Source organism: Triticum urartu, chromosome 1 (genome assembly GCF_003073215.2).
Source record: "Triticum urartu cultivar G1812 chromosome 1, Tu2.1, whole genome shotgun sequence".
Lineage (NCBI taxonomy): Eukaryota > Viridiplantae > Streptophyta > Magnoliopsida > Poales > Poaceae > Triticum > Triticum urartu.
Genome location: NC_053022.1, coordinates 70,143,318 through 70,287,496, shown reverse-complemented (window position 1 = coordinate 70,287,496; position 144,179 = coordinate 70,143,318). Strand labels below are relative to the sequence as shown.

General features: G+C 45.7%; 1 protein-coding gene across 1 annotated transcript; it reads left to right on the top strand.

Annotated features, from left to right (window-relative positions):
* The first annotated feature begins 113,331 nt into the window (after positions 1-113,331).
* On the top strand, positions 113,332-114,521 carry LOC125548120 (transcription termination factor MTEF1, chloroplastic-like). The gene has a single exon (XM_048711802.1). The coding sequence runs from the start codon at positions 113,454-113,456 to the stop codon at positions 114,396-114,398; it is 945 nt and encodes a 314-aa protein (XP_048567759.1). The 5' UTR covers positions 113,332-113,453; the 3' UTR covers positions 114,399-114,521.
* The last annotated feature ends 29,658 nt before the right edge of the window (positions 114,522-144,179 follow it).

Here is a 144,179-nt window from a genome sequence, read left to right as displayed (position 1 = left end):
TAGTACTCTTTGGGTGTTAATCACATGGCGATGTGAACTAGATTATTGACTCTAGTAAACAATTTGGGTGTTGGTCACATGGAGATGTGAACTATGGGTGTTAAATCACATGGTGATGTGAACTAGATTATTAACACTAGTGCAAGTGGGAGACTGATGCAAATATGCCCTAAAGGCAATAATAAAATGGTTATTATCATATTTCCTAAATCATGATAATGGTTTATTATTTTTGCTAGAATTATATTGATCGGAAACTTAAAATACATGTGTCAATACATAAACAAATACTGTGTCCCTAGTAAGCCTCTACTAGACTAGCTCGTTGGTTAAAGATGGTTAAGGTTTCCTAACCATAGACATGTGTTGTCATTTGATAACGGGATCACATCATTATGAGAATGATGTGATAGACAAGACCCATCCGTTAGCTTAGCATAATGATCATTCAGTTTATTGCTATTGCTTTCTTCATGTCAAATACTTATTCCTTCGACTATGATATTATGCAACTCCCGGATACCGGAGGAATACCTTGTCTGCTACCAAACGTCACAACGTAACTGCGTGATCATAAAGATGCTCTACAGGTATCTCCAAAGGTGTTTGTTGAGTTGGCATAGATCGAGATTAGGATTTGTCACTCCGAGTATCGGAGAGATATCTCTGGGCCCTCTCGATAATACACATCATAAGATTGCAAGAAAATGACTAAGGAGTTAGTCACAAGGTGTTGCATTACGCAACGAGTAAAGAGACTTGTAGGTTACGAGATTGAACTAGGTATGAAGATACCGACGATCGAATCTTGGGCAAGTAACATACTGATGGACAAACGGAATTACGTATGTTGTCATAATGGTTCGACCGATAAAGATCTTCATAGAATATGTAGGAGCCAATATGGGCATCCAGGCTCTGCTATTGGTTATTGACCGGAGAGGTGTCTCGATCATGTCTACATAGTTCTCGAACCCGTACGGTCCGCATACTTAACGTTCGTTGACGATATAATGTTATAGGAGTTATACATTTTGGTGACCAAATGTTGTTCGGAGTCTCAGATGAGATCACAGACATGACGAGGAGTCTTGAAATGGTCTATAGGTAAATATTGATATATAGGAAAATGGCATTTGGACACCATAAGTGTTTTGGGACGTACCACGAAGGAATCGGGTCACCGGAAGGGGTTCTTGGCACCCCCGACAAGTTATGGGCCTCATGGGCAAAAGGTGGGGACAGACCAGCCCACAAGGGGGGCTGGTGCACCCCCTTCCTTGTTTGGCCAGCCCTAGGGAAGGAAAAGGGGGAGGGCTAGCCCCTCTGGCCTTTCCTTCTCATGGGAGAAAGGAAAGGGGGCGGGGCGCCACCCTCCCATGCCTTTCCCCGCACTCCAAATAAGGAATGGGTCGCGCGGCTTGGGGGCCCCAAGTAGGATTCCTCCTACTTGGGAGCCTCCTTTGGATGCTCCTCCCTCGCTCCCACCTATATATATGTGGGAGGGAGGCGCCTAGCACATAACAGACAATTTCTTAGCTGTGTGTGGCGCCCCATCCACCATTTACTCCATCGGTCATATTTTCATAGTGCTTAGGCGAAGCCCTGCAGAGATCATTTCACCATCACCGTCAACATGCCGTCGTGCTGTCGGAACTCATCTAATACCTCGCCATATTGCTGGATCAAGAAGGCAGAGGACGTCACCGAGCTGAATATGTGCAGAACACGGAGGTGTTGTGCTTTCGGTACTCGATCGGTTGGAGCACGAAGAAGTTCGACTACATCAACCGCATTTTTAAACGCTTCTGCTTACGGTCTATGGGGGTACGTAGACACACTCTCCCCCTCTCGCTTCTATGCATCTCCATGGATAGATCTTGCATGTGCGTAGAAATTTTTTGTTTTCCATGCAACATTTCCCATCACTGGCGTGCCCAGGTGGGTTGTGACCACCTGGGGCACCCCCCCCCCCTCTGATGTTTTTTTCACCAAAAATTATTAAATATTTAGAAAAAATCGTAATAAATTTTTAGGGCATTCTGAGAACTTTTATTTTGGGGTCATTTTTTAATGCGTGGAACATTCAAAAAACAAGGTCAACATGGCATTTTATTTTATTTAACTAAGAAAAAATTGAAAACAAAAGGCAAGGACAGAAGTAGTACCTATTAAATTCATCAACTTCATACCTCTCAAAAATGAAATGCTTATTATTGGGGACATGCATAAAACCAAAGAACTTTCATAAAACACTAAGTTACGTCAACGGGGATATGCATGTCCCCAACAATAAGCATTTCATATTTCTTTTTTAAAGTAGGTAGAGGTAGTTGAAAACTACCAATAGTGAGTGTCGGAGATTTTTCAATAACATTAATACCATTCACTTGGAATTGTTTCTTCGGAAAGTACACCATATGCTTCATAACCCACAAGTATAGGGGATCAATTGTAGTCCTTTCGACAAGTAAGAGTGTCGAACCCAACGAGGAGTAGAAGGAAATGACAAGTAGTTTTCAGCAAGGTATTCTCTGCAAGCACTAAAATTATAAGTAACGAGTAGTTTGAGAGCAAGATAATTTGTAACGAGCAAGTAACGGTACTGGTAACAAAAGTGCAGCAAGGTAGCCCAATCCTTTTGAGGCAAAGGACAGACCAAAACGGTCTCTTATGATAAGCAAAGCATTCTTGAGGGTACACAGGAATTTCATCTAGTCGCTTTCATCATGTTGGTTTGATTTGTGTTTGCTACTTTGATAATTTGATATGTGGGTGGACCGGTGCTTAGGTGTTGTTCTTACTTGAACAAACCTCCTACATATTATTAACCCCCTCGTAAGCGTCTACAACTACGAGAAAAGTATTAAGAATAAATCTAACCATAACATTAAAGTTTTGGATGCAAATCAGTCCCTTACGAAGTAGCGCATAAACTAGGGTTTAAGCTTCTGTCACTCTTGCAACCCATCCTCTAATAACTACTCCACAATGCATTACCTTAGGCCCTAATAAGGTGAAGTTTCATGTAGTTGACGTTCACGTGACACCACTAAGGGAATCACAACATACATATCATCAAAATATGGAACACATATCAAATTCAAATGATTACTTGCAACAAGATTTCTCTCGTGACCTAAAGAACAAAAGTAACTACTCACAAATAATAATCATGCTCCAGATCAGAGGGGTATTAAATAGCATAATGGATCTGAACATATAATCTTCCACCAAATAAACCATATAGTAATCAACTACAAGATGTAATCAACACTACTAGTCACCCACAAGCACCAATTTAAGGTTCCGGTACAAAGATTGAACACAAGAGATGAACTTGGGTTTGAGAGGAGATGGTGTTGTCAAAGATGTTGATGGAGATTGCCCTCCCCAAGATGGGAGAGTTGTTGGTGATGATGATGACGATGATTTCCACCTCTGGGAGGGAAGTTCCCCCGGTGGAATCGCTTTGCCGGAGGGCAAAAGTGCTCATGCCCAAGTTCCGCCTTGATACGGAGGTGCTTCCTCCCAAAAGTCATGCCCTTATTTTTTCTAGGTCAAAATGACTTATACACTAGAAGAGGGGCACCGAAGGTGGACTAAGGAGGGCACAACCCACCAGGGCGTGCCTGGGCTCCCTAGCGCACCCAGGTGGGTTGTACCCACCTGGTGGGCCCCCTCTGGTACTTATTTGCTCCAATAATTCTTATATATTCCATAAAAAATTTCCATGAAGTTTCAGCTCATTTGCAGTTGTGTAGAATAGGTACCTTACGTAGCTTTTTCAGGTCCAGAATTCTAGCTGCCGGTACTCTCCCTCTTTGTGTGAACCTTGCATATTATGAGAGAAAAGGCATTAGAATTACTCCAAAAAGCATTATTATTCATAAATAACAATATATAATCATGATGCAAAATGGACGTATCAATGTTCATTACCATTGATATGAAAAGTGACATTGCTTTTATTGCAATCAACAACAGCCCTTGTAGTATTTAAAAAGGGTCTACCAAGGATAATCGACATGTTGTCGTCCTCAATTCTTCTGAAGTATAACAAAATCAGTTAAGATGGTAACATTTGCAACAACAACGGGCACATCCTCACAAATACCGATAGGTATAGCAGTTGATTTATCAGCCATTTACAAAGATATTTCAGTAGGTGTGAGCTTATTCAAGTCTAGTCTTTTGTATTAAGAGAAAGGCATAACACTAACACCAGCTCCTAAATCACATAAAGCAGTTTTAACATAGTTTCTTTTGATGGAGCAAGGTACAGTTGTATTCTCGGATCTCCAAGTTTTTTAGGTACTCCATCCTTAAAAGAATAATTAGTGAGCATGGTGGAGATTTTAGCTTCTGGTATTTTTCTCTTATTGGTGATGATGTCTTACATGTACTTTGCATAAGGGGCCACCTCTAAAATATCAGTCAAGCGAGTGCGCAAAAAGACTGGCCTAAGCATTTCAGCAAAATGTTCAAATCCTTCATCATCTTTCCTTTTAGTTGATTTACGTGGAAAGGGCATGGGTTTTTGGACCCATGGTTATATTTCTTTACCATGTTTTCTTGCCACAAAGTCTCTTTTATCATATCATTTATTTTTAGGTTGTGGGTTATCAGGATCAACAACTGGTTCTATCTGAACATCATTATTTGGTTGTTTATCATTTTTTGGTTGAGTGTCTTCATGAACATCATCATTATCTTTTTCATTATCACTAGGTGAATGTTCATTACCAGATTGAGCTTCAGCATCAGAGATAGAAACATCATTATTATCTTCAGGAGGTTTTTCTACTTCAGGTTCACTAGAGGTGTGCAAAGTCCTATCATTTTCCTTTTATTTTTGGATGGAGTAGGTGCATCAGTGTTAATTCTCTAGGATTCTTGTTCAATTCTTTTAGGGTGTCCCTGAGGGTAGAGTGGTTACTAAGTCATTTTACCTCCCTTAGTCCTTACTCCAATTGCATGATCATTGATATTATTATTCATTTCATCAAGAAATTCTCTTTGAGATTTAGCAACTTGTTCTAGATGAGTTTGAACCATAGAAGCATGTTTTCCTACACTTCTAACATCATTTGAGATTCTAAATAACAAGTCACTCAAGCGAGCAATCAAATCAGAATTGTATTTCAATTGTTTCATAACATTTGCATTGAAGTGATCTTGTTTTCTAGTATAATTATCAAACTCATTAAGACATTGACTAGGGCATATTATAAGGATTGTCATTATCATTGAATTTCATTAAAGAATTCACCTCCACCACCTTAGGTGGCGGTGTATCAACCCATGTATTTCTTCAATAGGAGGTAAATTTTTGACATCCTTAGCTTTAATATATTTTTCCTTCATACATTTCTTTGCCTCTTGCATATCTTCAGGACTAAGATATAAGATACCCCTCTTCTTCAGAGTAGGTTTAGGCAGTGGTTCGGGAATAGTCCAATCATCATCATTTTACAATATGTTGTTCAATAATCACTCAGCTTGTTCAATAGTTCGTTCCCTGAAAACACAAGGAGCATAACTATCTAGGAAATCCCTAGAAGCATCGGTTCGTCCATTATAGAAGATATCAAGTATTTCATTTTTCTTAAGAGGATGATCAGGCAAAGCATTCAACAATTGGAGAAGCCTCCCCCAAGCTTGTGGGAGACTCTCTTCTTCAATTTGCACAAAGATAAATATTTCCTGTAAGGCAACTTGTTTCTTATGAGAAGGAAAATATTTTTTAGAGAAGTAGTAAATCATGTCCTAGGGACTATGCACACAACCAGGAGCAAGATTATTATACCAAGTCTCAGCATCACCCTTTAATGAGAACGTAAATAACTTGAGAATATAATAGTAGCGAATTTTCTCATCACGAGCAAATAGGGTGGCTATATCATTCAACTTAGTAAGACGTGCCACAATAGTTTCAGTTTCATAACCCTGGAAAGGATCAGATTCAACCAAAGTAATTAACTCTGGGTCGACAAAGAATTCATAAACCTTATCATCAACATAGATATGTGAAGTAGCAAACTTAGGATCACATTTCATTCTAGAATTCAAAGATTTTTCTTTCAGTTTGCATAATAATTTATTAAGATCGTCTCTATCATTGCAAGCAAGAAAGTCTCTAGTTGTCTCCTCATCCATAACATAACCGTTCGGTATCTTAGGCAATTCATATCTATGATTACTAGGTCTAATAGGTGTCTCAAGATTTTCAGGTTCAAGGATTTCATCAGTTTCAGCATCCTCAATAACTTTAGCTCTGGCAATTTGTTCATCAAGAAAATCACCTAATGGCACATTATAATCAAGCAAGGTACTAGCATCATCATAAGCATTATCCATAGCAGAAGTATCATCATCAATAACTTTCGACATATCAGAATTAATAACATGTGGTGGCATTGCAAGTTTATTCAAAATAGAAGGTGAATCAAGTGCAAAGCTAGATGGCGGTTTCTTACCTCCCCTCGTCTTAGAGGGAAATATCTTAGTCTTGGTATCCTTCAGATTCTTCATAGTGATAAATTGATAATAATCCCAAGTGACTCAACAAATATAGCTATGCTCCCCGGCAATGGCGCTAGAAAAAGGTCTTGATAACCCACAAGTATAGGGGATCGCAACAGTTTTCAAGAGTAGAGTATTCAACCCAAATTTATTGATTTACCACAAGGGGAGCCAAAAATATTTGCAAGTATTAGCAGCTGAGTTGTCAAGTCAACCACGCCTGGAGATTAATTATATGCGGAAAAGTGATTATTAGCAAAGTAATACAATAGTTTTGATAGTAGTAGCAACAGCAATAGGAACGGTATCGGTGATAGCAATGGTTTTGTAACAAGTGTAACGGTAACAACAACAGTAGTAACTTATCAAGAATAATATAAGAGAAATTTGTAGGCATTGGATCAGTGGATTCCTTGCATGATATTCATCATATAACAGTCATAACCTAGGGTGATACAAGACTAGCTCCATTTCATCAATATAATGTAGGCATGTATTCCGTAAATAGTCATATGTGCTTATGGAAAGAACTTGCATGACATCTTTTGTCCTACCCTCCCATGGCAACGGGGTCCATATGGAAACTAAGGGATATTAAGGCCTCCTTTTAATAGAGAACCGGAACAAAGCATTAACACATAATGAATACTGAACTCCTCAAACTACGGTCATCACTGGAAAGTATCCCGAATACTGTCACTCCGGAGTTTACGGATCATAACACGTAATAGGTGAATATAACTTGCAAGATCGGATCAAGACCATGGATATAATGGTGATAACATAGATGGTTCAGATCTAAAATCATGGCACCCGGGCCCAAAGTGACAAGCATTAAGCATGGCAAAGTCATATTAACATCAATCTCAGAACATACTGGATACTAGGGATCAAGCCCTAACAAAACTAACTTGATTACATGATGAATCTCATCCAACTCCTCACCGACCAGTGACCCTACGAAGGAATTACTCACTCCCGATGGGGAGCATCATGGAATTGGCGATGAAGGAGGGTTGGTGATGATGAAGATCGAAGATCCCCCTCTCCAGACTCCAGATTTGGCCTCCTGATGAAAAACACGAGGTGGCGGCAGCTCCATATCGTGAAATGAGATAATTCTTCCTCCCTGATTTTTTTTCTGGAAAAATAGGTATTTATGGAGTTGGATTCAGGGTCTGCGGGGCCACCAGGTGCGCACAACCCACCTGGGCACGCCTGAGGGGAGGGGGCGCCCTGGTTGGTTGTGCTCACCCAGGGGCCCCCTCTGGTGGTTTTTGCACCAATATTTTTATTTTATTGTATAAAAATTCTCCAAATAGTTTTGTTCCAATCCGAGAACTTTTATTTCTGCATAAAAACAACACCATGGTAGTTCTGCTGAAAATAGCATCAGTCCGGGTTAGTTTCACTCAAATCATCCAAATTAGAGTCCAAAACAAGAGTAAAAGTGTTAGGAAAAGTAGATACGACGGAGACGTATCACTCCGGCACTATGTACAAGCAGTGGAACGTGCGAGTGGATCTGACGACTCAGCACCCATCGTGGTTGTTCATGTGGGACCCGGGGCACGTCCCTCTTGACCAACCTCGACCTATGCTACAGTCCGGACCTCGCCAATGGCTCCGCTATCGACATAGATGGGTACTATGTCTGGAGAGCAGGCTACGCCCCTTCGACATAGTAACCATGACGCTCTCTCTGTTGATGCTTCTTCTCCGACCGATGGACATTCTATGGCAAAGGCGATCCACCACTAGGCTTCAAGGAACTTGGACCCCACGGCAGGTACCTCATCCGCTCAATCTTTTCTTTCCTTTTCAGAAACTCACATTTCTTCTACCTTAAAGAATGTTGGTGTATCTATGGGAAAGAATGAAAATGAAATTAATCTGTTGGTTGGGTACTTAAACATATGGAGATCAAACGATGAAAGGTTTCTCCGAAGTGTCCTACCACATTACCGAACCCCAAAACCGATGAGGATGATGAAGCGGATGCCCAATATGATGGCCCGCTTATCTCCAACTAGGTTGGTGAGGTTAACAAGGATGGATTGGATGACACAATACCTGGGTCCCTGTATTGTGACTTCAAAATGTCCACACGTAAATCTAAATCACACTCCTCTAAAAAGAAACAAAAAGTGCCCAAGAAAGCGAAGAGCTCCACACCCGTATGAGTTTACACATGAGAGGCATGTTTTGGAATAGCAGAGGTCTCTCTTACTTGGCTAAGCATAAACACGTCGGTGATTGTGTTCGGGAGCATAGATTGGATTTTGTGGCAATTTCCGAGCCTGGTAAGTGTGACTGTGGGAGTCCTGGGTTAGGGGGTCTATGGACAGCCGGACTATCTCCATTGGCCGGACTGTTAGACTATGAAGATACAAGATTGAAGACTGCGTCTCGTGTCCAGATGGGACTCTACTTGGCGTGGAAGGCAAGCTAGGAAATACGGATATGTGTATCTCCTCCTTTGTAACCGACCTTGTGTAACCCTAACCTCTCCGGTGTCTATATAAACCAGAGGGTTTTAGTCTGTAGGACAACATACAATCATACCATAGGCTAGCTTCTAGGGTTTAGCCTCTCCGATCTCATGGTAGATCTACTCTTGTACTACCCATATCACCAACATTAATCAAGCAGGACGTAGGGTTTTACCTCCATCAAGAGGGCCCGAACCTGGGTAAAACATTGTGTCCCCTGCCTCCTGTTACAATCCTCCTTAGACACACAGTTCAGGACCCCCTACCCGAGATCCGCCGGTTTTGACACCGACATTGGTGCTTTCATTGAGAGTTCCTCTGTGTTGTTGCCGTTAGGCTTGATGGCTCCTACTATCATCAATAGCGATACAGTCCAGGGTGAGACTTTTCTCCTCGGACAGATCTTCATATTCGGCGGCTTTGCACTGCGGACCAATTCGCTTGTCCATCTGGAGCAGATTGAAAGTTACGCCCCTGGCCACCAGGTCAGTTTTGGAAGCTTAAACTACACGGCCGATATCCGTGGAGACTTGATCTTCGACGGATTCGAGCCTCTGCCATGTGCGTCACGCGGTCACGATGAGTACGATTTAGCTCTACCATCGGACAGTGTTCAGGAGATCGCACAGGCAGCCGCTCCGACCCTCAATTCGGAGCCAGTTGCTCCGTCCACGGACGGGTGGAGAGACCCCGCCACGGAGGCCTTACCCCCAGCGGCGATCGAGCCAAACATCGACCTCACCTTGCATGAGAGTCGTGTTGTTAAACTGTCGGATACTTCTCCGGCCACGGACTCCGAACCGCCGGCGCCCGTTCCTATCGAATCCGATTTGGCGCCGATCATGGAGTTTACCTCCGCAAATATTTTTCAGCACTCGCCCTTTGGCAATATACTGAACTCATTAAGGTCTCTCTCCTTGTCAGGAGAATCCTGGCCGATCTATGTCCGGCAGGAGTGGGATGCGGACGACGAAGAAATTCGCGGCCCACCCACCACCCACTTAGTAGCCACTGTCGATGACTTAACCTATATGCTCGACTCCGACTCCGAAGACATCGACGGTATGGACGACGATGCAGGAGACGAACAGGAACCACTGCCCCCAGGGCACTGGACGCCCACTTCACCGCATGACGTATACATGGTGGACACACCAAAGAAAACGACGACGAGGAACGGAAGGACGCAACGAAGGATTGTTCCCTCGAGAAGCAGTTAAAACGGTGGCGTAAGCGCCACCCCAAATCCTGCCTCGATAGAAACAACGATCATACAGACCCAGCGTTAGGGCAGGGGGAACCATTGCCGGACCACGGCAACACGGAGAATCAAGCCAAACAACCCGACTCTGCCAAAGATCATAGTCCAGATGACGTCACACCGGACAGACACCCGGAGCAACAGAATGCCCATCAAAGGCTCGTTGCCACCGCGAGGAGTCTAAAAAAGCAGAAGTAAAGGCTCAAGGCTGCGCAAGACAGACTCCAAATCAGATGGAACCAAGTACTCAACACAGCAGCGAAGTACGGCGGTAATCGCCCCACCAAGAGCTACCCGAAGCGGAAGTTGCTACCTGAATTCGATGAGGAGGCCTTAGATCCCCCATAACAAAAAATCAAAACAGCCATCTGGCCAGATAAGCGACCTCACGGCCAACATAGAGCGGAAACAACGCCGCACATAAGCCAACACGCGATCTACGCGAGGACTCACATCAAAAGGGGTGCACAACCAGATCCATCTATGGACCACGTAAGTGCGCTCCAGCATACAACGCAACACAACAAACATCCGAAGAACGCGGTACACCCGGATAGAGGGGTGCCGCACACCCCCTATGTTTCACCGATGAGGTGCTGGATCATGAATTTCCAGAGGGATTCAAACCCATAAATATAGAGGCATGCGACGGAACAACAGACCCTAGTGTCTGGATTGAGGATTATATCCTCCATATCCATATGGCTCGAGGAGATGACCTCCACGCCATTAAGTGTTTACCCCTTAAACTCAAAGGGCCTGCTCGGCACTGGCTTAAGAGCCTCCCCGAAATTTCCATTGGAAGCGGGGAAGAGCTCCAAGATGCTTTTCGGGCAAATTTTTAGGGGACTTACGTCCGACCTCCGGACGCGAACAATTTGAGTCATATAACTCAATAGCCTGGAGAGTCAGCCCGAAAGCTTTGGAACAGGTTTCTTACTAAAAACAACCAAATAGTCGACTGTCCGGACGCCGAAGTCTTGGCAGTTTAAGCATAGCGTCCGTGACGAATGACTTGCCAGACATCTTGGCCAAGAAAAGCTGAGAACAATGGCAGCATTAACAGGCCTCATGACCCGCTTTTACGCGGGTGAGGATAGCTGGCTAGCCAGATGCAGCATCAGCGACCCCAGTACATCTGAAGTTAGAGATGGAAGCGGGAAATCACGGCACAGCAACAATAACAAACGCCGGAATAAAGAATACAACACGAAGAGCACGGCAGTAAACGCCGGATTCAAAAGCTCTCGGCCAAGTCAGCAAAAGCCGCCCTCTAAAGGCGCCAAAGACGAACTGTCCAGCCTAAACAAAATTCTGGACCAAGTATATCAGATCCATAGCACCCCTAGTAAACCCGCTAATCATACCCACAGAGAATGTTGGGTCTTCAAGCAGTCCGGCAAGCTCAACGACATACACAAGGGGGGGGGATACACCAAGCGAAGACAAGGATGAGCCTCTCAAGCAAGACACTGGGGAACAAAAGAAGTTTCCACCAGAAGTCAAAACAGTCAACGTGTTATATGTGATTAAGGGGAGAAACAAAGCGGCACTCCCAGAAAAATATGCCCAAGGGCCTATCACCGCAGAGTCTTGCCACTGGTCGTCTCAACCGATCACTTTCGACCATCGTGATTACTCAGCAAGTATTCGGTGTGCAGGATGGGCTGCCCTGGTATTAGACCCAATAATTGATGGATACCACTTCACACGAGTCCTGAGGACGGTGGCAGCAGTCTAAACCTGATATACCAGGATACAATCCGCGAAATGGGGATAGACCCAACAAAAATTTGCCATCGCAATACTACCTTTAAAGGAGTAACGCCAGGCCCAGGGGCTCACTGCACGGGCTCCCTACTACTAAAGGTTATATTCGGCTTCCCCGATAACATCCGTAGCGAACATTTAACCTTCCACATTGCTCCGTTCCAAAGTGGCTATCAAGCACTACTTGGACGTGAAGCTTTCGCTCGCTTTAATGCAATACCACATTACGCTTCCCTCACGCTCAAGATACCCGGTCCACATGGCATCATTACGGTGAATGGAAATATTGAGCGATATTTGCGCGCCGAAGAGAGTGCGACTGCCTTGGCAGCTGCACACTAAAAACGGCCCCACTAACTAAAGCATTTGATAGGTCGTCAAGACTACGGACACGGTTAGACAAGTCCAGCTCAGCTATATGTAATTCATACCGGATTGATGGCCACACCCCTATTACAAATACAAGGGGCTCAACGCGCGCAAACAAGTGGCACTTTTTACTCCTCTTTAATTATACATGGTTTCTTTAAAAACTACCTTTTTGCACGACAAATTTTCACTTAATTCCTCTCTTTTACAGATGACCATCGTGCTACACCCGTCCAGGATACGGCACAACAGAGACACAGGCGCAGATGTGCAGCAGGGACCCGCCCCAAGGATTCTTTTTAGATTAAGACCCTGCGTAAACCTTTTTTACTGTCTCTTGTTGATATACATCCCTCAGATTCTCAGTACAATTGAGAAGGATGCTGACGTCTTGGCATGTGGCCACATCAGAATACCGCATGTACCCGGACACAAGGGGCTTCTTACCAAGGGCACTATTTGGGCCCGGTTTATACCATAAAGACCGAATACCTTAGGGAGTGTTCGGCGTCGCGTGTTTGGCCTTATCTGCATCAGCTCTGAATCATGTCTTTGGTCAAATGTTGGGTTTGCCCGACTCCTGTTTTTTGGTGCCTTACGTTCCGCTCTATCGGCTAAGGCAGCACCAGGAGAACTACTGCGATTGTGCCCTGGTTCGTCCGGACGAGCACCTCAGTAGAGAAAGACGAAAACTGACTGTCATGATATAGCGCGAGACTGGTCAACCACTCGATGACCTATCGGAATGTTAGAATTCCTCTGCCTTAACGAAGGGTCGTTTCCCGGCCAGGCATATACGCGCCTCGAGTTCGGGAGAGTGCGGAGCCACCAGGGGCTATATAGTAGCCCCACCATCAAACTCCTATGGCTAAGTGAAAGTGTTAAAGCATCATAGTCCGGTTGCCTCGTTCGCTGCGCTATCACCGCCTTAATAGGACCAAGACGTTGGGTTAACTGTGAACACGCGTTTTTTGCGAGCACCCCTGCATTATATGTGTGGGGGTTGAAGCCGACGACTGCAATCTTTCAGGTTATATACATATATACATAAACGGCCGCACAGGAGGCAACATATTACTTTCCGGCAAAAGTATAAATATAGCCTTACTACATTTCATAAAAACATTGTGTTTACAATGGGAATACATGTCACTCAAACATAATATTTTTCGAACACTGGGACTCTATCAGACGAGCATCCTCAAGAACCTCTTCAAAATAGTGCTCGACAGCTACTCGGCCTATGGCCGAACCTTGCGCCGCAATAGTGGTAGCATCCATCTCTAACCAGTATGCCTTGACATGGGCAAAGGCCATCCGTGAGCCTTCTATGCACGCCGACCTCTTCATCGCATTGATGCGCGGCACCGCACCAAGGAACTGCTGCACTAAGCTGAAATAGCTGTTCGGCTTCGGCTTCTCCGACCACAAATGATCTACGACGAACATCATGGCAAGCCCGGACAACCTATTAAGTTCGGCCCATCCGGCTAGCTGATCAGTCAAGGGAAGCGGACGCTCTGGAACGTTAAATTACGACCAGAACAGCTTGTCCACTTCACTATCTGTCTGATCTCGGAAGTATTCGGCCGCATCGACAGTGCTTGCAGCCAAGTCCATATATGTGTGTGCCGAACTCCACAGCCGATCCAGAGGGGCATACCGCGGATCTCCAAACTTCCTCTGCGGCAGAAAGGGCTTCCCAGCCGCAATATCCCTGGCTTCGCGCAACTCCTCCTTCTTCACCCTCATAGCAGAGCGAGTGTCTTTGGTTGCCATCGTGGCCTTTTCAAGGTCCGCTGCCTTCACTCGGTTTTCTGCTTCAAGGAACTGGCAACGGTCGGCAGTGCCTTTTAATTCCATGGCCATCTTGGCCATCTTCTCTTTGCTTTCGCAATGCGCAGCCTTCTCGGCCCTTAACTCTTCGGCCGCCTTCAAAGCAGCCGCATTACTAGCTCTTGCTTGTTCTTCGGCTCGGGCAAGTTTCGCCTAAAGGGTCTCCACGGTGGCAGCTCCGTCTGCAGTCACAACATGTTAAAGATACTGGCATCATGCTGCTCTTATTATGTGACATTCACCAGAAAACATTACTTACCCTGTGACTCATCAAACCGCTTGTTAACAAGCTCGATGTCAGTGTCTGCCGCATCCAATTGCTGCTTTAGTTCGGCAAACTCATTAGTCCGGCTAGCCACCGGAGCCTCCACCACCTGCACATAAAGGCAGTCTGGTTATTACCTGGGACTACGATCCTCTGTTCGCCGCCGTTCTCGACGACAATCAGAGTCTCAGGGGCTACTATCTACACAGGGCACACCTAACATGTGCGGTACTATCAAAAAGTATATCATTTCATGTACCTCAAAGCCCGTCAGTAGACTCATAAAGGCTTCATGTAATCTGCTTTCGGTGGACGAAATTCTTTCCATCACCGTACCCATCAACATACGGTGTTCTTCTGAGATGTCCGCTCGCTCCAACAGCTCCCTCAGAACGTCCGACCGCATACCAGACGGTGCCAGACTCTTTTGTTTGCTCTCTTCGAGAGCCGGACGCTGGGGACTTTGGGTGACTATGGGATTGTCTTCTGGCCTAGTCGGACCCGGAGAGGCCCTCCATGACGACACTTCGAGGTCGCCCGCTTCTTGAGTGGGGGAGTCCGGGGGAGGCGTTTCGCTCTCCATCATCTCCGGAAGAAGATCCCCCGAAGACGAGCTTAGCTGAGAATGGCTAAGATCCGAACTGCAAGATATATGCTTCGGTTATTTTTCTCAGAGGAAAGGTAGTATACCTTCACTATTAAAGTATTTTTTGATCACTTACGGCTCGTTGGAGGGCTGGTCCCCGCGCGGACTTTGTGCGGCAAGAGCACCCCCCGAGGCAGGACCCTCTGTTGGAGACTTCTTCTCCTGTTTGGAGGCCTTGGTTTGCGGATCCTCAGAGGCAGTCCTCTTCCTCCCCCATAGCAAGAGAAGGTCAAAATCTTCTCCTTGGTTATCCTCCCTTATGGAGGCACTCATTCCCTCAATTGGAACTAGCAGCGATGGGGGTCCACTTTCGCCCATGTTATTCCCCCCCCCCCCCGCATCTTCCTTCGAGGGCTCCGGGCAAGGTGCGCGCTCGAGCATCTTTTCCAGTACAGGATTTTTCAAACCCTCAGGGAGGGGGGACGAACACCAAATCATCTTTGCCTCTGTTAGCCAGTCCTGGTCAAAGGGCGATTTCTCAGAAATGACGTCATGATAAATAAAAGACGGTGTGTTCGGCTTGAGGATTACTTGTTTGGCGGTGCGGTTGCTACTCAGGCCCACGTCATCGGTAGTGTCCGGACACTCTGTTTTAGGTCTGAAGAATGATTTGTACATCTCCTCGTGCGTCAGGCCGAGGAAACTTTGAATAGCGCATGGTCCTTCTGGGTTGAAATCCCACAAGCGAAGGGGCTGGCATTTGCAAGGCCGGACTCGACGAACCAGCATGACTTGCATTACCATAACCAAATTAAAATCTCCCTCGAAGAGATCTTGAATGTGGCTTTGCAGTGTGGACATGTCCTTGGCTGGACCCCAGCTCAGCCCTCTACTAATCCATGACATGGGTTGTGGTGGGGGCCCGAGCGGAAAGCGGGGGGAGCCACCCACTTGGCACTTCTGGGAGCTGTGACATAAAACTACTCCTGTTGACATAGTCCGGACACCTCTGGAAAGGAACCTTTTGGCCATGGAGCTCCCGCAATCTTGCTTATTAATGCTCCTCTGCACGCTGCGTGCTGTCCCTCGATTGTCTTCGGCTTCACATCAAAGGTCTTGAGCCACAGGCCGAAGTGGGGGGTAATGCGGAGGAAGGCCTCACACACGATAATAAATGCCGAGAACAAAGGAGTCCTGGGCTAGATCGTGGAAGTCTAGCCTGTAGTAAAACATCAAACCCCTTACAAAGGGATCCAAAGCGAGGCCTAGATCTCGCAGGAAGTGGGAGATGAACACGACGTCTTCATTGGGTTCAGGAGTAGGGACGACCTGCCCTCGGGCAGGCAGCCGATGCAAAACCTCGGCGGTCAGGTATCTAGCCTCCGTCAACTTCTTGATGTCTTCTTCCATAACGGAGGAGGGCATCCATCAGCCTTGAAGGCTGGATCCGGACATGGTTGAAGATCCGGAGCACCAGACCTGGGCTTTGGGTGTTAGAACTCGAGGCGGGGGAAGGATTCGATTGAGCACGGGAGGGAAAAAAGTGAAAGCCTTGGCCCTTTATAAAGAGGGTGAATACCAAGCGTCCTCTCCGTGGCCGTTTGGGACTTGCCTATAATCTAGGAGTCCTAGACTCGGTTGGGTTACCCACAGCCGTATTGATGAGAATCCCATGATAAGGGGACACGATCTCTGCTTTGACGAGACGTGTCAAAAAACTTCCTTGCATTATGTGCGGGGCTAGTTAAAAGAAACGGTTTGAATAATCACCGGGCCGTGACGTAATGTCGTGTTGCCAAAAACAAGTCAACAAATTGGATTTGTGGAAATATTATTCTCCCTATGGTGGTATGTGGAACTTATTTTGCAGGGTCGGACACTATCCTTATATTCAAATTCTTCCATGGTGTATTCGGAGGAGGAACCCGCCTTGCAATGCCGAAGACAATACTGCGCACCGGACTCATCGTCATTGAAAGCCTGGTTCAGGGGCTACTGTGGAAGTCCTCGGTTAGGGGGTCTCCGGACAGCCGGACTATCTCCATTGGTCGGGCTATTAGACTATGAAGATACAAGATTAAAGACTTCGTCTCGTGTCCGGATGGGACTCTACTTGGCGTGGAAGGCAAGCTAGGAAATACGGATATGTGTATCTCCTCCTTTGTAACCGACCTTGTGTAACCCTAACCTCTTCGGTGTCTATATAAACCGGAGGGTTTTAGTCCGTAGGACAACATACAATCATACCATAGGCTAGCTTCTAGGGTTTAGCCTCTCCGATCTCGTGGTAGATCTACTCTTGTACTACCCATATCATCAATATTAATCAAGCAGGATGTAGGGTTTTACCTCCATCAAGAGGGCCCGAACCTGGGTAAAACATTGTGTCCCCTGCCTCCTGTTACCATCCGCCATAGATGCACAGTTCGGGACCCCCTACCCGAGATCCGCCCATTTTGACACCGACAGTGACTTTCGCCCGCATGTCCTTGATACATATCCAACGTATCTATAATTTTTTATTGTTCCATGCTGTTATATTATCATTCTTGGATATTTTACAATCATTTTATAGCAAGTTTATATCATTTTTTCGGGACTAACCTATTGACATAGGGCCCAGTGCCAGTTGTTGTTTTTTGCTTGTTTTTTACTTCACAGAAAATCAATACCAAACGGAGACCAAACGCAATGGAACTTTTTGGAGAATTTTTTAGGACCAAAAGACACACGATGGGCCAAGGAAGTACTGGAGGGGGGCTCCGAGGGGAGCATAACCCACCTGGGCACGCCTGGGGGCCCAGGCATGCCCTGGTGGGTTGTGCCCCCCTCGGCCGCCTCCCGCGTCGCCTCTTTGCTCTATAAATACCCCAAAAATCCAAAAATCCTAGGGGAATCGACGAAACACAATTCCAGCCGCCGCAAGTTCCAGAAACCACATACCCAATCTAGACACCATCACGAAGGGGTTCATCATCCTCATTGGTGCCTCTTCGATGATGCGTGAGTAGTTCATTTTAGACCTACGGGTCCATAGTTAGTAGCTAGATGGCTACCTCTCTCTCTCTCTCTGTCTTTTGATTCTCAATGCAATGGTCTCTTGTAGATCTATTTGATGTAACTCTTTTTGCGGTGTGTTTGTTGGGATCCGATGAACTTTGATTTTATAATCAGATCTATTTTATCCATGAAAGTAATTTGAGTTTTGATCTCTTATATGGATGATTGCTTATAGCCTCGTATTTCTTCTTCGAATCTTTGGTTTAGTTAGGCCAACTAGATCAAACTTTTTCCATGGGAAGAGGTGCTTTGTTACGATTTCGATCTTACGGTGCTCGGTCCTAGTGAAAGAAGGGGAAATGACATGTATGTATCTATGCCTACATGAATAGATCTTGTCTACATCATGTCATCGTTCTTATTGCATTACTCCGTTTCTCCAAGAACTTAATACACTAGATGCATGCTCGATAGCGGTCGGTGCGTGGAGTAATAGTATTAGATGCAGGTATGAGTCGGTCTACTAATCTTGGACGTGATGCCTATATAATGATCATTGCCTGGATATCGTTATAATTATTTGAAGTTCTATCAATTGCCCAACAGTAATTTGTTTACCCACCGTATGCTATTTTTCGCGAGAGAAGCCACTAGTGAAATCTACGGCCCCCGGGTCTCTTCTTTATCATATTTTCCTTCGAGATCTATTTTTATTTGCTTTTATTTTCAGATCTATTAATCCAAAAATCCAAAAATACCTTGTTGTAACTTTTTGTTATTTATTTTATCTCGTGTTCTAGCGAGATCTATTTATCCAATCTACTACAATTTTATCTATCTTTTTCCCGGGAGGGATTGAAAACCCCTCTTACACGTCGGGTTGCAAGTATTTGTTCTTTGTGTGCAGGTACCGTTTACATAGTTGTAACGCCCTCGATGCGGCTATATCTCCTACGTGTCGAAGCACGACTTAGAGGCATAACCGCATTGAAAGCAATGTCGCAAGTGAGGTAATCTTCGCAAACAACCCATGTAATATAAATGAAGGGGAAAAGATAGATAGTTGGATTACACTAGCCACGTCACACAAATACATAAAGAAGTCATTACATTCATCCAATACACTCGTGGTCCGACTACGGTACCAAAATAAAGATCAACCCCCAAATGCGACAAAGTCCCCGATCGCCCCAACTGGTCACCACTACTGATCATCTAGGAAAGACACATAGTAACGACGAGAGTTTTCATAGAACTCCCACTTGAGCTCAAGCGCATCATCTGGAGCGGTATCATCGGTCCCTGCATCTGGTTTAGGAAGGAATCTGTGAGTCACGAGGACTTAGCAATCTCACACCCTCACGATCAAGACTATTTAAGCTTATAGGTGAGGTAAAGGTATGATGGTGGAGCTGCAGCAAGCGACTAGCATATATGGTGGCTAACCTATTCGCAAAAGAGAGAGAGAAGAGGAGGCAAAAGCATGGTCGAACATCTATGATCAAGAAGTGATCCTAGAAAAACCTACGACAAGCATTACTCCAACACTGTGTTCACTTCCCGGACTCCGCCGAGAAGAGACCATCACGGTTACACACGTGGTTGGTGCATTTTAAATTAAGTTAAGTTTCATGTTATCTACAACCGGACATTAACAACTTTCCATCTTCCCATAACCGCGGTCACGGCTTTCGAAAGTTCAAATCCCTGCAGGGGAGTCCCAACTTAGCCCATCACAAGCTCTCACGGTCAACGAAGGATATTCCTTCTCCCAAGACAATCCGATCAGGCTTGGCATCCCGGTTACAAGACATCCTCGACAATGGTAAAACAAGTCCAGCAACACCGCCCGAATGTGCCGACAAATCCCGATAGGAGCTGCACATATGTCGTTCTCAGGGCACACTCACATAAGAAATCCGTACAACTAAAACCAGCCCACGAGTTTCCCCGAGGTGGCGCTGCAAGGGGTTCTAGTTTGGACCAATACTCAGAGGAGCACTGGCCCTCGGGGTTTAAATAAAGATGACCCTCGGGCTCCGGAAACCCAAGGGAAAAAGAGGCTAGGTGGCAAATGGTAAAACCAAGTGTCGGTGTCAAAACTGGCGGATCTCGGGTAGGGGGTCCCGAACTGTGCGTCTAGGCCGGATGGTAACAGGAGGCAGGGAACACGATGTTTTACCCAGGTTCGGGCCCTCTTGATGGAGGTAAAACCCTACGTCCTGCTTGATTAATATTGATGATATGGGTAGTAAAAGAGTATATCTACCACGAGATCAAGGAGGCTAAACCCTAGAAGCTAGCCTATGGTATGATTGTTGTATATGGAGATGATTGCCTACGGACTACAACCCTCCGGTTTATATAGACACCAGATAGGGTTAGGGTTACATAGAGTCGGTTACAATGGTAGGAGATCTTGAATATCCGCATCGCCAAGCTTGCCTTCCACGCCAAGGAAAGTCCCATCCGGATACGGGACGAAGTCTTCAATCTTGTATCTTCATAGTCCAGGAGTCCGGCTGAAGGTATAGTCCGGCTACCCGAACACCCCCTAATCCAGGACTCCCTAAGTAGCCCCTGAACCAGGCTTCAATGACGACGAGTCTGGCGCACAAATTGTCTTCGGCATTGCAAGGCGGATTCCTCCTCCAAGTCCTTTATAGAAGATTGTAAACACCAAGAGTAGTGTCCGACTCTGCAAAATAAGCTTCCACATATTGCCATAGAGAGAATAATATTAACACAAATCAAATCTGCTGACGTATTCCGCAGTGCGTCAACACACTACAGCCAAGTCCTTCACTCGAATCGTTTTCACTTTTCCACCTCAGCGTGTTTCGTGAGGTGGTTTCCTTGGCACATCTTGTCAAAGTAGAGATCGTGTACCCCCCTTTTACAGGATTCTCATCAATACGGATCTGGGTAACCCAATCGCGCCACTTATCACGGTGCTTGGGAGGCAAGCGAGTTTTACTAGGCAGGTGGGGACGCACAACCGCATCCGCCCATATAAGGGGACAAGGATCCACCTTTTTACCTACGCCTTCTTCCTACTTTGCCTATCCATCTCCTGCGCACCCGAGCTCCAGCACCCCAGCCCGCACTTCCCACCTCAACCCTCTCCAGCAATGTCCGGAGCGGGAGGCAAGTGGATGGTCTCCTCCGTCACGGAGGGTAAAGTCAAGAAGCTAAGGAAGGCCGTATACCTGTCCAAGGACATCGCGCACCTGCTTCCTGAAGAGGGGCAGCTTCTCCCCACCCCAAGGCCCCATGAGAGGGTAGTATTTCTCCCCCACTTCCTCCGCGGACTGGGTTTTCCACTCCACCCATTTGTCCGGGGGCTCATGTTCTACTATGGCCTGGATTTCCATGATCTGGCTCCGAACTTCATCCTCAACATCTTGGCGTTTATCGTCGTGTGCGAGGCTTTTCTTCGCGTCCGCCCCCATTTCGGCCTCTAGCTCAAGACCTTCAACGTCAAGCCCAAGGTGGTGCGCGGCAGCCAGGCGGAGTGCGGAGGCGCCATGGCGGGCAAGATGGCCAACGTCCTATGGTTTGAGGGCTATTTCATGGAGACCCTAAAGGGATGGCAATCCGGGTGGTTTTACATCACCGAGCCGCGCGATCCGGAATGGACCGCAGCCCCCGAGTTCCGATCCGGACCCCCGACGCGGTTTATGTCCTGGAAAGAGACGGTCCTGTCGTGGGGTGACGAAAAAGAGGTGACCGGATTGCAAACATGCATCCAGTCCCTGGTGAACAAGCCAGTCCGGCTTGTTAATGTAATCCAGGTTATGCTCGTCCGCCGGATCCTTCCATGCCAACAACGGGATTTTAATCTGTGGGAGTTCGACCCGGCGCAGCATCAAACCCTCAGCAGGCTCTTCGACATGACGTAGGAAGACGCCTGGAAGATGCTATTCAAGGGCGCCGAGGCTCCCGCATCCGCTTCCGAGGACCGCGGATACAGCTCGCAGCGCAACGCTAGTGAGGTAAGCCATCTGCACCTTTTACAGGATGTTAAGCTTTTTTCATAGTTTGACTCTATGCGGGATCTAAACTCCCTTACCTTTGACAGGCTTGGCGGGCGATATCCGGACCGATTAACTGTCCGGCTCCGTTGCCCGAAGACCCAGCCCCAGCTCTACTAGCGAAGCTGCTGGCTCCGGCGCCTTATGTGGTGCCGGAGAAGAAGGCCAAGAAGAAGAAGACCACGGGGACCTGAAGGAGTGCCCGCAACATGGTGGTGTCGGACTCGTCATCTGACGAGTCCGAGACGCCCTCCTCCCACGAAAACGAGGAGGAGGAAGAAGAAAACTCTCCCCCCAGCGGTGGGAGGAGAGAAGAGGAAGGCCGCCCCAACAGGGGAGCCCGAGGGGTCTAGGAAAAGGAAGACCCCTCCACCGGAGTACGCATCCAATGCCGAAGAGGGCAAAGAGGAGTGGCCAAACAGGGCCAAGCGTCTGGCGAAATCATAAGTTCAGATATCAGAGTAACTCATGATGTTCCTTTGTTGCACAACTTTTCCTAATGTCGAATGTAATTATGCAGTCCGCCCCGGGCCGAATTCGACGAATCATCGGGCGGCTCCTTGGACTCATCGGACGTGAACTCAGTTCCGCCCGCTGTCTCCCCCCACACTGCAGACGACGCCGAAGTGGCGTCGCGACAAGCTCTGGGGCAGGAGGAGGTGGTCCCGGAGGAGCCGCAAGGCAACCTCCCGGATTCCAGGAGTGAAGGGGATAAGGCTCCCCAGGGCTCTCAATCCGGCTTTGTGCCGGACACCGCGCTGGAATCTTCCACAGTTCCGGACCACGGTAGGCGAACTCCTACCAAGAGGAGCAAGCCTTCTAAGCCGGCGGCCTCCGTCCAACTGGAGGTGCCGGACAATCTGCTGGAGGTGCTTGACGATGCCTCCATCGACGAGGGGCACCGTACTATTATGACTACGGTGATCCAGACGGTTCAGTCTGCCCAGAGCGGACTGACTGAAGCTTGTGCTAACCTCCTAACAGGCTTCGAGGTAAGTAAAAATATGTAAAAATATTACCGCATAGACAGTAGCCCCTGATGCTCTGTTTGGCGTTCGGAAAGAAAAGCCGAATAGAGGATCTAAATATCGCAGGAGTCTAACAAAAAAGAGTCAATATGCGTATGCAGGCTTCGCTGCTATCCACTGCCGCACTGACTGCGGAGGTGGCTATCCTGAAGCAGGACCTCGAGCGGACCGAGCAAGAGCTCGGCCTTGCCAAGCGGCGGCTCGAGGAGGAAGAAGGTAAGAAATACCTTACAGAAAAAGTGCCTATAAAAAGGCTTGATTGGAAAAAGAGTAACAGGATTGTACTTCTTATTATAGGGGCCACGACTGAGGTGGCAACCCTTAAGCAGGCGCTGTCTGCGGCCAAAAAGAAAACGGCCGCGGAGCGCACCGAGCGAGACAGACTTGGGGCTCAGGTCGGCGAGGTGCAGCAAGAGCTGCAGGCTCTCATGAAAAAACATGAGAGTTTGGATCTGGAGTCGAAGGCGCAAGCATCCGAGCTTGCAACGGCCCTAGAGGCTGCCAAGTATGCCAAGGCCGAAGCCCAAAAGGCCCTCCAAGAGTTGGAGGAGATGAGGAAGATAGCGGCGGGTAAGGCATTCTTTATGCAAAGCAAAAATATAAAAGTGAACTACCTGTTACTTACCCGAATCCGGAGCTCTCCAGGGGCATTCGCAGATCTTCCCCGCAGCGTATCCGATGCCGCCGCATTCTACCGAGATGAAGAGGGCAGCTCGACAGAGAAGGTGTTCTGGTCTCAGTATTCTAAGGCCGAACACCCTATTCCCTTGAGCGACCAGCTGAAACAGCTGGTCGAGCTCCACAAGGTGGCCGAGCAGGCCATGAAGGGCTTCATAGTTCGACTGTGGCCCGGAGAGGCCCTGCCTGGGAGCTATTTCGGGCTAGTGCGGTGGCTGGTGGAGGCCTGTCCGAGGCTTGAGGTCATCAAGCGCTCCGTCTGCATTGAAGGTGCCCGTCGGGCCCTTGCCCGTGCAAAGGTGCACTGGGGTAAGCTGGACGGTGAGAAGCTTGTGAAGGACGGGCCGCCGCCAGGGAAGGAGCATCGCAAGCCCAAGAACTACTACAAGGATGTTCTTGCAGGTGCCCGCCTTGTGGCGGATGAATGTACCAAGGATGTGATATTTGAATGAACTCGCTCGTGTTTATCTTGTGCGCTGAAAACTTGTTCATATGTGCTAAGCAATGCTTATTGAATTTAAAATATTACTTTCTGTGCGGCCGTTTATCAAAAATTGAGAGATGGCCAGTCGTTGGCTTCTGCCCCCATGCCACTAGTGCTGGGGTGTTCGGGATAAACCTGAGCGCTCTTTTTCCCATAGTTGGGTCCTTCGAGGGAGGCGCTCAGCACAACGAACCAGGCAATCGGACTATAATGCTTGAACACTCTCACTTAGCCATAGAACTCTATAATTTTAAATTTCGGCGAAGCCCCTAGTTCGGAAGACCGAGTTTGGGGCGCTATCCACGCCTTGGCCGGACAAAGCCAGCTCCTCGCTCGAAGCGGCATAAGCCTTTAGGCACTCGAAAAACCTCTCGAACAGCGACCGGTCTCTCGCCACATCATGATAGTCAGTTTTAGCTTTCTCCACTGAGGTGCTTAACCCAGCTGAACCGGGGCACAATCGCAGTGGTTCTCCTAGTGCTACCTTAGCCGATAGAACGGAACGTAAGGCACCAAAACATAGGAGCCGGGCAAACCCAACTATTGACCCAAATCATGATTCGGAGCCGATGCATATAGTGCTATAAGTTCGGGGTGCCGCACTTGTGAAAGTGTACGGACTTCTCACACCATTATAAGGGGTACTGAAGCCCCTGGCGTGTTTGTCATACCATGGTGTACGGGTGCAATCATGTCATTTAATAAACATAAATGTGAAAAGAAGATAATGCAAAAAATAGACAAGAAGCTAAGCATTGTTTATAGAGAGGCTATTTATCAAAGCCAAACGATACAAATAGTGCGGTAAGCAAAAGATATTGGACTATTCAGTATGTCCTGACCAGGGGCAGGCCGCGGAATTGTATTTAAAACAGGTATACCGCTCGTAACAGAGACCACCTGGGAGTTCCATAATGCGGCATGGCTTGTCTGCCTCCCTAGATCTTGCATCGTTTGTGCGGCAGTCGAATTGCCGAACAGGTCGTCCGAAGTATGGAGTCCTGAAAGTAAGAAAAAAAATTAAAAAAAGAATCCGGCAGCCCCTAGTACGTTTTAAGCCGTATTTTGGGCGTGCCGTTATTGTGCCCCTTCCCCTGTGCCCATGGTATTTCAAGGGCGTAGTTATGTACGCGAGGTACTAGTTTCGCTATCTCGCGAAGGCTGGGGTTGGGGCCGCATTGCTACGCTTGCTCAGAGTGTGTCAGGCGGTCCTGCTGTGGGTTACTCCGGGCGCGCTTGGCAGTGTCTGGCTTTTTAATGGCCGGACTGGAGAATTGCCTGAGAAGGCTACTTTGTACCTCCGCTGCGAGAGCCGCCGTATGCTCCTCCGTACGGAGGGAGCGTTCGGTGTTTCCGTTGACCGTAATTACTCCTCGAGGGCCTGGCATCTTGAGCTTGAGATATGCGTAGTGCGGCACCGCATTGAACTTTGCGAATGCGGTTCATCCGAGCAGGGCGTGATAGCCACTGCGAAACAGGACTATATCGAGGATTAACTCTTTGCTTTGGAAATTGTCCGGGGATCCAAAGACCACGTCAAGTGTTACTGAGCCTATACAGTTGGCTTCTACACCTGGTATAACGCCTTTAAAGGTCGTTCTTGTGCGCTTAATCCTTGAGGGATCTATGCCCATTTTACGCAGTGTATCCTGATAAAGCAGGTTCAGGATACTGCCGCCGTCCATGAGGACTCTTGTGAGATGAAATCCGTCGATGATTGGGTCTAGAACCAATGCGGCGAAGCCGCCATGACGGATGCTAGTGGGATGGTCCCTTCGATCAAAAGTGATCGGGCAGGAGGACCGTGGGTTGAACTTTGGGGCGACTAGCTCCATCGCGTATACGTCCCGTAGCGCACGCTTCCGTTCCCGCTTGGGAATGTGGGTTGTGTATATCATGTTCACCGTCCGCACTTGTGGGGGAAAGCCCTTCTGTCCATTGTTGTTCGGCGGCTTGGGCTCCTCGTCATCGCTGTGCAGCCCCTTGTCTCTGTTTTCGGCCCTTAACTTGCCTGCCTGCTTGAACACCCAACAATCCCTGTTAGTGTGATTGGCTGGCCTTTCGGGGGTGCCATGTATCTGGCACAAGCGATCGAGTATTCGGTCCAAACTGGACGGGCCCTGAGTATTCTTTTTGAATGGCTTTTTCCGCTGACCGGATTTATAGCCTTTGAATCCGGCATTGACTGCCGTGTCTTCATTGCTGTCGCTGCTAACGCGGCGTTTTTGCTTATTCCGACGTGTCCTACCACTTTTGTCCTTGGTATCCGAATTACCAGGGTTCTTTGATAAGTTGTTACTGCGAGCTAGCCAGCTGTCTTCTCCCGCGCAAAAGCGGGTCATGAGTGTCGTGAGGCCTGCCATGGATTTCGGCTTTTCCTGTCCCAGGTGCTGGGCAAGCCACTCATCGCGGATGTTATGCTTGAAGGCTGCTAGAGCCTCTGCGTCCGCACAGTTGACTATCTGGTTTTTCTTTGTTAGGAATCGTGTCCGGAATTGTCTGGCCAATTCCTCTGGCTGCTGAATTATGTGGCTTAAGTCGTCGGCATCCGGTGGTCGCACGTAAGTGCCCTGGAAGTTGTCGAGGAATGCGGCTTCCAGGTCCTCCCAAGAACCGATTGAGTCTGCTGGCAAGCTGTTAAGCCAATGCCGGGCCGGTCCTTTAAGTTTGAGCGGGAGGTATTTGATGGCGTGTAGATCATCGCCGCGTGCCATGTGGATGTGAAGGAGATAATCCTTGATCCATACCACCGGATCTGTTGTGCCATCGTATGATTCGATGTTTACGGTTTTGAAATCCTCTGGGATTTTATGATCCATTACTTCATTCATGAAGCATAGAGGGGGTGCGGCGCCTCTGTACTGGGCTATATCACGACGCAGCTCGGAAGAGCTATGTCTATTGTGTTCGGCCCAGCCGGATTTGTTGTATCCAGAGTGAAGATCATTGTCACATGCCGTAGGGTGCCTGCGCGATCCGTAGATCGATCTTGTTTGTCTTGCCTTATCCTCCAGTATGTCTCGCGGGTCGGGCGCATTTTCCCGTGCCTTAATTGAGCGGCGTCGGGGCATGGATTGGGTGGAGGGCCGAGAGGCCTCTCTGTCGCGGCCGTGAGGTGGCCGGTCTGCCATGTCATGCGCTTGTGATGTAGGTGCTTCCTCCTCTAATCGGGGTAGCGGCCTGCGCTTCGGGTAACTCTTGGAGGGGCCTTCGAGTTCATACTCTTCGGCCGCAAGGACTTCAGTCCATCTGTCAGCTAGCAAATCTTGGGCAGCTCTAAGTTGTTGCTGCTTTTTCTTGAGGCTGCTTGCCGTGGCTAAAAGCCTGTGTTTAAAACGCTATTGTTCGGCGGGGTTTGATGGTATGACGAATTTTCCCTCATCGAGGCTTGCCTCGTCTTCGGAGGGAGGCGTATAGTTATCATCCTCGACCTCTCGGTCTGCCGCTCTCTCATGAGGGCTGGCTTCTCCATCTTCCTGTGTCGAATCTTGCTGAGGTGGGTGTTCTTCGGCACGATCTGGGGTAGTATTATCTCCCGTGCCGGAATCACCGTTTTTGCTTTGGCGGGATTTAGAGCGGCGCCGCTGACGCCGGCGCTTTGGCTGTTTCTTGGGGGCGTCACCCCCCACTGTTCCATCGCCATCTCGATCTTTTGGAGTATCCACCATATATATGTCATATGACGAGGTGGCCTTCCAGCGCCCTACAGGTGCTGGTTCCTGTTCGTCTCCTACATCGTCGTCCATGCCGTCGATGTCTTCGGAGCCGAAGTCAAGCATGTCGGTTAGATCGTCGACAGTGGCTATAAAGTGGGTGGTGGGTGGGCTTTGAATTTCTTCATCGTCCGTATCCCATCCTCGTTGACCGTAGTTCGGCCAGGGCTCTCCTGATAAGGAGAGAGACTTGAGAGAGTTCAGGATATCGCCAAAAGGCAAGTGCTGAAAGATGTCTGCGGCGGTGAACTCCATTATCGGCGCCCAATCGGATTCCGGCACTTAGAGCACGGGGTTCGGAGTCCGGGAAGGAGTTCGGATCCTCGGAGTCACGGGTCGCGCAGAGTGCGGGGCTAGCGTTTGGCTCGATCGCTTTTGGGATCGCAGCCCCCGAGGTGACGTCCAACCGCTCATCCTCGATTGGCGCAATAGGCTCCAAGTTAGGGGTCGGAACCGATGCGTGTGCGGCCTCCAGGACACTGTCCGGGGGCAGAGCTAGATCATGCCCCTCGAGATAGTGCGGCGCGCTTGGACGTGGCTCGAACTCGTCGAAGATCGAGTCTCCGCGGATGACAGTCGTGTAGGTTAAGCTTCCAAACCTGACTTGATGGCCAGGGTTGTAGCTTTCAATCTGCTCTAGGTGGCCGAGCGAATTGGCCCGCAGAGCGAAGCCGCCGAAGACGAAGATCTGTCCGGGGAGAAAAGTCTCACCCTGGACCGCATCGTTGTTGATGATCAAAGGAGCCATCGGGCCTAAAGGCAACGACACAGAGGAACTCTCAATTAAAGCACCAATGTTGGTGTCAAAACCGGCGGATCTCGGGTAGGGGGTCCCGAACTGTGCATCTAGGCCGGATGGTAACAGGAGGCAGGGAACACGATGTTTTACCCAGGTTCGGGCCCTCTTGGTGGAGGTAAAACCCTAGGTCCTGCTTGATTAATATTGATGATATGGGTAGTACAAGAGTAGATCTACCACGAGATCAAGGAGGCTAAACTCTAGAAGCTAGCCTATGGTATGATTGTTGTATATGGAGATGATTGCCTACGGACTACAACCCTCCGGTTTATATAGACACCGGATAGGGTTAGGGTTACATAGAATCGGTTACAATGGTAGGAGATCTTGAATATCCGCATCGCCAAGCCTTCCTTCCACGCCAAGGAAAGTCCCATCCGGACACGGGACGAAGTCTTCAATCTTGTATCTTCATAGTCCAGGAGTCCGGCTGAAGGTATAGTCCGGCTACCCGAACACCCCCTAATCCAGGACTCCCTCACCAAGGTTGGGCATTGCTGGAGGAGTTTTATTCAAGGCGAACTGTCAAGGGGTTCTCATTATAACCCAACCATGTAAGGAACGCAAAATCCGGGAACATAACACCGATATGACGGAAACTAAGGCGGCAAGAGTGGAACAAAACACTAGGCACTAGGCCGAGCCTTCCACCCTTTACCAAGTATATAGGTGCATTAATATAGACAAGAAAATATTGTGATATGCCAACAATAAACAATGTTCCAACAAGGAACAATCTCCAAACTTCACCTGCAACTAGCAACGCTATAAGAGGGGCTGAGCAAAGCGATAACATAGACAAACAACGGTTTGCTAGGACATGGTGGGTTAGAGGTTTGACATAGCAATTTGGAAGGCATGATAAGCAAGTGGTAGGTATCGTAGCATAGGCATCGCAAAAGAGCGAGCATCTAGCAAGCAAAGATCGAAGTGATTTCGAGGGTATGGTCATCTTGCCTGCAAAGTTTTCAGAGTTGCCTTGATCCTCGTAAGTGAACTCAATGGGCTCCTCGTTCATGAACTCTTCTCCCGGCTCTACCCAAACAAGAACAACAAGCAAAAGGAGCACAATCAACCACGTGCAATGCTCAAGCAACATGATGCAAACATGGTATGATATGCGGGATGCGATATGTGATGCATACGCAAGATTTGACAAGGAATGATTGAACTTGGCCTCAACTTGGAAACCCAAGAGTGCCACTGTACATGTGATTTCGGTTGAAATCGATATAAAGATCACCGGAATCGGATGCATGGTTTGGAAATGGCAAGCAAAACAAATATGGCACCGGTCTGCGATAATCAGCAAGTAGCCATCTAAATGCAACAAGATAAACATGCTACAGCACTCAAACATGGCAACAAAATACATGGCATGGATCCACTCGTGAAGCTTTACAAAATATGAACACTGAGCTACGGCTAATTCATCCATTAACAGGTTCAAACAAGTATGGCAAAAGTGCAAATTAACACAAGTCTGGAATATATCATCAGGAAGCACACTTTAGAGCATGAAAACTACATGCTACAGAAACATATCATGGCAAAGAAAGGCATGGCATGAAGCTACTCTAAGCACATAACAAAAGTCCCTTAGTGACCTTGAGCCAAAAGAGATCAGAAAATATAATTGCAAGCATGTGAACATAACAAAAACATAAACAGTTAACGAGTAGGCATGTTTACGAGCTTGATGCACTCACTACAGAGCATGGCATGATAAAATAAGCATACACCCATGAAGAAGACATGGTATAGAAGCTAGACATGGCAAGAACAACAACATAGCATGCACAGATCAATAGCAACATCTTCGGCAAAATCGCTAAACATGTCAACAATCTGCCAGGATCATTTTATAGCAAAAGTAGAGCTCGATTGACTCAAGCTAGGGTGCTCCATAATTGCAAACAAAGACATGGATGGATAGAGCACCACAATGTTAACAAAACATCTTTACTTATCATCCTAAAAAGAGGCACGGATCACTAGGAAACAACATGAACATATGGCATAACAACAAAATCAGGACAAGGACTTGGAGAAATTCTAAGTCCCTGAAATCAGCATCAATGATTACGCTACTTCGCAAGGTTGTTCTAGACACCACAAATATCACAAAAATACATGGCATACACCTCTGTAAAGATGGTATGGCATATAACAAAACATATGTAGAGCTCAGGATCATAGCATGCTCACATTAATCATGGCAAAAATGACAAAAGGCCATTTGCTGAAACAGATCTGACAAATTCCTCACATAGCCCTCTTCCAACAGCATTTCGGGCATCAAAAAGAGCTCAAATGAAAATGATGCAATGAGATGAAATGTTGTACTCGTCGAGACAAACATTTTGATATGCTACACGCACGAATCAGAGCTACGGATGCAGAGTTATGGCATGTCAAAGATAGCATAAAAGCTAGGGTTAGGGGCGAAAAAGTCAACCGAGGTATTTCCAGATCTGAGATTTGCACGCAATCCGAGGTTTGTCCTCAAGCTCGCCGGAGAAGGAGTTGGCCACCGGAGCAGGACTTGCTGGAGTGAGGAGGGACCGGATCTGGGCCTGGGCGCGTCGGCGGTGGTCAGCGCGGTCGCCGGACTTGAGGAACGGGAGGCGACGGCTCGGGTCGCCGCGGCGGCGAGGGGCGGTGGAGGTCACCGGCGGAGCTACGCGGCGAGGCTGCACCGGCTCGGCGGCGGAGTGGCATGGTCGGCGAAGAAGGAGAAGGCGCGCGAGCGCTGCGGGCGACGGCCGGTCGAAGCGGGCTCGGGGACTGGATGTGGGCCTCGCGGGCCCTGGCGGATCCGGCGAAGTGGGGCGCCGGGCGGCTGACGTGGCGGCGTGCGATTGGTCGGCGGCGGCGGCGATTTCGTCCGCTAGGAGGCGGACATGTCCGGCGGCGGCGCGAGCGGGTTTTTTAGGGTTAGGGTGGAAGGGGATCCGGGATTTTTCGAGGGGAGACCTATTTATAGAGGTAGAGGGAGCTAGGAAGCTCCAAATGGAGTGCGGTTTTCGGCCACGCAATCGTGATCGAACGCTCTAGACGATGGGAGAGGTTTAGGTGGGTTTTGGGCCAGTTTGGAAGGGTATTGGGCTGCAACACACACGAGACCTTTCCGGTCCCTCGGTTAACAATTGGAGTATCAAACGAAGTCCAAATGGTACGAAACTTGACAGGCGGTCTACCGGTAGTAAACCAAGGCCGCATGATAATTCTCGGTCCAATCCGGAAATGTTTAACCCCCACACACGAAAAGAGGTAGGGAGGACCACCGGGTGACATAGGAGCGCCGGAATGCAAAACGGACAACGGGGAAAATGCTCGGATGCATGAGACGAACACGTATGCAAATGCAATGCACATGATGACATGATTTGAGATGCATGACAAAGACAACAACACATGGAGGCAAAAACCCGACAACGTTGAAATAAAATAACTTAGGCCGGAAACGGCAAGAGTTTGAGTACAGATAAGGTAAATTACATCCGGGGTGTTACAATAGTGTTGTGTGGTTCTCCTACTGGTTCGATAATCTTGGTCTCATCAACGAGGAAAATACATATAGTAGTTGTGATGCATCATCCCTTCCTCTTTGGGGAAATACCGACGTAGTTCAAGCCGCGTCAAAAGGAGTTTCTGGCGCCGTTGTCGGGGAGACATCATGAACATCTATCAGGTTCCTAATCACAAATCTCATCCCCTTGCAATTTACATTATTTTCCATTTGCCTCTCGTTTTCATCTCCCCCACTTCACAAAATTTTGACTTTTTATTCGTCGTATATTTGTTTGCCTATTTCTCGTTCGATCTTATGTTTTCTTGTCTTTCCATGTGCCCTCTATTTTGCTTACATCTTTGCTTGCTAAATATCTATTGATATGGATCCACTCAAAGTTTTCTACCAGGATCATCTTCGATCCATATGTGCTCGCGCTGAAACCCCAACTAATTTAGTTGAGGGAAAATCATTAGATGAGCATGCTCATTTTGTGCATTATCGTTTGTCTGAAAAAGGGAAGCTCTTATGGAATCAAATAAATTGTTTGCTACGCTATGCTTGGAATCTTTATGAAATTTGTGATTTTACTTGTTGCTCTAAGAACCCTAAAAACACCTCCCCTATCTGTGTGAGTTTAATGACAATGAAATCTTATCTTCTTTTGCCAAGGAGGTTTATAGTTACTATGATATTTAACAAACTGAAGAATTTGTTGCTTTTATGGGTGCTTATGAAGTTGCTTCTTTGATTGAAAAGTATGATATTACTCTCTACAAATCTGAAATTTTCGACATACTTAAATATTCCTATGAAAACTATGCTCATAATGCCTATGTTAAACAATTTATTGAGAGAGTGTTTGATGCTTTGGTAGAAAATAATGATATGCATGAAGCTATGGGTAATTATGATTCCGTTGATTTGATTGAATTATCCCCTCCTGATGAACATTTTAGGCAGCATTCCACATTAAAAAATTGTTTTTATCATTTACCTACTCGAGAACGAGAAGGAATTAAGCTTGGGGATGCTAATGCATCTCCAACGTATCTACAATTTTTTATTGTTTCATGCTATTATATTATCGTAATTGGTTTTTTTACAATCATTCTATAGCAACTTTATATCATTTTTTGGGACTAACCTATTGACATAGTTGATACATCTCCAACGTATCTACTTTTCATAATGCTTTTCCTCTTGTTTTGGACTCTAATTTGCATGCTTTGAAGGAGACTAACCCCAAACTGGTGCTGTTTTAAGCGGAACTACCATGGTGTTGTTTTTGTGTAGAAATAAAAGTTCTCGAAATGGAACGAAACTTTGGGAGCAATTTTTATATAATACATAAGAATTTCTGGAGCCAAGACCTACCGAAGGGGGGCACCTGGGTGGGCACAACCCACCAGGGAGCGCCCCTAAGGGAGTCCTGGATTAGGGGGTCTCCGGACAGCCGGACTATATCCTTTGGCCGGACTGTAGGACTATGAAGATACAAGATTGAAGACTTCGTCTCGTGTCCGGATGGGACTTTACTTGGTGTAAAAGGCACGCTAGGCAATACGGATATGTATATCTCTTCCTTTGTAACCGACCTTGTGTAACCCTAGCCCCCTCCGGTGTCTATATAAACCGGAGGGTTTTAGTCCGTAGGACAACATACAATCATACCATAGGCTAGCTTCTAGGGTTTAGCCTCTCTGATCTCGTGGTAGATCTACTCTTGTAATACTCATATCATCAAGAACAATCAGGCAGGACGTAGGGTTTTACCTCTATCAAGATGGCCCGAACCTGGGTAAAACATTGTGTCCCCTACCTCTTGTTACCATCCGCCTTAGACGCACAATTTGGGACCCCCTACCCGAGATCCGTCGGTTTTGACACCGACATTGGTGCTTCCATTGAGAGTTCCACTGTGTCGCCACCATAAGGCTTGATGGCTCCTTAGATCATCGCTAGCGATGCGGTCTAGGGTGAGGCCTTCCTCCCCGGACAGATCTTCATATTCAGCGGCTTTGCACTGCAGGCCAATTCGCTTGGCCATCTGGAGCAGATTGAGAGCTACGCCCCTGGCCATCAGGTCAGATTTGGAAACTTGAACTACACGACCGACACCCGCGGAGAATTGATCTTCGACGGATTCGAGCCCATGCCAGACGCACCGCACAGTCACGACGAGCAAGACGTAACTCTACCGTTCGGGAGATCGCATCCGCATCTACTCCGGCCTTTAATCTGGAGCAAGTCGCGCCATCCGAGAGCGGGGGGGTGGACCCCGCCATGGAGGTCGCACTCTCAGCAGTGATAGAGCCGGATACTGACGTCACCCCTTACGAGAGCCGTGTTGCCGAACCACTGGATTCATCTTCGGCCACGGACTCCGAGCCGCTCGTATCCGTGCCCGTCGAGTCCGACTGGGCGCCGATCATGGAGTTCACCTCCGTGGATATCTTTCAGCACTCACCTTTTGGAGATGTGCTAAATTCATCAAGGTCTCTCTCCCTGTCAGGAGAACCTTTGCCTAACTATGTCCGGCTAGAATGGGATGCGGACGACGAAGAAATTCGCTGCCCATGCACCACCCACTTAGTAGCCACTGTCGACGACTTAACCGACATGCTCGACTTCGTCTCCGAAGACTTCGACGGTATGGACGGAGAAGCCGGAGACGAACAGGATCCACCACCCTCGGGGCACTGGACCGCCACCTCATCATATGATATATATATGGTGGACACCCCCAAAGAAGCCAATGGCGAGGAGAAAGCGGAGGATGACCCCTCCAAGAAGCAACCCAAGCACCGACGTCAGTGGCGCCGCTCTAAGTCCCGCCACAGTAAGAGCAGCGATACCGGCACAAGAGATAATAACACTCCAGATAGCGCCAAAGACAACAAAAATCCCCTCCAGCATGGCAAAGAGGTGGAGGACGAACAAGCTAGCCCTCCAGAACAGGCAGCAGATGGAGAACCAGAGGAGGACAATTACATGCCTCTCTTCGAAGATGAGGCGAGCCTCGGCGACAACGTATTTATTGTGCCTGAGGACCCCCTTGAGCAAGAGCGCTTCAAGCACCGGCTTATGTCCATGGCAAATAGCCTATAGAAGAAACAGCAACAGCTTCAAGCTGATCAAGACTTGCTAGTAGACAGGAACACCGAAGTCCTTGTGGCCAAGGAGCATGAACTCGAGCACCCATCTAGGAGTTACCCAAAACGCAGGTTGCTACCTCACCTCGAGGAGGAAGCATTCAAACCTCATTCACCAGTGTACAATGCGGTTGACCGGCCACTATGCGGCCGAGCCAGAGAGGCGTTTCAGCCTAAAGTTCAGTCCGCACCCCGCCGCCACTCAGTCAAAGATACTAAGGCCTGGGGCAACACAGAGGACCTGTGAGACATCTTGGGCAGCAAGGCAAAAATCTCAAGGTCAATATACGGTTCACGAACACATGCGCCCACACGGGACGATGATCGTCGCGTCGGATACACCAAGAGTAAATCCGGCTAGGCCGAATACAGCAGACAAGACTCATACGAACTACGTCGGGATATAGCCCGGCACAGAGGTGCCGCACACCCCCTATGCTTCACTGATGAAGTTACGAATCATGAACTCCCGGAGGGTTTCAAACCCGTAAACATCGAATCATACAGCGGCACAACAGATCCTGCTGTATGGATTGAGGACTTCCTCCATCACATCCACATGTCTCGCGGTGACGATCTACATGCCATCAAGTACCTCCCACTAAAACTCAAAGGACCAGCTCGGCATTGGCTGAATAGCTTGCTAGCAGATTCCCTCGGCAGTTGGGAGGATTTGGAAGATGCATTTCTTGACATCTTCCAGGGCACTTATGTGCGGCCACCGGATGCTTATGACTTGAGCCACATAACCCAGCAGCCAGGGGAATCAGCCAGACAATTCTGGACACGGTTCGTGACCAAGAAAAATCAAATCATAGACTGTCTAGATGCAGAAGCACTAGCGGCATTCAAACATAATATCCGTGACAAGTGGCTCGCACGCCACCTCGGCCAGGAGAAGTCGAAATCTATGGCAGCCCTCACAACACTCATGACCCGCTTTTGCGCGGGCAAGGACAACTAGCTGGCTCGCAACAACAACACATCAAGGAATCCGGATACCTCGGATACCAAAGATGTTAACGGTAGGCAGCGTCGTAATAGAACAAAGCGCCGCAATAACGGCGATAACACCAAAGATATGGCAGTCAACGTCGGATTCAAAGGCTCTAGATCCGGTCAGCGGAAAAAGCCATTCAAAAGAAATACTCCGGCTCCGTCCAGTCTGGATTGCATACTGGATCGCTCGTGTCAAATCCACGGCACCCCTGAAAAGCCAGCCAATCACACCAACAGAGAATGCTGGGTGTTCAAGCAGGCCGGCAAGTTAAAAGCCGAAAACAAGGACAAGGGGCTGCATAGCGATGACGAGGAGGAGCCCCGGCCGCCGAACCCAGGGGAACAGAAGGGGTTTCCCCCACAAGTAAAGACAGTAAACATGATATACGCAACCCACATTCCCAAGAGGGAGCGGAAGCGTGCACTAAGGGACGTCTACGCGATGGAGCTCGTCGCCCCGAAGTTCAACCCATGGTCTGATTGTCCGATCATCTTCGATCACAGGGACTCCCCACTAGCATCCGTCATGGCGGATCCGCCGCACTGGTCCTAGACCCCATCATTGAAGGATTTCATCTAACTCGAGTCCTTAGGGACGGCGGCAACAGCCTGAACCTGCTTTATCAGGATACAATGCAAAAAATGGGTATCGATCCCTCAAGGATCAAACCCAGCAAAACCACCTTCAAAGGTGTCATCCGAGGTGTAGAGGCCCATTGCACAGGCTCAATCACACTGGAAGTGGTCTTCGGATCACCGGATAACTTCTGAAGCGAAGAGTTAATCTTCGAAATCATCCCGTTTCGAAGTGGCTATCATGCACTGCTCGGACGGACAGCATTTGCAAAATTCAATGCAGTGCCGCATTACGCATACCTCAAGCTCAAGATGCCAGGTCCTCACGGGGTCATAACAGTAAATGGAAACACAAAACGCTCGCTCCGTATGGAAGAGAACATTGCGGCCCTTGCAGCAGAGGCACAAAGCAGCATGTTCAGACAGACCACAAATTCGACGTTACAGCCCCCGGACACCTTCAAGCAAGTCCGGAATAATCTGCAACAGGATCGCCCGGGGCGATCTGCGCTCGCCTAGCAATTCGGCCCCCGTCCCAGTCCCCGTGCAGCAACGAAATTCGTGCCGCGCGTACATAACTACGCATTGAAAATACCATGGACATATGCAGGGGCACAATCAGGACACGCCCCGCATTGTGGCTTAACCACCCCAGGGGTTGTATACCTTTGACATTCATTTTCTCTTTCAGGGCCTAACTCTTTGGAAGGCCTTTTCGGCAGTACGACTACCGGACACATTCCGGAAGCAACAACCAAGGTGGCAAGAAGCTAAGATGAACATGGGAACCGCCAGGTGGTCTCTAGTAATACTTGATATACCCGATTTTCACTCTTTATGCGTAGCTTGCCTGGGATGGGACATTTCGAATTGTCCTACTTTCAGCTTATTGCACTACTTGTACCAGTAAGCTTCGACGTATTATTCAAATAACAATGCATATTATTAATCTGTCATTGCATTATTTAAGTTTTTCTCTTTCTCTTATATGTCCATTTACGACATTCTGCACCTGCACGTTCGGTTACGGTCAGTACGCCAGGGGCTCTCGTTTACCCCGTAATACGGCGCAAGAAATCCGAACACTTTCGACAGTGCGGAACCCCAAACTTATAGCAGCTCTGAATCATGTTTTGGGTCAAATGTTGGGTTGCCCGGCTCACATGCCTTGGTACCTTACATTCCGCTATATCGGCTAAGGTAGCGGTGGGAGAACTACTGCGATTGTGTCCCGGTTCTTCCAGACGAGCACCTCAGTAGAGAAAGCCAAAAACTGACTGTCATGATAAGGCGAGAGACTGGTCACTATTCGAGAGGTCTCAAGACCTTAAAGACTTTTTCCTCTTTGGGCGAGGAGTCGGTCTTGTCCGGCTTAGGCGTGTATAGTGCCCCAAATTCGGCCCTCCGAATACCAGGGGCTTCGCCAAAATTTAAAATCATAGACTTCTATGACTAAGTGAGAGTGATAAAGCATTATAGTCCGATTGCCTGGTTCGTTGCGCTGAACACCTCCCTTGGAGGACCCAAAATTGGGGTAAAGAGTGTTCGGGTTTATCCCGAACACCCCGGTACTAGTTACATGGGGGCAGAAGCCGACGACTGGCCAACTCTCAGATTTTATAAAAGGCCGCACAGAAGGTAATATTTTAAATTAAGAAAGTGTCGCATGGCACAAATGAACTCATTTCATATTACAGGATCACATGAGCATGTTCATTCAAAAATTACATCCTTGGCACACTCATCCGCCACTAGGCGGGAACCCTCCAGGACACCCTTGTAATAATTCTCGGGGCAGCGATGCTCCTTGCCCTCCGGCGGCCCCTCCTTCACCAGCTTCACGGCGTCCAGCTTCGCCCAGTGCACCTTCGCCCGGGCAAAAGCCCTGCGTGCACCCTCGATGCAGACGGACCGCTTGATGACTTCAAGCCGCGGGCAGGCTTCCACAAGCCGCCTTACCAGGCCGAACTAGCTGCTGGACAGGGGCTCGCCAGGCCACATCCGAACTATAAGTACCCTCATGGCCTGTTCGGCCGCCTTGTGAAGCTCGACCAACTGCTTCAGCTGGTCGCTCAAGGGCACGGGGTGTTTGGTCCCAGTATACTGAGACCAGAACAACTTCTCCGTTGAGCTCCCCTCCTTAGCCCGGTAAAACTCTGCGGCATCCAGTACACTGGGGGGAAGATCTGCAAACGCTCCTGGAGAGCTCCGAACTCGGGTAAGAAAAAGGAAAGTCTCCTTCACGTGTTTGCTTTGCATAATGAATGCCTTACCCGCTGATATCTTCTTCACTGCGTCAATCTCTCAGAGGGCCTTGTGGGCTTCAGCCTTGGTGCTCCAGACGCTTTCAAGCTCCTGCGTGAGCTCGGACTCTCGCGTCTTAGAGTCCGGCTCCAAGGACTCGTGCTTTTTGGCGAGAGCCTCGAGCTCTTGCTGCACCTCGCCTACTCGGGCTTCTTGCTTCTCCCGTTCAATGCGTTCTTTGGCAGCTTTTGTCTTCGGCCTTGGACAACGCCTTCCTCAGGGTCGCCACCTCGGTCGTGACCCCTGAGAAAGGCATGATGATCCTATTACTTCACACTCAAACTTCTTTTTAACTACATAGACAGGGGTATTTCTTACCTTTGCTCTCTTCGAGCTGCCTCTTGGTAAGGCCGAGCTCATCCTCGGACCGCTTTAGGCCCTGCTTTAGCGCGGCGACCTCCGCAGTACATGCGGCAGCGGCCAGCAGTGAAGCTTGCACATACACATAGACATACTCTAATTAGACTCCTGAGTTATCATTTGATCCTCTATTCGTCTTTTCTTCGTGAACGCCGAATAGAGCATCAGGGGCTACTATCTATATGGTATATTTTCTTATACTTTGATTGCTCACCTCAAAGCCTGTTAGAAGGCTGGCGCAGGCTTCGGTCAGTCCGTTTTTGGCGGACTGAACCTTCTCGACCACCGCACTCATGATAGTGCGGTGGTCTTCTTTGATGGAAGCGCTGCGAAGCGCTTCCAGCAGGTTGTCCGGTGCCTCTGGTTGGACAGAGGACACTGGCACAGATGGTTGGCTCCCCTCGACAGGGGACCGCCTGCCTGAGTCCGGAACCATCGAGGGTTTCGGCGCAGTGTCCGGCTGGGGCCCGAACTCAAAGCCCATAGGAGCCTCGCTCCCTTGGTACCCAAGGTCCTGGAAGTCGCTGCGAGGCGCCCCCAGGACCACCTCCCCTTGGCTCAATGCCTGTTTAGACAACACCTCGGCGTTGTCCGTAGGGCGAGGGGTGGAGGCGGTTAGAAGAGAACCGATGTTCATATCCGACGAGTCTAGAGAGCCGCTCGACGAGGGTACGTCGAGATGAGCTTGGGACGGACTGCACAATCATGTTGGGGATGAGGAAAGGCAGTACAATAAAACATATCATGAAGTACTACGGTGTCCGGACACTTACGACTTCGCGAGGGGCTTGTCCCTGGGTAGCCACTCGTCGCCGCTTTCGGCAGCCGTCGTGGCACAGTCCGGAAGGAGGGTCCTTCCCTTTTTGGACCCTTCGGCATCCCCGGATGGGTCGGCCTTCCTTTTCTTGTCTCCCCCGGCTAGGGGCGAGAACTTTTCTCCTCCTCATCCTTTCCGTGGGAGGAGTGCGCGTTGGAGTCATCGTCCGATGACTCCGATACAACCTTTTGCCGGAGACCCTTTCGGGTCCCCGCGGCCTTCTTCTTGGTCTTTTCCGGCACCTCGTAGGGTGCCGGAGTCAGCATCTTCATCAGAAGAGCGTCTACAGGATCTTCGGACAGCGGGGCTTGGCTATCGAGCTGCTCCGCCGTCTATATCTAGTCCTGTTAATGACATGGAAGTTCAGATCCAACACACAACTAAACCGGGGCTAATAAATACCCTGAGAAATATAAAAATCTTACCGGATTGGCGCGGCGCTTTGCGCTGAGTCCGCGGTCCTTGTTGAGGGGGGAGGGATCTCGGCGCTCTTGAACAGCACCCTCCAGACATCCTCGTGTGTCGTGTCATAAAGCTCTCGCAGTGTTTGGTGCTTGGCCGAGTCGAACTCCCACAAAACAAGTGCCCGCCGTTGACATGGAAGGATCCGGCAGAAGAGCATAACTTGGACCACGTTGACGAGCTTGATTTTCTTGCTGGTCATGTTCTGGATGCAGGTCTGGAGTCCGGTCCATTCTATCGGAGAGCCCTACGACAGGCCCTTCTTTTTCTAGGAGGTGAGCCATGTGGGGATTCCGGATCGGAATTTGGGGGCCGCCACCCAGTTGGAGTGGCGCGGCTCGGTGATGTAGAACCACCCCGATTGCCACCCCTTTATGGTATCCACATAGGTGCCCTCGAGCCAGGTGACATTAGGCATCTTGACCACCATGGCGCCTCCGCACTCTGCTTGCTGGCCGCTCACCACCTTCAATTTGACATTGAAGGTTTTCAGCCATAGGTCGAAGTGGGGCCTGATACGGAGGAAGGCCTTGCACACGATGATAAACGCCGAGATGTTGAGGATGAAGTTGGGGGCCAGATCATGAAATTCCAGCCCATAGTAGAACATGAGCCCACGGACAAACGGGTGGAGGGGAAATCCCAGTCCACGGATGAAATGGGTAAGAAAAACTACCCTCTCATGGGGTTCGGGCGTTGGCACTATCTGGCTTCCCGTAATTTTTTGATGTTCTCCTCTATGACGGAGGAGACCATCCACTTGCCTCCTGCCCCCGACATGCTGGGAGTGGTTTGAGAAGAAGAACGCGAGCTTTGGGTGCTAGAGCTCGAGTGTGCGGGAAAGGGAAAGCGAGAAGGAAGAAGGCATGGGTGGAAAAAGTAGATCTTTGTCCCTTTTATAAGGGCGGAGGAGGCGATGAGTCTCCCCACTTGCCTGGCAAAACCACTTATCCCCCAGGCGCCGTAATTGATGGCGCGGTTGGGTTACCCACGTCCGTATTGATAAGAATCCTGTGATAAGGGGAACACGATCTCTTCTTTGACAGGACGTATCGAGAAAACCGCCTCGCGATATGTGCGGAGCTGGTTGAGAAAAGCGGTTCGAATAATAACCGGGCCATGAAGTGATGTCATACTATCAAAACATGTCAGCAGATTGGATTTATGGAACTATTATTCTCTCTACAGTGGTATGTGGAACTTATTTTACAGGGTCGGACACTATCCTTGCATTCAAACTCTTCCATGGTGTATTCGGAGGAGGAACCCGCCTTGCAATGCCGAAGACAACACTATGCGCTAGACTCATCGTCATTGAAGCCTGGTTCAGGGGCTACTGAGGGAGTCCTGGATTAGGGGGTCTCCGGACAGCCAGACTATCTCCTTTGTCCGTACTGTTGGACTATGAAGATACAAGATTGAAGACTTCGTCTCGTGTCCGGATGGGACTTTACTTGGCGTAAAAGGCAAGCTAGGCAATACGGATATGTATATCTCCCCCTTTGTAACCGACCTTGTGTAACCCTAGTCCCCTCCAGTGTCTATATAAACCGGAGGGTTTTAGTCCATAGGACAACATACAATCATACCATAGGCTAGCTTCTAAGGTTTAGCCTCTCTAATCTCGTGGTAGATCTACTCTTGTAATACTCATATCATCAAGAACAATCAAGCAGGACGTAGGGTTTTCCCTCTATCAAGAGGGCCCAAACCTGGGTAAAACATCGTGTCCCCTGCCTCCTATTACCATCCGCCTTAGACGCACAGTTCGGGACCCCCTACCCGAGATCCGCCAGTTTTGACACCGACAGCCCCCCTCACCAGGCGCGCCCGGGTGGGTTGTCCCCACCTGGTGGCCCCGCAGACCCTGAAACCAACGCTATAAAATCCTATTTTCGAAGGAAAAAATTAGGGAGAAAGAATTATCGCGATTCACGAGACGGAGCCGCTGCCAAGCCCTGTTCTTCCTCGGGAGGGCAGATCTGGAGTCCGTTTGGGGCTCCGGAGAGGGGGATCTTCGTTCTTCGTCATCACCAACCCTTCTCCATCACCAATTCCATGATGCTCCCCACCGGGAGTGAGTAATTCCTTCGTAGGCTCGCTGGTCAGTGAGGAGTTGGATGGGATTCATCATTTAATCGAGTTATTTTTGTTAGGGCTTGATCCCTAGTATCCACTATGTTCTTAGATTGATGTTGCTATAACTTTGCCATGCTTAATACTTGTCACTTTGGGCCCGGGTGCCATGATTTCAGATCTGAACCGTTTATGTTATCACCATTATATCCATGTTCTAGATCCGATCTTGCAAGTTATAGTCACCTACTACGTGTTACGATCCGGTAACCCCGGAGTGTCAATAACCGGGACTTCTTCCGGTGATTACCGTAGTTTGAGGAGTCCATGTATTCACTATGTGTTAATGCTTTGTTCCGGTTCTCTATTAAAAGGAGGCATTAATATCCCTTAGTTTCCAATATGGACCCCACTCCCACGGGAGGGTAGGAAAAATATGTCATTCAAGTTCTTTTAATAAAGCACGTCTGACTATTTATGATATACATGCCTACATTATATCGATGAACTGGAGCTAGTGCCATATCGCCCTAGGTTGTGACTTTCTCATGATAAATATCATCCAACAAGTCACCGATCCAATGCCTACGAATTTATCCAATATTGTTTCTGCTAAATTACTACTGCTATCATCACTGTTACACTTGCTACAAAACTATTGCTATCACTATTGTCATTACTATTACTGTTGCTACTATTATTAAAACTATCATACTATTGTGATACTGATCACTTTGCTGTAGATAATTAATCTCTAGGTGTGGTTGAATTGACAACCGAGCTGCTAATACCTTCAAATATTCTATGGCTCCCCTTGTGTCGAATCTATAAATTTGGGTTGAATACTCTACCCTCGAAAACTGTTGCGATCCCCTATACTTGTGGGTTATCAAGGCATTTTTCTGGCGCCGTTGCCGGGGAGCATAGCTATCTTTGTGGAGTCACTTGGGATTATTATCATATTGTCAAAATGAAGATTCTGAAGGATGCTAAGACTAAGTTATTTCCCTCAAAGACGAGGGGAGGTAAGGACATGCATCCAGTTCTGCTTTAGATTCACCTTATCTTATAAGTAAACTTGCAACACCACCACATGCTATTAATTCTGATATGTCGCAAGTTATTGATGATGATACTTCTGCTATGGATAATGCTTATGATGATGCTAGTACCTTGTTTAATATGATGTGCCACTTGGTGAATTTCTTGATAAACAAATTGCTAGAGTTATACAACATGATGTTGTTGAATCCGATGATGAGCATGAAACTGAATCTCCTGAAACACCTACTAGAACTAGCCTTCCTAGATATGAATTGCCTAAGGTGCTGGAAGGTTATGTTTTATGAGTGAAGAAACAACTAGAGATATTCTTCCTTGCAATGATAGAGATGATCTAGAGAAATCATTATGCAAGTATAAAGAAAAATCTCTGAATGCTAGAATGAAATGTGATCCTAAGTTTGCTACTTCACCTATCTTAATTGATGATAAGGGTTATGAATTCTCTGTCGACCTAGAGTTAATTACTTTGCTTGAATCTGATCCTTTCCATGGTTATGAAACTGAAACTGTTATGACACATCTTACTAAGTTGAATGACATAGCCACCCTTTTTACTCATGATGAGAAAACTCGCTATTACTTTATTCTCAAATTATTTCCTTTCTCATTAAAGGGTGATGCTAAAGCTTGGTACAATACTCTTGCTCCTGGTTGTGTGCGTAGTCCCCAGGATATGATTTATTATTTCTCTGAAAAATATTTTCCTGCTCATAAGAAACAAGTTGCCTTACAGGGAATATGTACCGACCAGACCTCAAACAGTCTGATCTCTGTGCATCAGTGTCATCGCTGGATCGGTAATGCTGACACGCACAGTACTTGAAGGATTTATAACAGAGTAGCAATCACACACTTATTACAACGAATATCTCAAAAGAGAACTTATTACAATAAATATGGCTTAAGGCCATCTAATACGATAACAGCGGAAGGCTTGGAAGATAAAGTGAGTCCATCAACTCCAACGACATCACTAAGTGAAAGACCACGACCTAAGGCTCCTTACTCGTCGTGTGAAAAGTCTGCAACATGATACGTTGCATCCCAAAAATGGGTCAGCACATGGAATATGCTGGCAATGTAACACGAGAGAGTAATGAACAGAATAATGCTATCACTACATGCATATATGGCTAGTGGAGGCTGTATGGTTAATAAGTTTTGCGAAAAGCCAATTTGTCCCTACAACAAAGGAATATATTTTATTTAACTATCATGGTGGTTGTTAAACATTGAGAATGGTAAACCCATCTGAATCCCAATTGAAAGTAATTAATAACCCAAACAAATTTTATAATTAAAAGTGATGAGATCCACATGATAATCCAAACACCAGATACTCAAGATGTCCATAACTGGGGACATGGCTAACCATGATTAGTTTGTACACTCTGCAGAGGTTTGCGCACTTTTCCCCACAAGACTCGATCTCCTCCGTTGGATTTCTCGCACTACATGGTGTTTGAGAAACGAATGACCGAAACACAGTCTTTCAGAAGCGTTAGCACCTTACGATGGATACATAGTACCACCTACATCCCATACATCTGCTAGTCTACCATTGTAAGAGTTCGCACTACTTAATCAACTATGCTAGAGCCCATAATAGGTTGTGGCCACACACGGAAGTTTCTAGCATGAATAATCTCATGATCCCTTTGAGCCTGGGTTGCAATCCATAGGAGAATCACACGGTACCCCGGGATTTCCAAAAATACAGGCAATCACTGGATTTCCCCAGGTGCCTCAATCCACCCAGATGTGTATTTAACTTGCCACCTTAAGTTAACCCTTAATTAGGAATAATCACATCTGTCATGTATACACTCAAACCCAATCCACGTCTACGAGCATAGGATAGCAAAATAAGCAAGTAGAAGTAACTCCCAGGGTTTGATAATAATCAGGTGAATAGGTACTACCTCATCTACTTCACAAACCCACAATTTAAATCAGATCCTAACCATGCAATTGTGTGAGGATTGATCTAATGCAATAAAACTGGGTAGTAAAGAGGTATGATCAAAGTGTTACTTGCCTTGCTGATGATCCGCGAAACCTAGAGACTCGTAGTAGCACGCTTCGCACTCTGGGTACTCTATCGCAAATAAACAATCATACAATAAGCAATCAAGCAAGGGCATGGGTAAAACTCAAATAAGACATCTAACCGGAAATTTCAACTTAAGAACTCCGGTTTTTCAAAAAGAATCAAATCAAACGAAGCAACAAAACTCAAACGGTGAAAGAAACAAGCTTCGTTTACTAATCTGGACTAAAGTCAAATTTTACAGTAGCAAAGACTTGTTTAAGTTGGTTAAACGGAAAGAGAGATTCGAGGAGAAACTCTAGGCGCTTGAATTGCCTGATTCCGATAAACGAGCGAAAAGATAAACTAAAACGAAAATCAGATCAGAAATCGCGATCAAAAATAATCGCGGAAAAATCCAAGAAAAAACTGACGAACAGGCTAATGAACGGACATTCGCTGTCTGCGACTAAACGGTGAAAACCGTTCGTTAAAACAAACGTACGAACGGGCGTTCGCTAATTAACTAAACCGGAAAAAACCAATCTAATAAAAAACGGGATCTAGGGTTTCGAAAAAACCGTTTGGTTTTCTCGCGAAAACCGAGGCGCCGGCGGCTACCTCCGGCGACGACGAGTCGACGACGCGGCGGCGAGTCGACGGCGGGTCGGCGGCGCGGCGGGGTGGCGGTGCGGCGCGGTGCAGCGGCGGCGTGCGGCCGACGGCGGCGGCGGGGGCGGGGCGCGGCTAGGGTTAGGGTTTGGGCGTCGGGCGCGGGTGGGCTGGCGGCGGCTGGGCCTTGGGGCGTCTCGGGGTGGCGGCTTATAAAGCCCTCCGGGCGCAGTCCCGCTCGGGTACGGCCCGGAGTCGGTTTCTCTTTTTTTTAAATAATCCTGACATGCAGAAAAAGAAAGAAAAGAAGTACTAAATGGAGTCCAAAAATCCCGAAATAAATTTCCCCTGTCCTCTAAAAATAGGCCGAACAAGGCGAACATTTATTTGGGCCTCTAATGCAATTTTGAGAAACGCATATTTTTCCTAATTCAAATAAAATAGCGATAAAACTCCGAATAAAAAATCTTATTTGATTTTAACATTAAATCTCCGATATTTCTTTATTTTGAGGAAGTCATTTGATCCTCTCTCTTTTATTTTTATAAAAGAAATATTCAAAGAGAAAAATAATGAAAATCAAGCGATCCTCTTTTCAAAATTCGAGAAAAACTCGAAATGAAAATAATGAAATCCCCAACTCTCTCCATGGGTCCTTGAGTTGCGTAGAATTTCTAGGATCAAACCAAAATGCAAATAAAATATGATATGCAATGATGATCTAATGTATAACATTCCAAATTGAAAATTTGGGATGTTACAAACCTACCCCCTTAAGATGAATCTCGCCCTCGAGATTTGGGTTGTCTAGAAAATAGGTGAGAGTGATTCTTCCATAGGTCTTCCTCTCGTTCCCAGGTGGCTTCCTCTTCAGTATGGTGACTCCACTGAACTTTGCAGAACTTTATTACTTTGCTGCGTGTGACTCGGCTAGCAAACTCGAGAATTCTGACTGGCTTCTCTTCATAGGTCAAATCGCTATCCAACTGTATAGCTTCCAGTGGCACCGTATCTCTCAGAGGAATATCAGCCATCTCTGTGTGGCACTTCTTCAACTAACAAACGTGGAACACATCGCGAACTCCTGACAATCCTTCGGGTAATTCCAACTTGTAAGCAACTTCTCCCGTACGTTCCAAAACTGTGTATGGTCCCACAAAACGTGGTGCTATTTTTCCCTTAACTCCAAAGCGCTTCACTCCTCGAAGTGGGGATACATGAAGATACACTATGTCTCCGACTTCGTAAACTGTCTCCTTGCATTTACAATCCGCATAACTCTTGTGCCTAGACTGGGCTACCTTGAGTCTATCACGAATCAGCTTAACCTTCTCCCCAGACTCTTTAATCAAATTTGGTCCAAACAACTGTCGGTCTCCAACCTCGTCCCACAACAACGATGTTCTGCACCTCCTTCCGTACAGTGCTTCGAAAGGGGCCATCTTCAAACTGGCTTGATAGCTGTTGTTGTATGAGAACTCTGCGTAAGGCAAATTTTCGGCCCAACTAGATCCATAGTCTAGTGCACAAGCTCTCAACATGTCCTCCAGAATCTGATTGACTCTCTCAGTCTGTCCATCTGTCTGCGGGTCAAAAGTTCTACTGAACTCTAGCATGTTTCCCAAAGTTTCATGCAACTGATTCCAAAACTTTGAGGTAAAATGGGTTCCTCTATCTGATACAATGGTCCTTAGAACTCCATACAGACATACGATCCTGGTCATGTATACCTTTGCCAACTTAGCATAAGTGGTCTTCACTGGGATGAAATGAGCTACTTTCGTCAAACGATCGACTACAACCCATATCAAGTCATAGCCTGAACGACTCCTGGGTAATCCCGTGATAAAGTCCATGCCTAGTTTATCCCACTTCCATTCGGGTATCGGCAATGGTTGTAGCAATCCTACTGGCTTTTGATGCTCTGCCTTCACTCTCTGACATACATCACAAACTGCTACATACTCTGCAATATCCTTCTTCATTCCGGTCCACCAGAAACTATCCTTCAAATCTAGATACATCTTGGTATTTGATAACCCACAAGTATAGGGGATCGCAACAGTTTTCGAGGGTAGAGTATTCAACCCAAATTTATTCATTCGACACAAGGGGAGCCAAAGAAAATTCTCAAGTATTAGCAGCTGAGTTGTCGATTCAACCACACCTGGAAACTTAATGTCTGCAGCAAAGTGTTTAGTAGCAAAGTAATACGATAGTGGTGATAACAGTAGCAAAAGGTAACAGTAGTAAAAGTAATGTTTTTGGTATTTTGTAGTGATGATAGCAACAGCAACAGGAAAGTAAATAAGCGAAGAACAATATATGGAAAGCTCGTAGGCAATGGATCGGTGATGAAGAATTATGCCGGATGCGGTTCATCATGTAAAAGTCATAAACTAGGGTGACACAGAACTAGCTCCAGTTCATTGATATAATGTAGGCATGTATTCCGAACATAGTCATACGTGCTTATGGAAAATAACTTGCATGACTTCTTTTGTCCTACCCTCCCGTGGCAGCGGGGTCCTTACGGAAACTAAGGGATATTAAGGCCTCCTTTTAATAGAGAACCGGAACAAAGCATTAACACATAGTGAATACATGAACTCCTCAAACTACGGTCATCACCGGTAACTATACCGATTATTGTCACTTCGGGGTTAACGGATCATAACACATAATAGGTGACTATAGACTTGCAAGATAGGATCAAGAACACTCATATATTGATGAAAACATAATAAGTTCAGATCTGAAATCATGGCACTCGAAACCTAGTGACAAGAATTAAGCATAGCAAAGTCATAGCAACATCAATCTCAGAACATAGTGGGAACTAGGGATCAAACCCTAACAAAACTAACTCGATTAAATGATAGATCCCATCCAACCCATCACCGTCCAGCAAGCCTACGATGGAATTACTCACGCACGACGGTGAGCATCATGAAATTGGTGATGGAGGATGGTTGATGATATCGATGGCGACGGATTCCCCTCTCCAGAGCCTCGAACGGACTCTAGATCAGCCCTCCCGAGAGGTTTTAGGGCTTGGCGGCGGCTCCGTATCGTAAAACGCGATGATTTCTTCTCTCTGATTTTTTTTCTCCCCGAAACTCAATATATGGAGGTGGAGTTGGAGTCGGAGAGGCAACAGGGGGCCCACGAGGTAGGGGGCGCGCCCTAGGGGGGCAGGCGCGCCCCCCACCCTCGTGGCAAGGTGGTGGCCCCCTGGCCTTCATCTTTGGTAGTTATTTTTCTTATTTTCTGAAAAGTGTCTCCGTGAAGTTTCAGGTCATTCGGAGAACGTTTGCTCCTGCACATAAATAACACCATGGTAATTCTGCTGAAAACAGCGTTAGTCCGGGTTAGTTCCATTCAAATCATGCAAGTTAGAGTCCAAAACAAGGGTAAAAGTGTTTGGAAAAGTAGATACATTGGAGACGTATCAACTCCCCCAAGCTTAAACCTTTGCTTGTCCTCAAGCAATTCAGTTGACAAACTGAAAGTGATAAAGAAAAACTTTTACAAACTCTGTTTGCTCTTGTTGTTGTAAATATGTAAAGCCAGCATTCAAGTTTTCAGCAAAGATTATAACTAACCACATTTGCAATAACGCATAGGTCTCAAGTTTACTCATATCAATAGCATAATCAACTAGCGAACCATAATAATAAAACTCGGATGACAACACTTTCTCAAAACAATCATAATATGATATAACAGGGTGGTATCTCGCTAGCCCTTTCTGAGACCGCAAAACATAAATAGAGAGCACCTTTAAAGACCAAGGACTGACTAGACATTGTTCATGGTAAAAGAGATCCAGTCAAGTCATACTCAATGTAAACTAACAGTAATGAATGCAAATGACAGCGGTGCTCTCCAACTGGTGCTTTTTAATAAGAGGATGATGACTCGGCATAAAAATAAATAGATAGGCCCTTCGCAGAGGGAAGCAGGGATTTGTAGAGGTGCCAGAGCTCGATTTTGAAATAGAGGTGAATAATATTTTGAGCGGTATACTTTCATTGTCAACATAACAACCAAGAGATGGCGATATCTTCCATGCTACACACATTATAGGAGGTTCCCAAACAGAATGGTAAAGTTTCTACTCCCCCTTCCACCAACAAGCATCAATCCATGGCTTGCTCGAAACAACGAGTGCCTCCAACTAATAAGAGTCCCAGGGGGAGTTTTGTTTGCAATTATTTTGATTTAGTTTGCATAAAGCATTGGACTGGGCATCCCGGTGACCAGCCATTTATCTCATGAGTGAGGAGCAGAGTCCACTCCTCTTGAGAATAACCCGCCTAACATGGAAGATACAGACAGCCCTAGTTGATACATGAGCTATTCGAGCATACAAAACAAGATATTTATTTGAAGGTTGAGAGTTTGGCACATACAAATTTACTTGGAACGGCAGGTAGATACCGTATATAGGTAGGTATAGTGGACTCATGTGGAATAACTTTGGGGTTTAAGGAGTTTGGATGCACAATAAGTATTCCCGCTTAGTATAGGTGAAGGCTAGCAAAAGACTGGGAAGCGACCAGCTAGAGAGCGACAACAGTCATGAACATGCATTAAAATTAATCAACACCGAATGCAAGCATGAGTAGGATATAATCCACCATGAACATAAATATCATGAAGGCTATGTTGATTTTGTTTCAACTACATGCGTGAACATGTGCCAAGTCAAGTCACTTAAATCATTCAGAGGAGGATACCACCCTATGATACCACATCATAACCATTTTAATAGCATGTTGGCATGAAAGGTAAACCATTATAACTCATAGCTAATCAAGCATGGCACAAGAAACTATGATCTCTAGTTGTCATTGCAAACATGTTTATTCATAATAGGCTGAATCGGAAATGATGAACTAATCATATTTACAAAAAAAAGAAGTCGAGTTCATACCAGCTTTTCTCATCTTAGCCAGTCCATCATATATCATCATAATTGCCCTTCACTTGCACGACCGAACGATGTGAATAATAATAATAGTGCACGTGCATTGGACTAAGATGGAATCTGCAGGCATTCAATAAGCAGGAGAAGTTAAGGCAATATGGGCTCTTTTGTCAAATCAACAATAATGCATATAAGAGCCTCTTTAACAATTTAATTATGGTCTTCTCCTATCGACCCCCAAAGAAAAGAAAAGAAATAAAACTATTTACACGGGAAAGCTCCCAACAAGCAGAAGAAGAACAGGAAATCTTTTTGGGTTTTCTTTTTAATTACTACTACAAGCATGGAAATTAAACTGATTAAAAGCTACAACTTATTTTTTTGGTTTTTCTTACAGTTTATTAAACACACAAGAAGAAAGCATAAAAGGGAAAATAAACTAGCATGGATGATACAATGAAAAAGTATGAGCACCGACATCTAGCAATGAGTGTGTGAACATAAATGTAATGTCGGTGGGAAATACGTACTCCCCCAAGCTTAGGCTTTTGGCCTAAGTTGGTCTATGGCCACGGCTGGCCTGGCGGATATCCATAATAATAGTTGGGATCGTACTGTGATGCAAAAGAGGAAGGCTCCGATTGCCACTGGCTGACAATCATCTCCGGATCCCACTGATAATTAGACTGTCGTGAAGGATCAAATTGTGGTTCCGGCTCTGGCTCCTTGGCTGGTGCAGGGTTCCGGTAGGCGTGGATAGCCGTCAACGGAACAAGGTACGTGCCTACAGTCAAATCAAACAAAGAAGGAGCAGGCAAGGTAATAGTCTCGGGGATGATGTTTATTAAAGAACAATTGATATTTAAGCTCTCCTTCCCTATTCTTAACAATAAAATCATGTGCTACCATACTTTTATAATCTAGATAAACACGAGGCAGCACTTTTTCTTCCTTCTCAGCATGCCTAATAGGTATGTTAAAATGTGCAGCTAGGCGTGTAGCATAGATGCCTCCAAAGATGGGGCCCTTGGTATGGTTCAGACTTAACCGTTTGGCAATAATGCCGCCCATACTAAAAGAGTTATCACCGTATAAACTGTGGTGCAAAATAATAATATCTGGGATACTCAGGTTTCCATAGTTTCCGCGACCAATTAAGCAACAACTAGCAAATAATGCAAAGTAACGCAAAACAGGAAAGTGTATGCTAGTGATTCGTGCATCGGAAACCTTCCTTGTTTCCCCTACAGTGATAGTGTCAATAAATCCCTCCACATCATTTTCTGAAAAATTCTGAAATTTTTAGTAACTTCAAAATAAAAGTAAACCAAACTCAATAATATTGATAGTAACTGCTCCTACAAGTGTCTAGGGCCTATATCATGCATCAAAACTACTTGGAACCATATAAATTTGACATGCAAGCTCAAGAACAGGGTCACCTAAGCAGCAAAAATTTGCAATGAATAAAGCACTAGAACAAAAACTAATTGGACCAATGGAGGAGTCACATACCAAGGAACAATCTCCCCAAGCAGTTTTGTGAGAGGTGCTTTGAGCAAGGAGATCAAAAATGGCAGCAAAACGAGCTTGGACTCGGGTTTGAGCTGGTTATTCATGTTTGTGGGAGGAAGAAGTGTATGGGTGAAAGCATAAGTGGAGGAGGGCCACCGTGGGCCCACGAGGCAGGGGGCGCGCCCAGGGGGTAGGGCGTACCCTCCACCCTCGTGGGCAGGTGGTTGACCCCCCTGCTGTATTCTCAGTGCCAAATATTCTCAAATATTCTGGAAAAATCATATTTAAATTTCAGGGCATTTGGAGAACTTTTATTTTCGAGGTATTTTTATTTACACGGATAATCAGATAACAGAAAAAAATATTTATTTTTATTTTATTTAATATAAATATCAGAAAGTAAAAGTGGGGTACAGAAAGTTGTGCCTTCTAGTTTCATCCATCTCATGATCATCAAAAGGAATCCACTAACAAGGTTGATCAAGTCTTGTTAACGAACTCATTCCGAATAACATGGAACCAGAGAAATTCCAAATAACACTATATTACCTCAACGGCGATATGCACATCCCCAATAATAAGAATATCATATTTCTTCTTGACAGTAGGAAGAGGAAATTCAAAACCTCCAAATATAATCGATGGAATTTTTCCAATAGAGTTGATGCTATGAACTTGAGGTTGTTTCCTCGGTAAGTGTACCGTGTGCTCATTACCATTAACATGAAAAGTGACATTGCCTTTAGTGCAATCAATAATAGCCCCTGCAGTATTCAAAAAGGGTCTTCCAAGAATAACAGACATACTATCGTCCTCAGAAATATCAAGAATAACAAAGTCCGTTAAAATAGTAACATTTGCAACTACAACAGGCACATCCTCACAAATACCGACAAGTATAGCAGTTGATTTATCAGCCATTTGCAAAGATATTTCAGTAGGTGTCAACTTATTCAAATCGAGTCTACGATATAAAGAGAGAGGCATAACACTAACACCGGCTCCAAGATCACATAAAGCAGTTTTAACATAGTTTCTTTTAATGGAGCATGGTATAGTTGGTACTCCTGGATCTCCAAGTTTCTTTGGTATTCCACCCTTAAAAGTGTAATTAGCAAGGATGGTGGAAATTTCAGCTTCCGGTATCTTTCTTTTGTTTTAATAATATCTTTCATGTACTTAGCATAAGGATTTGTTTTAAGCATATCAGTTAATCGCATACGCAAAAAGATAGGTCTAATCATTTCAGCAAAGCGCTCAAAATCCTCATCATCCTTTTTCTTGGATGGTTTGGGAGGAAAGGGCATGGGTTTCTGAACCCAAGGCTCTCTTTCTTTACCATGTTTCCTAGCAACAAAGTCTTTCTTATCATAACATTGATTCTTTGACTGTGGGTTATCAAGATCAACAGCATGTTCAATTTCTATGTCATTATCATTACTAGGTTGAGCATTATTATGAACATTATCATTAACATTACCACTAGTTTCAGGTTCATTACCAGATTGAGTTTCAGCATCAGAAATAGAAATCATTTGGATTCTCAGGCATTTCAACAATAGGATCACTAGAAGCATGCAAGGTCCTATCATTTTTCTTTTTCTTCTCTTTAGAAGAACTAGGTGCATCTAAATTATTTCTCTGAGAATCTTGCTCAATTATCTTAGGGTGGCCTTCAGGATACCAAGGTTCCTGAGTCATTCTACCAGTTCTAGTAGCCACTCTAATAGCATAATCATTATCCTTATTATTCAACTCATTGAGCAAATCATTTTGAGCTTGAAGTACTTGTTCTACTTGAGTGGTAACCATAGAAGCATGTTTACTAATAAGTTTAAGTTCACCTTTGACATTAGCCATATAATCACCCAAGTGTCCAAACATATTTGAATTGTATTTTAATTGTCTACCAAAATAAGCATTAAAATCTTCTTGCTTAGCCATAAATTTATCAAACTCATCTAAGCATGGGCTAGCAAACTTAGTAAATGGGATTACAACTTTATCATATCTATAGAGAGAATTTACCTTTACTACCTATGTCGGGTTATCAAGACCATGAGTTTCTTCAATAGGTAAAGGATTTGTATTATATGTTTCTTCAACAGTCGGTAAATTAAGACCATGTATTTCTTCAATAGGACGCAAATTCTTAACATCTTCAGCTTTAGTACCTTTTTCTTTCATAGATTTCTTTGCCTCTTGCATATCTTCAGGACTGAGAAATAGAATACCCCTCTTCTTCGGAGTTGGTTTAGGAATAGGTTCAAGAATTGGCTCCGGAGTTGTCCAATTATTTTCATTTGTCAACATATTATTCAATAGAATTTCAGATTCATCCAGTGTTCTTTCCCTGAAAACAGAACCAGCACAACTATCCAGGTAATCTCTGGAGGCATCGGTTAGTCCATTATAAAAGATATCAAGTATTTCATTTTTCTTAAGAGGATGATCAGGCAAGGCATTAAGTAATTGGAGAAGCCTCCCCCAAGCTTGTGGGAGACTCCCTTCTTCAATTTGCACAAAATTATATATATCCCTTAAAGCAGCTTGTTTCTTATGATCAGGGAAATATTTAGCAGACAAGTAATAAATCATATCCTGGGGACTACACACACAACCAGGATCAAGAGAATTAAACCATATCTTAGCATCACCCTTCAATGAGAACAGAAATATTTTAAGGATATAAAAGTAGCGAGTTCTCTCATCTTTAGTGAACAGGGTAGCTATATCATTCAGTTTAGTAAGATGTGCCACAACAGTTTCAGATTCATAACCATGAAAAGGATCAGATTCAACCAAAGTAATTATATCAGGATCAACAGAGAATTCATAATCCTTATCAGTAACAAAGATAGGTGAAGTAGCAAAAGCAGGGTTAGGTTTCATTCTACCATTTAGATATTTCTTACTCCATTTAGCTAATAACTTTTTAAGTTCAGTTCTATTTCTGCAAGCTAAAATAGCTAAAGAAGCATCTTGATCAAAAACATAACCCTTAGGAATGGCAAGTGGTTCTTCATCATCACTTTCATCAGTATCATCAGATTCAATATTTTCAATTTCTCTAGCCCTAGCAAGTTGTTCATCAAGAAAAGCACTAAGTGTCACAGTAGTATCAGGCATAGAGGTAGTTTCATCATAAGTATCATCCATAGTAGAAGTGGCATCATCAATAACATGCGACATATCAGAACGAATAGCAGAAGCAGGTGTAGGTGTCGCAAGCTTACCCAAAACAAAAGGTGAATCAAGTGCAGAGCTAGATGGTACTTCCTTACCTTCCCTCGTAGTTGAGGGATAGATCTTGGTTTTTGGATCTCTCAAGTTCTTCATAATGATAAGCAGATATACATCCCAAGTGACTCAAAGAATACTATGCTCCCCAGCAACGGCACCAGGAAATAGTCTTGATAACCCAAATTTATTGATTCGACACAAGGGGAGCCAAAGAATATTCTCAAGTATTAGTAGCTTAGTTGTCAATTCAACCACACCTGGAAACTTAATATCTGCAGCAAAGTGTTTAGTAGCAAAGTAATATGATAGTGGTGATAACGGTAGCAAAAGGTAACAGTAGTAAAAGTAATGTTTTTGGTATTTTGTAGTGATGATAGCAACAGCAACGGGAAAGTAAATAAGCGAAGAACAATATATGGAAAGCTCGTAGGCAATGGATCGGTGATGGAGAATTATGCCGGATGCGGTTCATCATGTAACAATCATAACCTAGGGTGACACAGAACTAGCTCCAGTTCATTGATATAATGTAGGCATGTATTCCGAACATAGTCGTACGTGCTTATGGAAAAGAACTTGCATAACCTAGGGATATTAAGGCCTCCTTTTAATAGAGAACTGCAACAAAGCATTAACACATAGTTAATACATGAACTCCTCAAACTACGGTCATCACCGGTAAGTATCCCGATTATTGTCACTTCGGGGTTAACGGATCATAACACATAATAGGTGACTATAGACTTGCAAGATAGGATCAAGAACACTCATATATTGATGAAAACATAATAGGTTCAGATCTGAAATCATGGCACTCGGGCCCTAGTGACAAGAATTAAGTATAGCAAAGTCATAGCAACATCAATCTCAGAACATAGTGGAAACTAGGGATCAAACCCTAACAAAACTAACTCAATTACATGATAGATCCCATCCAACCCATCACCGTCCAGCAAGCCTACGATGGAATTACTCACGCACGGCGGTGTGCATCATGAAATTGGTGATGGAGGATGGTTGATGATGACGATGGCGACGGACTCCCCTCTCCAGAGCCCCGAACGGACTCTAGATCAGCCCTCCCGAGAGGTTTTAGGGCTTGGTGGCGGCTCCGTATCATAAAATGCGATGATTTCTTCTCTCTGATTTTTCCTCCCCGAAACTCAATATATGGAGGTGGAGTTGGAGTCGGAGAGGCAACAGGGGGCCCACGAGGTAGGGGCGTGCCCCCCACCCTCGTGGCAAGGTGGTGGCCCCCCTGGCCTTCATCTTTGGCAGGTATTTTTCTTATTTTCTGAAAAGTGTCTCCGTGAAGTTTCAGGTCATTCCGAGAACGTTTGCTCCTGCACATAAATAACACCATGGTAATTCTGCTGAAAAGAGCGTCAGTCTGGGTTAGTTCCATTCAAATCATGCAAGTTAGGGTCCATAACAAGGGCAAAAGTGTTTGGAGAAGTAGATACGTTGGAGACGTATCAGTATTTCCTGGGTGAGTCGAATATTGCGAATCATGGGCCTCTTGTAGAATCAACTTCCTGATCTCCTGATCATTTGGCACATATACGCGGTCCTCAAACCATAAGGTATCATGCTCATCCTCACGAAATCCTTTAGCCTTTCCTTTGCTCATTCTTTCCTTTATTTCGGCAATCTCCTTGTCCGTCTTTTGAGCTTCTTTGATCTTATCCATCAAAGTAGACTGAATCTCCAAAGCAGCTACATAACCTCTCGGAACTATCTCCAAACATAGCTTGCGAAGGTCATCTGCCAACTCCTTGGGTAATTCTCCGGTCATGATTGCATTGACATGACTTTTGCGGCTTAACGCATCGGCTACTATGTTAGCCTTTCCGGGATGATAATGCAATCTCATACCATAATCCTTAATGAGCTCCAACCATCTCCTCTACCTGATATTCAACTCCTTTTGCATGAAGATATACTTCAAACTCTTGTGATCTGTGTATACCTCACAATGGTTTCCTATGAGAAAATGTCTCCAAGTCTTCAAAGCATGCACTACGGCTGCTAACTCCAAATCATGCGTAGCATAATTTAACTCATGGGGTTTAAGCTTTCGTGAGGCATATGAAACAACTCTTCCCTCCTGCATAAGTACGGCTCCAAGTCCTCGACGAGAAGCGTCGCAATACACTTCATAATCCTTGTGTTGATCTGGCAGAATCAACACTGGTGATGTAACCAAGCGTCTCTTCAACTCCTGAAAACTGGCCTCACATTCCTCAGTCCATTTGAACTTAGTGTCCTTCTTTAACAACTCCGTCATAGGCTTTGCAATCTTTGAGAAATTCTCAATGAACCTCCGATAGTATCCTGCGAGTCCAAGAAAACTCTGGATCTCTCCAACTGACGTGGGTGACTCCCAATTTGTCACAGTGACAACCTTGGTGGGGTCTACCGCTATTCCTTCTCCGGATATAACATGTCCAAGAAATCCAACTTCCTTCAACCAAAACTCACACTTGCTGAACTTGGCGTATAGCTGATGTTCTCTGAGTTTCTGAAGTACTAAATGCAAAATGCTCTTTATGTTCTTCTTCATTCTTCGAGTAGACCAGAATATCATCAATGAACACCACGACGGACTTATCCAAAAACTCCATAAACACCTTGTTCATCATGTTCATAAAATAGGCAGGTGTGTTAGTCAGGACAAATGACATAACGGTATACTCATATAGCCCGTACCTCGTGGTAAAAGCTGTCTTAGGTATATCCTGCTCTCGAATCTTCAGCTGGTGATACCCTGATCGCAGATCGATCTTGGAAAACACCTTAGCTCCTTGTAGCTGGTCAAACAAATTATTGATCATCGGCAGTGGGTACTTGTTCTTGATCGTCACTTCATTCAATCCTTGATAATCGACAACCATCCTTAACGATCCATTCTTCTTCTCCACTAGAAGTACTGGGGATCCCCAAGGTGACGAACTTGGGCGGATATAACCTTTATCCAGTAAATCCTTAATCTACTTCTTAATTTCCTCCAAATCCTTTGCGGGCATTCTGTACGATCTCTTAGATATGGGCCCTGTGCCTGGCAAAAGCTCAATTAAAAACTCAATGTCTCTATCCGGTAGCATGCCTGGCAACTCTTCTGGATATACATCTGGAAAATCCTTCACCACTGGTACTTCCTCCTATACAACTCCTGATAAGGAATTTACTTGAGTCCTATTCGGCACATGTCGGGATACATACATGATCCTTCTTCCTTCTGGGGTGGTGAGCAAAATTGACTTACTGGCGCAGTCAATGTTCCCTCCATACTTCGATAACCAATCCATGCATAATATCACATCCAATCCTTATGACTCCAATACTATTAGGTCTGAGGGGAATAGGTAGTTACCAATCCTTAATGGTAACCGATCACACCATAGGCTAGCCATATACTCTGCTCCTGGCGAGGTTACTAACATGGGTGACCTAAGGGCTTGGGTTAGCATTTTAAACTTATCCACGAATCCCCTTGATATGTATGAATGCGATGCACCAGTATCAAAAAGTACGACTACAGTAAATGATTTAACTAAAAACTTACCTATTACTGCATCTGGCTGGGCTTCAACCTCCTCCATGTTAACGTGGTTTACTTGTCCCCTAGTGAAAGGGTTGGGCTTCTTCCCAGAGTTTCCATTGTCGTTTCCATTCTTAGCTTCAGGACACTCATTGGCATAGTGTCCGGTCTTCTGGCACTTGTAGCAAGTAACGTGGCTTAGATCTTTCTTTGCGGGTGTTACTGGGTTGGAACGGTTCTGTCAGTTGCTTCCTCCATTACCATTCCCATTCTTGGATCCACTATGGTTGTGCGAACTTCCTCCATTATGAGTGTGGCCTCCATGGTTATGGACAAGTCCTCTCGAGTTCGGGGTAAAACGAGGTCTCTGCTGAGCTCCAGAATTATACTTGCCTTGTCCATACTTCCTCTTGCGGTTATCAATCTGCTGCTGCCTCCCTTCAATCATGAGGGCTCTATCTACCAACTCCTGGTAGTTATTGAAATTTGCCACCATCAACTGCATGCTCAGCTCATCATTCAGTCCTTCTAGAAACGTCTCCTGCTTAGCTGCATCTGTAGCGACGTCAATCGGTGCATAACGTGCTAGCTTACTAAAGTCATCAACATACTGGCCAAATGTGCGTCCTCCTTGGCGTAAGTTGTGAAACTCACGCTTCTTCATGGCCATAGCTCATGTTGATACATGGGTAGTGTGAAAGACTTGCTGGAACTGGTCCCATGTAACAGTGTCTATAGGATAGGTGACAGTGTAATTCTCCCACCATGAGGCTGCTGGTCCATCCAATTGGTGTGCGGCAAAACGCACCTTCTCAGCATCTGTGCATCCTGCAGTGGTTAACTCCCTTCCAATACTGCGGAGCCAATCATCTGCAACTATTGGCTCGATGCTACTGGAAAAACACCAGCGGCTGCAACCTCAGAAAACGGGCTAAGTTGTCAACTGGGGATGGTGGTGGTGGGTTGTTGTTGTTGCCTTGGTTCTGAACTAAAAACTGCATCAAGGTATTCTGCTGCTGGATCGACTGAGTGAGCTCCGGTGGAAAGGTAAATCCGAGGTCACGTCTCAGAGGCATCTGAGGGTTTAGAGGGAAGAGAATAGAATAGAATGAGGTCTAGTGAGAAAACAATACCCATATGCACAGGAGATAAACACAATCACATCACTCAATAAATCAAGCAAGGCATACAATCGGTCTAGAACTATCGTTACAAAAGTGCTCGGACTATACTATATACATGGTGGAATACTACTACTATTTTGGTGGTCGACTAGAAAAATTGATCGTTCGAAGACTCCATGATATCTGCTCCAGCTTCATCAACATAGTCATCATCGCTATCGTCGGGGTCCGAGCCAGTGTCGTCGATGATGATGTAGTCTTCGGGACGAATCTCCTTGGGTTCATCGTCTTCTCCTCCTGGCACGGGGTCTCCCATGAATACTCCCAGCTTCCTTGTCAGGTCGTCATTCTTCTCTACTAGTACGAAAATTTCCTCCCCATAATCTTCGCGAGTAGCATTGAGTTCTTCCTCCAGCTCCGTGATCCTTGTCATTGCCTTCTTCAGGTCTATCATGCCTGCGCACATCTGATTCTCCTAGCAGCGAATATGCTGGTTTAACTCCTGGATGAAAGCTGCAATCAACCTATCCTTCCTGGTGCTGATCATCTCCCATTGCTCATCTCGGCGCCCACAAATCTGGTAGATAGTATCCTTGAGATCCTTGTGGTAAACTTCTCCAATGCGTCCCATGGTGATGTGGGCTGCCATACTCCTTCCTAGACTCCAGGTTGGTGCATCAAAGGAAAACTCTATGGGCTTAGTGAATGGCGTAAATATCCTTCTTGGAACTTGAACTTGAATCATCCAGCGCTCCTCTTATGGTAAAGTGTATTGTAAGTCCCGGTGAAGCTTGGTATTCCAATGTTCAGGTACTTAGTGACTTCCTTCAAGTATCGTCCAAAAGGTGCTTCTTCATCCGGTTGTGCAAACTTGTTCCTTGCGTCCGCCATCCTAAAGAGTAGAAAATGGAGAGGAGTCAGAAATGAGGAGAGAGGAGTCAGAAATGAGGAGAGAGTAGTGATTTAGGGCTTTAGCTTAGTGGTCGTGTCCTACAGTCAGTGTGTGCTCTGATACCATCTTGTAGCGACCAGACCTCAAACAGTCTGATCTCTGTGCATCAGTGTCATCCCTGGATCTGTAATGCTGACACGCACAGTACTTGAAGGATTTATAACAGAGTAGAAATCACACACTTATTACAACGAATGTCTCAAAAGATAAGTTATTACAATAAATATGGCTTAAGGCCATCTAATACGATAACAGCGGAAGGCTTGAAAGATAAAGTGAGTCCATCAACTCCAATGGCACCACTGAGTGAAAGACCACGACCTAAGGCTCCTTACTCGTCGTCTGAAAAGTCTGTAACATGATACGTTGTAGCCCGAAAACGGGTCAGCACATGGAATATGCTGGCAATGTAACACAAGAGAGTAATGAACAGAATAATGCTATCACTACATGCATATATGGCTGGTGGAGGCTGTATGGTTAATAAGTTTTGCGAAAATCCAATTTTTTCCTACAACAAAGGAATGCATTTTATTTAACTATCATGGTGGTTGTTAAACATTGAGAATGGTAAACCCATCTCAATCCCAATTGAAAGTAATTAATAACCTAAACAAATTTTATAATTAAAAGTGATGAGATCCACATGATAATCCAAACACCAGATACTCAAGATGTCCATAACCGGGGACACGACTAACCATGATTAGTTTGTACACTCTGCAGATGTTTGCGCACTTTTCCCCACAAGACTCAATCTCCTCCATTGGATTTCTCGCACTACATGGTGTTTGAGAAACGGATGACCAAGACACAGTCTTTCAGAAGCATTAGCACCTTACGATGGGTACACAGTACCACCTACATCCCCTACATCTGCTAGTCTACCACTCTAAGAGTTCACACTACTTAATCAACTATGCTAGAGCCCATAATAGCTTGTGGTTGCACACGGAAGTTTCTAGCATGAATAATCTCATGATCCCTTTGAGCCTGGGTGGCTGTCCATAGGAGAATCGCACGGTACCCCGGGATTTCCAAAAATACAGGCAATCACTGGATTTCCCCAGGTGCCTCAATCCACCCAGATGTGTATTTAAGTTGCCACCTTAAGTTAACCCTTAATTAAGAACTAGATGATGCCCCGCACGTTGTTGCGGGAATGTTTGCAATATTTCAATGAGATTTTGATTATATGGAACATGAATTCTTGAAACAATAGTTTCTAAAAGTATATAAGAATTAAATGTAAATAGCATAATAAAATGGAATTTTATATGCATGCATGTTGTAGTGGATTTTTAATATGCATAGTTGCATATTGAGGTGGGCCTTTTCTTATGCATGTTGAATGATGAGGTGGCATGCTTGCATGTTAAGAGAAATATCTTAGTGGGGGCTAGCTATTTAGATATAGAAGATACTCACATCTATCATGAATACACACAAACCCAATCCACTACGAGCATAGCATAGCAAAATAAGCAACGTAGAAGTAACTCCCAGGGTTTGATAATAATCAGGTGAATAGGTACTACCTCATCTACTTCCCAAACCCACAATTTAAATCAGATCCTAACCTTGCAATTGTGTGAGGATTGATCTAATGCAATAAAACTAGGTAGTAAAGAGGTATGATCAAAGTATTACTTGCCTTGCTGATGATCCGCGAAACCTAGAGACTCATAGTAGAACGCTTCGCACTCCGGGTACTCTATCGCAAACAAACAAGCATACAATGAGCAATCAAGCAAGGGCATGGGTAAAACTCAAATAAGAGATCTAACCAGAAAGTTCAACTTAAGAACTCCGGTTTTGCAAAAAGCATCAAATCAAATGAAGCAACAAAACTCAAACGGCGAAAGAAACAAGCTTCATTTACTAATCTAGACTAAAGTCAAATTTTACAATAGCCAAAACTTGTTTAAGTTGGTTAAACAGAAAGAGGGCTTCGAGACGAAACTCTAGGCGCTTGAATCGCCTGATTCCGATAAACGAGCGAAAAGATAAACTAAAACAAAAATCGGATCAGAAATGCGATCGAAAATAATCGCGGAAAAAACTGAGAAAAAGAAAAACTGACGAATAGGCTAAGGAATGAACGTTCGTTGTCTACGACTAAACGGTGAAAACCGTTTGTTAAAACGAACATACGAACGGGCGTTCGCTAACTAACTAAACTGGAAAAAAAACGATCTAATAAAAAACGGGATCTAGGGTTTCGAAAAAACCGTTCGGTTTTCTCACGAAAACCGAGGCGGCGGCGGCTACCTCCGGCGACGACTAGGTGATGGCACGGCGGCGAGTTGGCGGCAGGGCGGCGGTGAGGCGGGTCGGCGGTGCGGTGCGGTGCAGCGGCTGCATCGGCGGCGTACGGCGCGGTGCAGCGGCGGCGTGCGGCGCGGCGGCGGCGGGGTGAGTCTAAGGTTACGGTTTGGGCATCGGGCGCGGGTGGGCTGGCGGCGGCTGGGCCTTGGGGCGGCTCGGGGCGGCGGGTTATAAAGCCCTCCGGGCGGAGTCCCGCTCGGGTACGGCCCGGAGTCGGTTTCTCTTTTTTTAAAATAATTCTGACGTGTAGAAAAAGAAAGAAAAGAAGTACTAAATGGACTCCAAAAATCCCGAAATAAATTTTCCCCGTCCTCTAAAAATAGGCTGGACAAGGTGAACATTTATTTGGGACTCTAATGCAATTTTGAAAATGCATATTTTTCCTAATTCAAATAAAGTAGTGATAAAACTCCGAATAAAAAATCTTATTTGATTTTAACATTAAATCTCTGATATTTCTTTATTTTAGGAAGCCATTTTATCCTCTCTCTTTTATTTTTATAAAAGAAATACTCATGGAGAAAAATAATTAAAATCAAGCGATCCTCTTTTCAAAATTCGAGAAAAACTCGAATATGAAAATAATGAAATCCCCAACTCTCTCCATGGGTCCTTGAGTTGCGTAGAATTTCTAGGATCAAACCAAAATGCAAATAAAATATGATACGCAATGATGATGTAATGTATAACATTCCAAATTGAAAATTTGGGATGTTACAAAATATTTAACTTTGTTCAAATTAAAGAAGAGAGTCTCCCACAAGCTTGGGGGAGGCTTTGCCATTTACTTAATGCTTTTCCTGATCATCCTCTTAAGAAAAATGAAATACTTGATATCTTCTATAATGGACTAACTGCTGCTTCTAGAGACTTCCTAAATAGTTGTGCTGGTTGTGTTTTCAGGGAACGAACTGTTGGACAAGCTGAGGAAAATTATTGAATAACATATTGAAAAATTATGATGATTCAACTATTCCTGAACCACCGCCTAAACCCACTCCGAAGAAGAGGGTTATATTATATCTCAGTCCTGAAGATATGCAAGAGTCAAAGAAATCTATGAAGGAAAAGGTATTAAAGCTGAGGATGTTAAAATTTTACCTCCTATTGAGGAAATACATGGGCTTAATGCACCACCATTGCCTAAGGTGGTAGAGGTAAATTCTCTTATGAAGTTCAATGATAATGACAATCCTCACCATATGCATCCTAGCCAATGCCTTTATGAGTTTGAAAATTATATTAGAAAACAAGATAACTTCAATGCAAATGTTATAAAACAATTGAAATACAATTCTGATATGATTGCTCGTTTCAGTAACTTGTTATTTAGAAAATCAAATGATGTTAAAGGTGTTGGAAAGCATGCTTCTATGGTTCAAACTCAGTTAGAACAAGTTGCTAAATCTCAAAGAGAATTGCTTGATGAAATGAATAATAATATGCATGACTTTGCTGTTAGAGTTACAGCTAGAGGAGGTAGAATGACTCAGGAACCACTTTATCCTGAGGGACACCCAAAAATAATTGAACAAGATTCACAAAGAGCTAACACTAGTGCACCTAGTCCTTCTAGAAAGAAAAAGAAAAATGATAGGACTTTGCATGCTCCTAGTGAACCTGAAATAGAGAAACCTCCTGATAATGTTAATGAAGTTTCTACCTCTAATGTTGAAACCCGGTCTGGTAATGAACATTCACCTAGTGATAATGAAAAACATAATGTTGATGTTCATGAAGACTCTCAAACAAATAATAAAGAGCCAGAAAATGATGTTGAGAAAGAACAATCGGTTGATCTTGATAACCCACAACCTAAGAATAAAAGGTATGATAAAAGAGACTTCATTGCTAGAAAACACGGTAAAGAAAGAGAACCGTGGGACCAAAAACCTATGCATTTTCCACCTAAGTCAACTAAAAAGAATGATGATGAAGAATTTGAACGCTTTGCTGAAATGCTGAGGCGAGTTGATACGTCTCCAGCGTATCTATAATTTTTGATTGCTCCATGCTATATTATCTACTGTTTTGGACATTATGGGCTTTATTATCCACTTTTATATTATTTTTGGGACTAACTATTAACCGGAGGCCCAGCCCAGAATTGATGTTTTTGCCTGTTTTAGGGTTTCGAAGAAAAGGAATATCAAACGGAGTCCAAATGGAATGAAACCTTCGGGAACGTGATTTTCTCATCGAATATAACTCAGGAGACTTCGACCCTACGTCAAGCCATGTAACAGGAGGCCACGAGGTAGGGGGCGCGCCTACCCCCCCTCCCCCAGGCGCGCCCTCCACCCTCATGGGCCCCCTGTTGCTCCACCGACGTACTTCCTCCTCCTATATATACCCACGTACCCCCAAACAATCAGAACAGGAGCCAAAACCCTAATTCCACCGCCGTAACTCTCTGTATCCATGAGATCCCATCTTGGGGCCTATTCCGGAGCTCCACCGGAGGGGGCATCGATCACGGAGGGCTTCTACATCAACACCATAGCCCCTCCGATGAAGTGTGAGTAGTTTACCTCAGACCTATGGGTCCATAGTTAGTAGCTAGATGGCTTCTTCTCTCTTTTTGGATCTCAATACAATGTTCTCCCCCTCTCTTGTGGAGATCTATTCGATGTGATCTTCTTTTTGCTGTGTGTTTGTTGAGACCGATGAATTGTTGGTTTATGATCAAGTCTATCTATGAATAATATTTGAATCTTCTCTGAATTCTTTTATGTATGATTGGTTATCTTTGCAAGTCTCTTTCAACTATCAGTTTGGTTTGTCCTACTAGATTGATCTTTCTTGCAATGGGAGAAGTGCTTAGCTTTGGGTTCAATCTTGCGGTGTCCTTTCCCGGTGACAGTAAGGGCAGCAAGGCACGTATTGTATTGTTGCCATCGAGGATAACAAGATGGGGTTTTCTTCATATTGCATGAGTTTATCCCTCTACATCATGTCATCTTGCTTAAGGCATTACTTTGTTTTTAACTTAATACTCTAGATGCATGCTGGATAGCGGTCGATGAGTGGAGTAATAGTAGTAGATGCAGGCAGGAGTCGGTCTACTTGTCTCGGACGTGATGCCTATATACATGATCATACCTAGATATTCTCATAACTATGCTCAATTCTGTCAATTGCTCAATAGTAATTTGTTCACCCACCGTAGAATACTTATGCTCTCGAGAGAAGCCACTAGTGAAACTTATGGCCCCCGGGTCTATCTTTATCAATCTCCTGCTACTTAGTTATTTACTCTGCTATTTTACTTTGCCTTTATTTTACTTTGCATCTTTATCATAAAAATACCAAAAATATTATCTTATCATATCTATCAAATCTCAAACTCGTAAGTGGCCCTATAGGGATTGACAACCCCTATTTGCGTTGCTTGCGAGGATTTATTTGTTTTGTGCAGGTACGAGGGACTCACGCGTAGCCTCCTACTTGATTGATACCTTGGTTCTCAAAAACTGAGGGAAATACTTACGGTACTTTGCTGCATCATCCCTTCCTCTTCGGGGAAAACCAACGCAGTGCTAAAAGAGGTAGCAAGAAGGATTTCTGGTGCCGTTACCGGGGATGTCTACACAAAAGTCAACATACCAAGTACCCATCACATACCCTTATCTCCCGCATTACATTATTTGCCATTTGCCTCTCGTTTTCCTCTCCCCCACTTCACCCTTGCCGTTTTATTCGCCCCCCCTCTCTCTCTATCCTCCCTCTATTTGCCTCTTTTTGCCTGCTTGCTTTTTGTTTTCTTGTGTGTTAGTTTGCCTGCTTGTCGTTATGGCTAGTCCCTTATCTTCTCCGTTGTCTCCCGAGAATGAAATTCTAAATTTTAAGCAAAGGGAGGGTGAAAATCTAAAAGATGCTTGGTATAGAATTTGCAATGCTCAAAATAAATCTACTAGGAAGCAATCTACTACCATTCTCCTTCGCAATTTTTATGTAGGCATTACTCCTTGGCACCGTTATGTTCTTGATACTATTACCGGAGGGAACTTTTTGGGTAGCCATACTTTTGATTCTTATAATGCTACGTTAGATTTATTTGGCTCACCCCCTCTCTTGGTTAATGGAACTATATTAACTTTGGAGCACGTAATGCAAAGGCTTGAGATTAATTAAAATAAGGTTGCTAACGTAGATTTAATTGAAAATTTGGATAAAAATATCCACAGCCGAATCTCCCAATATGGATCTAAAGTAGGGTTACTTTGAAAGATATTAAAGAAAAGGAACCCATAGTTAATGAGAAAATAAATCACGATTCCGTTAGGATCGATAAACTTGGGAATATTATTACCAACTTGGGAACCGCTTTTTCTTCCATAAAGAATACTTCGAGTCCTTCCACTAAAGTTTCCAAACTTATCTACATTCCTAAAAATAAGGATGAATCATCTAGTAAGGAAAATGCGGATCTCAAATCTATAAGTGTTCATCCCAATCTTTTTGCTATCATTAAGGAATCATTTGTTACAAATGAATTTTTCGATCTTGTGCCTAAAAATTTGATAATTAATAAAAAGAAAGAAATTCCTAAAGATGGTAGATGCCTCATTGAAGAATTGCCTACCAAAGATGGCAATACCTAGATCTATTCTTGCTTGTTATGCCTAGCTAGGGGCGTTAAACAATAGCGCTTGTTGGGAGGCAACCCAATTTTATTTTTATTCCTTTCTTTTTGCTCCTGTTTAGTAATAAATAAATTATCTAGCCTCTGTTTTGTTTGAGTTTTTTGTGTTTAATTAGTGTTTGTGCCAAGTAGAACCGTTGGAAAGACTTGGGGAAAGTCTTGTTGAACTTGCTGTAAAAAACAGAAACTTTAGCGCTCACGAGAACTGCTGTCATTTTTATTTGGAAAGTGCTATTTAGTTAATTATTTTTGCAGATTATTAATAGATAAATTCCTCACGTCCAGTAATTTATTTTAGAATTTTTGGGTTTCCAGATCTTGCGCTAGCTACAGATTACTACAGACTGTTCTGTTTTCGACAGATTCTGTTTTCCGTGTGTTGTTTGCTTATTTTGATGAATCTATGGCTAGTAAAATAGTTTATAAACCATAGAGAAGTTGGAATACAGTAGGTATAACACCCATATAAATAAATAATGAGTTCATTACAGTAACTTGAAGTGGTCTTTTGTTTTCTTTCGCTAACGGAGCTCACGAGTTTTTCTACTTTAAGTTTTGTGTTGTGAAGTTTTCAAGTTTTGGGTAAAGATTTGATGGATTATGGAACAAAGAGTGGCAAGAGCCTAAGCTTGGGGATACCCATGGCACCCCCAAGATAATCTAAGGACGCCTAAAAGCCAAAGCTTGTGGATGCCCCGGAAGGCATCCCCTCTTTCGTCTACTTCTATCGGTAACTTTACTTGGAGCTATATTTTTATTCGCCACATGATATGTGTTTTGCTTGGAGAGTCTTGTATTATTTGAGTCTTTGCTTGTTAGTTTACCACAATCATACTTTCTGTACACACCTTTTGAGAGAGCCATACAAGATTTGGAATTTGTTAGAATACTCTATGTGCTTCGCTTATGTCTTTTGAGTTATATAATTTTGCTCTAGTGCCTCACTTATATCTTTTAGAGCACGGTGGTGGATTTGTTTTATAGAAACTATTGATCTCTCATTCTTCACTTAGATTATTTTGAGAGTCTTAATAGCATGGTAATTTCCTTAAAATCCTAATATGCTTGGTATACAAGATTAATAATAAAACTTTCTTATGAGTGTGTTGAATACTAAGAGAAGTTTGATGCTTGATGATTGTTTTGAGACATGGAGGTAATAATATCAAAGTCGTGCTAGTTGAGTAGTTGTGAAATTGAGAAATACTTGTGTTTAGGTTTGCAAGTCCCGTAGCATGCACGTATGGTAAACGTTATGCAACAAATTTGAAACATGAGGTGTTATTTGATTGTCCTCCTTATGAGTGGCGGTCGGGGACGAGCGATGGTCTTTTCCTACCAATCTATCCCCCTAGGAGCATGCGCATAGTACCGAGGTTTTTCATGACTTGTAGATATTTGCAATAAGTATGTGAGTTCTTTATGACTAATGTTGAGTCCATGGATTATACGCACTCTCACCCTTCCATCCTTGCTAGCCTCTTCGGTACCGTGCATTGCCCTTTCTCACATTGAGAGTTGGCGCAAACTTCGTCGGTGCATCCAAACCCCGTGATATGATACGCTCTTTCACACATAAACCTCCTTATATTTTCCTCAAAACCGCCACCATACCTACCTATTATGGCATTTCCATAGCCATTCCGAGATATATTGCCATGCAACTTTCCATCATTCCATTCATCATGACACAATCATCATTATCATATTGCTTAGCATGGTCATGTAGTTGACATAGTATTTGTGGCAAAGCCACCGTTCATAATTCTTTCATACATATCACTCTTGGTCCATTGCATATCCCGGTACACCGTCGGAGGCATTCATATAGAGTCATCTTTGTTCTAGTATCGAGTCGTAATCATTGAGTTGTAAATAAATAGAAGTGTGATGATCATCATTTTCTAGAGCATTGTCCCAAGTGAGTAATAAATAAATAAATAAAAAGAGAAAGGCCATAATAAAAAGAGAAGGCCCAAAAAAATAAAAAAATAAAAAAATGAGAGAAAAAGAGAGAAGGGACAATGTTACTATCCTTTGCCACACTTGTGCTTCAAAGTAGCACCATGATCTTCATAGTAGAGAGCCTCTCATGTTATCACTTTCATATACTAGTGGGAAATTTTCATTATAGAACTTGGCTTGTATATTCCAACAATGGGCCTCCTCAAGTGCCCTAGGTCTTCGTGAGCAAGCAAGTTGGATGCACACCCACTAGTTTCTTTTGTTGAGCTTGCATACATTTATAGCTCTAGTGCATCCGTTGCATGGCAATCCCTACTCCATGCATTAACATCAATCGGTGGGCATCTCCATAGCCCATTGATTAGCCTCGTTGATGTGAGACTTCCTCCTTTTTTTCTTCTCCACATAACCCCCCTCATTATATTCTATTCCACCTATAGTGCTATGTCCATGGCTCGCGCTCATATATATTGCGTGAAAGTTTATAGATTACTAAAGTATGAAACAATTGCTTGGCTTGTTATCGGGGTTGTCCATGATGATAGCATTCTTGTGTGACGAAAATGAAACATGACTAAACCATATGATTTTGTAGGATGAACTTTCTTTAGCCATGTTATTTTGAGAAGACATAATTGCTTAGTTAGTATGCTTGAAGTATTATCATTTTTATTTTAATATGAACTTTTGTCTTGAATCTTTCGGATCTGAATATTCATACCACAATTAAGAAGAATTACATTAAAATTATGCCAAGTAGCACTCCGCATCAAAAATTCTGTTTTTATCATTTACCTACTCGAGGACGAGCAGGAATTAAGCTTGGGGATGCTTGATACGTCTCCAACGTATCTATAATTTTTGATTGCTCCATGCAATATTATCTACTGTTTTGGACATTATTGGGCTTTATTATCCACTTTTATATTATTTTTGGGACTAACCTATTAACCGAAGGCCCAGCCCAGGATTGTTGTTTTTTGCCTATTTTAGGGTTTCGAAGAAAAGGAATATCAAATGGACTCCAAACGGAATGAAACCTTCGGGGACGTGATTTTCTCATCGAATATAACTCAGCAGACTTGGACCCTACGTTAAGCCACGTAACAGGAGGCCACGAGGTAGGGGGCGCGCCTACCCCCCCCCCCAGGCGCGCCCTCCACCCTCGTGAGCCCCCTGTTGCTCCACCGACGTACTTCTTCCTCCTATATATACCCACGTAACCCCAAACGATCAGAACAAGAGCCAAAACCCTAATTACACCGCCGTAACTTTCTGTATCCACGAGATCCCATCTTGGGGCCTGTTCCGGAGCTCCGCCGGAGGGGGCATCAATCATGGAGGGCTTCTACATCAACACCATAGCCCCTCCGATGAAGTGTGAGTAGTTTACCTCAAACCTACGGGTCCATAGTTAGTAGCTAGATGGCTTCTTCTCTCTTTTTGTATCTCAATACAATGTTCTCCCCCTCTCTTCTGGAGATCTATTTGATGTAATCTTCTTTTTGCGGTGTGTTTGTTGAGACCGATGAATTGTGGGTTTATGATCAAGTCTATCTATGAATAATATTTGAATCTTCTCTAAATTCTTTTATGTATGATTGGTTATCTTTGCAAGTCTCTTCGAACTATCAGTTTGGTTTGGCCTACTAGATTGATCTTTCTTGCAATGGGAGAAGTGCTTAGCTTTGGGTTCAATCTTGCGGTGTCCTTTCCCGGTGACAGTAAGGGCAGCAAGGCACGTATTGTATTGTTTCCATCGAGGATAACAAGATGGGTTTTTCTTCATATTGCATGAGTTTATCCCTCTACATCATGTCATCTTGCTTAAGGCGTTACTCCGTTTTTAACTTAATACTCTAGATACATGTTGGATAGCGGTCGATGAGTGGAGTAATAGTAGTAGATGCAGGCAGGAGTCGGTCTACTTGTCTCGGACATGATGCCTATATACATGATCATACCTAGATATTCTCATAACTATGCTCAATTCTGTCAATTGCTCAACAGTAATTTGTTCACCCACCGTAGAATACTTATGCTCTCGAGACAAGCCACTAGTGAAACCTATGGCCCCTGGGTCTATCTTTATCAATCTCCTACTACTTAGTTATTTACTCTACTATTTTACTTTGCCTTTATTTTACTTTGCATCTTTATCATAAAAATACCAAAAATATTATCTTATCATATCTATCAAATCTCAAACTCGTAAGTGGCCCTATAGGGATTGACAACCCCTATTTGCGTTGGTTGCGAGGATTTATTTGTTTTGTGCAGGTACGAGGTACTCGCGCGTAGCCTCCTACTGGATTGATACCTTGGTTCTCAAAAACTGAGGGAAATACTTACACTGCTTTGCTGCATCATCCCTTCCTCTTCGTGGAAAACAAACGAAATGCTAAAAGAGGTAGCACCAGTCTTTTTGCGTACTTGCTTGACTGATATCTTGAAAATGCCTCCTTATGCAAAGTATATGAAAGACATCATCAGTAATAAAGAAAAATACCAGAAGATGAAATATCCACTATGCTTGCTAATTATACTTTTAAAGATGGAGTACCTAAAAAACTTGGAGATCCGGGAATACCAACTATACCTTGCTCTATCAAAAAGAATTATGTGAAAACTGCTTTGTGTGATTTAGGAGCTGTTGTTAGTGTTATGTCTTTCTCTTTGTATAAAAGACTTGATTTGAATAAATGCACACCTACTGAAATATCTTTGCAAATGGCTGACAAATCAACTGCCATACCTACTAGTATCTGTGAGGATGTGCCCGTTGTTGTTTCTAATGTTACTATTTTGACTGACTTTGTTATACTTGAGATGCCCGAGGATGACAACATGTCGATTATCCTTGGTAGACCCTTCTTGAATACTGCACTGGTTGTTATTGAGTGCAATAAAAGCAAGGTCACTTTTCATATCAATGGTAATGAGCATACAGTGCTATTTCCGAAGAAACAATTCCAAGTGAATGTTATTGAAAAATCTCTGACAATCACTATTGGAAGTTTTCAAATACCTCTACCTACTGTCCAAAAGAAATATGAAATGCTTCTTGTTGGGGACATTCATATCCCCATTGAGGTAACTTAGTGATTTACGAAAGTTCTTCGGTTTCAAGCTAATCGAAAGTGGTTGTTAATAAGACTTGATCAACCTTATTAATGAATCATTTTTGAACAGTATGAAGTTGATGAATTTAGTAAGCACTACATTCTATCCCTACTTTTCATTCTCTGTTTTTATTAATTAAATAAAGTAAAATGCCATGTTTTGTCTGTTTTCTAAATTTCCCGTGCAATAAATAATGAACCAAAAATAAAAGTTCTCAGGATGCCCTGAAAATTTAATACGATTTTTTTGGAATATTTCTGATTTTTTGGTGCAATGAACATCAGAGGGAGGTGTACCAGGTGGGCACAACCCACCTGGGCATGCTAGGCCTGGTGGGTTGTGGTCCCCATGTGGGCCCCCTCACTTATATCTTCATAACATATCATCACCTACCTCCAGAAAAAATCTCCATTGCTCTCTCTCTCCCGTGTTCTTGCTCCCAAACCCGCGGATTTCGATCTCTTTGCTCGAAGCTCCATTTCCAAAATTGTTTTGGGGTATTGTTTCTTGGTATGTGACTCCACTGTTTGTCCAATTATTTTTTGTTTTATTGATTTATATTTCAAATAATTAGCTACTCTCGGTGCTGCTGTAGATGTGATTGCATGTTGAATTTTTAGTGTTCTAAGTATTTTGAATGCTTGCTATGGCCTCTATGTATCCCTATGAGTAGTTTCTATCAATCTTATAAAGTTTTGTTAACAAATTTTTGTCACCCAAAATTTTTCAGAAGATTGTACGCGGACATAATGAACTTGTTTGGAAGGAGTTCCTCGAGGAGGCGATTCTCGGGGGCATTATCCTCTAGTGACAGCTCCGCTCGCTGGTCATATGTTGAACCAAGTGAAAGTTCTACTCGAGATGCCGCCACCAATACATGCTTATGGCCTTGCGATGAGTATATGATGTGTGTGGGCATTAAAGAGGAATTTGAGCAATATGTGCATAATGCCAGTCTCGATTCCTATGCTTCAGATAAGTGTGAACAACACCACCTTCTCACTGAATCATTTGTCAAAGGATTTAAATTCTTTCCCTGTGAGTCTAGGGTGTCGTTTATGCTTTATGATAACCAATTTACCATATCACTAGAGAAGTTTGCTTACCACTGCAAACTCCCATATTGGGGTTCGCTTAACGAACCACCAAGGGCTGAGTATCAAACATTCTTGTCTAGTCTTTGTTACGGTGAGACGAGGGGAGTGACACAACGTAGAATAAGGAGCATTCATTTTCCAGCAATTTGGTACTTTGCATTATTTAACGGGAAATGTATAGTAGGCAAGCAAGACCGTAGTACACTCTGTGCTCCAGACTTGAGCCTCATCCACACCGGTCTCACCGATGAAAGGAATTATAACCTTGGAGCGATTGTTGCACGCAGACATCAGCACAACGCTAACAATGGCTATTTCTATGGTGGGATGTATGCCACGCATTTAGCACGAGGGCTGGGTGTTGCACCTTTGCCCTTTGATCCTACTCTACCCACGTGGTATTTAGATTTTGACACTTTAAAAGAACATAAGATTCTCAAGGGAAAGGTTGACAACTTCACTTATAATCTATTGTCTAACAAAAAATCGGTTGTGCACACATATTTGCCTGTGCCTGCTCTTTTTGATTATCACGGCAAAGGAAGATATTTTGTTCTTGAGAGCGAGGCCCGAGCTCACAACACAGCAGTGGAGGCAGCACGGCAGGCCGAGGCATCCGCACCGAGAGCCTCCGTGAGCTACCATGCCAACTACTATCCAAATTATTGATCGACCACCAAGTTAGGCGAAAAACCTAAGCTTGGGGGAGTACATGTTTCTCACCGACATTACATTCATGCCCACTTATTCATCTTGTCGATGTTCACACTTTTTCATTGTATCATCCATGCTTAGATTTATTTTTCTCGCTTTCTTCTTGTGTGTTTGAAAAATTTTAGAAAAAAAATTAGTTGTAGTTAGTTTACTTTCTATGCATGCTTAGTTCTAATACTAAAAAGAAAACCAAAAAGATTTCCTTCTTCTTCTTTTGCTTGTTCGGAGCCTTCCCGTGTAAATAGTTTTTCTTGTTTTTGCTTTTCCCTTTTCTTTGCTTGTTCAAGAAAACCAAAAAATCCAAAAATACTTCAGTGTGTTTCTCTGAATTTCTTTTCATTTTATTCGAGTTGTATCGAGGAGAAGACCACGATGAAAATGTTGAGTGGCTATCATATGAATAATTGTTGAACTAATAAAGAGCCCATTTTACCTTGTCTTCTCCTGTTGAATTAAATGTTTTGCAGATTCCAGCTTAGTCCATGGCACTCTTGCACTATTGTTCTTTTCACATCGTTCGTTCATGCAAGTGAAAGGCAATAATGACAATATTCGATGAACTGGCCGTGGCAGAGAGAAACTGGTATGAACTCGACTTGTTATATTTGTGTAAATATGTTTAACCCAGTATCCATGATTCAGCCCATTATGATTAAACATGTTTGCAATGACAATTAGATATTATAGTTTCTCATGCCATGCATAAGTAGCTAGGAGTGGATAATGATTTGTCTTGGATATCAACATTGTGTTAAAATGATTGTGATGTTGTATGATGATATGGTATCCTCCTCTGAATGTTCGAGTGGCTTGACTTGGCACATGTTCATGCATGTAGTTGAATCAAAACCAACATAGCCTCTATTTTATTTATGATCATGGTGATCATATCCTACTCATGCTAGTGTCCAATGTTACTTATGCATAATGCATGCTCATGATCGTTGTTGCTCTCTAGCTGGCCGCTTCTCAATCTAATTGCTAGCCTTCGCCTATACTAAGTGCGGATTCTGCTTGTACATCAAAAACCCTGAACCCAAAGTTATTCCAGATGAGTCCACCATATCTACCTATATGCGGTATTACCCTGCTGTCCTAAATAAATTTGGATGTGCCACCTCTTAAAACTTCTAAAAAAATATCCGTTTGGTGTGCCTGGATCGTTCATGGAACGACAGGAGGTGGTCGGTATCTTCCGTGCTAAGCGGGTTATTCTCAGGTCGAGTGTTTATTCCCTCGCCATCGCACAAGAAAAGGGTGGTAATAGGGATGCCCGGTCCCAAACTTCAAAATACAAAAAGAGTTAATCGCTCGAATAATCAAACAAAAACTCCTAATGGAGTCAAAACCTTTACTTTTATCGCTTGGGAACCGCCACTGTCCTGTTTAGCATGGGAGAAATTGATAACTGATGGTCATGAAGTAAATGAGAAGGGTGCATGTCTCAAAATACCATTTATCTCTGTTTTAAAAACTTGAGCTCTGGCATCTCTGCAAATCACTGCTTCTCTCTGCGAAGGGACTATCTATTTACTTTTATGTCGTGTCATCACCTTCTAAAAACAAGCGCTAGAAACTAAGAGAGCACAGCTGTCATGACTTATGCATTGCGTGTAGCTAATGTTGGGTGCATCATGATTGGATCTTTCCTACCATGAATTACAATGTTTAGTCGTTGCTTGGACTTTGCAGGTGCTCTGCATTTATGCTTTGCGGTCTCAGAAAGGGCCAGCGAGATACCACTATTGTCATATTATATCATGGTTGTTTTGAGAACGTGTTGCCGTTTGAGATGTCTTATTATTGCTCGCTAGCTGATTGTGTCATTGATATGAGTTAATATAATCTTCAAGAGTTATTGTTGGCATGGTTAGTTATAATGTTGGTTGAAAACCTGGGTGCTGTTTAAGCTTATTTATGCAAATAAGAGCAAAAGAGTTCATAAAAGTTTTTATTTTTCACTTTCAGTTTATCAACTGAATTGCTTGAGGACAAGCAAAGGTTTAAGCTTGGGGGAGTTGATACGTCTCCAACGTATCTACTTTTCCTAATGCTTTTCCTCTTATTTTGGACTCTAATTCGCATGATTTGAATGAAACTAACCCCGAACTGACACTGTTTTCAGCAGAACAACCATGGTGTTGTTTTTATATAATATATAAGAATTTCTAGAGCGAAGACCTACCGAAGGGGGCACCTGGGTGGGCACAACCCATCAGGGTGCGCCCCCCTCACCAGGCAAGCCCAGGTGGGTTGTCCCCACCTGGTGGCCCCGCAGACCCTGAAACCAACACTATAAAATCCTATTATTGTGATCCACGAGATGGAGCCGCCACCAAGCCATGTTCTTCCTCAGGAGGGCAGATCTGGAGTCTGTTTGGGGCTCCGGAGAGGGGGATCTTCGTTCTTCGTCATCACCAACCCTTCTCCATCACCAATTCCATGATGCTCCCCACCGGGAGTGAGTAATTCCTTCGTAGGCTCGTTGGTGGGTGAGGAGTTGGATGAGATTCGTCATGTAATCGAGTTAGTTTTGTTAGGGCTTGATCCCTAGTATCCACTATGTTCTTAGATTGATGTTGCTATGACTTTCCCATGCTTAATGCTTGTCACTTTGGGCCCGGGTGTCGTGATTTCAGATATGAACCATTTATGTTATCACCATTATATCCATGCTCTAGATTCGATCTTGCAAGTTATAGTCGCCTACTACATGTTATGATCCGGTAACCCCGGAGTGACAATAACCGGGACTTCTTCCGGTGATTACCGTAGTTTGAGGAGTTCATGTATTCACTATTTTTTAATGCTTTGTTCCGGTTCTCTATTAAAAGGAGGCCTTAATATCCCTTAGTTTCCAATATGGAGCCCGCTGCCACGGGAGGATAGAACAAAATATGTCATGCAAGTTCTTTTAATAAAGCATGTATGACTATTTACGAAATACATGCCTACATTATATCGATGAACTGGAGCTATTGCCACATCACCCTAGGTTATAACTGTCTCATGATGAATCTCATCCAACAAGTCACCGATCCAATGCCTACGAATTTATCCTATATTGTTTCTGCTAAGTTACTACTGCTATCATCACTGTTACACTTGCTACAAAACTATTTCTATCACTGTTACCATTACCATTACTACTGCTGCTACTATTAAAACTATCATGCTACTGTGCTACTGATCACCTTGATGCAGATAATTAATCTCGTGGTGTGGTTGAATTGAGAACTCAGCTTCTAATACCTTCAAATATTCTTTGGCTCCCCTTGTGTCGAATCTATAAATTTGGGTTGAATACTCTACCCTCGAAAATTGTTGCGATCCCCTATACTTGTGGGTTATCAATAGTGCCCAGTGCCAGTTGCTATTTTTTGCTTGTTTTTTACTTTGCAGAAAATCAATACCAAACGGAGTCCAAACGCAGCGAAACTTTTTGGAGAATTTTTTTGGACCAGAAGACACATGATGGGCCAAGGAAGTAATAGAGAGGGACTCCGAGGCGAGCACAACCCACCCGGGCATGCATGGGGACCCAGGCGTGCCCTGGTGGGTTGTGCCCACCTCGGCCGCCTCCCGCACCGCCTCTTTGCTCTATACGTACCCCAAAAATCCAAAAACCCTAGGGGAGTCGACGAAACACAATTCCAGCCGCCGCAAGTTCCAGAAACCACATATCCAATCTAGACACCATCACGGACGGGTTCATCATCCTCATTGGTGCTTCTCCGATGATGCGTGAGTAGTTCATTGTAGACCTACAGGTTCGTAGTTAGTAGCTAGATGGCTTCCTCTCTCTCTCTATCTCTATCTCTCTCTCTCTCTCTTTCTCTCTCTCTTGATTCTCAATACAGTGGTCTCTTCGATATCTATTTGATGTAACTCTTTTTGCAGTGTGTTTGTTGGGATCCGATGAACTTTGAGTTTATGATCAGATCTATTTTATCCATGAAAGTTATTTGAGTTTTGATCTCTTATATGCATGATTGCTTATAGCCTCGTATTTCTTCTTTGAATCTTTGTTTAGTTAGGCCGACTAGATCGATTTTTCTTGCCATGGGAAGAGGTGCTTTGTGATGGGTTCGGTCTTACGGTGCTCAATCCCAGTGACAGAAGGGGAAATGAAACATATGTATCGTTGCTATTAAGGATAACAAGATGTGGTCTATTCCTATATGAATAGATCTTGTCTACATTATGTCATCGGTCTTATTGCATTACTTCGTTTCTCCATGAACTTAATACACTAGATGCATGCTGGATAGCGGTCGATGTGTGGAGTAATTGTAGTAGATGCAGGTAGGAGTCGGTCTGCTAATCTTGGACGTGATGCATATAATGATCATTGACTGGATATCGTCATAATTATTTGAAGTTCTATAAATTGCCCAACAGTAATTTGTTTACCCATCGTATGCTATTTTTCTCGAGAGAATCCACTAGTGAAATCTACGGCCCCCGGGTCTCTTCTTTATCATATTTGCCTTCGAGATATATTTTTATTTGCTTTTATTTTCTGATATATTAATCCAAAAAACCAAAAATACCTTGCTGCAATTTTTTGTTATTTATTTTATCTCGCATTCCCGCGAGATCTATTTATCCAATCTACTACAATTTTATCTATCTTTTTGCCCAGCAGGGATTGACAACCCCTCTTACACTTCAGGTTGCAAATATTTGTTCTTTGTGTGCAGGTACGTTTTACATAGTGTTGCGTGGTTCTCCAACTGGTTCGATAACCTCCATCTCATCACTGAGGGAAATACCTACCGTAGTTGTGCTGCATCATCCCTTCCTCTTTGGGGAAATACTGACGTAGTTCAAGCCGCATCAGTCCTCGATCACATATTAGGTGGTTTTGACTACACATGGCACAGTCTACTAGCTCATGGAAGGTCTGGAGGAATACTTCTTGGTATACTGACCTCAGTCATGGACTTGCTTGCCTTTTAGATCGGTGAATTTCATATAAAATTTCACCTAAGAAACAGGGTTGATAATTTCACATGGACTCTCGGCACTGTCTATGGGGCTGCCCAAGATGAACATAAAGCGGCTTTTCTTCGGGAATTGGTGAACTTGGCTAAGGATAACCCATACCTAATGGTTATTGGAGGGGGCTTTAATATCCTTAGGTACCAGGAAGAGAAAAATAATGACTGCTTCGACACCCATTGGCCTTTTCTATTCCATGGTGTGATAGACAGTTTGGATCTTCAAGAGGCCATTATTTCGGGGTGACAGTTCAACTGGGCTAATAATCGATTTGTGCCGGCATACGAAAAGCTTCATAGGGTACTCATGGACACTGAATGGGAACTAAATTTCCTTTTGTAATCGTGCATTCCCTAGAGCGTATCGAGGCGTTATCAGATCATGCACCCATCATTCCGGATTCCAACTCTACAAATCAATCCGCTCGTCACCCCTTCAAAATTTAAATTGGGATGGCTGCATCAGGAAGGATTTGTGGGCATAGTTAAGAATTTTTGGGAGCGGCCTGCCATTGGTCGTATACCGATTAAGAGATGGAACTTTAAATAAGGGTCATGAGGCAACACCTCACTAGATGGGCGAAACACACCTGCGGAATATATAAAGAAAGAAAACCAATGGCTCTCCACCATTATTGGCGACCTCGACAAGATTGCAGAGACGCGCACCTTATCTCAATAAGAGATTGAATTGAAAAATCAAGCTAATGAGAAGGTGGCTAGGATTTTGCTAGAAGAGGAAATCAAATAATACCAGAGATCCAAAGATGACTTCATTTTGATGGCTGATAATAATAAAAGATACTTCCAATTGATTGCCCATGGGCGACATAGGAAGAAATGTATTTACAGTCTCCAACAAGATGAGGGGCGGATCGAAGGTTAGGAAGAGCTCAAAAACTATATCACAAAATACTACAAATCTCTTCTTGGGGCGATGGCTGAAGGGAACATCACCCTTGACGAGACTCAAAAAAATTATATTCCACAAGTCACCATAGAAGAAATCCATATCCTTACAACACAATTCTTAGAAAAGGAGGTGAGAGTGGTGGTGTTCCAAATGGAGCACAACAAAGCTCCAGCACCTGATGGCTCCCCGGTTGAATTCTATTAGAATTTCTCGGATATCATCAAGACTGACCTTTTGGAATTTTTCAATTGTCTTCATGCCGACAGACTTGATCTATTCATACTTAACTTTGGCGAGATTGTCTTATTGCTGAAGGTTGAGGAGGCCGAGCGATCCAATAGTTCAGAGGAATATGCCTCCTTAATGTCAACTTTAATATTTTCACCAAAGTGGCTACGAATAGGTTAAACTTGATGGCCGAACATGTGGTCCGATTGTCTCAAACAACGTTCATGCAAGGAAGGAATATACTCAATGGGGTTGTAATCTTGCATGAGACTATTCATAAAATGCACCCAAAAAACATGAGTGAAGTAGTATTCAAAATTGAATTTGAAAAAGCATATGACAAGGTCAAATGGTGTTTCCTCCAACAGGCCCTATGGATGAAAGGTTTCTCCGATAAATGGTGCCAGTGGATCCAAAACTTTGTAACTGGAGGTATGCTACTTGTTGAACTTGCGTTGATTTTTCCCTTGAAGAGGAAAGGGTGATGCAGCAAAGTAGAGATAAGTATTTCCCTCAGTTAAGAACCAAGGTATCAATTCAATAGGAGGCACAAGCCAGTCTCCAATATATGCACCAGCACAAACTAACAAACACTTGCACACAATGCAAAAAAGGGGTTGTCAATCCCTTCACAGTCATGAACAAGAGTGATATCTAATAGAGATAGGTATAAAAGATAAATAAAAGAGCAAAAAAAGTAAATATAAATAAATTGCAGCAAGGTATTTTTGGGTTTTGGTTTATAGATCTGAAAATATATGATGGAAAATAGACCCGGGGGCCATAGGTTTCACTACAGGCTTCTCTCTTGAAAGAAAAAATACGGTGGGTAAACAAATTACTATTGAGCAATTGATAGAAAAGTGAATAGTTATGATGATATCTAAGGAAATGATCATGAATATAGGCATCACGTCTGTGACAAGTAGAACGAAACGATTCTGCATCTACTACTATTACTCCACACATCGACCAACTTCTACCTGCATCTAGAGTACTAAGTTCATCAGAACAGAGCGACGCTTTAAGTAAGATTACATGATGTAGAGGGATAAACTCAAGAAATATGATATAAACCCCATCTTTTTATCCTTGATGGCAACAATACAATATGTGCCTTGCTACCCCTACTGTCACTTGGTGAGGACACCGCAAGATTGAACCCAAAACTAAGCACCTCTCCCATTGCAAGGAAAACCAATCTAGTAGGCCAAACCAAACCGATAATTCGAAGAGAAATACAAAGATATCTTAATCATGCATAAAAGAGTTCAGAGAAGACTCAAATAATATTCATAGATAATCTGATCATAAACCCACAATTCATCGGATCTCAACAAATGCACTGCAAAAGAAGATTACGTCAGATAGAACTCCAAGAACACCAAGGAGAACATTGTATTGAAGATAAAAGAGAGAGAAGATGCCATCTAGCTACTAGCTATGGACCCTTAGGTCTGTGGTAAACTACTCACGCTTCATCGGAACAGTAGCAAGATCAAATCCCCCATCCGGCAGAGTGCCGGAAAAGGCCCCAAGATGGGATCTCACGGGAACAGAGGCTTGCAGCGGTGGAAAAGTATTTTGGTGGACGCTTCTGATGTTTGGGGAATATTTGAGAATATAGAGAGACGGAATTATGGATAGGGGACTCCCGAGGGACCCACAAATAAGCCCCCCGGGTGCGCCCTGAGGGCTTGTGGCCTCCTTGGCACTCTTCTGGCCCTCTCTCCAAGTCTTCTGGGTGTCTTCTGGTCCAAGAAAAATCATCGTAATTTTTTATTCCGTTTGGACTCCCTTTGATATTCCTTTTCTATATAAGTCTAAAACAAGGAGAAGCTGGTACTGGGCTCTAGCTGAATAGGTTAGTCCCAAAAATAATATAAAATAGCATATTAATGCATATAAAACATCCAAAACAGATAATATAATAGCATGGAACAACCAAAAATTATAGATACATTGGAGACGTATCAAGCATCCCCAAGCTTAATTCCTGCTCGTCCTCGAGTAGGTAAATGATAAAAATAGAATTTTTGATTTGAAATGTGACACATCTCCGTCGTATCTATAATTTTTTATTGTTCCATGCCAATATTATACAACTTTCATATACTTTTGGCAACTTTTTATACTATTTTGGGGACAAACATATTGATCCAATGCCCAGTGCTAGTTCCTGTTTGTTGCATGTTTTTTGTTTCACTGAAAATCCATATGAACCGGAGTCCAAACGGGATAAAAACTTACGGAGATTTTTTTTGGAATATATGTGATTTTTGGGAAGAAGAATCAACGCGAGATGATGCCGGAGGGGGCCATGAGGCAGGGGGCGCGCCTGTGACCCTTGTGGCCACCTCGTAAGGCGGTTGGTGCCCTTCTTTCACCGCAAGAAAGCCAATATCCAGATAGAAATCGTGTTAAAATTTCAGCCCAATCGGAGTTACGGATCTCCCGGAATATAAGAAGTGATGAAAGGCCAGAATCTGAAACGCAGAAGCAGAGAGGGACAGAGAGACAGATCCAATCTCGGAGGGGCTCTTGCCCCTCCGCCGCCATGGAAGCCATGGACCCGGGGTAAACCCTTCTCCCATCTAGGGGGAAGGTCAAGGAAGAAGAATAAGGATGGGGGCTCTATCCCCCTCTCTCCCGGTGGCGCTGGAACGCCGTCGGGGCCATCATCGTGTGACGGTGATTGTCGGTGTCAAAACCGGCGGATCTCGGGTAGGGGGTCCCGAACTGTGCGTCTAAGGCGGATAGTAATAGGAGGTAGGGGACACAATGTTTTACCAAGGTTCGGGCCCTCTTGATGGAGGTAAAACCCTACGTCCTGCCTGATTAATATTGATGATATGGGTAGTACAAGAGTAGATCTACCACGAGATCGGAGAGGCTAAACCCTAGAAGCTAGCCTATGGTATGATTGTATGTTTTCCTACGGACTAAAACCCTCCGATTTATATAGATACCGGAAAGGGCTAGGGTTACACAAGGTTGGTTACAAAGGAGGAGATATACATATCCGTATTGCCTAGCTTGCCTTCCACGCCAAGTAGAGTCCCATCCGGACACGAGACGAAGTCTTCAATCTTGTATCTTCATAGTCCAACAGTCCGGCCAAAGGATATAGTTCGGCTGTCCGGAGACCCCCTAATCCAGGACTCCCTCAGTAGCCCCCGAACTAGGCTTCAATGATGATGAGTCCGGCGCGCAGTGTTGTCTTCGGCATTGCAAGGCGGGTTCTTCTCCAACTTTCAAGCATTCATAAGCAGTGTCCGGCTCCATAAATGTTGAACCTCTTGGCTTCTGTGCCCAATAAGGGCTATCTCCCATGCGTCGAATGAATACGAGGCGCCAGGGCGTTTTTACATTCGCCCCCCTAGCCAGATAAATAAATTGTCTATTAAAGGGATGGGGATTCTTAGATCCAATCCATATCATCCTCCCCCAGCGAGAATTCATTAGAGCATGCTCTGGAAAGATCCATTCCAGCATGGCCGACCTCCGTAGCTCCTCCTCCCGCCCCCGTAGCCCTAAGCCTGGTGATTGGGAGAGGTGTTCAGTCCCGCACAGTCGATTAGTCGAGCTGCAGACTAAGGGATTTCTCCCTCTGGCGTACATGGTGCTTGTTCGAGCTGGGCTCGCCACCTACAATGGCGGGGGGCAAGCAGAGAACTTTCCCTGTCCCTCCATGGGGGAATGGGTTTGCCTTGTTCCTTACTTACTAAGGGGACTCGGATTTCAAATTCATCCGTTCCTCCGCGGGCTCCTGGAGTTCTATGGCCTCCAACTACACAATCTCACCCCTGCCTCCATCCTACACATCGCCGGCTATGTTGCTCTCTGCGAGTTGTTCCTGGGCTACGAGGCTCATTTCGAGCTGTGGAAAAGGCTATTTTGCCTTGTCCCTCCCACACAGAGGGAATCACTTTACCAAGTGGGCGGAGCCAAAGTATGGCGCATCGCTGATACCGGATATTTGTCTGGTACCCCGAAGAAGTCGTCCAAAGACTAGCCTTCAGAATGGTTTTATATGGAGGACGTCCCCCTTCCGGACCCTGTTCGGCAGGGTCTACCCGAGTTAAAAATGCTCCTCTGAAGAAGCGCCGAAGTTGGCGCCCACAGAGCCCCCAAGCGGAAGATAACGGAGAAGTCCTTTATCTGATGAACCGGATCAAAGCACTAGCTCGATCCGGATTGACAATAATCGAAGTTATGTTGATTTGCATAATGCGGGGAGTGCAGCCACTCCAATATCGTGGGCACCCCTTGTGGTGTTATAACGGGGCGGATGACGCCACCCGCTGCGGGCGTAAGGGTCTGGACAATGCTGCTGCTCTAGCGAAGATTCTGTCCGAACTATTCAAGGGTGAGGAAGAGGAGTTCACCCGCATCAAGCCACGGGATGGATTCTCTATGTACAATCCTCCAAGCTGGGTAAGTTATATTTCCCTGCTCCCATTTTTCCCGCATTCTTAGTCGTAAGTATTCACCTTGCCACCTTGCGGCAGGAACTGCGAAAAGCCATAAAGGAGGTCAGCAGCCCTTCTCCACAACCAGAGGACCCTGACCGGGCCATCGATTCCAGACTCGAAGAAGATCCGGTTATCTCCGTGGAACTGATAGATCGGCAGTTCTATCAGTTAAGCTGTGACGATGCCCCGGTGGCCATTACGGCCGACTATCCCGGACTGCTCCCTGCGTCGCAAGTAAGAAAAATCAAAAAGTCCCAACTCCAAAACTAGGATCCCCTTTTAGGCACTTCACCCACCATATACACATGGCATCTTTTACAGGAAGGCATTTTGGACGCCCTGTCGAACCCGCGGCAACTCCCAACAAGAGGTGCCGAGGTCGGGTAGGCCAAAAAGGAAGGCAGACACTAGTGCAGAACCGGGCAATAGCACTAGTTCGTAAGCCCCTTTAGTGCCGGTTCGGTAACCAGCACTAAATTGTAGGCACTAAAGCCCCCCCTCCCCCTTTAGTACCGGTTCAGCACGAACCGGTGCTAAAGGGCAACCACGTGGCATGAGCCAGCTCTGTGGGCACGTAGGACATTAGTACCGGTTGGTAACACCAACCGGTACTAAATGTTTGGGTGTGTTTTGGTTTTATTTTTTATTTTTACTTTAATTTTGTGTTTTCAATTTAATTTAGTGATTATTTTACATTATAATGAGTTGTTAAATCATTAGGTGATTAGTTTGACTAGATGCGTGGATCCTCGCTAAGTCATCAAGTATATGTCATATCCATATTATATATACTTGATCACCTACTTAAGTGATCGAGGTAATATGGATATGGCATATACTTGATCACTTAGCTAGAATCCATCCAGTTGAAACTAATATGCAATTTCTTTCATAAATGATATAATAACTCATCATCATCATATTAATTAATATAAAAACTCTTGCATCATATATATCATCACCAACGGTTTTCATAGCAAAGATATCATCGAGTTCAACATGGTAATGATATTATAAGCGTTCATAACACCACAAAAGCAAATTACCTTTTGAGATTAAGTTCGGGACGAAGAACACGGACATGAGAGGACAAGTACTAAGAGCATGAACTAGCTAATTAATCACTCCTGCTGCTCTCTCTCAGGTAAAATAGCATAGAACATGTATAGCTTTGCTGATTCATCATATTGGAGCATGCAGATGAACCTGTCTCCTAATCGTGGGTTGCGCTTCTGATTGCTGCCCCCTAGTACTTCTCTGTGATCGTTCACAATTTTGTTCCAGTATTTTACTATTAAGCATTCCTCGCTATTAGAAATCCTGAATGCACTAAAGTGCATTGTAGGATATCTTGGCCGTAAGCTAACAATATTCATGGTACCTTTAGTCTCGATCCAATCAGGCACAACATTCATCGGGAGTCCCTGTTGAAGAACATCGTATAGTAACATACTTAGCAATGAAGTTTAGCTTAAAAAAACAATGTATGCAAAAGATGCACTGAGGAGAAATAGTAGAAATCTTACCATCTTTCCTAAATATATGTGACCGTAGTTCAGTATGAACACTATTGGTCGCACGTTTTGAGTACTAACATTTCTAAGTGCAGGAAAGAAATTTGTCTTGACAGCATCAAGATCCTCAAGCCATGAAACATAATGACTTGTCTCCTCGCAGTTTACTTCAGCCCCGGGATAGTGGACGGTCCTGTCTACCAAGCGCCGGACATGTTTGCTTGATTGGAAGTAAGCTATCAATATAAATTGAGATCTATTAATTATTCAACTGGTTCAAATAATCTCATATCGAAGACATAAATATGGTTGAGAAACTCACATAATGGTAGAACTGGAGGCGTCTGCACATCGACCCAGATGTCTCTATTACCTTCAATATCATCTTCCGGACGAATATCAAAGGTGATAACCATATCAGGCTTAAATGCATAAGCCTTGCATAGTGCTTGCCAAGTTTTGCATTCAAAATAGGTGTATGTGTCTGCATTGTATAATTTGACGTTGAAGGTATAACCATGCTCGGTCTTCAAGTAAACTCTTTTTACCTCCATAGTTTCGTTAGGACTGAAACCTATCTTATCCAAGACAAAAATTCTTGCATGGCAGGGGATATGCTAGTAGAATAGTGAAAATTAAAATTAAAAGTTGAAGCAAATGAATCATAAGTCATGCTTAATTATGAAAAAATACTTGTCGTTGTGACTTACTGTATCCACTTCGAAGTTCTCATCCAGCTTGATGCTAAAGCGTCTATCATCAACTAGAAAATTTCTGCCGCACAGGCCGCGCTGGTCTTCGCAGTATTCGCACATAATGAAATCGTGTTCGTCGTCAGACGACATTCCTATGTTCATAGGTGAAACATTAAACACTTATTAGTTCTATTAATTCAACTAATTCTGTTAATTCAACTAGTTCAACTAATTAATTGAACTAATTCAACTAAGCACTTACGAAGAATATACCTAATTAATTGAACTAATTCAACTAACTAGTTCAACTAATTAATTCAACTAAACTAGTTCAATTAATTTTCTTACTAAAAATAAGGTAGCTAGTTCTATATAATAAAATGTTAATTAGATAATGAAATCTCATATAACTAAATTAAATATATATCTAACATATAATTTATATCTAATTCATCTAACATTTGACATTAATGTCTAACATATGTTCATATATAGGTGAAACATTAAACACTTACTAGTTCTATTAATTCAACATTCTAACATTATTATCTACGTAATTTATCTAACATTAATCTAAACAACAGAAAATATAAAATAAGTAAAAACAATGTGTGTGTGTATGTGTGTGTGTGTGGTGTGTGGTGTGGTGTGTGTGTGTGTGTATGTGTGTGTGTGTACGAGCGGGGGGCGGCGGCGTACGGGCGGCGGCGGGCGACGACGGGGATGGGCGCGGCGGGCGAGAGGCAGCGGCGAGAGGCGCGGCGCGCGGGGGCGACGGCGGTGACGGCGACGACGGGTGGCGGGTGCGACGGCGTGGTGACGGCGACGACAGGTGGCGTGGGCGACGGCGGTGACGGCGACGACGGGCGGTGGGGGCGGCGAGGGCGGCGCACGATGGGCGACGGGCGCAGCGAAGAAGTTGGGTCGAGAAGAAGTACTGGTGGTCGATGAAACTGATTTTTTTCGTAAGTGCCATATATATAGGAGGGGTCTTTAGTACCGGTTGGAGCCACCAACCGGTACTAAAGGCCAATTTTCGCCAGGCCAAGGGGCGGGAAACGACCCCTTTAGTACCGGTTCGTTCCACGAACCGGTACTAAAGACCCCCCCCTTTAGTACCGGTTGGAGCCACCAACCGGTACTAATGGTTGTGCGCTGCCACCAGCGCTGCACAATGTTTAGTCCCACCTCGCCGAGCGAAGGGCAGCCGCACTGGTTTATAGACCCAGCCGCGGCTGCTCCTTCGAGCTTCTCTATATAGCAGGCTTCTGGGCCTAACTAGGGCACGCTGCCCTGTGAGTCTGCTGGCCCTTCTGGGCCTGCATTTGCACACCCTAGGTCTGGCAGGCCCACTGGGCAACGCGCCAACAAATTTTTTATATAGTTTTTTCTTTTCTGCATTATTTATTTTCTTCTATTTATTTTTGAGTAATTTTTTATATAGTTTTTTCTTTTCAGCATTATTTATTTTCTTCTATTTATTTTTGAGTAATTTTTTTGTATAGTTTTTTTCTTTTCTGCATTATTTCTTTTCTTCTATTTCTTTTCTTCTATTTCCAGTTTGTACACGAAGTGCGTCCAGTTTTTGCCGTGACCCTCTCTACTCTTTCGCACATGCTATGCGGGTGAAATGATGATACCATGCCAAGTTTCAACATTTTCAGAATTCATTTTGTAGTGATTTTCAATTTCACGGTCATTTAGCTCTCTAAACAATTAGGTAAATGACCGAAAAACAACAAATGATGTCAGAACATGTTGGAAATTGATGACGTCGCTTTGAATGCTGCACACTGAACACAAAAGAAGTCCGGAGTTCAAATAAGTTTAAAAAACATTGAAGTGCCCATGTAACAGATGAGTTCTCGTCCGAAACCCTGATACTCCGAAAGAGTTTGTCCAGTTTGTACACGAAGTGCATCTAGTTTTTGCCGTGATCCTCTCTACTCTTTCGCACATGCTATGCGGGTGAAATGATGATACCATGCCAAGTTTCAACATTTTCAGAATTCATTTTGTAGTGATTTTCAATTTCACGGTCATTTAGCTCTCTAAACAATCCCCGCTCCGTGGTTGTCGTCTTTCTCAAATGTAATGACGCCCGCGTTTCTTTAACAGAAAGAACGCTCACCAGAATATGTCCGGCGATGCTGCCAATCAAGCTTCCACCAGTCGGCGCCAGGACCGGACATAGAGGCGGAAGGCGATATGGGGGCAGGCACCGGATAATCCCCCGACAGAGGATGCGGATAGATTGTCCACTACAAACTCAGAAGTGGAAAGCGCCATGAATCATAGGCGCCACCGGGCCATACTCCGCGACGCTTGTTTCTCACCAGAGGCATTCGACGCCTTCAATTCTGGAGAGGCGTACCTCTATGCTGCTCAAGATGGTTTAACCAGAGCCATGGATCATTATGTAAAGGATGTACGGGTGAGTAAATTTGATGATTTATATGTATCAGTAGCCCTGAGACTTGAAACAGTTAGCAGAACTGATTTAAGGATCATCTATAATGTGCAGGTTCTTATAGAGAAGAATACTAGGCTGTCCCAGGAGCTGGAGGAATGCAAGACCCAATTGGGGGCCGCTTTTGCCGCATTGCAGGAACAGAAAAAGCCTCCCGCTGGTAACATTTACTTTAAAGAATGGTGGTTACCATATAGTGTGCGGCATGCCTGCAGATCTAACAATTGATTTTGCAGATGAGTCCGGAGAAAGTCCGAGGGACCAGCATGTTATGCGACAGCTAGAAGCTGGCAAACGCGTGCTGAGTAAGGTTATGCTGGAGAAAAACAGTCTCCAAGATGCCAATGTTAAGCTGAGCGTTGAACTAAAAGACGTTCGGGGCCAGCTTGCGGACTCCGAGAAGGAGAATAAGCGGCTTCGGCACGGCATTTTTAGTAAGTGCTTGAACGAATCCTGCTAAAGGAGTTCGGCGAAGAAGTCGACTAACAGCGTTATGTCTGTAGGTATGCTGACGGGTCGTCCCGCGGAGGAAATGCCCGGGTCTGCAGGTGATCTTCTATTCGAGCTATCACATCTACACGAACAAGTTCAGCAGGTGATGCAGGGCGTTGCCCAGGCCTTGTGGCCGTCTGTCTCCCTGCCAGAAGGCATTGCAGAGCTTGCGGAGAAGCTGAAGGGAGCACGGCAGTGCTTCCGTTTATGGAAGATATCAGCCTACCGACAGGGTGCCAGAGAAGCCTGGGCCATGGTGAAGACATGGTATACCAAGGCAGACCCGAATCACATGGCCGAGGTCGGACCTGTGGGGCCCGACGGAAAAGAGATCCCCGTTAGCTTAGTTTATGGGCAAGTAGAATTAGCCGCAAAGTATTCTCAACAGGATTGTAAGATGGACCGCCTGTTGGATGGTATAGAGGAGGAATTTAGTCAGTCTGCATGACTATGTAATTAAAGTGACATGTATAATGCCTTCTAGCCGGATTGTAGATCATTTGTCATTGCAGACCTTTTCGCTTCAACCTCCGGGCCCGATAGTCCGGAGTGAATCCGAATACCCGCTCAGTTATATAAAACCGGGGTATGTGTGGAGACCAGGCGTAGGGGTCATTAGTGCTTTGTCAGACAAGTGCCCAACTAGTTATGTTATATTACATGGGTAGTAAGAAACATCTTCCAGGGAGAATAAATCCGTTAAGGGTTCCTTTCCCTGGGTAAGCATGCCCTAAAGTGCATGTCCGGACTGCGATAAGAAACGCAAGAAAAGCATCTAGGGGCAGATATGGACTAAATAAAAATCATCTTTTGTTCACCGACCGAATATTCCCTTAAGAACGCTAGCTTTCGGCTTCACCCAGTCTGAGGTACACATCCGGCTGATCCGGCAGTAACAATCGTAGAGGCGCTCCCCTTATGCCCTAGCCGAATTAACGGGAACATAGGGCATAAATAAAATAGCCAGGCAACCCAGCTTGGCCAAAACTTAAGTCATATCGATGCATATAATGGTGAAAAAAGGTACATGCGGAAGTAGAACACATGTGTTGGGCATGAAGCCCGGATAAATAATTTAAGCTTCTGTGAAAGAAGCCCCCAGGTATGAAGAGTGCGGCTAGCGCATCTGTAATGTGCAAACAGGCCACAAGGTGACCCTTGAAGGCCTAGAGAAATAAGAAAATAAAGAAAGGAAAACAAGACAGATAATGTATTTGTGAAAAAATGGACAAAGGGAGGGGACTAACATAGAGTCCGGTGCTAGGCGTAGAATCTTCGGAGCCTCGCCTCGTTCCATGGGTTCGGCTCGAGTCAACTAGTCGATGCATCCCGCAGTCGGTATGCTCCACCAGTTAGAACTTGGTCAACAATGAAGGGACCTTCCCATTTGGGCTCGAGCTTGTTCTTTTTTCTTATCCGGCAGGCGTAGAACTAGTTCGCCAACGTTATAAGTTTTGGCTCATACTTCTCTGCTTTGGTATCTGCGAGCCTGTTGCTGGTAAAATGCGGAACGGACTTTGGCTATGTCGCGCTCCTCCTCCAAGGTGTCCAGACTGTCCTGCCGATCGAGCTCGGCTTCTCTTTCTTCGTACATGCGCACTCTAGGTGAGTCATGAATTATGTCGCAAGGCAAGACTGCCTCTTCGCCGTACACCATAAAGAAGGGTGTCTATCCGGTACTACGATTCAGCGTGGTCCGCAGCCCCCAGAGTATGGAGTCGAGCTCCTCTACCTAGTGCGTGTTAGACTCCGTTAAGGAACACACTAATCTAGGTTTAATGCCGCTCATTATAAGACCGTTTGCTCGCTCGACTTGACCGTTGGTTTGTGGGTGATAGACTGAGGCATAATCCACAGCTTGATGCCCATTTTGCTGCACCAGAGTTTTACCTCATCGGTCGTGAAGTTCATGCCATTATCAGTGATGATGCTGTGGGGGACGCCATAACGGTGTACAACCCCGGATATGAAATCTATCACCGGTCCGGATTCGACTGTTTTAACTGGTTTGGCCTCTATCCATTTGGTGAATTTATCCACCATGACCGATAAGTATTTTTTCTTATGGGTTCCCCCTTTAAGGGGTCCAACCATGTCAAGCCCCCAGACCGCAAAGGGCCATGTAATGGGGATTGTTTGGAGGGCGGTGGGTGGCATGTGGCTTTGATTTGCAAAGAGCTGGCAACCGGCACAATGTTGGACCAAGTCCTGTGCGTCTGCTCGGGCCGTTGGCCAATAGAATCATGTACGGAAGGCCTTGCTTACAAGAGCCCGGGCTGCGGCGTGATGACCGCCTAGTCTGGCGTGAATTTCTGCAAAAAGATTCCGCCCATCCTCTTTAGAGATGCACCTTTGAAGGACTCCGGTAGTGCTTTTCTTGTACAATTCTCCCTCATGGACCCTGTAGGCCTTGGATCACTGCACTATGCAGCGTGCCTCATTTTGGTCCTCCGGAAGTTCCTATCTAGTTAGGTAGGCCAGGAATGGTTCTGTCCATGGGGCAATAATGGCCATTATTTCGTGGGCTGACGGTGTTATTTCGATGGCGGAGCCTCCGATTGTGTCAGAGAGTTCGGTATCGGGTATTTTGGTCGGGTCCGGACTGTTGTTACCGGTGTCCCCTTCCCATACTACGGAAGGCTTAAAAAGCCGTTCCAAAAGAATGTTGGGGGGGACCGCGTTGCGTTTTGCGCCGATGCGGGCGAGGATATCCGCCGCCTGGTTGTTTTCCCGAGCCACATGGTGAAATTCGAGTCCCTCGAACCGAGCTGACATTTTTAGGACGGCGTTTCGATAGGCCGCCATTTTCGGATCCTTGGCGTCAAAATCTCTGTTTATTTGGGATATTGCGAGGTTTGAATCCCCACGCACCTCTAGGCGTTGAATGCCAATGGAGACTGCCATCCGAAGGCCATGCAAACAAGCTTCATATTCGGTTGCATTGTTGGAGTCTGTATACAATATTTGCAGTATGTACCGAACGGTATCTCCGGTTGGGGACGTCAGGACGACGCTAGCCCCTAGACCGGCCAGCATTTTAGAACCTTCTAAGTGCATGATCCAATTGGAGTATGCGCCGTACTCTTTAGGGAGTTCGGCCTCCGTCCATTCGGCGATGAAGTCGGCCAGTACTTGCGATTTAATGGCTCGGCGAGGTTTGTATGTTATGTCAAATGGGAGGAGCTCAATGGCCCATTTGGCAATCCGGCCCGTAGCGTCGCGGTTGTTGATAATATCATTAAGTGGCATTTCGGAGGCTACTGTAATCGAACACTCTTGAAAGTAGTGTCGCAGTTTCCGCGATGCCATGAATACCGCACATGCTATTTTTTGGTAATGCGGGTACCATGATTTGCATGGAGTGAGGACAGTGGATACATAGTATACCGGCCTTTGAAGAGGGAATTTGTGTCCGTCCACTTCCCGTTCGACAACGAGCACCGCGCTTACAACTTGATGAGTTGCCGCAATGTACAACATCATTGGTTTGCCGATGTTTGGTGCGGACAGGATTGGGTTGGTTGCCAGAATGGCCTTTATTTCTTCCAATCCGGCTGTGGTCGCGTCCGTCCACTCGAAGTGTTCGGTGCACCGAAGGAGGCGATAAAGGGGTAAAGCCTTTTCTCCCAAGCGGGAAATAAAGCGGCTTAGAGCCGCCATGCACCCAGTTAGCTTCTGGATTTGTTTGAGGTTTTTTGGGGTAGCCAACTGTGACAACGCTCGGATTTGGGCCGGATTAGCTTCAATACCTTGACTGGAGACAATGAATCCCAGGAGCTTTCCGGCTGGTATGCCGAAAACGCATTTTTCCGGATTGAGCTTGATGTCATATGTTCGGAGGTTATCGAATGTGAGCCTCAAGTCGTCTATCAAAGAGTCGACGTGTTTGGTTTTGACGACCACATCGTCTACGTATGCCTCTACTATTTTGCCGATTTGTTTCTCCAGACATGTTTGAATCATGCGCTGATATGTTGCGCCGGCGTTTTTGAGCCCAAAAGGCATTGTGTTAAAACAGAAGGGACCATATGGTGTGATGAATGCCGTTGCGGCTTGGTCGGACTCCGCCATCTTGATTTGGTGGTAACCGGAGTATGCATCGAGGAAACACAATGACTCGTGTCCTGCAGTAGCATTAATGATTTGATCGATGCGTGGGAGGGGGAAGGGATCCTTTGGGCAAGCTTTATTGAGGTCTTTGAAGTCGACACAAAGGCGCCAGGATTTGTCCTTCTTTGGTACCATCACCAGGTTTGCTAGCCAGTCCGGGTGTTTTATTTCTTTGATGAATCCGGCCTCCAATAACTTGGCTAGTTCCTCTCCCATGGCCTGTCTCTTGGGTTCAGAGAAACGCCGAAGAGCTTGCTTGACCGGCTTGAATCCCTTTAGGATATTGAGGCTATGCTCGGCCAGCCTGCATGGGATTCCTGGCATGTCTGAGGGATGCCAGGCGAATATGTCCCAGTTCTCGCACAGGAACTCTCATAGCGCGGCGTCCACAGCGGGTCTTAGCTGTGCCCCGATGGAGGCTGTTTTTGTAGGGTCCATTGGGTGGACTTGGAATTTGACTATCTCATCCGCTGGTTTAAAAGAGGTGGACTTGGATCTCTTGTCGAGTATCACATCATCCCTGTCCACTATGGAGCGTAGCGTGGTTAATTCCTCGGCCGAGAGGGCTTCGGATAATGCCTCGAGGGCCACTGCGGCTGTTTTGTTTTCGGCGTGGAGTGCTGTGTCCGGATCACTGGCGAGAGTGATTATTCCGTTGGGCCCGGGCATTTTAAGCTTCATGTACCCGTAATGGGGTACGGCTTGGAAGATTGTGAACGCCTCCCGTCCTAAAAGAGCGTGATAGCCACTGCTGAACGGGGCCACTTGGAATGTAATTTCTTCGGACCTATAATTGTCCGGGGTGCCGAATACCACATCTAGTGTGATTTTCCCAGCACAGCGTGCTTCCCGACTGGGGATAATTCCTCTGAAGGTTGTGCTACTTTGCTCGATGCGGTTCCAGTCTATTTCCATCTTTTGGAGAGTTTCCTCGTAGATGAGGTTTACTCTGCTACCGCCGTCCATGAGTACCGTGGTGAGTCGAAAGCCGTCCACGATTGGACTGAGGACCAGTGCGGCTGGTGCTCAGGCTGTTCGGAACTTAGGTTCATCACTGGCATTGAAGGTAATAGCCGTGTCACTCCATGGATTTGTTGCTGCTACGTGGCAGATTTCGGCCATGTTGCGGAGTGTTTGCTTGCGCCTATTATTTGACGCAAAGGTTTCGAACACTGTTAACACCGTATCGTTGTCCACTGGGTGGTGCTCTGTGGTATGTGGGATAAGAAGATCCTCGCCACTTTTGGCCACCTGCCGGAGTATCCGACATGCTCTAAGGCTGTGCGTTGGTATTATATCGGCCGTGCTATGAATTTTGTAGGGTCCGTTGAGCCATCCCTCCAGTACGGTTCCTTGCCTTGTAGAGGGTTTTTGCTTTTTGGTAGTTAACCCGGGTGTATTATGATGATGCACCCTTTTATTTCAGACTGGTTTTGTGTTTAGGGCCGGATTATCCCAAAAGTTTGTTTCGGTTTTCCAGGCACTTTCCATCGCACAGTACTTTCGTACTATGGACGCCAAGTTAGCAAAGCATGTTATCTCACGGCGATTTATGGCATTAAGGGTTCCCTTGTCCGTGCAACTATTGCAGAAAAATAAGATTGCGTCTTCCTCGCGACAGTCCTTAACCTTGTTCATCGCAAGGAGGAATCTGGCCCAGTAATGATGTACTGTTTCCTGGGGCTCTTGCCTGATGTGGGAAAGATCGCTTGTGTTTGGGTGGGTGGGTGGTATTGAATCCGAACCCCTACCCGATCTGGGATCCAGGGGCCGAGGAGTTTCCAATTTTGGAAGTTCCGGCTCCGGGGTGTTACCCGCTAATCCTGGTCCCCTGTCTGACTCTAAGTTCAGGGATTGGATGTTGTCCTCCCATGAATGGGCGTCCAGCTCGGAGAGCTCGGAAATCCGGACATAGCTGGTCCTCAGGATAGAGGAGAGGTCACCACATTGTTCCTCCACCACTGCAATATGATGGGTGACCGGTGGAGAATTAATCTCCCTTTGATCGGGTTTGAGCCCAATCCGATCATAGTCCGTAGCGACTCCCAAGGCGGCGATGCGATCCAAGAGCTCATTTAAGGAGGAGAGCTCCATTGGATCCATCTTTTCGGCGAGTGCCGATTTGACGTGGAGGCTGTTTTCGATGACCCGAGAATTCATCGTCGGCGCAGCGGCCGAACAGGCGGTCATGATGAACCCGCCTAGCCAGAGAGTTTGGCCGACAGCCAAAGCTCCCCCAACAGTAGTAGCGTCTTTAAAGACGAGACGAGACATCCTTCCTTCTGGCGACGGCACAGAGGAACTCTCAATGAAAGCACCAATGTCGGTGTCAAAACCAGTGGATCTCGGGTAGGAGGTCCCGAATTGTCCGTCTAAGGCGGATGGTAACAGGAGGCAGGGGACACAATGTTTTATCCCAGGTTCTGGCCCTCCTGATGGAGGCAAAACCCTATGTCCTGCTTGATTAATATTGATGATATGGGTAGTACAAGAGTAGATCTACCACGAGATCGGAGAGGCTAAACCCTAGAAGCTAGCCTATGGTATGATTGTATGTTGTCCTACGGACTAAAACCCTCCGGTTTATATAGACACCAGAGAGGGCTAGGGTTACACAAGGTCAGTTACAAAGGAGGAGATATACATATCCGTATTGCCTAGCTTGCCTTCCACGCCAAGTAGAGTCCCATCCGGACACGAGACGAAGTCTTCAATCTTGTATCTTCATAGTCCAATAGTCCGGCCAAAGGATATAGCCCGGCTGTCCGGAGACCCCCTAATCCAGGACTCCCTCAGCGATCTACACTAACACCTCCATCATCTTCACCAACATCTTCATCACCTTCCCCCATCTATCCACAGCGGTCCACTCTCCCGCAACCCTTTGTACCCTCTACTTGAACATGGTGCTTTATATTCTTGCAAACCTATCCCGTTACACCTACAAAGTACTTCTAGTTTTATACTTGTTCTAGGTAAAGCGAACGTCAAGCGTGCGCAGAGTTGTATCGGTTGTCGATAAAACTTGAGGGAATATTTGTTCTACCTTTAGCTCCTCGTTGGGTTTGACTCTCTTACTTATCGAAACAAGCTACAATTGATCCCCTATACTTGTGGGTTATCAAGACCTTTTTCTGGCGCCGTTGCCGGGGAGTTATAGCGTGGGGTGAATATTCTCATGTGTGCTTGTTTGCTTTATCACTAAGTAGTTTTTATTTTGTGCTCTTGTTTTCTATCTTTAGTTATGGGGAGGAAACGCAAAATACCAAAAAAATAGTGGTACCTACTGAACCAGTGGTTGAAGAACCACTCAAAATCTATCACACTACTGAAGCTTTTTACTTGGATCATCTTCGATCCCTATGTTCTCGGCTGAAACCCCAACTAGCTTAGTTGAGGGCAAATCTTTAGATTAGCATGCTTGTTATGTTCGACGCTGCATATCTGAAAAAGGGAAACTTTTACTGGATCAAATTCATCGTTTGCAATGCTATGCTTGGAATTTATGTGAAATATACGATTTTACTTATTGTTCTGAAGACCCTAAGAAACACCTTTCGTACCAATGTGAGTTTAGTGATAATGGAACGTATCTTCATACGCTAAGTGTGTTTATAATTACTATGATGTTCAACAAATTGAAGAATTTGTTGCTTTTAAGGGTGCTTACGAAATTGCTTCTTTGATTGGAAAGTATGATGCTACTCTTTACAAATCTGAAAACTTTGCCATACTTAAACATTGTTACGATAATTATGCTTCTAATGCCTATGTTAAACCATATATTGAGGACTCCTCCGCTATCCAAGAAGAGATTAATATTTTGCAGGAGTCTATGGAAGAAGGAATTGATGAAAATGTGGGCTCATTGCATGAAAAAGATGATGAGGAGAGCGAAGAACAAAAGGGGGAAGAACGGATTAGCTACCCGTGCCCACCTTCTAATGAGAGTAACTCTTCAACTCATACATTGTTTAATTTCCCTTCGAATTTACCGAAGGATGAATGCTATGATGATTGTTATGATCCCATTGACTCTTTTGAAATATCCCTTTTTGATTATGCTTGTTATGCTTGTGGCCAAGATGCCAATATGAATTTTGCTTATGGAGATGAACTTGCTATAGTTCCTTATGTTAAACATGAAATTGTTTCTATTGCACCCACGCATGATAGTCCTATTATCTTTTTGAATTCTCCCGACTAAACTATATCGGAGAAGTTTGCCTTTATTAAGGATTATATTGATGGGTAGCATTTTACCGTTGCACATGATAATTTTGATGAATATAATATGCATGTGATTGCTGCTCCTACTTGCAATTATTATGAGAGAGGAACTACATCTCCACCTCTCCATGTTGCCAATATGATAAAATTGCAAGAAACTGTTTATACTATGCATTGGCCTTTACTATGTGTGCATGAATTGTTCTTTTATGACATGTGGATGCATAGGAAGAGAGTTAGACTTCGTTGTTGCATGATATATGTTACTTTCTGCTCACTACTAAATCACAAATCATTGTTAATTAAAATTGGCTTTGATATACCTTGGGATCCGGGTGGATCCATTACTTGAGCATTATATGCCTAGCTTAATGGATTTAAAGAAAGCGCTGCCAGGGAGACAACCCAGAAGTTTTAGAGAGTCATTTATTTCTGTTGTGTGCTTTTATAAACTTTAAAAATAATAATAATGTGCCAAGATTTGCCTTTAGGATGTTTACATTGCTTGTTGGTTTGTGCGGTGCAAAACAGAAACTTTGGCTGTAGTGTGTGATTTTACATTTTTTACTGGAACATCAAATGGTTCGGAAACTTTTTGCACTGTCTTTATATATTTTTTTTCCTAATTTTTTCAGAATTTTTGGAGTACCAGAAGTATGGTGAATGTTCTGATTACTACAGACTGTCGTATTTAAGACAGATTCTGTTTTTGATGCATAGTTTGCTTGTTTTGATGAAACTATCGATTTCTATCAGTGGATTAAGCCATGGAAAAGTTATATTACAGTAGATACAGTGCAAAAACAAAATATGAATTGGTTTGCAACAGTAAGTATAGTAGTGATTTGCTTTATTATACTAACGGATCTTACCGAGCTTTCTGTTGAGTTTTGTGTGGATGATGTGATCAAAGATCAAGGAGATCTCGACATGAGGAGAAGGAGGAGAGGAAAGAGCTCAAGCTTGGGGGTGCCCAAGGCACCCCAAGTAAATATTCAAGGAGAATCAAGCATCTAAGCTTGGGGATGCCCCGGAAGGCATCCCATCTTGCTTCAACAAGTATCGGTATGTTTTCGGTTTCGTTTCGTTCATGTGATATGTGCAAATCTTAGAGCATCTTTTGCATTTAGTTTTCACTTTTGTTTGATGCACCATGCTGGTATGAGATAGTCCATGGTTGATTTGTAGAATGCTCTTTGCACTTCACTTATATCTTTTGAGTATGGCTTTATAGAATGCTTCATGTGCTTCGCTTATATCATTTGAAGTTTGGATTGCCTATTTCCTTACACATATAAAACCACCATTTGTAGAATGCTATTTTGTTTCACTTATATTTGTTAGAGCATGGGCATATATTTTGTAGAAAGAATTAAACTCTCATGCTTCACTTATATCAATTTAGAGAGTTGACAGGAATTGGTCATTCACATGGTTAGTCATTAAATCCTACATAAAACTTGTAGATCACTGGATATGATATGTTTGATTCCTTGCAATAGTTTTGTGAAATAAAGATGGTGATATTAGAGTCATCCTAGTGGGTAGTTGTGGATTGTAGAAATACTTGTGTTGAAGTTTGTGATTCCTGTAGCATGCACGTATGGTGAACCGTTATGTAAGGAAGTTGGAGCATGAGGTATTTATTGATTGTCTTCCTTATGAGTGGCGGTCGGGGATGAGCGATGGTCTTTTCCTACCAATCTATCCCCCTAGGAGCATGCGTGTAGTACTTTGTTTCGATGACTAATAGATTTTTGCAATAAGTTAGTGAGTTCTTTATGACTAATGTTGAGCACATGGATTATACGCACTCTCACCCTTCCATCATTGCTAGCCTCTTCGGTACCGTGCATTGCCCTTTCTCACCTTGAGAGTCGGTGGAAACTTCGCCGGTGCATCCAAACCCCGTGATATGATACTCTCTATCACACATAAGCCTCCTTATATCTTCCTCAAAACAGCCACCATACCTACCTATCATGGCATTTCCATAGCCATTCCGAGATATATTGCCATGCAACTTCCATTATCTTCATATACATGACTTGAGCGTCATTGTCATATTGCTTTGCATGATCGTAAGATAGCTAGCATGATGTTTTCATGGCTTCTCTGTTTTTTGATGTCATTGATACGCTAGATCATTGCACATCCCAGTACACCGCCGGAGGCATTCATATAGAGTCATATCTTTGTTCTAGTATCGAGTTGTAATATTGAGTTGTAAGTAAATAAAAGTGTGATGATCATGATTATTAGAACATTGTCCCATGTGAGGTTATCAAAATAAAAGTGGCCAGAGAAGCCCCAAAAAGAGAGAGAGAGAGAGGCCAAAGAAGCCTACAAAAAAAGAGAAAAAAATAAAAATAAAAAAATGAGAGAAAAGAGAGAAGGGACAATGTTACTATCCTTTTACCACACTTGTGCTTCAGAGTAGCACCATGTTCTTCATATAGAGAGTCTCTTGAGTTATCACTTTCATATACTAGTGGGAATTTTCATTATAGAACTTGGCTTGTATATTCCAACGATGGGCTTCCTCAAGTGCACTAGGTCTTCATGAGCAAGGGAGTTGGATGCACACCCACTTAGTTTCAGTTTGAGCTTTCATACACTTATAGCTCTAGTGCATCTGTTGCATGGCAATCCCTACTCCTCGCATTGACATCAATTGATGGGCATCTCCATAGCCCATTGACTAGCCGCATTGATGTGAGACTTTCTCCCTTTTTGTCTTCTCCACACAACCTCCACCATCATATTCTATTCCACCTATAGTGTTATATCCATTGCTCACGCTCATGTATTGTGTGAAAGTTGAAAAGGTTTGTGAACATCAAAAGTATGAAACAATTGCTTGGCTTGTCATCAGGGTAGTGCATGATTTGAATACTTTGTGTGGTGAAGATGGAGCATAGCCAGACCATATGATTTTGCATGGATAACTTTCTTTGGCCATGTTATTTTGAAAAGACATGATTGCTTTATTAGTATGCTTTAAGTATTATTGTCTTAATGTCAAATGATAGACTATTTCTTTGAATCACTTGTGTGTTAATATTCATGCCATAATTAGATTCCATGATCAAGTTTATGCTAGGTACGTAGCATTCCACATCAAAAATTATCTTTTTTATCATTTACCTACTCGAGGATGAGCAGGAATTAAGCTTGGGGATGCTGATACGTCTCCGTCGTATCTATAATTTTTGATTGTTCCATGCCAAAATTATACAACTTTCATATACTTTTGGCAACTTTTTATACTATTTTGGGGACTAACATATTGATCCAGTGCCCAGTGTCAGCTCCTGTTTGTTGCATGTTTTTTGTTTCGCAGAAAATCCATATGAAACGATGTCCAAATGGGATAAAAGTTACAGCGATTTTTTGGAATATATGTGATTTTTGGGAAGAAGAATCAACGCGAGAGGATGCCCGAGGGGGCCACGAGGCAGGGGGCGCGCCCTAGGGGGTGGGCGCGCCCCTAACCCTCGTGGCCAACCCGTAAGGCAGTTGGTGCCCTTCTTTCGCCGCAAGAAAGCCAATATCCGGATAAAAATCATGTTAAAATTTCAGCCCAATCGAAGTTACAGATATCCGGGAATATAAGAAACGATGAAAGGCCAGAATCTGAAATGCAGAAACCGAGAGAGACAGAGAGACATATCCAATCTCGGAGGGGCTCTCGCCCCTCCGCCGCCATGGAAGCAATGGACCAGTGGGTAAACCCTTCTCCCATCTAGGGGGAAGGTCAAGGAAGAAGAAGAAGTAGGGGGGCTCTCTCCCCCTCTCTCCTGGTGGCGCCAGAACGCCGCCGGGGCCATCATCGTGTGACAGCGATCTACACCAACACCTCCGTCATCTTCACCAACATCTTCATCACCTTGCCCCATCTATCTATAGTGGTCCACTCTCCCGCAACCTGATGTACCCTCTACTTGAACATGGTGCTTTATGTTTCATATTATTATCCAATGATGTGTTGCCATCCTATGATGTTTGAGTAGATTTTCATTATCCTATGGGTAATTGGTGAATTGCTATGATTGGTTTAATTTGCTTGTGGTTATGTTGCTGTCCTTTGGTGCCCATCATATGAGCGCGCGTGTGGATCACACCATAGGGTTAATTGTATGTTGATAGGACTATGTATTGGAGGGCAAGAGTGACAGAAGCTTCAACCTTGCATACAAATTGATGCATACGGGATTGAAGGGGGGCCAGTATATCTTAATGCTATGGTTGGGTTTTACCTTAATGAATGTTAGTAGTTGCGGATGCTTGCTAATAGTTCCAATCATAAGTGCATGGAATTCCAAGTCAGGGATGACATGCTAGTAGTGGCCTCTCCCACATAAAACTTGCTATTGGTCTAGTAAACTAGTCAATTGCTTAGGGACAATTTCGCAACTGCTACCACCACCTTTCCACACTCACTATACTAACTTTATTGCTTCTTTACCTAAAACAGCCCCTAGTTTTTTATTTACGTGCTCTTTATATTCTTGCAAACCTATCCCGTTACACCGACAAAGTAGTTCTAGTTTTATACTTGTTCTAGGTAAAGTGAACGTCAAGCATGCGTAGAGTTGTATCGACGGTCGATAAAACGTGAGGGAATATTTGTTCTACCTTTAGCTCCTCGTTGGGTTCGACACTCTTACTTATCGAAAGAGGCTACAATTGATCCCCTATACTTGTGGGTTATCAAAATGCTAACTAGCATATTTATCAATGCAATCTTCTTTATTGTGGCAAGAATAGTCAGATCCATAAAATTCAAAGCAATAGTTTAATATTCTCATAAAAATAATAATACTTCGAGCATACTAATAAAGAAATCATGTCTTCTCAAAATAACATGGCCAAAGAAAGTTATCCCTACAAAATCATATAGTCTATCTATTCTCCATCTTCATCACACAAAAGTATTTCATCATGCACAACCCCGATGACAAGACAAGCAATTGTTTCATACTTTTGGTGTTCTCAAACTTTTTCAACTTTCACGCAATACCTGAGCATGAGCCATGGATATAGCACTATAGGTGGAATAGAATATGGTGGTTGTGGAGAAGACAAAAAGGAAGGAGAAAGTATCTTCTCAACAAGGCAAATTAATGGGCTATGGAGATGCCCATCAATTGATATCAATGCAAGTGAGTAGGGATTGCCATGCAACAGATGCACTAGAGCTATAAGTGTACAAAATCTCAAAAAGAAACTATGTGGGTGTGCATCCAACTTGCTTGCTCATGAATACCTAGGGAAATTTGAGGAAGTCCATCATTGGAATATACAAGCCAAGTTCTATAATGAAAACTTCCCATTAGTATATGAAAGTGAAAAAATAGGAGACTCTCTATCACGAAGAGCATGGTGCTATTTCGAAGCACAAGTGTGGAAAAGGGTAGTAACATTGTCTCTTCTCTCTTTTTCTCTCATTATTTTTTGTTTTGGGATCTTTGTCCTATTTTTTGGGGTCTCTTTAGCCTCTTTTTTATTTTGGGATCTTTGGCCTCTTTTATTTTATAAACCTCACATGGGACAATTCTATAATAATGATGACCGTCACACTTTTATTTACGTACAACTCAAGAATTACAACTCTGGAACAAGGATATGACTCTATACGAATGGCTCATGCATATGAGGACAATATGACAATGATGGTATGTGTTATAATAAAACGGAACGGTGGATGTAGCATGGCAATATATCTCGGAATGGCTATGGAGATGCCATAATAGGTAGGTATGGTGGTTGTTTGGAGGGAGGGTAAATGGTGGCTTTAATGCACCGACAAAAGTTGCGCGGTACTAGAGAGGCTAGCAATGGTGGAAGGGTGAGAGTGTGTATAATCCATGGACTCAACATTAGTCATAAAGAACTCACATAATTATTGCAAAAGTTTATTAGCCATCGAACCAAAGTACTAATATGCGTGCTCCCAGGGGAGAGGTTGGTAAGAGTTAACCATCACGTGCTCCCGACCTCCACAAAAAGGATGACAATCAAGAAAATAAATCATGCTTCGACTTCATCACATAACGGATCACCATACGTGCATGCTACGGGAATCACAAACTTTAACGCATGTATTTCTACCAATCCACAATTACTCACTAGCATGACTCCAATATCACCATCTTTATATATCAAAACAAATGCACAGAATCAAACTTCTCATATATTCAACGCTCTTATATGAAAGTTTTTATTATATCCCTCTTCATATTAGGACTAAATTCATAACCTAAGCAAATTACCATGTTGTTTAAAGACTCTCAAAATAATATAAGTGAAGCATCAGAGTTCCACAATTTATATAAAATAAAGCCACTGTCGTGCTCTAAAAAGATATAAGTGAAGCACTAGAGCAAACTGCCTAGCTCAAAAGATATAAGTGAAGCACATATAGTATTCTAATAAATTCATGATTAAAGCATGTCCCTCTCAAAAAGTGTGTACAACAAGGATGATTGTGGAAAACTAAAAAGCAAAGACTCATATCATACAAGATGCTCCAAGCAAAACACATATCATGAGGTGAATAAAAATATAACCTCAAGTAAATTTACCAATAGATTGAAAACGAAAGAGGGGATGACATCCGGGGCATCCCCAAGCTTAGATGCTTAGTTGTCCTTGAATATTACCTTGGGGTTCCTTGGCATCCCCAAGCTTAGGCTCTTGCCACTCCTTACTCCATAGTCCATCAAATCTTTAGCCAAAACTTGAAAACTTCACAACACAAAACTCAACAGAAAACTCATAAGATCTATTAGTATAACAAAATAAATCATGACTTTAGTTACTGTTGTGTACTCATTCTAAACTTATATTGGTGTTATATCTATTGTATTCCAACTTCTCCATGGTTCAAACCCCCCGATAGTACCCATAGATTCATCAAAACAATCAAACAACACAAGGAAAATAAAATCTGTCAAAAATAGATCAGCCTGTAGTAATCAAGACACTTCGTATATGTTTGTAACTCAAACTCTGAAAAATTAGGAAAACATGGGGAATTTGTATATGAATCTTGTGTAAAAAATTCAGAAATTTATCACTCTCTGGTGATTTTTAGGATTTTTTGTACTAGGCGCAAAAGTTTCCGTTTTTTAGCAAAATCAAATCAACAATCTCCCAAATCATCCCAAAGGTCTTACTAGGCACAAACACTAATTTTAAAACATGAAAACACCTCTAACCAGAGTCTAGACGATATATTTATTTAAAAACAGAACAGAAAAATATTGGGTTATCTCCCAATAAGCGCTTTTCTTTAAAGCATTTCAATGATAGGCATTGAGATTTCAATGATCCTCACATGAAAAGAGAGAATCATAAAACACGCAACAAACACATCTAAGTCTAACATACTGCCTATGCATAGGCATTTTATAAGCAAACAAACTAATAAGACAAGCAAAAACTAGCATATGCAAGGAACAAGAATAAAATTGTGACAATTTAAGCATCAAGAGAGGTAATTTAATAACATGAAGATTTCTACAACCATATTTTCCTCTATCATAATAATTACATGTGGGATCATATTCAAATTCAACAATATAGCTATCACATAACATATTTTCTACATGATCCACATGCATGCAAAGTTGACACTCTTCCAAAATAGTGGGGTTATCATCAAATAAAGTCATGACCTTTCCAAACCCAGTTTTATCAAAAACTTCATAAGATTGAACATTATCCAAATATGTGGGATCTAAATTTGACACTCTTCCAAATCCACTTTCAGTATTATTACAAATATTATTATCAAGATCATATTCATCATGAGGCTTAAATTAATTTTCAAGATCGTAAGAAACATTATCACCCCAATCAGGATCATTATAATAAGTAGTGGACATAGCAACATTAGCATCCCCAAGCTTAGGGTTTTGCATATTATTAGCACAATTGACATTAATAGGATTTATAATAACACCATGGCAATCATGCTTTTCATTCAAGGAGCTACCATGAATCACATCATAAATTTCTTCTTTTAGCACTTCATCACAATTTTCAGATTCATGAATTTCAAGAAAAACTTCATAAAGATAACCTAGTGCACTCAAGTCACTAGAAATTGGCACATCATAGTTGAATCTTTTAAAAAGATTAGCAAGTGGATGAGGATCCATAAAATTGTTTTTTCATTGCTTCTGAATTGCAATAAACACAATTATGCCAAGCAAACGAGCAAACAAACCAAGTAAGACACAGGCAAGCGGAAAGAAGGCAAATAAGAAGGCGAATAAGAAGGCAAATATTTTTGTGCTTTTCTGAGAACATTTTAAAAGTGGGTGAGGTGAAAACGATAGGAAATTGGCAAATAATGTAAGTGCAAGCGATGAGAGTTTATGATAAGTACTTGGTAGGCTTGATGTAGAACCTCGCTGGCAACAGTGCCAGAAATTCTTCCTTCTACTTCTTGAGCTTGTGTTGATTTTTCCCTTGAAGAGGAAAGGGTGATGCTGCAAAGTAGAGATAACTATTTCCCTCAGTTAAGAACAAAGGTATCAATCAAGTAGGAGGAACACATAAGACTCCAATGATAGCACCTGCACAAACAAACAAATACTTGCACCCAACGCGATAAAGGGGTTGTCAATCCCTTCACGGTTACTTGCAAGGACGATATCTGATATTTATGATGATATCTAAGGCAATGATCATGAATATAGGCATCACGTCCGTGAAAAATAGACCGAAACGATTCTGCATCTACTATTATTACTCCACAAATCGACCAACTCCTGCCCGCATCTAGAGTATTAAGTTCATGAGAATAGAGCAACGCTTTAAGTAAGATGACGTGATGTAGAGGGATAAACTCAACCAATATGATATAAGATCCATCTTTTTGTTCTTGATGGCAACAATACAATACGTGCCTCGCTACCCCTACTGTCACTGGGTGAGGACACCGCAAGATTGAACCCAAAAGTAAGTGCCTCTCCCATTGCAAGAAAAACTAATATAGTTGGACAAACCAAACCGATAGTTCGAAGAGAAATACAAAGATATCTTAATCATGCATAAAAGAGTTCTGATAAGACTCAAATAATATTCATAGATTATCTGATCATAAACCCACAATTCATCATATCTCAACAAACGCACCGCAAAAGAAGATTACATCGGATAGAACTCCAAGAACATCGAGGATAACATTGAATTGAAGATCAAAGAGAGAGAAGAAACCATCTAGCTACTAGATATGGACCCTTAGGTTTGTGGTAAACTATTCATGCTTCATTGGTAGGGCAGTAAGGTTGATGTAGAGGCCCTCTGTGATTGAATCCCCCTCCGGCAGAGTGCCGGAAAAGGCCCCAGGATGGGATCTCACGGGAATGGAGGCGTGCAGCGGCAGAAAAAGTATTTTGGTGGACGCTTTTGATATTTGGGGAATATTTGAGAATATATAGAGCTGGAATTAGGGTTAGGGGACTCATGAGGGGCCCACAAGCTAGGGGCATGCCCCCCTGGGGCGCGCCATGAGGGCTTGTGGCCTCCTTGGTACTCTTCTATCCCTCTCTCCAAGTCTTCTCGGTGTCTTATGGTCCAAGAAAACTCATCATAAAGTTTATTCCGTTTTGACCCCGTTTGGACTCTGTTTGATATTCCTTTTCTGTAAAAGTCAAAAACAACGAAAAAACAAAAACCGCCAGTGGGCTCTAGGTTAATAGGTTAGTCCCAAAAGTAATATAAAATAGTATATTAATGCATATAAAACATCCAAGACAGATAATATAATAGCATGGAATAATAAAAAATTATAGATACTTTGGAGACTTATCAAGGTAGTGTGGCCATCAAAGTCAATGATGACGTAGGCCTTTAGTTTCAGACAAAAAAATGACTGCGGCAGGGTGACACCATGCCCCCAATGTTATTTAACATTGTTGCTGACATGTTGCCTATTCTGACTGAGTGCGCCAAGCAGGATGGACAGATTGCAAGAGTAGTGCCACACCTTGTAGATGGTGGCCTCTCTATTCTGCAATATACCGATGACACAATTCTTTTTATGGAACATGACCTGCAGAAAGCTAGAAACCTGAAACTATTGCTTTCGGCGTTTGAGCAAATGTTGGGTCTTAAAATTAACTTCAATAAAAGTGAATTGTTCTCCTTCAGACCAGCCGTTGAGTCGGCAGCCGAATATGCTGACCTGTTTTGTTGCACGCATGGCCAATTGCCTATTGGGTATTCGGGAATACTGGTTCACTATCGGCGTCTCACTATTACGAAGTGGAAGCATGTAGAGAAGCGTCTAGAGAAACGGTTGAGCAGTTGGAAAGGAAAGCTGCTCTCAGTTGGGGGACGACTGGTTTTTGATTAATTCTGTCCTCACAATATGGTTCTCTATATGCTTTCTTTCTTACAACTACCAAAAGGGGTCTTGCAAAAAATGGACTATTTTAGATCCAGATTTTTTTGGCAAGGAGAGAAGGAAAAGAAAAAATACAGACTGGCCATATGGAGTGTGGATTGTAGGCCCAAAGACCAAGCTGGCCATGGAATTCATGATCTAGAGGTCTAGAATGAGGCCTTACTTAGTAAATGGTTGTTCAAACTACTTTCCGAGGATGGTCTTTGGCAAACAATGCTGCGCAACAAGTATTTAGGCCAAAAGGCGGAGTCTCAGGCATATTGAAAACCAGGAGACTCTCATTTTTGGGTTGGTCTAATGGCGGCAAAGAAACATCTCTTTCTCTTTGGGTCTTTCGCGATAAAGGCTGGCTAGGCAATGCCAGTCTCCGAGAACAATATCCAGCCGAGTACCAACCGATGTTCAAGGCAGAGTGTACGCAATTGTAGCAGGTGACTACGAAGGGTTTTTCCCAACATGGGTGGCATCATAACCTCTAGATTGACCCACCACCACTTTCTACATAGGCATAGTGTCGGTCTATAGGACTCTGGTGTTGCCGTTTTGTCGGGTTTTTTTTGTTTTCTTTCTGTCAATTTTTTTTAAAATTAACTGTGTGCATTCTAGTTATTCAGAGCCCGGGTGTTACTCCTAATGCTCTGTATGGGCTTGATGCTACATTCTCGAGATAATAAAAGTTCGTTTTATCGAAAAGATGTTACTGTAGTCTGTAGCTCCGTCCCTCCCTGCAAGATTGAACCCAAAAGTAAGCGCCTCTCCCATTGCAAGAAAAACTAATATAGTTGGACAAACCAAACCGATAGTTCGAAGAGAAATACAAAGATATCTTAATCATGCATAAAAGAGTTCTGATAAGACTCCAATAATATTCATAGATAATCTGATCATAAACCCACAATTCATCAGATCTCAACAAATGCACCGCAAAAGAAGATTACATCGGATAGAACTCCAAGAACATCGAGGATAACATTGAATTGAAGATCAAAGAGAGAGAAGAAACCATCTAGCTACTAGATATGGAACCTTAGGTCTGTGGTAAACTATTCATGCTTCATTGGTAGGGCAGCAAGGTTGATGTAGAGGCCCTCTGTGATTGAATCCCCCTCCGGCAGAGTGCCGGAAAAGGCCCCAGGATGGGATCTCACGGGAATGGAGGCATGTGGCGGCAGAAAAGTATTTTGGTGGACGCTTCTAATATTTGGGGAATATTTGAGACTATATAGAGCTGGAATTAGGGTTAGGGGACTCATGAGAGGCCCACAAGCTAGGGGCATGCCCCCCTGGGGCGCGCCATGAGGGCTTGTGGCCTCCTTGGTACTCTTCTATCCCTCTCTCCAAGTCTTCTCGGTGTCTTCTGGTCCAAGAAAACTCATCGTAAAGTTTATTCCGTTTGGACTCTGTTTGATATTCCTTTTCTGTAAAAGTCAAAAACAACGAAAAATCAGAAACCGCCAGTGGGCTCTAGGTTAATAGGTAAGTCCCAAAAATAATAGAAAATAGTATATTAATGCATATAAAACATCCAAGACAGATAATATAATAGCATGCAATAATAAAAAATTATAGATACGTTTGAGACTTATCAAGGTAGTGTGGCCATCAAAGTCAATGATGACGTAGGCCTTTAGTTTCAGACAAAAAAAGGACTGCGGCAGGGTGACACCATGTCCCCAATGTTATTTAACATTGTTGCTGACATGTTGCCTATTCTGACTGAGTGCCCCAAGCAGGATGGACAGATTGCAAGAGTAGTGCCACACCTTGTAGATGATGGCCTCTATTCTGCAATATACCGATGACACAATTCTTTTTATGGAACATGACCTGGAGAAAGCTAGAAACCTGAAACTATTGCTTTCGGCGTTTGAGCAAATGTTGGGTCTTAAAATTAACTTCAATAAAAGTGAATTGTTCTCCTTCAGACCAGCCGTTGAGTCGGCAGCCGAATATGCTGACCTGTTTTGTTGCACGCATGGCCAATTGCCTATTAGGTATTTGGGAATACTGGTTCACTATCGGCGTCTCAGTTGGGAATACAGACTGGCCATATGGAGTGTGGATTGTAGGCCCAAAGACCAAGCTGGCCTTGGAATTCATGACCTAGAGGTCAAGAATGAGGCCTTACTTAGTAAATGGTTGTTCAAACTACTTTCCGAGGATGGTCTTTGGCAAACAATGATGCGCAACAAGTATTTAGGCCAAAAGGCAGAGTCTCAGGCATAATGAAAACCTGAAGACTCTCATTTTTGGGTTGGCCTAATGGCGGCAAAGAAACATCTCTTTCTCTTTGGGTCTTTCGCGATAAAGGCTGGCTAGGCAATGCCAGTATCCGAGAACAATATCCAGCCGAGTACCAACCGATGTTCAAGGCGGAGTGAACGCAATTGGAGCAGGTGACTACGAAGGGTTTTTCCCAACATGGATGGCATCATAACCTCTGGATTGACCCACCACCACTTTCGACATAGGCATAGTGTCGGTCTATAGGACTCTGCTGTTGCCGTTTTGTCGGTTTTGTTTTGTTTTCTTTCCGTCAAGTTTTTTAAAATTAACTGTGTGCATTCTAGTTATTCAGAGCCTGGGTATTACTCCTAATGCTTTGTATGGACTTGATGCTACATTCTTGAGATAATAAAAATTCGTTTTATCGAAAAGATGTTACCGTAGGCATAGTGTGGGTCTATATGACACACACCCACAATCTCTCGCCGACGAAAAATCCTGGAGATCACACCTGGCCCAATCACCCCTCCCCGTTCCGCCCCCTATCCTCCTGCCCGCACTCCCCGCCTTGGCCCTTATCCTCTTCCTCGCCACTAAACCGCCAAATCCGTCTCAGTTCACCACGCTCACCCACTCCAACTCTACCACAGCTGCTCTCACCTCACTCACTGGCGAGGGTTCGGCCATGGAAGAACTCCTACTGCGCCACGGCCGCCTCTCGAGGCCGGTGGCAACCCGCCGCCTCCGCATCGTCGCCGTCGCGCTAAGGTCCAGACAGAGCAGCAGGCTCGCCGTCCCGGGGTTTCCGCCCGCGACGGCGCCGGCCCCGGCGCCTGCCCAGGAGCACGTGCTACCGTCGCCTCATGTGGCCGCAGACGCCGCAGCTGTCTTGCTCGAGACGGGCGTGCGCCCGGAGGATATCCGGCGCGCGGCGGGGATGTGCCCCGAGCTAATGTCCGTGCCCGTCGAGACCATCACGGCCGCGCTGCGGTTCCTGACCGACGAGGCCGGAGTGCCCGCAGAGGAGCTGCCGCGCGTGCTGAGGCGACGCCCACGCCTGCTCGTGTCCTCCGCCGCGGCGCGGCTCCGGCCGACGCTCTACTTCCTCCGGGCGCTTGGCGTGCCCGACCTCCACCGCCGTGCCGACCTGCTCTCCTTCTCCGTGGAGGACAAGCTGCTCCCGCGGATCGAGTTCCTCGAGTCGCTAGGCCTCCCCTCCCGCGCCGCGCGCTCCATGGCACGCCGCTTCCCGGCGCTATTCTACTACGGCATTGATGGCAACATGCGGCCCAAGGCTGAGTATCTTCTGGGAGTCATGGGCCGCGACGCCGACGAGCTCTTCGACTTCCCGGAGTACTTCTCCTACGCGCTCGACACACGCATCGCGACGCGCCACGAGGCCTGCGCCGCGCGCGGCGTGAGGATGCCGCTGCCCGCCATGCTCCGGCCTGGGGAGCCCAAGTTCGAGGACTGCCTCGCGGGCTGTGTCGGCTCCACGCCGCCACGGCGGCGGTCGCCCCTTTGGCACGCCTATTGGGTGGATGGCGACGGCGCCGGCGTCGGCGCGGTGGTAGAGAAGGCAAGACGTGACGATGCGATCGCGGCATCATACCGCCATGTGCATTATTAGTAATACAATAGTGGGCGATCTTGGATGTTGTAAGCTGTGCATAACTACATGTGATCTGTAAGTATGATACCATCTGGTTGGACTCTCTTAATCAATCAATTATCAAGGGATGGTCTTAGGGTATGTTTTGGTTGTAGAACCAAGTAGACTGGAACGGAATGGTTGCGTGGTCTTAGTGTTCAGTAGAGCTAATGAGATGGAACAGAATGTTTCGTCTCAGCGTTTGGTTAGAGGAGTATGATATGACACATGCCACGAATAATTATTATCTGCAACTACTAGTATGGTGATGAACATCATTTAGCAATTATTAATTCGTATCAACTAGTACTGGGACTGAGCATTTACAGCGGCGCATCAACTTGTAATAATTGGTATCAAGCAGGGTGGGAGAGAAATAGATTTCTTCCGCCGCCGGAAAGGTGAGGATTGCTGCTCTCGCCGTCAAATTCAGAAGTATCAAGTAGCATGAAGGTTGCCGCTCACGGAAATCAATTCGTATGTATCAACTAGCATCAGGCTAGTCATACTGAGGAATAACTTAGACTAGTAACATACATTAGTCTATGTTACCACCTTTATAGTAAAAAGTGTTAGGCTGATCATAGTGGAGAGTAACTTAAACTAGTAACATACATATTTTATTAGTCTATGTTACTATCTTCATAATGCGTAGTAACAGATACTCCATCCTTCCATCTACATAGGGTCTAATGCGTTTTTCAAGACGGCCTTTGACTATTGACAAGATTAATAGTACATGACATGCATAATGTGAAAATCATATCATTGAAATCTCCTTTCATATACGAATTTGACGACATGCTTTGTGTAGGTTGCATGTCATATATTGTTGCTCTAACATTTGGTCAAAGTTAGCCTCGAAAAACGCATTAGGCCCTATATAGATGAAAGGAGGGAGTAAATGGTAACATGCAAGTCTTCATTAATTGAGATATAGACTCATTTTATCTCAGGATGTGTTATGTTACAGTAACATATTATGTTTACACAAGTATCTCTTTCCTTATTAAATCCATGCCACATAAGCAATTTTTTCTTGAGATGTGTTATATTACTACCTAAGTTACTCCCACTATAGCTAGGTGTAGTAACATACATGTCTACATTTATTGCTTTGTAGACTCATTTTGTATTGGAAAGCGCTATGTAATGGTAACATATTGTGTTAGTCTATTTGTCTCTCTCTTCTTTAATTACATGACGCATCATCTTTTTTGTTTATGTGGCATTTATGTTACTACTTATGTTAGTCCCACTATGACTAGCCTCAAGGTAGGCGCTCCTGGAAATCAATCTAAAGTCAGGCAAATCGCTCCAACCAAGCGGTGCCAGGTCCCAATAGCGGCGAGTCGTTGTTGTCCTGCTTGTGCTCTGCTTCGCTCGTCGTGGCGACAAGCACCAATAGCAGCGACGACAGGAACAAGGCGCGGGAAAAGAAGACCCACCAGTCCATCGGGACGACGCGACTGAAGGAGTCCTGGATTAAGAGGTCCTCGGGCATCCGGGCTATGTGATGTGGGCCTGACTAATGGGTCGTGAGGATACAAGACAGAAGACTTCCTTCCGTCTCCGGATGGGACTCTCCTTTGCGTGGAGGGCAAGCTTGGCATTCGGATGTGAAGATTCCTTTCTCTGTAAACCGACTCTGTATAACCCTAGGTCACTCTGGTGTCTATATAAACCGAAGGGTTTAGCTCGTAGGAGAGGTCATAATCATAATCATACAGGCTAGACAATTAGGGTTTAGCCATTACGATCTTATGGTAGATCAACTGTTGTAACCCCTATACTCATCAAAGTCAATCAAGCAGTGTCGGCGTTCTGGGAACGGGGGTCCCCAGACTTTCCTGCCTGCGGCCCGCAGCGAGGCTGGGCTGGCAGGTCAATACGGCCCATCTTCATCGACAAGGCATTCAAGACCCTCGCGAGGGGCCAAGCCTCGCGAGGCGGACGACGCAAGACCTCCTCAGGAGCAGCCTCGCCAGACATGCTCATGAGGGGAGGAGAGATCAAGGCAAGGCAAACTCGCGAGGCCCTTGTGACGTGAACCATGACGATCGAGACCAGGCGGGCGTCAGCGTGCGCAGTGTCCTTGCTTCCTCTTTGGTGCCAAGGGGGCAAGCGCAGGCGCGGAGTACCGAGGCATCAAGCAAAGGTTTCCATATTGGTGAAACGAGACCAAGACCAGAAGGACGGCAAGACGGAGGTCACCATGGAGCCCAGGACGGCGTCGCCGCCAGAGCCTTTGGCAGGCGAAGACCGCTTTTGTCAGGATAAGCTGTACTAGTTGTCCCCTTTCAAATTGGCCGTTGTTGACCCCCTTCCCGCTCAGTATTTGGGGAGAGGACCATGGCCTATATAAGTAGAACTAGCCACCACAGTAGAGAGGACGATCGAATCGACCTCATCACAAATCGAGAACAGATCCAAGATCATCTCACCCACGCAAGTTCACCAAGCACAAGAACACCTCGACCTCAGGAGGCTGTTCTTCCCCTTGTACTATTCATCATCAGCCAAAGAGGCAATCCACCACCACCACACTGGAGTAGGGTGTTACACCACAACGGTGGCCCGAACCAGTGTAAATCTTGTGTCTTTCTGTGTTGTGAGTTCGTCGAGTTTGTCCGCGAGATCTTAGAGGCCTAGGGCGTGCATCGATAGGGAGAACACCTTCGCGCGCACCCTAGTGTTCGAGCCTCGAGGGTTTGCTGGAACCCGTGATCCGACATTTGGTGTGTCAGGTAGGGGTGCGCCGTAGCTTCTCCTCCGTCGATCTGCGCTCCGTCACCATCGTGCTTCGCCCACATGGCAGGCGCCCTGCCGCCTACTCCGACGAGCAGCGTTGACGATGGGGCCAGGGGGCTCCAAGCCCTGGCCCCCACCCTGCCGCGGGTGCAGTGGCCATGCAAGTTCAAGCCAGAGATGCCACCGCGCTACAATGGCGCGGTGGACCCGTAAGCTTTCCTGCTGGCGTACGAGGAGGCCGTCCTCGAGGCCGGGGGTGATGACAAGGTCATGGACAACTGGCTTCCCATGGCCCTCGCTGGCGATCTGCGCGCCTGGCTACTCAACCTTCCCGGATCCACGGTGGCGTCTTGGAGGAGCTCTGTGACCTCTTCGCTGCGCGCTACGCGGCACCAGCGCACCACGCGGTCGCGGCCTTGCTAGGCGGCTCACAGGCACCGCCTTCAGAGCACCACACGCTTCTCCACCAGATTGGTGCCGCTTCCACACGCTCGGGGGCTCCACCGGGCTGGGCCGCGCTGGAGGCCGACCTCATTTTCAGCTCAGAAGACCACCCCGTCACCACCACCGGCTCGGGCATGCTCCCGATGCTCTTCACGCCCACCATCTACAATGTGGCCGTCACCAAGACCCTCATTGACGGTGGCGCTAGCCTCAACTTGCTCTCCATGGAGGCCTTCAGCCTTCTTCACGTGCCGCTTGAGCGACTCAGCCTCAGCAAGCCTTTCTCAGGAGTTGGTGGCGGCGCTTCCCGTCCTTGGGGCAGATCCGCCTCCCCGTCACCTTCGGCACGCGCAACAACTACCGCACCGAGCTGGTCGACTTCGACATCGCCCGCATCGGCCTCCCGTACAACGCCATCCTCAGGTACCCAGCTCTGGCCCAGTTCATGGCGGCGACTCATCCAGCCTACAACCTCATGAAGATGCCTGGAAGCAAAGGTGTCCTCACCATCAAGGGGGACACCAAGGAGGCCGTGACAGCGCTCAAACTTGCCTTCAGGACCGCTGCGGCGGTGCAGCCCGCCGGCACCGGTGCCCCTGAGGACATGGAGGCCGCGCCAACCAAGAAGCAGTTGTTCACCCAAGACAAGGCAGAGACAAAGCAGGTGTGCCAGTCGACGAGGACATCACCTCAGGAGCCACCTTCACCATAGGTGCCGGCCTCAACCCCAGCCAGGAGGAAGCATTGGTGAAGTTCTTGCGTGCGAACAAGGACATATTCGCATGGGAGCCCAATCAGCTAGTGGGGGTCCCGAGAGAGGTGATTCAGCACCACTTAAGGGTGTGCCCCAATCTGCAACCTGTGAAGCAGCGAGCAAGGCGGCAGTCCACGGAGAAGAAGGCCTTCATTGTCCAAGAGACCCGCAAGTTGGAGGCGGAGGGTGCCGTTCGTGAGGTTAGGTACCTCGAATGGCTGGCGAACCCAGTCGTGGTGCCAAAGAAAGGCAGGAAGGAGCGAATGTGTGTCGACTTCACCAACCTCAACAAGGCGTGCCCTCAAGATCCATTCCCTCTCCCGCGAATCGACCAGATCGTCGAATCCACCGCTGAGTGCGACCTACTGTGCTTCCTGGATGCGTTCTCAGGGTATCACCAAATCAAGATGGCGGTGGAAGATGTAGAGAAGACAGCCTTCCTGACCCCGTGTGGGGTGTACTGCTACACCTACATGCCCTTCGGACTGCGCAACGCGGGTGCGACCTTTCAGCGGATGATGCACATCGCTTTAGGGCGGCAGCTCGGGAGGAACACAGAGGCCTACGTCGACGACATTATGGTGAAGTCTCGGGAGGCGAGAACCTTGATCCAAGACCTGGGGGAGACCTTCGAAAGCCTGCGCCGGGTGAACTTGCGGCTTAACTCGGAATAGTGTGTTCAGTGTCCCTTCCGGCAAGCTGCTGGGATTCCTCGTGTCACACAGAGGGATCGAGGCGAACCCAGAGAAGATCAAGGACATTGAGGGCATGAGCCCGCCGCAGACCCTCAAGGAAATGCAGAAGCTGGCTGGTCGGGTGGCTGCATTGGGGTGCTTCATCTCCAAGCCGGGAGAGCGCGCCTTACCCTTTTTCAAACTAATGAAGGAGAAGTGCCCGTTCGAGTGGACTCCGGAGGCCGACCGAGCCTTCCAAGACCTCAAGAGATACCTGACCAGCCCACCGGTGTTGGTGGCGCCACGGCCTCTCGAGCCTCTAGTACTTTATCTTGCCGCCACCCCATACTCCGCCAGCGCTGCACTAGTGGCGGTTCGGGCGGAGCACCAGGCCAAGAGTGCGTCGCGCCAAGCTACGTCGCCATCTGAGATGACACAAGATCAGGAAGGCGCAGCAAGAGCCACATCGGCAGCAATAGAAGACCAAGCTCGGTAGGATGACACCGTAGAGATTCCCGCAAGCTACCAGGCGCCAGGGGTCCCACCACCTCAGGAGGCACCCCAGCTTGCACAGGACGCGAGCCTCACCAACACGCCGGTCCTCGTCGAGCACCCGGTGTACTTCGTCTGCACGGTGTTGCGGGACGCGAGGGCACGCTGTCCCATGCTTTAGAAGCTCCTGCTCGCACTCCTGGTGGCCTTGTGCAAGTTGCGGCACTACTTCCAGGGCCACCCCATCAAAGTCGTCTCGGCCTACCCGTTGGAGAGGGTGCTCAGGAGCCCCAAACTCTGCCGGAAGGGTCGCCGAGTGGAACATCGAGCTGCAGGAATTCCAGTTGGAGTTCAGCACCACCAGGGTAATCAAGGGAGCCGCACTCGCTGACTGGCTTAATGGACGGATGCCCCAGCGCTGGAAGCAGGCAAGGACCGGTTGAGGGAGTCCTGGATTAGGGGGTATCCGGACAGCCAGATTATATCCTTTGGCCGGACTGTTGGACTATGAAGATACAAGATTGAAGACTTTGTCCCGTGTCCGGATGGGACTCTCCTTGGCATGGAAGGCAAGCTTGGCAATACGGATATGAAGATCTCCTTCCTTGTAACCGACTCTGTGTAACCCTAGCCCCCTCCAGTGTCTATATAAACCGGAGGGTTTCGTCCGTAGGACCAACAACAGACAATCATACCATAGGCTCGCTTTTATGGTTTAGCCTCTCAGATCTCGTGGTAGATCAACTATTGTAACACTCATATTATCAAGAACAATCAAGCAGGACGTAGGGTTTTACCTCCATCAAGAGGGACGAACCTGGGTAAACATCGTGTCCCCTGCCTCCTGTTACCATCCGCCTTAGACGCACAGTTCGGGACCCCCTACCCGAGATCCGCCGGTTTTGACACCGACATTGGTGCTTTCATTGAGAGTTCCTCTTTGTGGTCAGCGTTAGGCTGGATGGCTCCTTCAATCATCGATAGCGATGCAGTCCGGAGTGAGACTTTTCTCCTCGGACAAATCTTTGTATCCGGCGGCTCTGCACTGTGGGCCAACTCGTTTGGCCATCTGGAGCAGATCAAGAGTTACGCCCCTGGCCACCAGGTCAGGTTTGGAAGCTTAAACTACACGTCCGACATCCGCGGAGACTTGATCTTCGACGGATTCGATCCCCTGCCGAGTGTGCCGCGCTGTCACGATGAGCATGATTTAGCTCTACCATCGGACAGTGTTTGGGAGACCGCACCGACAACCGCTCCGACCCTCAATTCGGAGCCAATTGCGCCATCCATGGACGGGTGGATAGACCCCACCACGGAGGCCGTATTCTCAGCGGCGATCGAGCCAAGTATTGACCTTACCCTTCACGAGAGCCGTGACGCCAAACTGCCGGATCCTTCCCCGGCCACGGACCCGAACCGCCTGCGCCCATGCTTATCGAATCCGACTGGGCGCCGATCATGGAGTTCACCTCCGCGGATATCTTTCAGCACTCGCCCTTCGGCGGCATGCTGAACTCATTAAGGTCTCTCTCCTTGTCAGGAGAGTCCTGGCCGAACTATGTCCGGCAGGATTGGGATCTGGATGACGAAGAAATTCGCCGCCCACCCACCACCCACTTAGTAGCCACTATCGATGATTTGACCAACATGCTCGACTTCAACTCCGAAGACATCGACGGTATGGACGACGATGCAGGAGACGAACAGGAGCCACTGCCCACAGGGCACTGGACGCCCACTTCATCATATAATGTATACATGGTGGACACACTGAAAGAAAACGACGACGAGGAACAGAAGGATGCAGCGGAGGATCGTTCCCTCGAGAAGCAGTCAAAGCGGCGGCGTAACTGCCGCTCCAAATTCCGCCTCGGCAGAAACATCGATCATATAGACCCAGCGATAGAGCAGGGTGAGCCAGCGGACGACAAACATGGCATTGAACCATCGTCCGACCACGGCAACACGGAGAATCAAACCGAACAACCCGACTCCAGCGAAGATAACAGTCCGGATGACATCGCACCGGACAGGCACCCGGAGCAACAGAATACCCATCAAAGGCTTGTTGCCACTGCGAGGAGTCTGAAAAAGCAGAAGCAAAGGTTCAGGGCTGCACAAGACACACTCAGAATTAGATGGAGTAAAGTACTCAACAGTGCAGCAAAATACGGCGGTAGTCGCCACACAAAGAGTTGCCCGAAGCGAAAGTTGCTACCTGAATTCGATGAGGAGGCCTTAGATCCCCCGCAATCAAAAAACAAAATAGCCATCCGGTCGGATAGACGACCTCGTCGCCAACTTAGAGTGGCAAACAACGCCGCACACAAGCCAGTACGCGATCCACGTGAGGGCTCGCATCAAAAGGACGACGCAACTAGATCCATCTACGGGCCAAGCAAGCGCACTCCAGCACGCAATGCAACACAACAAAACTCCGAACACCACAGCACACCCAAATACAGGGGTGTCGCACACCCCCTATGTTTCACCGATGAGGTACTGGGCCATGAATTTCCAGAGGGATTCAAACCCGTAAACATAGAGGCGTACGACGGAACGACAGACCCTGGGGTCTGGATTGAGGACTACATCCTCCATATCCACATGGCTCGACGAGACGATCTCCATGCCATCAAGTACTTACCCCTCAAGCTCAAAGGGCCAGCTCGGCACTGGCTTAAAAGCCTCCCCGAAAACTCCATTGGAAGCTGGGAAGAGCTCGAAGACGCTTTTCGAGCAAATTTTCAAGGGACCTATGTCCGACCACCAGATGCAGATGATTTAAGTCATATAACTCAACAGCCCGAAGAGTTAGCCCGAAAGCTTTGGAACAGGTTTCTCACTAAAAAGAACCAAATAGTCGACTGTCCGGACGCCAAAGCCTTAGCAGCTTTCAAGCTCAGCATTCGAGACGAATGGCTTGCCACACACCTCCGCCAAGAAAAGCCGAGAACAATGGAAGCATTAACAAGCCTCATGACCCGCTTTTGCATGGGCGAGGATAGCTGGTTAGCTCGATGCAGCACCAGCGACCCAAGTACATCCGAAGTCAGGGACGGAAACGGGAAACCACGACGCAGCAAAAACAAGAGCCAGAATAAAGAAGACAGCCCGAAGAGCACAGCGGTAAATCCCGGATTCAGAAGCTCTCGGCCAGGTCAGCAAAAGCTGCCCTCCAAACGCAATAGAGACGAACTGTCCAGGCTAAACAAGATTCTGGACAAAATATGCAAGATCCACAACACCCCCGATAGACCTGCAAATCATACCCATAGAGAATGTTGGGTCTTCAAGCAGTCCGGCAAGCTCAACGCCGAACACAAGGGGCAGGATACACCAAGCGAAGACGAGGACGAGCCTCGCAAGCAAAGCACTGGGGAACAGAAGAAATTCCCACCAGAAATCAAAACAGCAAAAGTATTACACGTGATGAAGGGGAGAAACAAAGCGGCACTCCTAGAGACACATGCCCCAGGGCCTATAACCGCGGAGTTCTGCCACTGGTCGTCCCAACCGATCACCTTTGACCATCGGGATTACTCGGCAAGTACCCGGCATGCAGGATGGGCTGCCTTGGTGTTAGACCCGATAATTGACGGATACCACTTCACACGAGTCCTGATGGACGGCGGCAGTAGTTTAAACCTGATATATCAGGACACAGTCCGCAAAATGGGGATAGACCCAACAAAAATTAGCCATAGCAATACTACCTTTAAAGGAGTAACGCCAGGCCCAGAAGCCCATTGCACGGGCTCCCTGCTACTAGAGGTTATATTCGGCTTTCCCGATAACTTCCGCAGCGAAAATTTAACCTTCCACATCGCTCCGTTCCAAAGTGGCTATCAAGCACTACTCGGACGCGAAGCTTCCGCTCGCTTTAATGCAACACCACATTACGCTTCTCTCATGCTTAAGATTCCCAGTCCACGTGGCATCATTACAGTAAATGGAAATATTGAGCTCTCCTTGCGCGCGAAAGACTGTGCGGCCGCCTTGGCAGCCGCACACTAGACGGCCTCACCAACTAGAGCATCTGTCAGGTCGTTAAGACCACGGATACGGTTAGACGAGTCCGGTGCGGCTATATATAATTGATACAGGTTTGATGGCTATACCCCTATAACAGTACAAGGGGCTCAATGCGTGTAAACAAGTGACAACTAGGCTCAACTTTACTCAACTTGAACTGTACATGGTTTATTTAGTATAACCTACCTTTTTGCATGACAACTTTTCAACTAAGTTCCTCTCTTTTACAGATGACCATCGTGCTACACCCGTCCAGGATATGGCACAACGGAGACACAGGCGCAGACGTGCAGCAGGGACCCGTTTCAAGGATTCTTTTTAGATTAAGACCCTGAGTATACCTTTTTTACTGTCTCTTGTTGATACACATCCCCCGGATTCTCAGTACAATTGAGAAGGATGCTGACGTATTGGCATGTGGCCACGTCAGAATATTGCACGTACCTGGAAACCAGGGGCTTATTAAAAGGTCACTATTTAAGCCTGGTTTACATCATAAAGACCGAATACCTTAGGGAGTGTTCGGCGTCGCGAGTTTGGCCCTATATGCATCGGCTCTGAATCATGTCTTTGGTCAAATGTTGGGTTTGCCCGACTCCTGTGTTTTGCTGCCTTACGTTCCGCTCTATCGGCTAAGGCGGCACCAGGAGAACTACTGCGATTGTGCCCTGGTTCATCCGGACGAGCACCTCAGTAGAGAAAGCCGAAAACTGAGTGTCATGATATAGCGTGAGACTGGTGAACCACTCGATGACCTAGCGGAATCTTTGGGATTCCTCCGCCTTAACGAAGGGCCGTTTCCCGGCCAGGCATGTATGCGCCCCGAATTCGGATGAGCGCGGAGCCACCAGGGGCTATATAGTAGCCCCACTGCCAAACTCCTCTGGCTAAGTGAAATTGTTAAAGCATTATAGTCCGATTGCCTAGTTCACTGCGCTATCACCTCCTTAAAGGACCAAGACGTTGGATCAAGTATGAACATGCGTCTTCTGCGAACACCCCCGCATTATATGCGTGGGGGCTGAAGCCGACGACTGCCATCTTTCAGGTTATATACATATATACATAAACGGCCGCACAGGAGGCATCATAGCACTTTCAGGCAAAAGTATAAATATAGCCTTGATAAACTCAATAAAACATTGTTTTTACAATGGGAATACATGTCACTCAAACACAATATTCTTCGAGCACTGAGCCTCTATCAAACGAGCGCCTTCAAGAACTTCTTCAAAGTGGTGCTCGGCAGCCACTCAGCCTATGGCCGAACCCTGTGCCGCAACAGTGCTGGCATCCATCTCCTCCCAGTATGTTTTGACACAGGCAAGGGCCATCCACGAGCCTTCTATGCACGCCGACCTCTTTACAGCATCAATGTGTGGCACAGCACCAAGGAATTGTTGCACTAAGCTAAAGTAGCTATTCGTCCTTGGCCCTCCTGGCCACAAATGATCCACAATGGACCTCATGGCAAGTACGGATAATCTATGGAGCTTGGCCCAACCGGTCAATCGCTCATTCAGCAACAGTGGACGGACTGGAGCATGAAACTGTGACCAGAACAGCTTCTCCACTCCAGGACCTTTCTGATCCTTGAAGTACTCAGCCGCATCAGCAGCACTTGTAGCCAAACCCATGTACTCGTCCGCAGAACTCCATAGCCGGTCTAGAGGAGCATATTTCGGATCTTTGAACTTAGTCCGCAACAAGAAGGGCTTCCCAAAAATGATATCCGCAGCTTGATTCAGCTCCTCCTTCGTCGCTCTAATTTTGGAGCGGGCTTCCTTGGCAGCCACCCAGGCCTTCTCCAGGTCCGTCGCCTTCACCCGGTTTTCTCCTTCAAGAAGCCGGTAACGGTCAGCAGCATCTTTTAACTCTACAACTATCTTGGCTATTTTTTCTTTGCTCTCGCAATGCGCGGCCTGTTCGGCCCTTAACTCTTCGTCCGCCTTTAAAGCGGCCGCATTACTACTCCTTGCTTGCTCCTTGGCTTGGGCAAGCTCTGCCCGAAGGGTCTCCACGGTGGCAGCTCCATCTGCAGTCACAACATATTAAAGATACTGGCATCATGCTGCTCTTACTATGTGACAATCACCAGAAAAATCACCTACCCTGTGCCTCGTCAAGCCGCTTGTTAACAAGCATGATGTCGGCATCTGCCGCATCCAGTTGCCGCCTTAGTTCGGCAAACCCATGAGTCCGGCTAGCCACCGGAGCTTCAACCACCTGCACATAAAGGCGGTCTGGTTATTACCTGGGACTATGATCCTCTGTTTGCCGCCATTTTCGACAACAACCAGAGTCTCAGGGGCTACTATCTACACAGGGCACATCTAAAAATGTGCGGTACTGTCAAAAATGTACATCATTTCGTGTACCTCAAAACCCATCAGTAGACTCATAAAGGCTTCATGCAACCCGCTTTCGGCGGACGAAATCCTTTCAATCACCGTACCCATCAATGTGCGGTACTCTTCTGAGATAGCCGCTTGCTCTAGTAGATCCCTCAGTACGTCCAACCACACACCAGACGGTGCCGGATTCTTTTGATTGCTCTCTTCAAGAGCCGGATACTGAGGACTTCGGGTGGCCATAGGATTACCTTCTGGCCTTGCCGGATCAAGAGAAACCCTCCGCGACGACACCTCGGGGTCGCCTGCCTCATGAGGCGGTATGGTAGGGGGAGGCGTTTCACTCTCCATCATCTCTGGAAGAAGATCCCCTGAAGACGAGCTCTGCTGAGAAGGGCTAAGATCCGAACTGCAAGATAAATGCCTTGGTTATTTTCCTCAGAGGTAAAGCGAGATATTTTCATTTACCCTTTTACTTAGAGCTCGGTGGAGGGCTGATCCCCTTGAGGGCATAGTACGGCCAGGGTATCCCCCAGGGCAAGACCCTCCGGCGGAGATTTCTTCCCCCGTTTGGAGACCGTTGTCTCCGGATCCTCAGAGGCGGTTCTCTTCCGTCCCTGGGGAGAGGAAGTTTCAGTTCCTCCCCCCGGCTAACCTCCTTCGCGGAGGCGCCAGCCTCCTTGTTCCCCCCTTTATCTTCTCCTGAGGGCGCTTGATAAGGCGCGATCTCCAGCATCCTGATTAGCACGGGATTTGGTGAGGTCTCAGGGAGGGGGGCCGAACACCTGATCAACTTTGCCTTCGCTATCCAATCTTGGGTCAAAGAGCGGCTTTTTTAGGGCAATGTTGTGATAAATAAATGGGCAGTGTGTTTGGATGCGGGGCTACTTACTTGGGTATCCAGGCGATTGCAGCTCAGACCTGCATCCTCAGTGATGTCCGCACACATTATTTGTGGTCCGAAGAACAATTTGTACATCTCTTCGTGCGTCATGCCGAGGAAATGTTGAATAGCTCGTGGTCCTTATGGGTTTAATTCCCACATGCAAAGGGCCGGTGTTTGCAAGGCTGGACTTGATGAACTAGCATAACTTGCACTACCATAACCAGACTGAAATCTCTCTCAAAGAGATCTCGGATACGGCTTTGCAGTATTGGCACGTCCTTGGTTGGACCCCAGCTCAGCCCCCTGCTGATCCATGACATCAGTTGTGGTAGGGGGCCTAAGCGAAAGATGGGGCAGCTATCCACTTGGCACTTCGGGGAGCTGTGATGTAGAACCACTCCCACTTCGGACACCTTTGGGAAGTAACCCTTAGGCCATGGAGCGTCAGCAATTTTGCTTATTGAAGCGCCTCCGCACGCTGCGTGCTGCCCCTCGATCATATTTGGCTTCACATCGAAGGTCTTAAGCCACATGCCGAAGTGAGGGGTAATGCGGAGGAAGGCCTCACATACGACAATAAATGTTGAGATGTGAAGAAGGGAATTCGGGGCCAGATCGTGAAAATCTAGCCCGTAATAGAACATAAGACCCCTAACCAAGGGATCCAGAGCGAGGCCTAGTCGTCGGAGGAAGTGGGAGATGAACATGACGCTCTCATTGGGTTCGGGAGTAGGGACGACTTGCCCTCGGGCAGGCAGCCAATGCGAAATTTCGGCGGTCAGATATCTGGCCTCTCTCAACTTCTTGATGTCCTCCTCCGTGACGGAGGAAGGCATCCATCGACCTTGAAGGTTGGATCTGGACATAGTTGAAGGTCCAAAGTGCCTAAACCTGAGCCTTGGGTGTTGGAACTCGAGGCGGGAGGCGGATTCGATTAAGATCGAGAGGATAGGGCCTTGTCCCCTTTATAAAGAGGGTGAATATCAAGCGTCCTCCTCGTGGCCGTTTGAGACTTGCCTAAGATCTAGGAGTCCTACCAATAGGCACGATTGGGTTACCCACATCCGTATTGATGAGAATCCCGTAATAAAGGGGACACGATCTCTGCTTCGACAAGACATGCCAAGGAAACCGCCTCGCGGAACATGCTGAGATTGGTTATGAAAAACGATTCGAATAAAGACCTGGCTGTGGTGTGATGTCACACTACGGGGTACATCAGCAGATTAGATTTATGGAAATATTATTCTCTCTACGGTGGTATATGGAACTTGTTTTGCAGAGCCAGACACGATCCTCGTGTTCAAAATCTTCTATGAAGTATTCGGAGGAGGAACTCGCCTTGCAATGCTGAAGACAATCTGCGCACCGGACTCATCGTCATTGAAGCCTGGTTCAGGGGCTACCAAGGGAGTCCTAGATTAGGGGGTATCCAGACAGCCGGATTATATCCTTTGGCCGGACTGTTGGACTATGAAGATACAAGATTGAAGACTTTGTCCCGTGTCCGGATGGGACTCTCCTTGGCGTGGAAGGCAAGCTTGGCAATACGGATATGAAGATCTCCTTCCTTGTAACCGACTCTGTGTAACCCTAGCCCCCTCCGGTGTTTATATAAACCGGAGGGTTTAGTCCGTAGGACCAACAACAGACAATCATACCATAGGCTCGCTTTTATGGTTTAGCCTCTCAGATCTCGTGGTAGATCAACTATTGTAACACTCATATTATCAAGAACAATCAAGCAGGACGTAGGGTTTTGCCTCCATCAAGAGGGCCCGAACCTGGGTAAACATCGTGTCCCCTGCCTCCTGTTACAATCCGCCTTAGATGCACAGTTCGGGACCCCCCCTACCCGAGATCCGCCGGTTTTGACACCGACACCGGTCCACCTCGCCAGGAAGTGAGGCGCCAGACGGATGGGTCGTGTATTTCGATGGTGCCTTCGCGCACCAGGGCATGGGGGATGGAGCAGTACTCATCTCACCCACGCAGGACAAGCTCTACTACGCTGTGCAGCTCTTCTTTCAGCAGGGCGAGAAGGTCTCCAACAACATCACAGAATACGAAGGCCTCATAGCTGGCCTGAAGGCCTCGGGGGCTCTACGGGTGAAGCGCCTCATAGTTAGGGGCGACTCACATCTCCTCGTCAACTTCTCCAACAAAGTGTACGAGCCAATGTACGAACACATGGAGGCGTACCTCGTGGAAGTACGTAAGATGGAAAAGCAGTTCCTAGGCCTGGAGGTGCAGCATGTGCCCCGTGGCACCAACAAGGAAGCCGACGACATCGCCAGGAGGGCATCCAAGCGGCAGCCCCAAGAGCCTGGCATCTTCAAGGAGCGGCTCTTCAAGCCGTCGGCGACGCCACCACTTTCTAGCACGGCGCGGCCTCGGGAGGAGCTCCCACAACTGCCTGCCACAAGAGCACCAGCTTGAGGCCCAACCTCAGGAGCTCGCTTGCTCTTGGTTCTCGAGCCTCAAGAGGGATGTTGGACCAGGGAATTCAAGGAATATCTGATGCAAGGGGCGCTACCGGAGAAGGAAGAGGATGCAGAGCATGTGGCCCGGCAAGCCACGGCATACTACATCCAGGACGGTGAGTTGTACAGGAAGCGACCAAATGATGTTTCATTGCGTTGCATTTCAAGGGACCAAGGGAAGGAGTTGCTGATTGACATACACGGAGGGGACTATGGACACCACTCGTCATCACAGACTCTCGTCGGCAAGGTGTTTCGCAGTGGATTCTACTGGCCCATGGCGCTCAGCGACACAGCTGAGCTGGTGAAGTACTATGAAGCTTGCCAGTTCCACGCCAAGCAGATCCATCAGCCAGCTCAGGGCCTCCAGACTATACCGCTCACATGGCTATTCGCGGTCTGGGGGCTGGATATCTTGGGCCCATTCCCTCGAGCGCCACGGGGCTACCGCTACCTCTACGTCGCCATTGAAAAGTTCACCAAGTGGGCGGAAGTGGAAGCCGTCCGCACCATCCCAGCTGGTTCCGGGGTTAAATTCATTAGGGGCCTCGTGAGCCGTTTCAGGGTCCCCAACCGCATCATCACCGACAATGGCTCGCAGTTCACCAGTAACCTCTTCAAAACATAATGTGCTAACCTTGGAACGCAGATCTACTACGCTTCGGTGGCGCACCCTAGGAGCAATGGCCAGGCTGAATGCGCCAACGCGGAGGTCCTGAGAGGCCTTAAGACCAGGACCTTCAAGAAAAAGCTCGAGGCCTGCAGCAGGGGCTGGCACGACGAGCACCAGTTCGTGATGTGGTCCATCCGCACCACCGCAACTAAGACGACGGGCGAGACCCCATTCTTCCTTATCTACGGAGCTGAAGCGGTCCTCCCTCACGAGGTCAAGCATCGCTCTGCACACGTCCTGGCGTTTGATGAAACACAGCAGGACGCCACGCAGGGGATGGACCTCGTACTGGGGGAGGAATGATGTCGCGAAGCTGCACTGAGGGCGGCAAGGTACCAGCAGGCGCTGCGGCGGTACCACTGCCGCAACATCCGCTCCAGGACACTCGAGGCAGGCAACCTCGTCCTGAGGCGGGTCCTCTCCAGGGAAGGGTTGCACAAGCTCTCACCCATGTGGGAGGCCCCGTTCAGGGTCGTCCATATCTCCAGGCCTGGTGCCGCGCGCCTGGAGACGTAGGACGGGGTGCCCATCTAGAATGCCTGGAACATCCAGCACCTCCAGAAGTTCTACCCATGAAGCAAGGCCCAGTGCCTATGAAGCAAGGCCCGGTGTCTTTGAAGCAAGGCCCGGTGCCTGTGAAGCAAGGCCCGGTGCCTATGAAGCAAGGCCCCATGCCTGTGAAGAAAGGCCCAGTGCCTGTGAAGAAGTGCCGGTGCCTGTGAAGAATCGCCGCCCGTGACACTCTCACGTAATAATGAGTGGGGCTGTACATGCCCCGGAGTCTCAGGAGCGCCGCCCTCGGGCCTCGAGGGCTCCCTCCCATGCCTAGTGGCAGCACTTAGCTCCGCGCTGGTGAGAAGACTTGAGGACTAGACTAGGTGTCGGACGTGGCTTTTCATTTGCTTTCCATAGTTGGCTTTCCTTCTCTTAATCGAAGTTTGCTTCTGGTGTTCCTTGCTGATTTGGTTCCATCGCCTTTTGATGCCTTTTCCGAATCCAGTTCGCTTGCGTTCTCTCTCTCTCTCGCATACCTCACGAGGGGGCTAGGCAGGCGCCTTCGCGAGGGTTTCTTCCTCCTGTGTTGGTCCTTCTCTCTGCCTTCGGTCTGCTTTCTCGAGGCACCCTCGTTCGAGCCCAAAAACCGGCACATCTCTCCTAATCCGTGCCACTCGGGTACCGTGATATGAAGCGCCGGGTCAAGGCTCGGGTGAACGATAAGTCTCCTAGCGAGCGCCTTCGCGAGGGTTTCTTCCTCCTGTGTTGGTCCTTCTCTCTACCTTCGGTCTGCTTTCTCGAGACACCCTCGTTCGAGCCCACAAACCGGCACATCTCTCCTAATCCGTGCCCCTCGGGTACTGCGATATGAAGCGCTGGGTCAAGGCTCGGGTGAACGATAAGTCTCCTAGCGAGCTTCCTAACAATTTTTTTGTAGTTCCTGAGCAACCACTAAGCCAAGATGGGCACGAGGAAACAAGTGCCTCGTGAACAAGAGGCTGCCCTGAACGCGCCAGGCTAAGTTATCTCCGCACAAAATAAACAACACAGCACAGAAATAACAAGCATAGCATAATTATTGAGGAATCACAGTTCGATACATGCCCCTCCGGGCCCATACTGGTTTCATTTTGATGCAGGAAAGAAAAGAGGAACAAAGCAAAAGCGGCGTTGCAGCGAACCATGGGGGCAGGCCTCCAGCAATGTCCCGAGCTTAGCCGGATCCCTCCTCGCGCTTCACAGAGGCGCGACGACGGGACGACCCCCTACCACCTTCGAAGCGGGCGCGGCGGCTGGTAATAGCCGCCGTTGCTGGAGCTTTCGCCAAGAGAAGGGCCACCGTAGTTGGACGAGGCGCGGCTGGCGGGCTTGCCCTCGTCGCGTCCATCACCGAGACCGAGCACCTCCTCGTCGTCGTTAGTCTCGGGGTAGCACCCGGAGCGGCGACCATCTTCCCCAAACACCCTCACATAGAGGGTCGCATCACCGTCATACTTGAAATGAAGGGTGCACCGCTTGCCCAGGCCGCGCGCGGGGATAAATGTCTGCCAACCGCGGGCCAGAGCTATGTTGCCCGTGGCGGAGACTTCAACCGCGATCCAAGAAGCCCTGCTGCAGCAGTCGTCCGCCTGCAGCAAGAGCCCACCTGGACCAGAGGCTAGCAGCTTGTCGACGAAGAAGCGCGGAAGCTGGAGCCAGTTGCCGGCCGGATCCTCCGACCAGACGACGAACTCCGGTAGCACCTCTGCCGAGTGGAAGCGTGGCCGGGGAGGCCGCGCAACCACGGCACGTCCCCCCTCATCGACGGGGCTTCCACGACCAGAGCGACCCCCGCCACGTGCAGCGGCGCCACCCTGAGAGCGGGAGTCGTGGTGTGCTTGCGGGGATGGTCGCGTCCCCGCTTAGGCGCGGGGGAGCCGGGCCCCTCGCGAGGGGCCTTTCCTTTCTCCGCGGTGGAGAACCTCTTCGATGGCGCCATATGAGTCGATGGTGGAGCAGAGGAGGAAGAAGCAGGCAGAATGGGAAGAAGTGGGGGATGGGGGCTCTGCCCCCTTCCTCATTTATAGCAGGAGAAGGCCAACCAGCACCCCCCACGATCACAGGTAATGATGGTTTTCCTTGCATGTCGCAGGGACTTGTCAAGTCGGGCAGTTGCCGAGGCAGCATGGGGAAGAGGAGACGCCCACGTCCAATCAACCGCCACACGTCAACCGAGGCCGCATGCTTTTGGGGCCCACGGCGCTCCGCGCTTGACCTTTGGCTTCGCCTCGAAGCCAAGCCCGATCGCGCCTTGGGCCCCGGGGCTACTGTCGTCGTTCTGGGAACGGGGGTCCCCAGACTTGCCTGCCTGCGGCCCGCGGCGTGGCTGGGCTGGCAGGTCTGTACGGCCCATCTTCATCGGCAAGGCATTCAAGACCCTCGCGAGGGGCCAAGCCTCGCGAGGCGGACGACGCAAGACCTCCTCAGGAGTAGCCTCGCCAGGCAGGCTCACGAGGTGGGGGGGAGATCAAGGCAAGGCAAACCTCGCGAGGCCCTCATGACGTGAGCCATGACGATCGAGACCAGGCGGGCGCCAGCGCGCGTAGTGTCCTTGCTTCCTCTTTGGTGCCAAGGGGGCAAGCGCAGGCGCGGAGTACCGAGGCATCAAGCAAAGTTTCCATATTGGTGCAACGAGACCAAGACTAGAAGGACGGCAAGACAGAGGTCACCATGGAGCCCAGGACGGTGTCACCACCAGAGCCTTTGGCAGGCGAAGACCACTTTTATCAGGATAAGCTGTACTAGTTGTCCCCTTTCAAATTGGCCATTGTTGGCTCCCTTCCAGCTCAGTATTTGGGGAGAGGACCAGGGCCTATATAAGTATAACTAGCCACCACAATAGAGAGGACGATCGGATTGACCTCATCACAAATCGAGAACAGATCCAAGATCATCTCACCCATGCAAGTTCACCAAGCACAAGAACACCTCGACCTCAGGAGGCAGTTCTTCCCCCTGTACTATTCATCATCAGCCCAAGGGCAATCCACCACCACCACACTGGAGTAGGGTATTACACCACAATGGTGGCCCGAATTAGTATAAATCTTGTGTCTTTCTGTGTTGTGAGTTTGTCGAGTTTGTCCGCGAGATATTAGAGAGCTAGGGCGTGGATCGATATGGAGAAAACCTTCGCGCGCACCCCAGTGTTCGAACCTCGAGGGTTTGCCGGAACCCGTGATCCAACAAGCAAGACGTAGGGTATTACCTCCATCAAGAGGGCCCGAACCTGGGTAAAACATCATGTCCCTTGTCTCCTATTACCATCAATCATTAGACGCACAGTTCAGGACCCCCTACCCGAGATCTGCCGGTTTTGACACCGACATTGGTGCTTTCATTGAGAGTTCCTCTGTTGCGTCGACAACAGGATTGATGGCTCGCCTTGTCATAAAGGACAATATCACCTCCGGAGAAGTCCTGGCCTCAGGCCAAACCCTCCGGCTGGGCATCTTTACCATGGCCGCCCGTTCGGCCTTTAAGCCGATGATGACTTCCCAAGTCATCGAGAATCGTCTCAGTGTCGACTCCGAATACTCCAAACAGATGGATCCAGCGGATTTTTCGTCCTTAAATGAACTCCTGGATCGCATCGCCGCCCTGGGGGTCGCTACAGACTATGATCAGATTGGGCTTAAACCCGATCAGAGAGAAATCAAATCTCCACCGGTCACTCATCAGACATCGGCCGTAGAGGAGCAAAACAACAACAGCCCTTCCCCTATACTGAAAATAAGCTATGTTCGGATTTCCAAGCTTAGAGAGCCAGATACTCGTCTGCGGGGTGACACTCCTGGTCCTCCGAACTTAGAATCGGGCGTTGAGCCTAAGGAATTATTGGACATCCCGGATCCCGAACTAGCAAACCTGGAAGTTCTTCAAACTCCGGACTCCTCATTGGGTCAGGGTTCGGACTTAACGCCACCCACCCACCAAAAACAATATTCTCCAAGAAATTCCGGTCCCCCAGATATGTGCGACCTCATGTATGTACGACAGTAGCCTTAGGAAATAGTCCATCACTTCTGGGCCAGATTCCTCCTTGTCAAGGACAAGATTAGAGATTGCCGCGACGAAGACGCGATTTAATCATTCTGCAATAATTGCTCGGACAAAGGAATCCTCAACGCCATAAACCGCTGTCGCATACTACTCTTCGCTGACTTGGCAACCATAGTACAGAAGTACTGCGTAGTGGAAAGCGCTCGGAAAACTCAGACAGCTTGCTGGGAGCCACTGGCCTTCACGCCACCTCCCTGGCGGGCAAATAGGATGCACCCTCGCGGGGCACTCGACCTCGTAGGAAAGAAAATCAAACCCATTATGGGACGTGGCACCGTTCTTGAAGCATGGCTTGATAGGCCATGCAAAATACACATGACACCGGATACCGAACCAACCCACAGCCTCAGAGCATGTTGGATACTCCGGCAAGTAGCCAAGAGTGGCGAGGATATCCTCACCAAAAATAAGTTAGAGCCACACTCTTCGGAAGAGGACGACTTCAGAGTATTGACGGTCTTCGAGACTTTCGCTTCAAACAATCGGCGCAAGAGAGCACTCCGTGACCTCGCCGAAGTCTGCCAAGTCGCAGCAATAAATCCCTGGAACGACATAGCAATAACTTTTAATGCCAGCGACGAACCAAAATTCCGTTCAGTCCGGGCACCAGCCGCCTTGGTCCTCAACCCAATTGTGGATGGCTTTCGACTCAATAAAGTGCTCATGGACGGCGGCAGCGGATTGAACCTCATCTACGAGGACACACTCAGTAAAATGCAAATAGACAGAAGCCGCATCGAGCAAAGTGATACGAACTTTTGAGGAATCATTCCTAGTCGGGAAGCAAGATGCGTAGGAAAAATTAAGCTCGACATGGTATTCGGCACGCCGGAGAACTATCGGTCCGAAAAGATAACCTTCCAAGTGGCTCCTTTCAACAATGGATATCACGCCTTGTTAGGGCGGGACACATTCACACGCTTTCAAGCCATACATCATTACGGGTATATGAAGCTCAAGATGCCCGGGCCCAATGGTATTATGACTCTCGCAAGTGATCCAGACATAGCACTCCGCGCTGAAAACAAAACTGCATCTCTGGCCCTCGAGGCACTATCCGAGGCCGTTGCGGCCGAAGAATTGACCGCACTATGCTCCACGGCAGACAGGGACGACGTAATCCTCGATAAGTGCCCCAAATCCACCTCCTTCAAACCAGCAGGCAAAATAGTCAAATTTCAAGTTCACCCGACGGACCCCAAGAAGACAGCTTCCATCGGGGCATAGCTGGACCCTACAATCGACGCCGCATTACGCGCATTCCTACGCGAGAACTGGGACATATTCTCCTGGCACCCTTCTGACATGCCAGGAATCCCATGCAGGTTGGCCGAACACAGCCTCAATATATTGAAGGGATACAAGCCGGTCAAGCAAACACTGCGGTGCTTTTTCGAACCCAAACTACAAGCTATGGGGGAGGAGCTAGCCAAGTTAATTGAGGTTGGGTTCATCGGAGAAATAAAACATCCAGACTGGCTAGCAAACCTGGTGATGGTACCAAAGAAGGATAAATCCTGGCACCTGTGTGTCAATTTCAAAGACCTCAACAAGGCCTGCCCTAAGGACCCCTTCCCCCTCCCCGCATCGATTAGATCATTGACGCTACCGCAGGACACGACTCACTGTGTTTCCTCGACGCATACTCCGGATACCATCAAATCAAAATGAAGGAATCTGATCAAGCCGCAACAGCGTTCATTATCCCATATGGTCCTTTCTGCTTCAACACTATGCCCTTCGGACTGAAAAACGTCGGTGCCACCTACCAACGCATGATTCAAACATGCTTGGAGAAACAAATCGACAAGACGGTCGAAGCATATGTGGATGACGTCATCATCAAAACTATGCATGTCGAGTCACTCGTAGACGACCCGCGTCTAACATTTGACAACCTCCGTGCATATGACATCAGGCTCAATCCGGAAAAGTGCGTCTTCGGCGTCCCCGCCGGAAAACTGTTGGGCTTCATCATTTCCAATAGAGGAATTGAGGCAAACCAAGCCAAAATCCGAGCTTTGTCACAATTGGCTACACCAACAGACCTTAAACAGGTCCAAAAACTAGCCGGATGCGTGGCAGCTTTAAGCCGCTTTATCTCCAGATTAGGAGAAAAAGCATTGCCACTATACCGCCTACTCCGACGCACCGACAACTTCGAGTGGACGGACGCGGCAATGGCCGGATTGGAAGAAATAAAAGCTCTTTCAGCAGGCAACCCAACCCTGGCCGCGCCGAACATTGGCGAACCCATGTTATTATACATCTCTGCAACATACTAGGTGGTGAGTGCGGTGCTCGTCGTCGAACGAGAGGAGGACGGACATAAATTGCCACTTTAGAAACCGGTATCTATGTATCCACTATCCTCACACCATGCAAATCCCGGTACCGTCATTAAGAAAAGATAGCATATGCGGTTTTCATGGCATCCCGGAAGCTACGGCACTACTTTCAAGAGTGCTTGATCACAGTGGCTTCTGAAGTACCACTCAATGACATAATAAACAACCGCAACACTACTGGCCGGATTGCCAAGTGGGCCATTGAGCTCTTGCCATTTGATATCACATACAAACCACGCCGAGCCATTGAATCCCAAGTATTGGCCGACTTTGTTGCCGAATGGACAGAAGACGAACTCCCTAAAGAGTACGGTACATATTCCAGATGGGTCATGCACTTCGATGGCTCCAAAATGCTGGCCGGTTTAGGAGCGGGTGTTGTCTTAACATCGCCCACAGGAGACACACAGTCCAGTATGTACTCCAAATATTATACACAGACTCCAATAACGCGGCCGAATACGAGGCCTTATTGCACGGTCTTCGGATGGCTGTCTCTATGGGCATACAACGCCTAGAGGTGCGTGAGGATTCAAACCTCGCAATATCCCAAATAAACAGAGACTTTGATGCTAAAGATCCGAAGATGGCGGCCTATCATAACGTCGTACTCAAAATATCAGCTCGGTTCGAGGGACTCGAGTTTCATCATGTGGCTCAAGAAAGTAATCAAGTGGCGGATATCTGGGGGCTAGATATGGTCGGACCCCTTAAAGGGGGAAGCCATAAGAAAAAATATCTACTGGTCATGGTAGATAAATTCACTAAGTGGATAGAGGCCAAGCCAGTTAGAACGGCCGAAGCCAGACCGGTGATAGATTTTATATCCGGTGCCGTACACCATTATGGTGTCCCACACAACATCATCACCGATAACGGCTCCAATTTTATAGCCAACGGAGTGAAAACATGGTGTGATAACCTGGGCATCAAGCTCGATTACGCCTCCGTCTATCACCCCCAAACAAATGGTCAAGTCGAACGAGCTAATGGTCTTATCATGGGCGGCATTAAGTCTAGACTAGTACGATCTTTAAAAGAGTCAGACAAACACTATGTCGAGGAGATCGACTCCGTACTGTGGGGGCTACGGACCACACCCAATCGCACTACTGGTTACACACCATTTTCCATGGTGTACGACGCGGAGGCTGTTTTGCCCTGCGACATTATTCATGACTCACCTCGAGTGCGCATGTCCGAAGAGAGAGAAGCCAAACTAGATCGGTAGGACAGTCTAGATGCCCTGGAGTAGGAGCGCGATGTTGCAAAAGCCTGTTCCGCATTCTATCAACAACAAGCTCGCAGATACCAAAGCAGAGAGGTGCGGGCCAGGACTTACAATGTTGGTGAACTCGTTCTACGCTTGCCAAAAAAGAAAAAGGATAAACTCAAGCCCATGTGGGAAGGTCCCTTCATTATAGATGAAGTTCTAGCTGGAGGTGCGTACCGTCTGCGTGACCCATCGGATAATCGCTTAAAGCCGAACCCGTGGAATGCCGCCAAACTCCGGAGATTCTACGCCTATAGCCGGACTCATTGTGCGTTTTCTTTTTTCTCCTGTTTTAATTTTCTCTCTCTTTAAATCTTTTTCTTTAGCTTTATAGCTCTTGTGTGGCTAGAACGCACACTTATGAGGTACACATCCTTAAATGTATACACCCATAACACCTGGGGGCTTGTTTTACAGAAGCTTATTATCATTTTCCGAGCATCAAGCTCGCCACATATATGTCCTCTTATCATATATACCTTTTCTTTGCCATGATATGCACCTTTATGACTTAAGTTTTTGCCAAGATGGGTTGCCTGGCTCCTGTGCTTATGCCCTATGTTCCGTTAGTTCGGCTAGGGCATAAAGGGAGCACCTCTGTGATTGTTACAGTCGGGTCATCCAGACTTGTACCTCAGACTGGGTGAAGCCGAAAGCTAGCTGATACGTCTCCAACGTATCTATAATTTTTTATTCTTCCATGCTATTATATTATCTGTTTTGGATGTTTAATGGGATTTATTATACCTTTTTATATTATTTTTGGGACTAACCTATTAACCCAAAGCCTAGTGCAAATTGTTGTTTTTTTGCCTATTTCAGTGTTTGGCAGAGAAGGAATATCAAACGGAATCCAAACGGAATGAAACCTTCGCGAGAATCATTTTTGGAATAAACACAATCCATGAGACTTGGAGTGGACGTTAAGGAAGCAGCCAGGAAGCCACGAGGGAGGAGGGCGCGCCCCCACCCTAGTGGGCCCCTCGCAGCTCCACCGACCTACTTCTTTCGCCTATATATACTCTTATACCTTGAAACCTTCATGGAGAGCCACGAAACACCTTTTCCACCGCCGCAACCTTCCGTACCCGTGAGATCCCATCTTGGGGCCTTTTCCGGCGATCTGCTGGAGGGGTATTCAATCTTGAAGGGCTTCTACATCAACACCATAGCCTCTCCGATGATGTGTGAGTAGTTTACCATAGACCTTCGGGTCCATAGTTATTAGCTGGATGGCTTCTTCTCTCTCTCTTTGCATCTCAATAGAAAGTTCTCCTTGATCTTCTTGGAGATCTACTCGATGTAACTCTTTTTGCGGTGTGTTTGCCAAGATCCGATGAATTGTGGGTTTATCAATTTGATTATCTATGAATGTTATTTGATTCTTCTCTGAATTCTTATATGCATGATTTGATATCTTTGCAAGTCTCTTCGAATTATCGGTTTAGTTTGGCCTACTAGATTGATCTTTCTTGCAATGGGAGAAGTGCTTAGCTTTGGGTTCAATCTTGCGGTGCTCGATCCCAGTGACAGAAAGGGAAACGACACGTATTGTATTCTTGCCATCGAGGATAAAAAGATGGGGTTTATATCATATTGCTTGAGTTTACCCCTCTACATCATGTCATCTTGCCTAATGCATTACTCCGTTCTTATGAACTTAATACTCTAGATGCATGCTCGATAGCGGTCGATGTGTGGAGTAATAGTAGTAGATGCAAAATCGTTTCGGTCTACTTGTCACGGACGTGATGCCTATATTCGTGATCATTGCCTTAGATATCATCATAACTATGCGCTTTTCTATCAATTGCTCGACAGTAATTTGTTCACCCACCGTAATACATGCTATCTTGAGAGAAGCCACTAGTGAAACCTATGGCCCCGGGGTCTACTTTACATCATATAAGTTTCCAATCTACAATTCTAGTTTTCTATTTATTTTGCAGTCTTTATTTTCCAATATATACCACAAAAATACCAAAAATATTTATCCTACTATCTTTATCAGATCTCACCTTTGCAAGTGGCCGTGAAGGGATTGACAACCCCTTTATCGCGTTGGTTGGAAGGTTCTTATTTGTTTGTGCAGGTACTAAGCGATTTGCGTGTAGTCTCCTACTGGATTGATACCTTGGTTCTAAAAAACTGAGGGAAATACTTACGCTACTTTGCTGCATCACCCTTTCCTCTTCAAGGGAAAACCAAAGCATGCTCAAGAGGTAGCAAGAAGGATTCTTGGCGCCATTGCCGGGGAGATCTACGCACAAGTCAAGACATACCAAGTACCCATCACAAACTCTTATCCCTCATATTAGATTATTTGCCATTTTCCTCTCATTTTCCTCTCCCCCCATTTCACCTTTGCCGTTTTATTTGCCCTTTTTTGTTCGTCTCTTTTCGCTTGCTTCTTGTGTGTCCATCTGTTAGATCGTTTATTTTGCTGTTATGGCTAGTCCTTCTATCACTGTTAGTACTCCTGATTTTGAAGTTCTCAACTTTAAACAAAGACAAGGAGAAAACTTAAAATATGCTTGGTATAGGATGGTAGAATCTTATCATAGTTGCACCATAGAGGGAGATTTCAAGATTTTACTTCGCAATTTCTATGTTGGGCTTACCATACCCCATAGACAACTCCTTGATTTTTCCGCCAAAGGGACCTTTATTGAAGTTGACCCTAGTATTGCTTATGAAATTATAGAGGGGATAGTAGGAGTACTTCCCGCACAAAAGGGACTTCACCTTACGCAAGAAGGAACCCAAATCTTAGAGAAATTATGCGAATTGAAAAAATTTATTGAACCTCTTAAAAATGTTGGTGGAAATCTTAACCGCATGAATATGTTGATTACACTCTACAATAAGCGGTTGGATGCTCTGGATCTAAATATCTCCGATCATGAAGGGAAACGTAAGGAACCTCCCAGATCCAAACATAACTCCATTAAAAAGATAAACACCAAAGATGGCAATACCTAGATCTCTTCTTGTTTTTATGCCTAGCTAGGGGCGTTAAACGATAGCGCTTGTTGGGAGGCAACCCAATTATATTTTTGTTCCTGTTTAGTAATAAATAAATCATCTATCCTCTATTATGATTGTGTTATTTATGCTTTAATTAGTGTTTGTGCCAAGTAAAGCCTTTAGGATTTTCTTGGATGATTGTTGTTTGATCTTGCTGAAAAAACAGAAAGTATGCGCTCACGAGAATAATTTTCATTTTTTTACCAGTGAGCGATAAAATACCAATTACAACTGCAGGATATTAATATAAAAATTACCCTGGTCGTCCTAATTTGGTAGAATTTTTGGAGTTACAGAAATATTCGAAACCTATAGATTGCTACAGATTGTTCTATTTTTGACAGATTCTGTTTTTCGTGTGTAGTTTGCTTATTTTGATGAATCTATGGCTAGTATCGGGGGGTATGAACCATAGAGAAGTTGGAATACAGTAGGTTTAACACCAATATACATAAATAATGAGTTCATTATAGTACCTTAATGTGGTGGTTTGTTTTCTTATACTAACGGAGCTCATGAGATTTTCTGTTGAGTTTTGTGTTGTGAAGTTTTCAAGTTTTTGGGTAAAGATTTGATGGATTATGGAATAAGGAGTGGCAAGAGCCTAAGCTTGGGGATGCCCAAGGCACCCCAAGGTAAAATTCAAGGACAAACAAAATCCTAAGCTTGGGGATGCCCTGGAAGGCATCCCCTCTTTCGCCTTCGTCTATCGGTAACTTTACTTGAGGCTATATTTTTATTCACCACATGATATGTGCTTTCCTTGGAGTGTCTTGTATGATTTGAGTCTTTTCTTTTTAGTTTACCATAATCATCCTTGCTGTACATACCTTTTGGGAGAGACACACATGAATTAGAAGTTATTAGAATACTCTATGTGCTTCACTCATATCTTTTGAGCTAGATAATTTTGCTCTAGTGCTTCACTTATATTTTTTAGAGCACGGTGGTGGTTTTATTTTGTAGAAATAATTGATCTCTCATGCTTCACTTATATTATTTTGAGAGTATTTTAGAACAGCATGGTAATTTACTTTGGCTGTAAAATTAGTCCTAATATGATAGGCATTCAAGTTAGGTATGATAAAAACTTTCATATAGATTGCATTGAATACTATGATACTTGATAGATGTTTTGAGATATAAAGGTGGTAATGTTAGAGTCATGGTAGTTGGGAAATTGTGAAATTGAGAAATACTTGTGTTAAAGTTGGCAAGTCCCGTAGCATGCACGTATGGTAAACGTTGTGTGACAAATGTGAAGCATGGGGTGTTCTTTGAGTGCTTTCCTTATGAGTGGGGGTCGGGGACGAGCGATGGTCTTTTCCTGCCAATCTATCCCTCTAGGGGTATGCGTAGTAGTACTTTTCTTCGAGGGCTAATAAACTTTTGCAATAATTATATGAGTTCTTTATGACTAATGTGAGTCCATGGATCATACTCACTCTTACCTTTCCGCAATTTGCTAGCCTCTACGGTACCGTGCATTGCCCTTTCTCACCTCGAGAGTTGGTGCAAACTTCACCGGTGCATCCAAACCCCGTGATACGATACGCTCTATCACACATAAGACTCCTTATATCTTCCTCAAAACAGCCACCATACCTACCTATTATGGCATTTCCGTAGCCATTCCGAGATATATTGCCATGCAACTTTCCACCGTTCCGTTTATTATGACACGCTCCATCATTGTCATATTGCTTTGCATGATCATGTAGTTGACATCGTATTTGTGGCAAAGCCACTTTCATAATTCTTTCATACATGTTGCTCTTGATTCATTGCATATCCCGGTACACCACCGGAGGCATTCACATAGAGTCATATTTTTGTTCTAGTATCGAGTTGTAACATTGAGTTATGAAAAAATAAAAGTGTGATGATCATCATTATTAGAGCATTGTCCCATGTGAGGTGAAATAAAAAAAGGCCAAAGAAGCCCAAATAAAAAAAGAGGCCAAAGAAGACCAAACAAAAAATGAGAGAAAAAGAGAGAAGGGACAATGTTACTATCCTTTTTCCGCACTTGTGCTTCAAAATAGCACCATGGTCTACATGATAGAGAGTTTCCTATTTTGTCACTTTCATATACTAGTGGGAATTTTTCATTATAGAACTTGGCTTGTATATTCCAATGATGGGCTTCCTCAAAATGCCCTAGATCTTCGTGAGCAAGCAAGTTGGATGCACACCCACTTAGTTTATTTTGATGAGCTTTCATACACTTGTAGCTCTAGTGCATCCGTTGCATGGCAATCCCTACTCCTCGCATTGACATCAATTGATGGGCATCTCCATAGCCCATTGATTAGCCGGGTCAATGTGAGACTTTCTCCTTTTTTGTCTTCTCACATAACTCCCATCATCATATGCTATTCCATCGATAGTGCTATATCCATGGCTTGCGCTCATGTATTGCGTAATGGTTGAAAAGGCTAAAGCGCGTTAAAAAGTATGAACCAATTGCTTGGCTTGTCATCGGGGTTATGCATGATGGGAGCATTTTGTGTGACGAAAATGAAGCATGGCCAAACTATATGATTTTGTAGGGATAAGCTTTCTTTGGCTATGTTATTTTGATAAGACATAATTGCTTGGTTAGCATGCTTGAAGTATTACTATTTTTATGTCAATATTAAACTTTTATCTTGAATCTTTTGGATATAAACATTCATGCCACAATAAAGACAATTACATTGAAAATTATGTTAGGTAGCATTCCACATCAAAAATTCTGTTTTTATCATTTACCTACTCGAGGACGAGCAGGAATTAAGCTTGGGGATGCTTGATACGTCTCCAACGTATCTATAATTTTTTATTGTCCCATGATATTAGATTATTTGTTTTGGATGTTTAATGGGCTTTAGTATACCTTTTTATATTATTTGTGGGACTAACCTATTAATCGAAAGCCCAGTGTAAATTGCTGTTTTCCCTATTCCAGTGTTTCACAGAAAAGGAATA

Excerpts from the sequence above, each read along its gene's own strand:
- LOC125548120 (XM_048711802.1), top strand. The coding sequence starts at position 113,454 with ATGGAAGAACTCCTACTGCGCCACGGCCGCCTCTCGAGGCCGGTGGCA.